The 106,118-nt window shown below is 35.5% G+C and overlaps 1 protein-coding gene across 1 annotated transcript; it reads right to left on the bottom strand.

Moving 5' to 3' along the window:
- Positions 1-16,053: 16,053 nt before the first annotated feature.
- Positions 16,054-88,341, bottom strand: LOC150083886 (uncharacterized). The gene is made up of 15 exons (XM_090375824.1): positions 88,193-88,341; positions 83,120-83,344; positions 71,760-71,861; positions 64,957-65,094; positions 59,963-60,058; positions 54,616-54,765; positions 53,859-53,954; positions 51,721-51,872; positions 47,637-47,735; positions 44,084-44,202; positions 43,055-43,197; positions 34,805-34,852; positions 32,745-32,938; positions 23,285-23,517; positions 16,054-16,365 (listed from the first exon to the last, which is right to left on the bottom strand). The coding sequence occupies exons 2-14, from the start codon at positions 83,279-83,281 to the stop codon at positions 23,298-23,300; spliced, it is 1,719 nt and encodes a 572-aa protein (XP_090231950.1). The 5' UTR covers positions 83,282-83,344; positions 88,193-88,341; the 3' UTR covers positions 16,054-16,365; positions 23,285-23,297.
- Between the last annotated feature and the right edge of the window lie 17,777 nt (positions 88,342-106,118).

The following is a 106,118-nucleotide window of genomic DNA, read 5'->3' as shown; positions in this document are numbered from 1 at the left end:
CACCCCGCTGGTGCCTAGTTTCCAGACACTGTAATTTGCAAAACTTAAGCCTTTCTTCGTAAGAGAACCCCTTTGTCCCATTCACCAATCTAGTTGCCCTTCTCTGTACTCGTTCCAGCAGCTCTACATCCTTCCTGAAATGAGGCCTCCAGGCCTGTATACAGTACTCTAGGTGTGGCCTGACCATTGCCTTATACAAGGGAATAATCACCTCCTTATCCCTGCTAGAAAAATTCCTATATATCATCGACAATACACCATGAGCTACTCTTGCAGCTCGTCTGCACTGCTCAGAGAACTTCATATCTGCCTGCACCACCACCCCCAGGTCCCTTTCATTCTCTACCACTGTCAGTGTAGTACCACAGAGTTGATACGTTGCTCTGGGGTTGCTGTTTCCCATATGTAGTACTTTACATTTGTCAATGTTAAACTTCATTTGCCACCTCGAAGCCCATCTGCTCAACCTTTCCAAATCCTGTTGCAGCAGCATAGTGTCAGTAGTGTCCTTGACAACCCTGCCAACCTTCGTATCGTCTGCAAACTTGGACATTAAGCCTGATATACCATCATCAATATCATTTATAAATACAGAAAACAATAAAGGCCCCAATACTGAACCCTGAGGGACTCCACTAATAACATTAGTCCACGATGAGCAGTGTCCATTGATTACCACTCTCTGTCTTCTCCCCCTCAACCACCCCTTTATCCATAGCAGCAACTTGCCTCCAATGCCACACTGCTCCAATTTGTGCAGCAGTCTTCCATGTGCAACAGTATCAAAAGCCTTTCTAAGATCCAAGTATATAATATCAAAGTTATTCCCTGCATCCAGTTCTTTTGTGACTGCATCATAGTATCCAATCAAATTGGTCAGGCAAGACTTCCCCTTAACAAAACCATGCTGTGTCCTAGCTATAACTGAAGTCTTGTCTAGATGATCCTGCAGTGCTTCTTTCACCAGTGCCTCCATTAATTTTCCGGGAACAGAAGTTAAACTCACAGGTCTATAATTACTTGTGTCAGCCTTTGATCCCCCTTTGTGAATTGGGGTCACATTTGCACATATCCAGTCAATGGGTACCTCCCCTGAGTCCAAGGAAGCTCTCATAATTATGGCTAAGGGTTTGCTTACCTCCTTTGCTGCCTCCTTTAATATAACTGGATAGATCCCATCCACCCCAGGTGCCTTTCTTGTGTTTATCTTCAACAATTTCTCCTCCACTTTGCTCTCAGTTATTACAAGATTCTCTAGCTTACTGCTAGAGTTGAATACACCTCTGGCATTCCCCTCGCTGAATAACTCCTCATGTGTGAATGTCGATGCAAAATATTCATTTAGTTTGTTAGCTACCCGAGCAGGGTCATCAACAGTTGACCCATCGATCTCAAGTGGACCAATCTGATTCATCCCCTTCCTTCTAGAGTTTACATAAGTAAAGAACTCTTTGCTGTTTTTCTTCGCATCCCTTGCCAAGGATCTCTCGTAATCTGCCTTCGCATGCCTAACCTCCTTTGTAACTTGGTTACAGATCAACTTGTATCTATCATAGGCATCCGTGTCACGTGTTAATTTGTATGTATCCCATGCATTTTTCTTCTCTGCCATATGCCTCATTAGTTCATCTGACAACCATTTAGGCCTAAACCTTGAACAATATTTCTTAGTTGGTATGTAAAGCCTAGTAGCTTCCACGATAAGTTCTTTGAATGCTTCCCATTTTGAATTTGCTGTTGGCAATATCATCAGTTGATCCCACTGTATAGAATTTAAATACTGTCTCAGTCCATTGTAGTCGCCTTTACGAAAGCAATACCCCTTCCCTTTACCCCTAATGGTAGTTACCTCTTTGAGTAACTCCCACTTCAGCACACTGTGATCACTGCCACCAAGTGGTTCATTTATCTGCAGATTCTTAATGCATGAAGAATCACTACTGATAATCAAATCAAGAGTATTACTCCCTCTAGTTGCCTCCCGAACATGCTGATGTAGAAAACAATCATCCAATAAATCCACAAAAGCCTTGCTACTGTGTGAGTGACCAGCCCCCAAATTCCAGTCAATATCTGGGAAATTAAAATCCCCCATTATAAGACTCTCTGATTTACTGGCCCACTCTATTTCTCCGAACAGTTTCTTATTATACTCATCAGAGTCATTAGGCCTATAGCACACTCCTACCCTCAATTTTGATCTCCCAATGCTTATGTCACACCAAACTGACTCGACACTGCACTGTCCAGCGATGTCGACTGGCTTCACTTCCTTGGATTTTATGTGTTTCTTAATTAATAGCATAACCCCTCCTCCCTTCCTATCCTGTCTATCCTTTCTGTACACATTGTACTCCCCAAATTCCAGTTCTGCATTTCTTATATCTGTGTGACACCACGTCTCTGAAATCCCCACAATATCTGCCTTTGATGTTTTGAGCAATACCTCAAATTCATCAAATTTATTTACTAAACTCCTAGCATTGGTGTACACACAAGTATACATGCACCTGTTCTTTTTCTTAGCTACCCTAACACAACCCATGTGTTTACTTGTACCCCAATGATTCCCAGCAGTCTCTGAAATATCCTGCATCTTATTTTCCAGGCTGCGGCTCATTCCAATAGAAGCAGTGCAAGAATCACTTTCACCTCTGCCAGTGGCTACTGTTAATCTATTAGTCCTTGTATCCCCCCAATCTAGCAGTTTTCCGACCCACCTAACATTGCCTCGATAGCATCAGCAAACATTCTTGCACCCTTTTTATTTAAGTGTATCCCATCCCTGTAGAAGCAGTCTCTCCTGTTAACAAGTACAGACCAGGCTGAAAAAAATTCTACCCCTTGAGCCCTGCACAATCTTTCCAGGGCCGAATTGATTGACAGGGCTCTCATCATATACTCCCTCCTATCGTGTCTGGGCAGAATTGCAGACACTTTCAATTTCAACCCTAATTCACGGCTTTTTTTCATCAGTGACCTGTACTTGTCAAGTAATTCCGCCGGTCTCCTACTCTTAATGTCATTAGTGCCAACGTGTACAACTATATCACCTTTTGTGCCCTTAAAAGATGATATCCGCTCTACAACGTCATCAACTTTTGCCCCTGGCAGACATACCCTGGTCCTATTCCACCTATCCTTTTTACAAAGCATGTTTCCCGTTTCCCTGACAATAGAGTCACCAACAACTACTAGTTCCTTTGGGACCAGCGCATTCTGCCTTGGGGGTTGCCGCTGTGTTCCGCGATGACCAAGTGCAAGCTCTGGCATTGGTGTGGGCAGCTGAGAGCTTGATGGGCCCCTCACTTGTAATCCTTCGAGGGCATTCACCCTATCCTTCAAGCTCTCATATAGGCCCATAACAACGCTGAGTTGTCGCCTTATCTCCTTACACTCCTTGCATCGCACACACACAAAGACATCCCCCATGGCAGTATCATGTCCCATACTTGACTGCTCCGCAAACATCAAGCAAATAGTGCATCTTACAAGGCTGTGATTCAGAGGACAACTGCCCCCCTCAGTTCTCCCCTGGGCCACAGCATTCCCATTAGCTTGAGCCCTTTGCTTTGCTGCTCTGGTTTGAGTCATGATTTAGATTTACTTTCAATAAAATTTCAATTTCTGTACAAAATTAAATCCTAAACTTGTATCCAAACACAGTTATAACGCTATATTTATGTTTCAGTAACGAGTGTTATCTACGGAATATTTACGTTTCAGTAACGAGTGTTATCTACGGAATATTTACGTTTCAGTAACGAGTGTTATCTGCGAAATCCCTTTATATAACTTTCGTATCAAGTTATGTATTAATTATTTGTTTTTACTAATTATTTATGTTACGTAACCTAAGTGGTTATATGTATAATTAATTATGTTAAATAAAATTAATTATATTACGTTTGTAATCTAAGTCGTTATATGTATTTATTTAAACGTACAATTTAACTGCTAACGAAGTTCAACTAACGCTATCTAGTACGGTATATCGTATCACAAAGGCGGGAAAATTACGAACGGTTAGCGGAGTTGAAACACGTGGAAACCTTTACCGATACTTTTATGCAATAACAAGGCCGAGTAAAGAATAAATACACCAAATTAATCAGAAAATCACAAAATAATGTTATACTACTAAATTTAAATCAAAAGTTTTAGAAAAACAATAATTTCAAATCAATAATTAACAAAAATCCACTTAGCGGCTTTGAAAACGACCGTCTCTAGTGGCCTCGTTATTTTTTCTCACATGTTCGTGAGAAAACATGTTCTCACATGTTTTCTCACACTCGTTATTTTTTCTCACATGTTTCTCACATGTTTCTCACATATTTTTTCGTACATGTTCGTACGAAATGGTTGTAAACAGATATAAATAAATGAAGAAATTAAAACAGTATTCATTCTAGCCCTCACAATTTCTGTTAGATTTATATTTTGCTTTGCATTGCTTAGCTAAGCAGGATTCATTTTAAATGCAATAATCTTTAGTAACAATGCTCAAAGGGATGCATATAAATTATCAGGCAACACAGGACCCTATGGTAGAAATAACCTAATCTGTAATAAATTCACAAAGGAGGTTAAGCAAGAGAAGGTAGATTACGTGAAATCTTTGCAAAGGATGAAAAGAAAAACAAGAAAGACTCCTTTACTTGTATAAATTCTAGAAGGAAGGGGACGAATCAGGTTGGCCCACTTGGTATTGATGGTTCGACTGTTGATCTTACTCAGAGAGCTGAAAAGCTGAACGAGTATTTTGTTTCTACATTCATACATTAGGAATTCAGTAGGGAAGCGGAGGACAGAAGCTTATTAAACTCTAATATATTTCGATCTTAGAAAGGCTTTTGATACTGTTGCACATGGAAGAGCAGTGTGTCATTGGACGCAAAGCTTCTGCTACAGATAAAGGAATGTAGGAAACATGGTCGAGTGGGAGAAGACAGAGAGTGGTAATCAATGGACACTGCTCTTCATGGATTAATGTTATTAGTGGAGTCCCCCCAGGGTTCAGTGTTAGGTCCATTGTTGTTTTCTGCATTCATTAATGATATTGATGATGGTATATCAGGCTTAATGTCCACGTTTGCAGATAATACGAAGGTCGGCAAGGTTGTTAATGACACTAATGACAGTACGTTGTTGCAACATCTAGAAATATTGAGTAGATGGGCTGAGAGTTGGCAACTGAAGTTTAACATTGACAAATGTAAAGTACTGCATATGGAAAACAGTAACCCCAGAGTCACGTATCAAATGTGTGGTACTACACTGACAGAGGTAGAGAGTGAAAAGTACCTGGGGGTAATTGTGCAGGCAATATGAAGTTTTCTGAGCAGTGCAAGCGGTCTGCAAGAGAAGCTCATGGTGTCTTGTCAATGATATACAGGAATTTTCTAGCAGGGATAAGGAGGTGATTATCCCCTTGTATAAGACAATGGTTAGGCCACACCTTGAGTACTGTATACAGGTCTGAAGGCCTCATTTTAAGAAGGATGTAGAGCTGTTGGAACGAGTATAGAGAAGGGCAACAAGATTAGTGAATGGAACAAAGTGTTGCTCTTACGAAAAAAGGCTTAAGTTTTGTAAATTACAGTGTCTGGAAACTAGGCCCCTGTGTGGTGATCTTATTGAGGGTATAAAGCATTGAATGGTCTGAGAATGCTCAATGCTGATAGGATTCTTCCTCTTGCTCAAAATAATCGCCTGAGAGGGCATAAATTCAAATTGAGGAAAGACAGTTGTAGGATAGGTGTATGGAAGTTTGCCTTTAGCCAGCGGGTAGTTGATTGCTGGAACAAACTTTCATCTGTCGTTGTAGAAGTTAATAGCTTAAACAGATTTAAGGCAGAACTAGACAAACATTTGGATCGAGTGAATGGGTGAAATGAGAAGAGGGTGTTTTTTTTTTTTTTTTTTTTTGGCTGATGCTATATAAGCTTGCTTTCTTGCATCATGTGCACTTGATAATGCTCATGCTAACGATAAGAGGAAGCTTAATCATTTTGTAAAAACTGAGAGCAAATTATGAGAGAAATTGTTGAAGTTCAACTTCAACAATCTCTCCTACAGGAGTTGTTTAACTTAAAAAAAAACACGCACCCGGATTGGATGGGATCTATCCAGTGATATTAAAGGAGGCGGCAAAGAAAGTAAGCAAACCCTTAGCCATAATTATAAGAGCTTCCTTGTTCTCAGGGGAGGTCACCAGGGACTGGAGATGTTTATCCCCAATTCACAAAGAGTGGCACGAGTAATTATAGACCTCTTAGTTTAACTTCTGTTCGAAGGAAAATAATGGAGTCGCTGGTTAAAGAAGTATTGCAGGATCATCTAGACAAGAGTGCAATAATAAATCAGACACAGTATGGGTTTGTTAAGGGGAAGTCTTGTCTAACTGATTTGATTGGATACTACGATGTGGTTGCAAAGGAACTGGATGCAATAAACAATTTTGATATCATATACTTCGATTTCAGTAAAGCTTTTGACACTGTTGCACATGGACGACTACTGTTCAAATTGGAGCAGTATGGCATTAAAGGCAAGTTGCTACAATGGATAAAAGGATGGTTGAGTGGGAGAAGACAGAGGGTGGTAATCAATGGGTGCTGTTCTTCATGGACTAATGTTATTAGTGGAGTTCCCCAGATTTCGGTGTTTGGTCAATTGTTGTTTTGTATATTTATCAATGATATTGATGAAGGTATATCAGGCTTAATGTCGAAGTTTGCAGATGATACAAAGGTTGGTAGGGTTGTTAATGTCAGTAATCACAGATGCTAGTGCAACAGGGTCTATAAGTTGGACAGATGGGCTGAGAAGTGGTAAATGAAGTTTAACATTGACAGATGCAAAGTACTGCACATGGGTATAAGTAACTCCACTGAAACATGCCTACTCTGTGGTTCTAAACTCAGGGTTGTAGAGAATGAAAAAGACCTGGGGGTATAATTGTGCAGTCAGATATGAAGTTTTCTGAACAGTGCAGATTGGTTGCCAGAGCAGATCATGGGGTCTTGTCAATGACATACAGGAATTTTGCTAATAGGGAAAAGGAGGTGATTATCCCTTTCTATAAAGCAATTGTCAGGCCATGTCTCGAGACAGCGTACGGGGTTGGAGGGATCATTTTAGGAAGGATGTAACGGTGTTAGAACGAGTACAGGAAGTGTAACAAGATTAGTGAGGGGAACGAAGGAGTGGTCTTACCAAGAAAGGCGTAAGGTCTGCAAATTGCAGCGTCTGGAGACTAGGCACCTGCGAGGTGATCTGATTGAGGTGTATAAGGCCTTGGATGAGTGTTGTGCAGGCTCAATGCTGATGGGATTCTTCTTCTTGCTCAGATTATGTAAAATCGAGTACATAAATCCAAATTGAGAAAACAGTTGTAGAATAGATGTGCAGGAAATCTTGCCTTTAGCCAGCATGTAGTTGATTGCTGGAACAAATTTCCATCTGTCGTGGAAGTTGATAGTTTAAATAAATTCAAGGAAGAACTGGACAAAGTTTAGAGCAAATGGATGTGTGAAATGAGATTTTTTTCCCTTTCTTTTAGCTGATGTTGTATAATTGCTTTCTTACATCATGCGCCTCCTAATGCTAACATTAATGCTAAATCTAAAACTTCATTATTTAAATGAGTATGCTTATGCACAATGGTAGGTGGCAGAAATGTTCGATTAATCTAGAACGAGCCTTTTTCAGATTTCGGTTCGTTTATTGAGCCAGCTGTAAAGGCAATTATGTGTTATGAGATCATTTAAGGGACTGCTATATCAGGAGCTGAATTGGAAAAATTTCACGAAACGAGTGCTTAAAAAATATGCAATTAACGATAATTTGATTTTTAATAATCCTGTAATAAATACTGATTTTTACTATTTATTACTGATGAAAATCGAAACTTTTATAATTCAGTGATCACTGAATTATGACCGCTTCCTCCGTAATGAATTATTCCGCATAGCTCGCAGTATAGAAAGCTGAACAGCACTGTATGGTAAAGCAATGGAATTTACATCTGGTCATGCAAGTCAAAGTGATAGAGCAGCAGTTATGGGACGTATGCAAAGATATCACGGAGTTTCAAAAGAGCATGGTTGTGGGAGTTTGAGAAGGGGATGAATCAAACTGGTCCACTTGACATTATTGGTTCGACTTTTGATGATACTGCTCAGGTTGCTGAAAAACTGAATGAGTAGTATCAACAGTCGAAACATTGATGATGCTACTCATTCAGCTACTACATTCATACGAGGAATTCTATAGGAAAAGGAGGCCAGAAGTTTATCCAACTGTAACAGGGAGCTAAACGATTCTGTAATAATAATAATTGAGATTAAAGTAGAAGAGAAATTGTTGAAGTTAAAACATAAGGGGCACCTGGGATGAATCTAGTCATATTAAGGGAGGCAGCTGAAGTAAAGAGCCCCTTGGCCATAATTATGGCTGAGAGGGATGCAATAACACACAAAACTGTTGGGTAAGAAAGTTAATTTCCAAATGCATTCAAAACAGATTTCTTTCTGCCAGGGAGTAATTGATTGCTGGAACAAATTCTACCATCTGGTGGAAATGGGTAGTTTTAATAAAGAATAAATTAGAGTTACACATTATTACAGGGGATGAACTGGTGAGGTAGGTTTTTTTTTTTTGCAAAGCTGTATTAGCTTACTTCTACTAACAATAAAATTCTGCTTCAGTCTCCGCACATTAACATATAATGCAGGTAATAGCTAATTTGTAACTTATGTAAATTCTAGAAGGAATCAGATGGATCCACTTGATATCGATGGTTCGACTGTACATGATCCTTCAGGTAGTTGACAATGAGTATTTTGCATTTACATTCACATGTGGAATTTTGTAGGAAAGTGTAGGCCAGAAGTTTATCCACTTCTAACGGGGAGATAAACGATTTTTTAATAATTGAGAGCAAAGTGACAGAGAAATTGAAGTTAAACATAAGAAAGGCACCTGGTGTGAATGGGATCTATCAAGTTATATTAAGGGAGGCAGCAAGGAAGCAAGCAAATCCTTAGCCATAATTATGAGAGCATCCTTAGGCTCTGGGGAGGTCCCCACAGGTTGGAGTGTGCAAATGTATCCCCATTCACAAAGGGTGGCACGAGTAATTTCAGACCTGTTAGCTTAACTTCTGCTCTGGGGAAAATAATGGAATCACTGGTTAAAGAAGCATTGCAGGATCAACTAGTCACAGCATAGGTTTGTCAACGGGTGATCTTTTCTGAGCAGTTTTATTGGATAAAATTATGCAATAATAAAGGAGCAACATGCAAAAAATAATTTTGATATGATATACTTTGATTTCAGGAAAGTTTTTTGATACTCTTGCACGTATGCTGTACAAATTAGAACAGTGTAGTATTCAGGGCTGTACAAAGGTACAAGGGGCCCAGATGCAAAAGGGGTTAAGGGGCCTCATTTAGTTATGTTGAGAATTTGATGGCTCCTGCAATTGGGCCCCCTAGATCAGGGGGCCTGGGGCATCCCATGAAATGCACCAAAATTTGCAAGGCCCTGGTAGGATTAAGGGCAAGTTGCTGTTATGGATAAAAGGCTGGTTGAGTGGGAGAAGAGAGTGGTAAACAATGTACACTAGACTTTGTGGACTGTTATTAGTGCAGTCTCCCCAGTTCATTGTTTTCTATATTTATCAATATTTTAGGAAGGATATAGTTGCTTGAATGAGTGAAGGGCAACAAGATTGGTGAGGACAAAGGCGTGTTCTTACCAAGAGAGGCTAAAGTTCTGCAAGTTGCAGCATCTGGATACTAGGCACCTGCGAGGTGATCTGATTGAGATGTATAAGGCCTTGAATGGTGTGAGCAGGCTCAATGCTGATGGGATACTTGCACTTGCTCAGATTAAGAACCTGAGGGGGCATAGATTCAAATTGAGGAAAGACAGTTGTAGAATTGATGTGTAGAAGTTTGCCTTTAGCCAGGGTTTAGTTGATTGCTGGAACAGACTTCCATCTGTTGTTGTGGAAGTTGACAGCTTAAATAAATTTAAGGTTGAACTAGACAAACATTTGGAGTGATCAGATGGGTGAAATGGGAAGTGTTTTTTTTTTTTTTTTTTTGGCTGATCTGTATAAACTTGCTTTCTTACATCATATGCCTCTACTAATGCAAATATTTATGAATGCATATCAGGGTTAATGTCCAAGTTCACAGATGATAAAAAGGTTGGCAGGATGGTTAATTACAAGAATGACAGTATGCTACTGCAACTGGATCTAGAAAAGTTAAGCAGATGGGCTGAGAAATGGCAATTGAAATTTAACATTGACAAATGCAAAGTACTGCATATGGGTAGCTGTACCTCCAGAGTAATGTACCGTGTGGTATTATACTCAGTATAGTGGAAAATGAAAAAGACCTGGGGTAATTGTGCAGTTGGATGTGAAATTCTCTAAGCAATGCAGGCATTCTGCTAGGACAGCTCATGGGATTTTTTTGGATATGTTAGTGATATATAGGAATTTTGCTAGCAGGTATAAGGAGGTAATTATCCCATTGTATAAGGCAATGATCAGACATCTTTAGTACTACATACATGTCTGGAGGCATTTTAGGATGTACAGCTGCTGAAATGAGCACAGAGAAGTGCAATGAGACTTGTGAGGGGAACAGAGGGGTTACTCTTACCAAGAAAGGTGTAAGTTCTGAAAATTGCAGTGTCTGGAGATCAAGCACCTGTGATGTGACTTGATTGAGGTGTTTAAGGCTTTGAATGTATTGAGCAAGCTCAATGCTGATGGGGTTCTTCCTCTTGCTCAGACTACACAAATAGGTGTTATAAATTCAAACTGAATAAGGATGGTTGAAGGATAGATATATAGAAGTTTGTATTCAGGGTCAAACTCTTCTGATGTTGTTGAAGTCGATGGTTTGAATAAATTTGAAGAACTAAAATTATTGGACAGCTGATATGGTTTTTTTTTTTGCTGATGTTTTATAAATCTTGCAACAGTGTGTGCTATTGCACTTTTGCTCCTGATCACCTGGCTATGTCAGGCCTAACTTATTCTGTCTCTTTCCTGAAATCAGATTCCAATTTGAGCACACATAGCAAATGCATTGTTATGCTCTATACGCATATCATTACATGATAAAGTACCAACATGAAGTACTGAACATGCTGAAAATCAGCCTAGAGCAGATGTAAAAAAAAAAAAAAAAAAAAAATATATATATATATATACATGAACCTGAAAGAGGTCATTAAAAGTCCCACATTAACAAGTAGTCCAATTCTAGTTATAGTAGTGTTCAATTACTTTTGGCTGTGTTGATTCTTTCATTACCTTGTCCACCAAATCTTAATGCACAGCTATACAGTATAACAGATTTTATCAAGATACAAAAATGAGAGAGAGAGAGACTTGCAGGTATATTCTTTTATTATTTGAAACTCTATGAGCGAAGCGAATAAAAGGTCAACAAAACTGAACATTGAATCACTACAGCACTAATAAGATTAGAGGTGAAAAGTGCATTTCAGCTCAAGTGTATTTTGTCTTTCAATTTGCAGTAAAAGTGTGTAAACAAATATTCATTAGAAACTCCAATTTAACTGTTGTCACCTTGTTGAATTAGATACTAAATGAATATTAATAAGTAATAGTACTAATGCTAAATTACACATGTGTAAACAGGATGGGTCCATGGCCTGGTGCTGATTTTGCCATATTCTGGTCCTCCTATTATTGTGAAATAGCAGAAACTGGTCTTGGTATTTCTAAGCTCGCTTGTAACTAACTTGTTTTTTGTTGACAGGAGAGGAACTCAGTTTGGCTGACTGCAATACCACATTTGTGGTATGGTATGAAAAGTACTGCATTTGTTATTTGAATAAAGTTGTTTACAACTATGAATCACTTATGGCTAGATGTTATTTGGCTATTGGACCAATCTTGATAAAACTGACAGTATGTGAAACTCCAGCACAGTTGCTCTTTCCAAGATACTCATACCGATCCATAAGACACTGACTACCATGCTATTTTCAAAATGATTTAAATCTTTCGTCTTGACCATTCTTATACTGAACTGGGCACATACAGTATCCCTACTTATACTTGCCCGCCTTCTTTATATCGTAGTACAAACACATGATGCCATTACTGAAGGAGTATTCCATTTCTTGAAAATGGTAAGTGTACCTAATAAAATGGCCACTTAATGTATATCATGGATATTGTACATAATATATGTTATGTAGATTGAATACAAATAATTGAAATAATAGTGGTAACCAAGGAAAGGAATTTGTTTAAAAAGTGTAGACAATATTGATAAAAAAATTCTTTTATAACTGTACAGAGATTTTATTACTTAATATCAAATAATTACATTATTCTTTTATTTCAAAACTAATGTAGTAAATGCTATACAATGAAGCATATTTTTGTCTAATACACCCACGTTGAAAACTATTACTTTATTAATTAATTGATTTATTAATTAATTATGTATTAATTGATTTATTTGGTTAGATGTTTGCCTTCAATTCCTGGGCCATTTCTTGATGCGGAAAAGAATATTCATCTCTTATAGAACAACTATTTCACTACTGGTCTTTTTTGTTTGGTAAGGTCTTGGTTGAAATCCTATTGAACACTGAGAGAATTCCTTAGAATACCTATCATTGAGATCAAAGTTAGTTGTTATTTATACAGAGCATAAAGCATCTAAGGCCATATTGCAATGTATGTATTAAGTCTATAGAAGTATATGCCACGGATCATACTTGTACAGACATATTTATGTGCATGTTGTGCAATCTGAAAAAGCCTGCACAACATGAACATAAATCCAATATAACTCAAGGGGCGGGGACCTTACTTCCTCCACCTGAGCTCAGTTAAGTACAGCCCTGATTGAAGAAACCTTAAGGAATTATGAATCCATCCAGTATCAGATAGGATTTGAACCCACACCTCTTCGAATGAATGATAAGCGGATAAAACTCTACACTGTTATACAGATGTCAAGTCGCCCAGTCTCAACTGGAAGTACAATATTAATATTATAATGACAGATCCTATCCACTGTTAAGAAGAAAAAAAAAAAAAAAAAAAACCCTTGTTTCATATTTTACTTACAATCAAATATATATCCAATTCCTCTTTTAATCATCATTAAGTACTCTGATTCTACAAGAGTAGATGAGAGAATGTTCAACAATCTGATAATTCTTTTGGCTTAAAGTATATATCCTTCTCTCCAAAACTACAATTATTAATTTTAAGTTAATCCCTTAATTTTGAATCTGTCCTTTCATTTGCATTATTTTAGAAAAATACAACCCAAAAGTACAGATCACCATGCTGGTATTTAATTAACAGATAATGCAGCCTACAGAACTATAATCTCCTGTAAAAACACTACTAGACTCATTATGCTCCCTCCATTCCTCTCTTTTAAGCAAGTCAATGTATTTTCTAGAATGTTTCAGATCCTAAATACAGCATTTATGTAGTGGTATAAATACCACTTTATCTCTGCTGAAAAAAATTCTTATTTATCACTGATAGAACCCCCATGTACTGTCCTAGCAGTTATACTATATTTCTTAAGGAATTTCATGTTTCACTCTTATCTGCATATCCTTTCCATCGTAAATTGTACTGAGTGTAACAGTTATAGCCACATGCCTTGGTTTTTGCTGTTACCTTGATATCATCAGTAAATTTTTAAATAAAACTTGTAATAACATCATTATCATCGGTAGTGCACTCTGACTCACAGTTTTGTTTCACTCAGTATATTAGACCAGATTTTTTTATGAAAATCCAAACACAAAGTTATTAGAACCTATAATACTTAGTTCCATGAATGGGTTAAAGGTCGAGAAGATGAAAGAAGATACTTGTTGACATTAAACATGAATTTCTGTAGATTGCAATTTTCAGGAAATACGTGTGAAGGGAGGCTGTTCCAGAAAATGAAAGTTGAAGGGATAAACGAGGAAGAAGAAAAGTTGGTTGGTGAGTTTTAAAGTTGGAGAGTAAATGGATGTTGATTGTTTGTGGCACATTTTCAGACTGGTTTAGAAGAGAGAGGGGGGGCGAGCAATTATAAATATCAATTCAGAAAAGTGCCAATGAAAGTATCTAAAGGAAAGGCATACAGCAGAAACAGAACATCTATGAGATAGGAAGTAGAGAGATGTGATGGGGACACTGACACAGATTTGGGAATAATATTCCATGGTAGGGTGGATTTGAGATTTGAATGGAGTGAGGAGCTGTGTAGAAAGAAAAGTAACATGGAAAGTGAAAGAGAAAACCAATTTTTTTAGATGCAGAGGGAGCAATATTTGTGATATGCTTATTCCAAGAGAAGTTAGGGTAATCCCTGATAGAGGTATGTTAAAGATTAACTAATATTCTGTTGTACCCTTTCTCAGTGTTTGCTAACTTTTTCAGACATGAACCACTTTTATATTTGAGGTAAAGGCCACTACAGACCACAAAAAATATAAAAGTACACATAATGTATAATAACTAGTTATAAATAGTTATTAATTATATTAATAACTATTTTGATATGTATTCATACTTATGTAGTATACATTAGGTTCTTATGAGCATTAATGGGATTGTTCTCACCACCATTAATGGGATTGCCATACACCAAAAAGCTCAGCTTTATAGCAATTCCTGTGGACCTTTTTCATACATTATTCAGACCACTGGAAAACTCTGCCCTATCCAATGGACTGACCCTTCCCAAATCCATGTGCTTTTTGAGAACATGGATTTGGCTGCTGTACACTTACTTATCAGCTCAGATTTTCTTTCCCTTATAGCAGAATAACATGAGGTTTCTGTAATCAACAAATCTGCATCTATGAATTGGAAAATAATTCAAATTAATCAAGTTCATTTATTAAGTAATTAATATTGGTGTACTTGCAAATCAAACTTTCTATGCTTAATTACTCTAATACAGAGTTGTAGTTGTCAGTCAACACCACTACCACTTTTGTGTCTCTGAAATAAACTGTAATTAGTTTATCCCACTCTCTGCATCACTAATTACTAATTCTGTCCTACAACTATTTCTGGCAGATACAACAGAGTCCCTTTATGTTCCCAATTCCATTTTTTTCTTTTTTATTAGAATGAATTTCAGTACCTCTAATATCTTTCCTACCAAACTGATTGCATCGTAACAGTTCTGAATTAGAAATGTTAGCTATCCAAAAATTCCACACAAGCCTTGCTATCATCTTTTTTTTTTTTTTTTTTTTTTTTTTGTTTCGGGATTTATTGGGCGCATCAGCAACTATGGCCATAGTGCGCCATTGCTATCATCACTTATAATCCTGTGCATGTGTAATTCTATCATGGACCTTCTAGGTTTGATTCAACAATCTGGATTCATATACTGATAACATTCTGTGTCAACTCTATTTATTTATTAAGGTTTTGTAATCATCAATACTACTTGTAATCTCCCACATTAACAGTTTCCTTAGGTACTTAATTCTGCCTCAATTATCTTTTTTGCACCTCTCTTGTTTAACTATACTTCAACTCCACAAAAAAAAAAAAAAAATTCCTTCTCCAGGCTAGTTCAGATTACATCACATCATTTAAAAGCCTTAAATTCACCACTTCATTAAATTTTGAACTTAACTCACACATGCATTATAAAATTACATTTTAATTATGAAAGACTACTTTATTAATAACATATTGAATTACTGGAGATGCTCTCCTTTTCTCATATTTTACATGTATAATGTAGCATAGATTATCTTGAATTGCAAAAACCAAAAAAGGCAATGCAGGTTATATTTTCTCATAATTATATCCTTTCACTGTTTTTAACTTAAGTATTACACACAACAGTACAAAATAGCACAATATTCAAGATGTGGCACCAATTTAATAAATATCACACAAATTAAACGACACTAAATATACAGAAAAAAAAATCCACAAATAAATAATTCTTAAAAAAAAAGACAACTTTACACGATACACAAATGATTTGACATGAAAAACAAAACTGTGGAAGATTGGTGAACTTTACCTTTATTACAATGTTTTTCAATAAAGTTTCTCGGAGGGGAAAGGGAGTATTTACCACCACATTTTAAATTACACCTTCCTTCCTTCCTTCTCTTTAAGATTTTAAACACTGTGTGTAATAACTTATCTTACAGCTATTCAGTTCTCACTGAAATGGATGAGATTTAGAACAAAACTTCAGTTGAAGTTTGTCTTTCTTCTTTATCTTTAGACTTTCATAGTATAATATGCATGGATAACTTTCTACCCACCTTTTCCAAACAAAATATCATATGGCCAATCTAAAAAGAGAAAGAAATTACATTTTTTAATTTAACAGAGAACAAAATTATAACTATAACAAACTACGTAAAACATAACAGATCGTAAAAAAAAGTATTAGTACATACTGTTTGTACAGTCTATTACATTGCACCTGTAAATATTCAATAAAGGAGGGGGGGGAACCCCGTTTAAGGCAAATTCAAAATAATATCGATTAATCAAGTATCGATAAAACATTCTATAGAATGAAAATTCATTATCACGAGTATAGTCACAATAATCAGTTGACTATAATGTGCAATGAGCAATATTAATAAAATTACATGTACATAAATATAAAACATTTTACAGCAAGAATCTAATTTTTTCAATAAGTACTTTTTTGAAAATATGTTTCTAGTTTAATCAGTATTTATAGTAGTTAGAATGTTTTTTTTTTTTTTTATTGAAAGTTTTGGAAACAAGTTTATTTGACTGACTGGAGCATGGGTAAGCATGACCAGACACTGTACCTTGTCTTGCTTTTCTATTTATAATTCCTTAAAGTTCACAATTACAACATTTAGTTGTAAATATGTACATTAGTATTAGTAGACGAAATGAAGAAGGCAAGCTTATAAAGCATCAACCAAAAAAAAAAAAATCCTACCTACCTCATCTGTCCATCCTTCAAGATTTTGTCTACTTCTTCCTTGAATTCATTCAAACTATCCAGTTCCACAACAGCAGATGGAAGTTTGTTCCAACAATCAATCATCCACTGGCTGAAGGCAAACTTCCACGCATCTATCCTACAACCATCCTTCCTCAATTTGAATTTAAGCCCCCTCACGTGTGCAGTCTTAGCAAGAGGAAGAATGCCATCAACTCAATTTATCAGCTTACTCAATTTATGCAAGGCCTTAAACACCTCACAGGTGGCTAGTCTCCAGACACTGCAATGTGCAGAACTGAAGCCTTTCTTGGCAAGAGTATCCTTTTGTTTCTTTCACCAATCTTGTTGCCATTCTTGGCAAGTGTTCGAGCAGATCTTTCCTAAATTGAGGCCTCCGGACCTGCAGTACTCAAGATGCAGCTTAACCATGGCACTGTACAAAGAGATAATCATCTCCTTATCCCTGCTAGCAAAGTTCTATATATCACTGACAAAACCCTCTCGGGCTATCAGGGCAGTCTGTCTGCACTGCTCAGAGAACTTCATATCTAACTGAATAATTACCTCCAGATCCTTTTCATTTTCCACTGTGCTCAGTGTAGCACCACATAGTTGGTATGTTAATCTGGCATTACTGCTACCCATATGCAGTACCTTGCACTTGTTAATGTTAAACTTCAACTGCTACTTCTCAGCCCACGAGACAAATTTTTCTAAATCTTGTTGCAGTAGCTTACCTTGATTACTACTATTAACTACTCTGCCAACTTCTGTACTATCTGCAAACATATTTGTTTCAGAACCAACTTTTATAATGACAAAATGCAACTGTCATTGGAAGGTACATTTTAAGATGCGTTTATTGGAGGATGGAAAAATAAACAAAAGTGTGGATTTACAAACAAGATCAGAAACGGTAGTAAAAGTGAAATTGATGCATCCCTTTTCAATGTGCTAAGAATAAGAAAAAAATTAGAAATGATATTTTATGTCAGAGTGTTTCAGGAAAAATAAAACAGAAGGCATTAATATCAATTGAAGCCTTGTAATTGCTGTTATGCAATTACAAGGCTTCACCTAATTTTTTTTCTGTTTTCTGAATGAATAAATAAATATTATATACTTCTGTTAATATTAATATATTAATATATCACAAATGAATCATTGTACTTTCTGGATGTAAAGATGCACTGAATCGTAAGACAAACCCATGTTTTTAAAAGCTAATTTTTTGGGGGGAAAATATTGGTCACTTTTAATTAACCCCCTTGGTGTAAAATTGTGATTCGCATTTTGTCAACTTTGTCCTATATCCATTTTGTCTACTCCCCAGACATTAATACTTTAAAGGGTTTGTTAATTGAGATGGCAAAAATGGCTGTAGCTGGCAAAGACTCCAAGAATTGCAGCTAATTCCAAGTTTAATTCAGCAACTGTTGTATCCATTATGTGAAGTCTGAACTGGTCACACACCAAAGAAAAAGAACTGGCTTTTTCTGAAGGATGTTTTGACCACAGCTAGAAATAGAAATATCACTGTGTGCACCGAATATACTTTTGAACTATAAGACATTAGCATTATTAGAGGCATATGATACAAGAAACCAAGCTTATGCAGAATCAGCCAAAAAAAAAAAAAAAAAAAAACCCTCCCATTTCACCCCTCCATTCGTTCCAAATGCCTGTCCAGCTCAGCCTTAAATTTATTTAGGCGATCAACTTCCACAACAAAATATGGAATTCAGTTCGACCAATCAACTACCTGCTGGCTAAAGGCAAATTTCCGCACATCTATTCTACAACTATCTTTCCTCAATTTGAAACTGTGCCCCCCTCAGGTTCTTAATCTGAGCAAGAGGAAGAATCCCATCAGCATTCAGCTTGCTCAACCCATTCAAGGCCTTATACACCTCAATCAGATTACCTCACAGGTGCCTACCCTCCAGGTGCTGCAATTTGCAGAATCTAAGCCTTTCTTGCTAAGAGCATCCCTTTGTTCCCCTCACCAATTTTGTTGCCCTCTTTGTACTCGTTCTAGCAACTCTACATCCTTCCTAAAATGAGACCTCCAGACCTGTACACAGTACTCTAGGTGTTGCCTGACCATTGCCTTCTATAACGGGATAATCACCTCCCTGTCCCTGCTAGCAAAATTACTATATATCACTGACAAGGCTCCATGACCTGCCCTGGTAGCCCATCTGCGTTGCTCAGCGAACTTCATATTTGACTGCACAATTATCCCCAGGTCTTTTTCACTTTCCACTTCCCTGAATGTAATACCACACAGTTGGTACGTTTCTCTTGGTTATTGCTAACCATATGCAGTACTTTGCATTTGTCAATGTTAAACTTCAGTTGCCACTTCTCAGCCCATTTGCTCAACTTATCTAGATCCAGTTGGAGTAGCATATTGTCTTTACTGTCGTTAACAACCCTGCCAACCTTTGTATCATCTGCAAACTTGGACATTAAACCCAATATACCTTCATCAATAACATTGATAAATATACAAAACAACAATGAGCCCAACATCAAACCTTGGGGAACTCCAATAATAACATGTCAACGAAGAGCAGTGTCCATTGATTACCACTCTCTGTCATCTCCCACTCAATCATCCCTTTATCCATTGTAACAAACTTACCCTTAATGCCATACCTCTCCAATTTGTACAGCAGTCTTCCATGTGTAACAGTATCAAAAGCTTTCGTGAAATCCAAATATGATATCAAAATTATTTTTGGAAATAAGTTCCTTTGTGACCACATCATAATATCCAATCAAATTGGCCAGACAAGACCTCCCTTTAACAAACCCATGTTGTGTCTTAACTATTTAACTATTTCCCCAGAATACAAGTTAAACAACAGATCTATAGTTACTTGTGTCACCTTTTGAATCCCCTTTGTGAACTGGTGATATATTTGTGCACCTCAAGTCCATAGGGACCTCCCCTGAGTCCAAGGAAGCTCTCATAATTATGGCTAAGGGTTTGCTTACTTCCTTTGCTGCCTCCTTTAATATAACTGGATAGATCCCATCCACCCCAGGTGCCTTCCTTATGTTTAACTTTAACAATTTCTCCTCCACTTGGCTCTGAGTTGTTACAAAATCACTTAGCTCCCGGTTAAAGTTTGATAAACTTCTGGCACTCTCTAAATAGCTACATTCACACATAACTCCTCATGTGTGAATGTAGATGCAAATTACTCATTCAGTTCATCAGCTACCTGAGCATGATCATCAATAGTCATCATTCATTCATTCCTACTAGAGTTTACATAAGTAAAGAACTCTTTGCTGTTTTTCTTTGTATTCTTTGCCAAAGATTTCTTGTAATCTGCCTTCGCCTGCCTAACCTCCTTTGTAACTTGATTCTGATTGGTTATTATGATGGGGTTACAAAGGAGCCGGATGCAAAAAATAATTTTGATATCATATACTTGGATTTCAGGAAAGCTTGACACTGTTGCGCATGGAAGACTACTGTACAAATTGGGGTAGAATGGTATTAAGGGTAAATTGCTACAACGGATAAAAGGATGGTTGAGTGGGAGAAGACAGAGGGTGGTATTCAATGGGTGCTGCTCTTCGTGGACTAATGTTATTAGTGAAGTCCCACAGGGTTCGGTGTTGGGTCCACTGTTGTTTTGTATATTTATCAATGATATTGATGAAGGTATATCAGGCTTACTGTCAAAGTTTGCAGATTATACAAAGGTTGGCAGGGTTATTAATGACAATAATGGCAGTGTGCTACTGCAACAGGATCTAGAAAATTTGGGCAGATGGGCTGAGAAGTGGCAACTGAAGTTTAACCTTGACAAATGCAAAGTACTGCATATGGGTAGAAGTAACCCCAGAGAAACGTACCAACTGTGTGGTACTACACTTAAGATGGTAGAAAATGAAAAAGACCTGGGAGTAATTGTGCAGTCACATATGAAGTTTTCTGAGTAGTGCAGACAGGCTGCGAGGACAGGTCATGGGGTTTTGTCAATGATATATAGGAATTTTGCTAGCAGGAAAAAGGAGGTGATTGTCCCTCTATATAAGGCAATGGTCAGGTCACGCTTTGAGTACTGCATAGAGGTCTGGATGCCTCATTTTTGGAAGGATGTAGATTTGCTTGAGCGTGTACAGAGAAGGGCAACAAGATTGGTGAGGGGAATGAAGAGAGGGTTAAGTTCTGCAAATTGTAATGGCTGGAGACTAGGCACCTGTGCGGTGATCTGATTGAGGTGTATAAGGCCTTGAATGGGTTAAGCACGCTGAATTCTGATGGAATTCTTCCACTTGTTCAGATTACGAACCTAAGGGGGCATAAATTCAAATTAAGGAAAGACAGATGTAGAATAGATGTGCGGAAATTTGCCTTTAGCCAGCGGGTGGTTAATTGCTGGAACAAATTTCCATCTGTCGTGGAAGTTGATAGGTTAAATAAATTTAAGGAGGAACTGGACAAAAATTTAGAGGGAATGGTTGTGTGAATTATTATTATTTTTTTTTTTTGGCTGATGCTGCATAAGCTCATACACTTGCTTTCTTGCATCACATGCCACTACTACTACTACCTGATACTTTTTATATACCCCATATATTTTTCTTCTCTGCCACGATTCTCATTAATTCACCTGACATCCATTTAGGCCTAAACCTTGAACAGTATTTCTTAGTTGGAAGAAAAAGCCTAGTAAGCCTTCAAAATTAAGTCCCTGAAGGCTTCCCATTTAGAATTCAATGTTGGTAACATCATCAGTTGATCCCACTGTACAGAATTTAAAAACTGTCTGAGACCCCTGTAGTCACCTTTACAAAAGCAAAATCTCTTCCCTTTAGCCTTGATGTTAGTTACATCTTTAAGTAATTCCCACATCAGTACATTGTGATAACTGTCACCCAGTGGTTCTTTTATCTGCAAATTCTTAATGCATGAATAATCACTGCTGATAATCAGATCAAGAGTATTACTCCCTCTGTTTGCCTCTCAAACATGTTGCTATAGAAAACAGTCATCCAATTAATCCACAAAAGTCTTGCTAGTGTGAGTGACCAACCTACAAGTTCCAGTCAATATCTGCAAAGTTAAAATCCCCCAATATAAGACATTCTGATTTACTGGCCCACTCTATTTCTCTGCACAATTGCTCATTATACTCATCAGATTCATTAGGCCTATAACACACACGTGCTCTAATTTTTTCTTTCCCAGTGCTTATGTCACACCAAACAGACTCAACATTGCATTGTCCACCAACATCAATTTCTTAACTAACAGCATAACCCCCTCCTCCCTTCCTATCCTGTCTATACTTCCTGTACACATTATATTCCCCAAATTACAATTCTCCACTGCTTATGTCTGTGTGACACCATGTCTCTGATATCCCAACAATATCTGCCTTTGATGTCTTGACTAGCACTTCAAGCTCATCAAATTTATTAACTATACTCCTAGCATTGGTGTACATGCAAGTATACATGCACCTGTTCCTACTCTTAGTTATCCTAACACAGCCCATGTATTTACTTGTTCCACTATGACTCCCAGCAGTCCTGGAAATCTCCATTACTTTGCTTCCAGGCTGCTGCTCATTCTAATAGAAGCAGTGCAAGAATCACTTTTGCCTCTGCCTGCGGCCACTGTTAATCTTTTAGTCTGTGTATCCCCCCAAAGTTAGCAAGTTTCCGACCCACCTAACACTGCCTCGATAGCATCAGCAAATATTCTTGCACCCTTTCTATTTAAGTGCACCCATCTCTGTAGAAGCACAATCTTTCCAGGGCTGAATTTATCAACAAGGCTCTCATCATATACTCCCGCCTATCGTGTCTGGGCAGAATTGCAGACGCTTTCACAGAATGGGATTTTAAGCAACATCTTTGAGCAAAAATGTCTCTCATGGTCTGGAAAATATGGTAGATTAATTCAGCTTAGGAGATTACAAAACTGTTCTATGACTAGTACAACATAATACAGTTGGGTGGTTAGTGTATAAGTATAGAGCTAGACATGTCACATGTTTCAATCAAAATAATACCACAAAACATGGTAGTATTCTTTAGCCTCTTATCTTAAACTCCATTAACCTTACTGACCAACCAGAGTATAAACAGAACATTTATTTACATATGACAGAAAATAAGTTATTTTAAACTATTTGAAATAATCATTACACAGAACAGAATGACGCATCCATCAAGTTCCAAAGAGAAAAACTCATTCTGTTCTAAAATATAATTAAAATAAAAATAAAACTTTCATTAAGTATAGTTACCTTAAAATTGAAATTATGTTATAACAGAGCTGCTTGGTAATGTTTTTTCTGGAATGATTTTTGAAACTGACATATCTTGATGGCATTTTAACTGCTGGCTTAAAAACACTGATGAAAGTATTTGAGGATTATAATCTGTTTCCATATTTGATGAGTCATAACTTCGCCCCATTATTTTCACAGCTGAGAATTTTGCACGGTGGTAAGCAATGAGTACACTGAATCCAAGCAATCTGGAAAAAATAAAAGTGTGTATAATTGCAAATAACAATATACACTGCTACTACTACTACAATTGCATACGAAATGGCAAAAAAAGATAAAAGAAAAATTTAAAACCTGTTTCTTCACAAGATTAGTGAGCAAGCACCAAAGTAATAATTAAATTTGACGTACAACCATCATGCTCAATTAACAGTTAACATTTCACTGATAATTATGATCTATTATCAATGACACCGAAACTAGCTATGTTAATGGGGAAGAAAAAATCATGCATTCATTGTTTTTAGAACTACAGTTAAAAATCAATTATCTAAAATACTAGGGAAAGGAAAATTTTTGAAAAGGATTAATTCTGACTGCTAACATTCTAACAAATAAAAAAAACTTAAGAAAGTTTAAACAACTAAAAAAGACTATAATTCATTAGGGCTTATGCCTCAGGCTGCAAGAGAGTTAGACTGTACAAGTTAGCGAAAATGCATCATATAAGTACACAGCCAATTCTAGATTAGCAAATTATTTGCAAAAGCGGCATCGTTTAAGTCATATCTCATATTGTGAATATGAGATATGACCTAAACGGTGCTGTCTGGGTGGTGGTATCCACTGAGAATAAGTAACAATAGTCTTCTCCTTTAGGTGAAGCATTACTTATTCAAAGTAGTTCAATGTCATGGCAACTCGTCGTGAAGGTATTCACAATATGAGATATGATGTAAATGATGCCGCTTTTGCAAATAATTTGCTAATCTAGAATTGGCTGTGTACTAATATGATGCATTTGCACTAACTTGAACAATTAAAAAAGCTAAATACCTTAAAAATATGTAATATACAATACATAAACTATTTTTAATTACAGTCGGACCTCTCTTTAACAAACTTCCCTATATAGCAAAAATTTGATTTCCCCTTGGTCATTACATACACTGAAAATAGTTACCGTATAACAAGAAAATTTCTAAATAAACTAATTTCGAGAGACCTGGGTACGCATTATTTGCACCTCTGGCCTTTAGGCAATAGAGCTGATGCTGTAGAAAGCACGAATTAAGAGCTAAAAGGATTAAGCATTAATTCCTTTAGCTTTTAATTCCACAAATTAAGAGCTAAAACATCTTACAATTTAATGGTGCAAGTAAAACCCTGCAGGAGGAAACTGGCCAACCATGGCACGGGATAGAGAAACATAGAAGTTTGGGAGAGGCCTTTGCCCAACAGGAGATCAGCAATGGCTAAAAAGAAGTAAAACCCAAACAATTTATATAGTAATATGCTGAGAAGTCCTGCTGGTCAGCTGTGCACAGCCATTGGCAAAGATTAAGGCATATTCCCGACATGGGCATTGGCTCTGGTCAATCTATTTTCTACTGTAAACATTCTATTAGAGAATTAGGGGAGGAAGGGAGAGAGAGAGAGATATTTTCCTTTATCTCGAAATTCATCTGTTGTTTTGAAGAAATGAGTCATCCACACTTTCACTAAATTACACCTGTCTCTGTTTAAATGGTAGCTACACGTGGTCCCTAATTTCAGCTTAGTTTAACTGCTGTGCAAGTAACCTTACAGTGTCTAAGAGGAAATCCTTGAGTGCAGTGTGAAAAAGCGGAAGTGCTCAATAGTGCAGAACGCCACGATCTACACTACTGAGCACTTCCACAATAGTGCTCAATAGTGTAGATCGTGGCGTTAAAAAAAAAGAAAGAAATCGCTTTAAAATTTGATGTCCCTGCCAGTAGCGTGTCAACCATTCTGAAAAATCCTGTTTCGATTCTCAAACTGTTTGAGGAAACGGGACCCACTCGGAAGCATTTGAAATTATGCTTTTGGGAAGATGTAAATGAAGCAGTTTTTAAGTGGATGAAGTTGATTCGAGACCAAAACATGTTGATATCAGGGCTATTAATAAAAGAAAAGGCTATGGAGTACGCAGCTATTCTGGGGCACAAAACGTTCCAAGCCAGTTCTAGTTGGCTGGACAAATTTAAAGAGCGTCATGGCTTACTTGAAAAAGTTATTTCTGATGAAAGTGGAGATGCAATTGAAGAAGACTATACTCACCGGAAAGAAACAGTTTTGAAAAATAATTTGGAGGACTAAGAGTCCAAAAACATATTCTATGTTGATGAAACATGTCTATTTTTTAAATGGTTGCCAAACAAGACACTGACTTTTAAAGGTGATAAATCTTTAGGTGGTAAAAATAATCAGGAGAGAATTACACTCTTGGTTGCAAATATGGCTTTGTTCCAGTAATGAAAAACTGAAGCTTTTGGTAACAGGCAAAAGTAAACAACCCTGATGTTTCAAAGGAGTAAAGTCATTAGAGTTGGACTACAACTACAACAAAAACATTGAATGAAAAGTGAAATTTTTGAGCAGTGGATTTTAAATTTCGATAGAAAGATGACGAAAGAAAACAGAAAAAAAGAGTTGATTGTTGACAACTACCCTGCCCACTTTCACTCGGTAATTTCGAAACTTACAAGTGTGAGGTTTTTCTTCCTTCTGAATAATTTGTCTAACTGCAGCCAATGAACCGAGGCATTATCAAGAATTTGAAAATGCACTACCGAAGGTGCATACTGAAAAATATTGTGGATTCTGTTATAGATTTGTGGATGTGCATATCAGAGTTGGTGAAAGTGTGCAGTCAAGATGTGACAAAATGATTAAGAATTGCTACGCAAAAGCAGGTTTTGCTAAAATGCTAATTAACAGAGATGAGAGGGATGAACTACTAGAAGACATTAAGCAATCTTGGGAAGAGTTCCAAGCGAGGTTTAATCGGCGGAGAAATTGTTCTTGACGAATTTTTAGGCATTGATAACGATCTCATAGCTGAATATCCAAATGACTCCAACATTTTGGAGCATATTTAAAGAACTAGTGACAATATCGATGACGAGTTGGATGAAAATGAGGATAATAATAAACCTTCCAAAGAAATGTTGGCAGCATTTGAAACTTTGTGTCGAGGCCTTCAGTGGGAAGAAAATATATCTGAGTGTTTAAAGTTTAAACAAATGCGAACATTTTTATGAATGGTGTACAGTAGAATCCAGTGTACAACAAAAAATAACCAAATATTTTACGACAAAATTCTTAAAAGTGTACTAATAAATTGTGGCATCATGTAAATAGTCATTTCTTAATATGTACGTATTAATAAATTGTTTTAAAATATTAGAAAATTTATTCATTCCCACTTCTTTTCTATTGGTTACTATATTTCTGAATTTACAGTATTTTTTCATTGTTAAAAAGGTCATATTGCTTTATAATGGAATTTCTGTATAACGAATTTTTTCAATGGAATGATCGATTTTGTTATATAGAGGTCCGACTGTATTTTAATTTACTGCAAACTTAATTATAGTGTATATCAATGTATTTAATTCCTAAATTCACAGACCCAAATTCACTTTTCCTTGCAAATTATTATATAACTACTATGCAAAATGCAAATAAGGTAAAAAATCAAATCAATATGTCAGCTGACCTGATGAGATTAGTAACAGAGAAGAAAAATACATGGAATGCTTATAAATTAACAGGAGATTCAGAAACCTACAGTAGGGTATAAAATAGTCTGCAACCAAGTCACAAAGTAGGTTAGGCAAGCTAAGGCAGATTACAATGGCACTAACTATGAGCAAAAATAGGAAAAGCACACTGTTAAAAGAAAACAGGGAGTGAGAATACATCAATAATCTAAACAAAGACCAATTAGCTTCACAATGCTGTAAAAGCTATTGTTCCAGTTTTGGTTTTTCAAAACCACATTCTAAATTACAGCACCTCACACCAATGAGCCAAGATAAAAGCATTAAAGGCTATTCAGACTTAGCTCAAATAGCTGAACTTTGCAAATAAAAACTATAACAAAAAAGTCAAACAAAAAATGGATTAATTTAAAATTCCTGATGTAGCTGTTGATGGGCATATTGGAATGCATGTTAAACAATAGCACAGAAAATGTTGCACTGCATAATTAGTAAGTGCAAAATTATGGGTATATTAAAGAATAATATAATTTTGGAATATAATATTTATTCCAATTATAATAATTTGAAGTCATCTCAGAATTAAGACTACATATTTATTTGAAGAAATTAGAAATCTTGAAAATATGCATAAAAAATATTTTTTTCATGTACAGATATTTTCAATATTAAAGAATCTGAGAATTAAAAAAAACGATTGTAAGCACTCAAACAATTGCATAAAGGTGATACAAATTTGTCAATATCATCACAATATTTAACTCATAAAAATTAGGTGCTATCAAGCGATGCCATTGCTAGATAAAGCCCCAGTAGGCTAATCCGTTGTGCTAAGTGGGCCGAGGGATAAAGGTAAAGAACTAATTATAGTAGGTAGAGCTTAAGCCTTTCATTACCTCTGTTCATTAGTAGTATTGCTGTTATCAGAAATGCTGTTTGTATGTTTCTTGTGCTATTTCATCTCATAAAAGTGCTTTGAAATTTTTAATAATGCCTGGAAAATGTTGTGTTCCTGGATGCCGTGGAAATTATAAAGGTGGCCTGAAAGTACACACATCTTTGGCTTTCCGATGAGGGATACTGTTTTAAGTAACAAATGGCTGAAAGCTATACCAAGGAAGGACTTTGTGCCATCTGAACATTCAAAGTAAGTTTTCTAAAATAAGTTTGTGGCATGTTAATAACAGTTATCTTAATAAGAGTATTTTAACAGTAATCAAACGATAATGGCATGTGATGCATGAAAGCAAGTGTATGAGCTTAGGTTATGCAGTATCAGCCAAAAAAAAAAAAAAAAAAAAATCACATGTTACGTTCTGTTCAGTTCCTCCTTAAATTTATTTAACCTATCAACTTCCACAACAGATGGAAGTTTGTTCCAGCAATTAACCACCCGCTGGCTAAAGGCAAATTTCCGCACATCTATTCTACATCTGTCTTTTCTTAATTTGAATTTATGCCCCCTTAGGTTCGTAATCTGAACAAGTGGAAGGATCCCATCGGAATTTAGCGTGCTCAACCCATTCAAGGCCTTATGCACCTCAATCAGATCACCGCGCAGGCGCCTAGTCATCAGCCACTGCAATTTGCAGAACTTAAGCCTCTCTTGGTAAAGGATCCCTTCATTCCACTCACCAATCTTGTTGCCCTTCTCTGTACACGCTCAAGCAAATCTACATCCTTCCTAAAATGAAGCCTCCAGACCTGTATGCAGTACTCAAGGCATGGCCTGACCATTGCCTTATACAGAGGGACAATCGTCTCCTTTTCCCTGCTAGCAAAATTCCTATATATCATTGACAAAACCCCATGGCCTGCCCTGGCAGCCTGTCTCCATTGCTCAGAAAACTTCATATCTGACTGCTAAATTACTCCCAGGTCTTTTTCATTTTCTACCACCTTAAGTGTAGTACCATACAGTTGGTACATTTCTCTGGGGTTACTTCTACCCATATGCAGTACTTTGCATTTGTCAAGGTTAAACTTCAGTTACCACTTCTTAGCCCATCTACCCAAATTATCTAGATCCTATTGCAGTAGCACACTGCCATTACTGTCATTAACAACCCTGCCAACCTTTGTATCATCTGCAAACTTCGACACTAAGCCTGATATACCTTCATCAATATCATTGATAAATATACAAAACAACAGAGGACCCAACACCGAACCCTGTGGGACTCCACTAATAACATTAGTCCACGAAGAGCAGCACCCATTAATTACCACCCTCTGTCTTCTCCCACTCAACCATCCTTTAATCCATTGTAGCAGCTTACCCTTAATACCATTCTGCTCCAATTTGTACTATAGTCTTCCATGCACGACAGTGTCAAAGGCTTTCCTGAAACAGATATATTCTTGTCAGAATATAGAAGTAAATTTCCTCAGAATTTCAGCTTTTGTGGTTTCATTTATATATAAAATATTCATTTCACGTATTATACAGGGTTGTTAAAATTAAAGTATCCCTATGTAGAGGGCTCTGAAGTGAGTTCTAAGGCTCATACTGAAGATAAATTTGGACAACAGGTACAATAAAGAATGCACTCGCCATTTATAGGAAAAAAAAAAAAAATTAGTTACAAAATTTGTCACTAATGGCACTGTGGCAATACAAATCACTTGAACAGCACTACAATTGTTCAGTGTATCCTCCAATTTTGGTCAACAACACTTTCCATTCAAAGAACAGCATTTTCTACAGCAGAACGTAACATGTCAACTGGAATAACCAGCACATGACGTCTAATGTTGTCTTTCAGATCTGCCAGAGTTTGACATTCTTCCTGATACACCTGGTTCTTCAAAAAAATCCCACAACCAGGAAGTTGCATGGGGTGAGGTCTGGCCAAAGATGTCTGGAAACAATGGCTGATGACCCATTTGTCTGTAAAGTGTTGCCTTAGTAATCTTTGGACACAATGGTGGATGTGGGGTGGCACACCATCTTGCATGAATATGGTATCCTGAAGGCAACCCACGTTGTTGCAGCTCTGGTATTGCAAAATTTGCCAACATTTCATAATATCGCTGTCCAATGATGGAAAAGTAGAGGGGTCCAGTCGGTGTTACCTATTCAAAAAAATATGGCTCAATCACGAATGTGGCCGTAAATCCACACCACAATGTCACTTTTGGAGAATGAAACCAGACCTCTTGGATAACTCGAGGGTTTTCTGTTGCCCAAATGTGACAGTTGTGGGTAATCACTTGTCCATTTAAGCAGAAGTGGGCTTCATCACTCCAAAGGATGTTCCATGGCCAAGTGATATCTACTGTCATTCGCGCTAGAAACTGAAGTGCGTATGTGAAATGAATATCTGTATCACCTGCTTTAGCCGCTGTAGCATGTGCATCTTGTAAGGATAGTACTGCAACATCTGACGCATTACTAGCCTTACTGTGGAATACTGCATGTCCACTTCACAAGAAAAAGCTGGCACACTTGCGCTACCACATGGAGATTGACTTGATAAATTCACGACAGCCATAGCCACATCTTCAACACAAGAGTCCACTCGTTTTCAACCTCTACTTGGTTGAACACTAACATGTCCTGTCGCTTCAAATTTTGCAATCATTTTGCAGACAGCACAAACAGTCATAGGTCCACGGCTTATGCGCTTCTGACGCCGGAATTCTCTGATAGCCGCAACTGCATTGTTGCTGTTTTGATAGTACAGCTTCACTAATAGTGCCTTTTCCTGCAACGTTGTTGGCAATGCTGCTGTAGTGCAGGTAAACATCTACTGCATGATTTTGAAGAGACTGCTTTGCTTTTATACAGTACAGTAGAACTGAGTAGTGGTTCTGTGGCAATAACTTACGATTATGCAAATAACTTACGTTATTTGCATAATCATAACTAAGATAGATGGGATTCTTCATATTGCCCAGATGACATGAGGAGGAGGCACAAATTCAAATTAAGGAAGGATGGTTGCAGTGTGGAGGTTTGCCTTTAGCCAGTGGGTCGGTTATTGCTGGAACAAGCTTCCATCTGTTATTGTGGAGGTTAAAAGCTTAAATATTCAAGACAGAACTACACAAATTATTGGAGGGAATGAATAGGTGAAATAGGAGTTGGGTTTTTTTTTTTTTTTTTTTTTTGCTGATGCTGTATAAGCTTGCTTGCTTTGCATCATTTGCCACTAGTAATGCTAATATTTTTTTCTTGATTTTTTTGAATTTTTCTGTAATTTAAAAAAATAAAATTCTGATTTTATTTTTGATAATAAATTTACTTTAATGTTTGGCAACCAAATCAAAACCAGAACAAATTAATACCTAAAAGTATTTATGCACAAATTTTCATTTTTACAAAGTTAAAATGCAGGTCTGTAGGATTCAAAAAAAAAAAACCAAAATTTAAAGAAGAAACTCACTCCCCAGAATTGGTCCCTGGCATAAAACTCACTACTCGGGCCCCATATATTTTCAGAACTCACTCTAGAGAGGGTTAATAACAGAAAGAAATGATATAGTTTCTATATTCAAGTAGTTCTCGACTTTATGAGTTAATTCGTTCCTAGTGCATGCTCATAAAGTGGGACTTTATTTCCCATAGACAATGTTAAAAATAGGCGTTACATTCTCAACAATGAAATTAGTTAACTAATTAGTTTGTTTAAACAATGATTGATTTATCCAAAGAAATGAAAACATAGCCTGTAAAATCAAGCAAATAAGAGAGAAATTATTTATGACTTATAAATGTTAAAGAATGTTTATTCTTCATCATCATCATTGACTAAATGCACACTTGTTGATCACTCGTTATTGGCTCGGCACTCGTTCATTTGTTGCACAAGGAGTTTTCTTCTTCAGAAATGCTTCAAGAGGCATTTATTTCCAAGATAATCTTTTCTTTTCTTTATAAATTTCAATAGCATGCAGAAGCATTTTTTAGTGGAACATACAAATTGCAACTAACACGATTTGTGCAGAATAACAAGTTTACAGAAAAAAAAAAAAAAAAAAAAAATGAAGAGAAGATTCTGAAAATTCGTGTGTTTTATACGATTGAAGATTTCAGTAAAGGGGAAACACATTTCACCATAATAACATAAAAAAAAATCACACAATTACAGCTATCGGTATTTTCACAAATGCAATAACATTGAGTTTACTACCAGTTTATAAATGCTTTCAGTAAAAGAAAAGCCCAATAAACCGGAAAGTGCAAATTGTTTTATGGTCATGACTTCCAGAAATGTGCTTTAGAAAAATATCACAAAGCCATTCAAAATTGGTTCTTATAAGGGGAACATATGATAATGATGAAAGTGTAGTGCGTTTAATGATTGAATTGGTAACTAATACAATTTACACAATAAAAATGACCTTTTAAGGAGTTATATAGCGAAAATTTACTTCCGAGGTTGTGGAATGAATTACCAAAAAAATAATGTGTTGTTGGGTTCACATTACGATATTTTCGTGATACGATGGTAACGGATTAATATCGTAAAGTGGGGTACACTGTATTGTATAGCTACGTGCGTGGTTTGAAATGCGGTATTTATGTATGTTTAACATTCATTTTTTGCAATTAATGTTCATATTTTTGATTTTGTAGATACTTGGAAAAAAAAAACAAAACAACTCGTAAACCCGGGAACTCATAAAGCAAGAACTGCCTGTATTTGATAAGCAGCAAACAGAAAGCAGTTTTGAAATGCACGCACACATACAAAAACGTAATTCTAAGGAAACTGAAATCTTACCTCAAACAGACATATTCAACAAGAATAGCAATACCAACTGCAAGCGTTCTTAATCCAACACTTTCGAATAACCTTACAACTGCACAAGCTCCACCAACTGCACCACCCATTACTGTGATGATACTTATAGTCTGGATCCAGTGTACTGTAGTAAGGCCACTTGGTAGCCAGATATAGCCTCGTTCTAATTCATACTAAAATAAAAATTAATTATACATATAATTAAGAAATTTCTCCAACAGTGATGTTTACATTTTTTACCTAACATAAATAATAAAAAGAATATCCCTTTCAAAAACTTAATTTTTTAATTAAAATTTTGTAAATTTTAATAAAATAAAATAAAATCATAATTAAATTTTTAAATATTTAAAAACCTTAAACATTAAAAAAATGCAAAATTTTAAAAAGGTTTGAAATAAAATCATGAGTGAAATGAAAAAACAATTTATGATATTAAATACTAGCAGGGCAGTTTATAATCTTAAATAATTTGTAATATGCTGATATTAAAGTTTGGTTTTTCTTCCTACAATATATAATGTTTTCTTTTCTTATCATTTTTTTTTTTAACCACAATGTATAATTGGGTTCAATGTATACTCCCCACCATGACTTATGGAAGTGAAACTTGGGCACTCACCAAAAGAATGGAAGAGAAGCTAAGAACTACACAGCGAAGAATGGAACGAATTATATTGGGAATCAGATAAGAAGAGAAACACATGGATTAGGCAGCAAACTCAAGTAAAGGACATTCTTATCAAAACTAAAGAACTAAAATGGTCTTGGGCAGGACACATAGCTCGAAGACATGATGACAGATGGACTAAGAAAATAACAGAATGGTACCCAAGAGGAGCTAGAAGAAAACCTGGAAGACAAAGGCGGAGATGGATAGATGAAATTCATGAGTTTTTGAGTAGTAAATGGATGGCCAGTGCTCAAAACAGAAGGAACTGGAAAGTTGCTGGAGAGGCCTTCATCCTGCAGTGGATTGAAAATGGCTGATGATGATGATGATGATGATAATTGGGAATTCTGATGTTAATTAAAGTTGGTAAAAAACTTTATAAAAAAAAAAAAGCTAAGCACATTGCTAAATTTGATGATGTGAAGCAATTTTATCAGAAGCCAAAGCCATAGTTGTGCTTTGGGAATATCATGAATGGTTTTAGGAAACAGATATGTTAGTCCACAGCAGAATATGGTTACTAGTTCCAGTGCTAGCAAAAAGATCAGTGTTACTGTAACTCAGGCTCAGTGGGAACTCTGTTTCATCTCTTAGTAGGGAAGCAGTCAACTTACCATTCCATGGTATGTCTAATGTTTGTAAAGCACTTTGTTTAATTTTACTTCACCATCAAGGAACAATAATTATTTCAATATAAGTCAATATACGTATGACAAGTCAGTAGTGAATATGTGCTTCGTACGCTGGTTGTCACATCTGCATAAAAAAACCAGATTAACTTGGAGGGGGAATTCTTGGAGGGGGGGGGGACTAACATCTCTGTTTAAGACAGAGATGCAAGATTTCTTGAAAAAATTTCTATATAATTGATGAAATTTTAACAAAGACTTTTTTTCTGAATGAGTGATGGGCAGCAAGGCTGCTCTATTGTTAAGGAGGCAAATATGAAATAAAAATCCAGTGCTACCCACATAAAATTATAACACTGGCTGATTTGCAGAAACACAAAGTTTTATGACACATTGCCATGAGTTGGAGTCTACTTAGCTATGCTATTATTGCCCTATAAAAATGAGGCTGTTTGTGCAGAATCATTTTCATGCAGGATAGGACACTTTCCATATTGCTTTTCCAATGACATGATAGTGTATTTAACACTATGTCAATTTCACACAATTTTTATAATGCTTGGCCATTCCCCACACTCAATTTCAAATTGCTGATCCACGCAACTTTGGTAGCGAGAATATCTGAAGAATGGTCTCTCAAGAGAAGATTCAATTTCCAATTTAACAAATTTAAAGAAAAAAAATATATTTATTAAAATAAATAAATAAATATTATATATATACAATTTAATGCTTACTTGTTCATTGCAAACTTTACATTTCATGTTTTCTGGATTACATGAAGACTAGAAGAGAAGGGGAAAAAAAAAAAAAAAAAAAAAAACTTTCATTATTGGTTTCTATAAAAATAAAAATATCAAATATTAGAGGATTAAATATACTATTCTATCAGATGTATTTGAAATATTTTGTTATTTACACAGTTATAAAACATGCAAAAACTTTCAATGGCTAAATTCAATTCTTGAAATTTATTCCTGCCTCTATTTAGTTTATCATAAAGCTTTCAAGGGATCAAAATCTCATCTTTAGTGACAGCACTTTGCCATCAAGGATGAGATCAAGACTACATTCAAGACTATTCCAGAAGCTAGTTAAATCATAGTATAGCATTAAAATGAAGAACTGCTCACTTCCTCGGTTTGTTTCATGGATTATGTTTATTAGGCTGTCAACTTTAATCCATATTCAGGGATGACTTTTATTAAGATTTTAATTTGTGGTTTGGGTGAATTATCAAGTATAACCCCTGACTTTAGTGCCGTGAAGGGTTTTGTAAGTCAAGGTACCTATGTGTACCTTTGCACCTTACAATACAGATCATATTTATTTATTCTCACTTTTTTTTTTTTTTTTTTTTTTAATTTGTTCACAAATTATTTTTATGCCATATCTGAGTCACCCGAAGTGTGTGATTTTTTATTTTTTTTTTTTATGAGAACCCCAAACACGAGAGGTATTATAACCTGTAGTACTTAGTACCGTGCTTGGGTTGGAGGTTGAGAAGACGAAAGAAGATATTTATTGATATTGGACTTGAACTTCTGTAGATTGTAATTTTCAGGAAATACGTATGAAGGAAGGTTGTTCCAGAAAACGGCAGTTGAATGAATAAATGAGGAAGATGAAAAGTTGGTTCTGTGGGTTTGAAGTTGGACAGTAAATGGATGTTGGCTGGTGGCGGCACGTGTTCGGACTGTTTTGGAAGAGAGAGCGGGAATTATAGAAGCCAATTCAGAAGAACAGTGCCCATGGAAGTATCTGTAGAAGAGGCATGCAGCAGAAACAGTGCGTCTATGAGAAAGCGAGTGGAGAGACTCTGTTAGAGATGAATCATTAATTAACCTAACTGCCCTCTTCTGAATGGAATTCAGAAGAGGGCAGTTAGGAAGCCTGAGAGAGGTTTTGGGGGCACCACCCCAGATGTGGGAACAATATTCCATGGCAGGGCGGATTTGCGATTTATACAGAGTGAGCAGCTGTTTGGGAGAAAAGTAACGCCGAGAGCGAAAGAGAAAACCAAGTTTTTTAGATGCAGAGGAAGCAATATTTCTAATGTGCTTGTGCCAAGAGAGATTAGAAGTCAGGGTAATCCCCAAAAGAGATATATCATTTTGCCTAGAAATTGGAGTGTCACTAAAGATAAGCATAGGAGCAGAAGAATCCAGTACTTATACATTAATTTACAGATACAGTACTTATACATTAATTTAACATCCTTTGATTTAAAACGAAAACTACAAAAAAGAGTAAAACGTATCATTTTCATAAAGAGTGGGAACTAGAATACTTTTTTATAATGATAAAAGAAACATGTTGTTTGATTTGCAATGCTTCCATGTCTATACCCAAAAAAAAGAAATTTAGAAAGACACGTCAACGTACTCCATGTGTTGAAGTGCTCTTTGAAAATTTTAAGAACAAAAATGAAATTAAAAGTGCTCTTCAAGATCTGCAATTATCTTGAAATACTGTGATACGATGCATCGAAAATGAGAAAAAATGTGAGCGAACAATTGTGTGCTCACACTGCTAAATGTGTATCTTTTTCTTTACAACTGAATGAATCTACAGACGTCAGTGATACAGCTCAATTGTTCGTTTTTGTTCATATGGTGTTTTGATGATTCTGCCACTACAGAACTGCTGGGTATGGTTTCATTAAAAGAAAGAACCAGAGGTCTTGATATATTTAGCGCATTCAAAAATTTTACTGAAAAAATTAAATTACCTATATTTTAGGTTGTATCAATAACAACAGATGGAGCTAAAGCAATGACAGGGCATCTTAATGGATTCATTGCATTCTGCCAAAAGGATGATGAATTTCCAGATTTTTTTGAGTTACCACTGTATCATCCACCAACAAGTGTTAGCCAGAAAAATATTAAATACTAAAAGCGTTGTGGACATAGCTTTCAAAAAATCGTGAATTCCATCAGAGGCCAATCTCTTCAAAGGAGACTTCAAAATGCATCTCGATGAAAATGAACCAGATATGATATTACACACAGATGTGAGGTGGCTGAGTCGGAGTAAGTTTCTACAGAGATTTCGAAATTTGCTGAATGAAATTAAAAAATCTGTTGATCAAAGGGGAGATGATTATCAGCAGTGGTTGTGTGATTTGACTTTTTTGGCAGATTTTAGCAGTAAATTAAGTGATCTGAATTTGGAATTACAAGGAAAAAATAAAAATGTGGGTGACATGATTAGTAATATTTCTGCATATAAATATCAATTTTTGGCAATGACTAAGGATCTAAAAGAAAAAAAATTCGATCAGTTTGCAAATAGGCAAGATCATTTGCAAAAATATCCTGTTTTTGAATTTAGTACTGAGAAATATGTTTCTGAAATTGAGAAGGTCATGGATGATTTTGAAACCAGATTCAGTGATTTTAAAACTATTATTATTATTATTAGCTATATGGTGCAAGGAAGCCTGAGGCTTATGCTACACCAGCCAAAAAAAATTCCCGAGTTACCCCGTGAGAGAGAGAGAGAGAGAGAGACAAAACAAAAGTAGAAGGAAATTACCAAGAAAGAGAATAATGATGATATCCAGCTCAGGACCCTGCCAAGCCTATGCTCAATGTATTTCTTATCCATTTAATGTCAACTTAGATATAAAACAAATTGCAGGAAAAAAAAAAAAAAAAAAAAAAAATCGCTGAGATTTTTCACATGGAGAAAATATTACTTGAAAATGAAATTATTACACTGTGAAATGATATCTTCCTAAAAGTCAGGTCAGCAGAAAAAGACTTTAGGGAATATGTTTGCTGAGAAAAGTACCAAATTGTAAAAAAATGCAGCAAACTTTTAAATTCCTGTTTTGGTTCCACATATCTATGTGAATCAGCCTTTTCGTATTTGAAACAAACAAAGAATCGCTCTACTCTTATGGACTTGCATACAGAAGATTCTTTACGATTGGCCTTATCACAGTACAGTAAACCCTCAATTTAACGGACTAATAGGGGAGAAGGGGTGTCCGTTAATGCCGAAAGTCCATTCAATCAAATATAACCTGGGGGGGCATTTTTTATTGTTCTTAATTTAAAAAAAAAGCTTTAATACAATATACAGTACTGTACAATATAAAATTATGTTGCAATTTGGCCTTCGATTTACGGATATCAGAAACAGTTTTTTTTTATGCCATAAATTTTGCAAATACGTGCTACTGAGATGCCTTGTTCTAATTTCTCAATTAGCTCTAATTTCTGTGCCACATTTAAGTCCCCACGCTTTCATTTAACTCCTCTATCACTTGATGCCATTTTAAATTGTAAGGATTGCAAAAGTCACAATTCAGAAATCACAGAAACACACTGTATACAACCTGACCACACGACAGCTCGAGGTAGACTGAGACAGAAACAAAGCAAGCCGGTAGACCTACAGTTTAGTGTCCCGAGTCACATTCAGCTCGCAAGTCACTGTCTGCTCTTATCTGTTATCTGCGAAAACAGCTATTTGAACACATTTTCAGAAAGAATAAAAAACAATTTCCTGACTCTGATTATAAAAATAAAAGTAGGTAATTATCAAAACAATAATTATTATTAATTTTTAATTAATAATAACACTAAAATTTTTATAACCTAAAAAAAAAAAAATATGGCCAAGATTAATATGTACATTACTGTATTATTATTTGTTCAGTCTGTTAAATCCGAAATCCATTATATCGGGGTCCGTTAAATCGATTTTGAAAGCTTGGCAGATGACATTAAGACACAAACTTCACATAATTAAAAATTTAAATATGTATGAATTTAAAATAAGAATTCTGAATTGTATTTAATTTTAAAATTTATAAACAACATTTTTCAATGTGTTGATTCACTTTTTTAACCATGTGCAATGAAATTCTTGAGATGGTAGATCATGGCACATTTTGAAGAAAAAAAGTAGATCGCATCACAAATTAAGTTGGCCACCTGGTATAGTGTGTAATTTCCGTATTGATCTGGCCACAATTTTAAATTCGGTATCTTTAAAGAATATGTTAAGCTATTTGTGCCACTGTTCAACATATGGTACAGAAATAAAGTATTTTTCGATGTTACTATTGTTGGTTGGTGTATTTTTTTTTTTTTTTGCATCCTGCTGGTTAAGAATGTGCTGGTTAATATCTGTATTTCTGAACCCAAAGCAGATTCCCTCGTTGAATATTTATAGGTACTGAGAAATCAATTAAAGATAATAGACCTTTTGTAGGTGAACAGGTGATAGCTGTTATAATGCAGAAGCATACCAGTATTTGTTGGTTTATGATAGATGTTAAATTGGATTTTAGTCAAGTCCCATGTAAGTGCGAAATTTAGAAAATTTAATGGCTTACTATCCGTATTTTCCCTTTCCAATATAAAATTGAGTCTAGGATGAATATTATTAAACAAATGTAAAATGCCTTGGATAGTGCTACTATCAGTAATAACAAGAACATCATCTAAATACCTCCCATAGTATGTGATAGAAGAAAAGGGGTAGAAAAGGTGTCAAATGTATACACTCAATCGTTTAGAGATAAATCTCCAATATTAAGCCACTCAGGCTCAATCCCATTGGCAAACCAAAAATTTGTTTGTATACTTTGTCTTGAAAGGTGTAGTTGGCTTTAACTAAGAGTTTTAAGTGAAAAATTTATTTAATAGGAAGCTTTGAATAATTAATCAGTACAGAGTTATTATTTAACATGTTCCAAAGAATATCTAATATGTATTCAATGTTTACATTTGTATATAATGAAGTAACATCCAGTGAGAATAAATTACCATCATCGTCAAGTCTACAGTTCTTAAGGTTATTAAATAATGTATCGCAGTTTTTTATTCCAAACTGTATCGCCTGTCTAAAGGGTTTATAAGACTATATACATGTATGGCCAAGAATGACAATGCTGAGTTTCTGTAGGAAACAGTGGGCCAAATAGGAAATCCAGTCTTATGCAATTTTACCTGACAGAACATACAACATTCCTGCACTTTTCGGTCAGGTAAAACTGCATACGACCGGATTTCCTATTCAGCCCATTGTTTCCTATAGAGAACAGACAACATTCCTGCGCTTTTCGGTTAGGTAAAATTGTTTGCATTTTGCTTTTGGATTGTCTCATATATCAGTATTTTCTGATCCCCAAATCCTCACACTTTATGGAAACATGAAGCATCTGAAGAAGTCTTTGTCATTCTCTATATCAAGCATACACATGAAACATTTTTTCTTGGTTGCTGTGTTACTGACATTATCACATGCAGCACTTAAAGCAGTATAATTCCTAGACATCTCTGGATTATGGACAAACACCTGTCATATATGCTTAACATGTTCTGAGACACATGGATGAATGCTGCTTTTCTTGTAAAAGGTGCTTCCTGTCCCTTTAAATGGTTCATAGTAAGCAGTGAAAGCTGTGATGGGCGCACTGCTTTGCAGGTTGTTCAGCAGTTTTAGGTATTTTAGTATCAGATTTGGTCTGAACAAATCACTCATCTCACTGTGCTCTCCCTCTAAACCAGGGAGGGCCAACTTTTTCTGTAGTGGGTCATATATTATGTTGAAAACGCATCGCACGCCACAGAGGACTGGTCCAGAAGTGAATGGAATCGATATCCTCCCCCCACAACTAACCCTGATGCCATCCAATGTTTTTACTAACCCCCAACTGATTTGCTTCTGATGTCATAAAATGTTTTTGCTATGTAAAGGAATATGTACTTGTAATAAAAAAAATTAAATAATTTTATGTTTATAGTATAAATTTAAATAGAGCAGTGATTCCCAACTGGTTGTTTATGAACCCCCAAGAGTTCATGAAAGTGTTCGATGGGGTTCGCATTAAAAATTCTGTAATAGCATCTGCTTAGATTTACATATGTATATTTTTGTAAACTACAAAATAGTTTAATATTAATTTAAGTGGTTCAGTTCAAAATTTATATTTAGTTGTGGTTTGGGTCATGTGCTCTTACATAGCAAGCATGCAAAACAGGATGTTAGTGGTGGTGGTGTGTGGGGGAGAGAGGGGAATTGGGTGCAAACATGCTGATATGTATTGCACTGTTCAGCTGTGGTAAAAGGGTTATGAAAAATAACTAATAATAACTAAAGACAGAATAAAGTAAAATAAAATTAAATATAAAGTAAAGAATTGCCAATGAAAGGAACCACATCTCTCACAATTTCTTACACTTAGTTTACTATCTTACAGTACATTATGTTAAAATTCAGGTGGTAGATGACTTTCATCAACCGGTGAAATACCACCACTTTGCTTATTGGAGGCTTGAAGTGGTGAAACCCATGTTTAGTCTCTAGAGCAAAGTTTCCGGCATCCCCCTCTCCCCATACTTTTCCTTCAACCCATGCACGGTACTAAGTACTATAGGTTTTGATACCTTTCGTGTTTGGGGTTCTCATAAAAAAAAATAATAAATAAATAAATAAATATGTTTTCCATACTAAATTTTTTTTCATTCTAAAAGACCATTATTATGTATAGGACTTAATAATAATTTTATATTATTATGAAATATTGTTTATAAAAATGTAGTACTGGAAATATTTTATAATAAAAATTTAGAACTATTATATGATTTCTGAGAATATAGGCTTAGTGGTTCAAGAAAAAAATATTATGTTGAAAGAGGTTCGTGAGTCAAAAAAGGTTGGGAACTGCTGATATAGGGTAACAAATAAACATTTACCTTCACAAAAATGATGTCATGAGAAGCTCCCCAGCTTTCATATTCACCTGCTCAATTAAAAATAAAAGGCAGTAAAGATGAGCCAGTAATTAACATTTGTCACACTGAAACCTGGGTCATAATTTCTTGTAATAAAAGTGAATTTAACTGTGTCAGATCTTTCTAAAACTTTTTGATGTGAATGCAAAAAGGAAAGTGCCAAAAATAATTAAATACCCTACCAGAATTTTGTAATTATTTGATATCTCCCACTCCTTTTGTTCCTTATCTTTAAACTGATGGTAAATGCAACTGCCTTTGTTTTAGACCAAAAACATGAGAGAGAGAGAGAGAGAGAGAGAGAGAGAGAGAGAGAGAGAGAGAGAGAGAGAGAGAGAGAGAGATATGTGTGTTTCTACAAAATATCATAACCTTCATATTTGGAAGTTTGTTGAGCTTTGGATATATTTACTTTGATAACTAACCTAGTCCATTTGAAATGACTAGGTGCCAAAATATGGTGTTATTTGGAACATTAATTGACATACACTTTGGAAAGCTCTGTTCTATGTATAGTTTCATTTCTGATTTTTAAAACTGGTTGTATAATTAAAATTTTTTTTTTTGTAAATCATTAATGGGAGCTGCATGGGTTGGCCATCCCTGTTTTAAATAGTAAGGAAAGAGGTTAAAATAATTTGATTTCACACATTCACACAACAGATGTATGTTATGGTAAACAAAAACTATTATTTATTTTATTTTTTTTTTTTTCTTGTGTATGTGGGATGCCTAGGAAGAAAAAGAAAATCTTTATCAAGTAGAATAAAAAGAACTTCATAAAAATGATTACTCATGATATTACTATAGCAACTGGTTGCTGTAATAGTTTTTTAACCACATTTGAAAAAAAAAAAAAAAAAAAAAAACCTCATACACTGAAGAGGAATAAATAGGAAAAGGCAATAAAATGTGAATCTGGAGGGTGAGGCTTGATATATTTACTCCTTGAAGATGAACACCCAAGAATTTAATCATAACCCTTGTACAGTGCTGTCCCTTAAGAGATTAGAATGCAGAGAAACATTTATTATCAAACTAGGGAATTTGGACTTTGAACAGTTTCATAAACTGTAAATAATTTGTGGATGCCAACTGGTTCTACAAACTGCCTTTGCATAAATGAAAACTATCAAGTTTCTGTATGTTAAATGATACCTTATATCAGCGTTGCAAATTAAAAATGTTCATAAATAAATAAAATGCACAAACTTCAACTATTTTAATTACCTCAATAAGCCACTGCTTTAAGCAGTCATGGTGAACAACTGACACATCACCTTTGCACAAACAAGGCTGAATAAGTGGTCCGGCATCTGTTCTTTCTGCATCATAGCAAATCCAACATTCAGGTAACTTTTCCAAGGCCTCACCTGTGTTTGAACAAAATAAGTCTTACAAAACTGATTTAAAAGACCTTTACCTTATAAAGATATAAATAAAGCTAAATATTATAAAAATAATCAAGGAAATGGGAAATTTTAAAGAGCAAAAAAAAAAAAAAAACGTAACTGATAAATATTATTGTGAAAACTGCTCTAGAATCATTGCCCTACCAAAATATTGGGCAAGTACCTAAGAGCATATAGGTCTATCTTTTATAGCAACGACAGCTGCAATTGTAAGCAGCTTGGCTTGACTAAGTATGCACATGTTCCTGGTGACAATGTTATTACATTCCTGTTTAAAGAAATCATTAGCATTGTGGGATAAACCACAATGCTAATGATTTGTGGACCAGGTTTATCCCACAATGTGGGATAAACCTGGTCCACAAGAACGTTCAATATACTCTCCTTGTGACAATGCCTTTTTTTTTTTAATAAAGAAAGAACCAGTGAAAAAGGTAGTCATTTTAAAATGGTCTTAGCTCTCTTGCTTTGAGCCAACTTCATCTTTTCAGTGAGCAACCTTATATTAAGCCACTTTTCAAAGAACCAACACCGACAACAAAAGAGTAGTTGCTTTAAAAAAAAAAAAAAAAAATCACCACTCTGACTCTGTTTAAATGATATTGCCATTTTTGATAAAAATGTCATCCACCTGCTCATCAGAGAGTGGATGGACAGAAAGTATAAATTAGAAAAATAGCTAAGATAAAGAAGCTTTATGAAGTTGACAAGTAGAGCTAGAAATTTAAAATAGGTGAGTGGCAAACTAAGGGAAATGAGAATTGAAAAGTATTTAGGTTTTTTTCTTAATAAAAAAATTTAAATATTATATATTATTAAAGTACCACATTTTATTGTGAATACCTACCAGATGATATGATAATGGATTTTGGAGAAACCAATGTCTCAGATTCTCTTGGCAACTGCTTGTCAGATTCCAATTTTTCTAAAATTTTTTTTGGATTCAAAATCCAGAGTTGTTCAGGCCTTTAAAAAAAAAGGAAGATATTAATTTAAAAAGCTAAAGATTGCATGCACACACACACACACACACACACACACACACACACACACACACACACACACACACACACACACACACACACACACACACACACCTTTTAATCCATGAAGTTTATTGTGCGAAGAAATTGAAATGGACTTAGTCATCAGTATTCAGTGCTAATAAGAGTCACTCTGCATTTAAATGGAAGTTTTACTTCCAGACCCCACTTGGACTTGGCAGTTCGTTCACACAAAATACATTATTCGTGCTTCAGTGCTTCATCACTACCAGGTGATGAGAAGCTAGTAGCTTTGAAATAGCTGTATCTTAGATTTTTAAATGTTTTTTTTTTTTTTTTTTTATGGAAACCCCAAACACAAAAGGTATCAAAACCTATAGTACTTAGTACTGTGCATGAGGTGAAAGAGAAGTATGGGGGGAGATGCCGGAAACTTTGCTCTAGAGACTAAACATGGGTTTCATGTATAGTGAATTCAGCTATTCAGGTGATGCTTCTTTGATATGACTTAAAAAGATAGTAGAACTTAGGCAGAAGTGGATAACAGTAATTATTTCTGAGTTTCAAAGTGTGACAGTACCACTACTATCCAACAACACATAGGAAGACAATGGGGACTTGCTCCATGTGACCAGAAAATACTTGGAAGGGTAATATGACAATATATGATTTATTTAATTTCAACTACTGCATTGAAATATCCTCTTCAATAATACTGAGCTAAAGCATTTAAAGCTAGAAGTTGCAACAGCAGACTTTCAAATATCATTTTCACCTGATCCAAAATGACAACTCATCATTTTGGATCATAATGAATTGTTAACAAATGCAACATTTAAAATCCATGTTCAATAAACTCATAATTTTCTATAAACAAATGATATCACAATGAGAGGAGTTGTTAAAATGGAAACACTAACAGTTGCAAAAATCTGGCAATGAATTTTTCAGCTTCACTTCAACGAGCATGAAATATAACACAGTATTGTAATGGTTAGGTTATTTACAATTACATAAAATACAATTACAAAAAAAATGGCCTCCGTAGCAGAGTGGTCAGGAGTGGGAGTGCAGTAGCACATGCACTTTGAGTAGACCGGGGGTTCAAGGCCCTGATTGCTAAATACAGTCGATCTGCCAACCCACACTGGACCAGAGTGGCAGATTATGGTCCATTTCCCTCAACATGAATTGTTGAGAAGGTTTCCATCCTGTAGTGGATTGATAATGGCTGCAGTGGGTTGGGTGGGTATATAAAATATATAACAATTAGACTAAAATAGAGACAAGCACATGCTTTTTTTGTATAGGGGCATCTTACAAGTGATGTGGATGTTTGGGACACTCCAAGAATTTCTCAGATGTGACTAAAGACTGTGTTGGTTGGAGTAGTATACTCCTATTATGAATAATTTAATAATGGGAACTCAATCAGATATATACTAACTCACTCTTCTTCAACTGTTATGCGAGAACAGTGATGTGAAGAACTCTAATGCTTGCATTTATTTTTATTAATGACTTGATTTTTAAAAACATTGATCCAAGGATTTGTTGACAGTTAAACCCTAACTTTTACTGAAATTGTTTTGCAAGTTTCAGCTTCCTTAACATGACAGACAGCTTCCTTAACATGTTCACTACTCCAGTGGACATGTGAAGGAACACTTAATCCAAACTTTAAATTTACAATCATTATGTACAAAATGTTCGGAATGTTGGAATGGTGTGTTTTTTTTTTTTAACATTCCGAAACTTAAGGCAAGTTGAATGAGTTCTTTCACATTTAGGTAGTAGTGAACATGTTAAATCTGCACTGAAAAACTATCTGGATAGAATTTCTGAGTGAGTATATTTGAAGGCATAGACCTGGCTAGTGCAGCGAAAGGCAGCATCAGAAGTTTTTACTTTGTCAAACTTGATGTCACTTTTATGCTCTTTATGTTGTATGACTTTGTAACATTTGATGTTGGCAAAAATTATCAAATTAGCAATCAAGCTGGCAGACAGGGGGCCTCTGACCATCTCTGGTCTTTGGGTGTCCTGTTTGAATTTATATAGCTTTCTTAATTCTATCCATCTTAACATCTCATTTAAATCTGAGTAAGAAAAGAACCAAATTCTAATGCACCGTGAGAAAGTTGATGCAGGGACTTATTTAAAACCATTACTACAAAGAACTTGCACATCATTCAAGGAAATATTTCTGAATTATTCTATAGGATCCTGTCCTGCAAACGAGAGTTAATCCTCCCCCACTAGTTTTCATGGTCTTGTTCAAGCAATTCTGTAACAAGAGGTAAATTAATTGGAAAATTAATTTACCAATTAATTTCCCAGTTACTTTCCCATAATTTCCCTTGGACTGCAGAGTAAAAATAGTATTTTTTATTATTTTTTTTTTCCTCTCTTCTTTTTCTTCTTCATCTAAACGACCAAATTCCCCTTCTGGATGTCCCTGTTTCCAAATACAAACTTGAATTTAAGTTCACAGAACTCTACAATTATTCTCTTTCTCCTCCCCTTTATTTACAATAACATAAAATTTAATTTATTATTTGGCATTCAGAGTTGTCTTTTAAATGAATAAATAGCATATATAATTAAGTAATTTTAGGTAGCTAAATGAAGCAAAAATGAAAGCAAGCAAACAAATTTTATCTTCATAAAACAAAATGAAAAAGATTAATACATTCTCTAAAGAAAATTAGCCAATACTGGCAAAAGTTATTATCATCTACAATGATAATCCTAATTAATTTTACTACATAATATTATAATAAACCAGAGAAAAGGCATTTTTTAGCCTTCTTTAAATTTTTGATAGTAAAGAACTAAACATTTAGCTTTAAAAGGAGGGGGGAACAAAAGTAAAAGAAGTTAGAATGAACAAAACCAAAAACTACCATACAGTAAAAAAGCTTTGAACAGGGTACTGTACTGCACTTGAACAGAAAGAACAGAACAGAACAGTACAGTTCTGTTCATGTGAATTTCTGGTGCACCAACTACTCAGGCCATTATATGACAGTGTGATTTTAATGTATTATGTTGTGCATACACCAGTATATGCGTGCATGTGTTTTCTCCACACTTTATCAAAATGAGATGGACCAAATTTGACATAGTGTGAGCTGAAAAACCCAATATAACTAGTAGAAAGGAATACCTTACTCCTACTACTTGGCATCAGCTTACTACAGCCCTGGTTGAAGAGACCTTCAAGAATTCCTCCACTCTGGTGAGGTCTGGACACAGACCTTTTCATATGAGTGCCAAGCAGCAAAAATAATGTCAGAGTAATGCCAAGATTACTATGAAAAGCAGAAATATAAAAATTTATGATAACATCTAATTACGAAACACTTAAAACTAAAAGATATTTGTATTTCATACCTCACACAATTCCAGAGTACACAAGGAAACCACAATGCCACTCCCATCTCTACAATTCTAAACATTACATTGTGCCAATTACGACTCAGAACAGGTACCCTGAAATTATATTAAAATATATAAATTTTGTATACTAGTTTTCCTCATTTTAAGTAGCATTATTAAAAAAAAGAAAAAAAAATTACAAGTTACATAAATCTTAAGGTGCATGCATTTTCTGTGAGAAAATTCAAAAAATGTATTGCTAATTAAAGTACACTGAGTGGACAGAAATCAGGGATACTTACCTAATAACAGGTAGGGCCACCTTTCACCCGGATAAGGGCAGTCACATAGTAAGGCACTGGTCCACTAGTTCACAAAAGCGTTCCATAGGTATTTCCATTCATGCTTGCTGCACTGCTGTCCATAATTCCATCACATTCCTGGGTGGAGGATCCAAAGCTTGAACAGACCTTTCCACAGCATTCCAAAGATGCTCCACAGGGTTTGTGTCCGATGAACGGGGAGGCCATTCCATGCTGGTAAAATCTGCGGAATGCTCTTTGAACCATGTTCTAATCACCACGGCTCTGTGTAGAGGCACCTTGTCCTGCTGGAAGAGTCCATTGCCCTGTGGGTGCATGACTACCACGAAGGGATGCACATGGCCTGCAAGGATGGACACGTAAACTGGACTGTTCAGAGATGCATCTAGACATACCAGAGGTCCCAACGAGTGCCAGTTGAACATGTCCCAGACCAATACTGACTGTCCACCTGCCTGAACAGTTCCTTGTTGACATGATGGGTGCATAGCTTTATGCAGTTTCCATCAGATATGAACCCTCCCCCGTCTCCACTCGAAATAACTGGAAATGGGACTCATCGGACCAGAAGACCCGTCTCCAATCATCCAGTGTCGATGTACTTTTGTCCAGTTCAGGCACAGAGTGTGTTGTAGTGTTAGCAATGGGTGGGTCGGCAGCTCCCATAACCTATTGCAGCTAATGTTCGCCTGATGGTCTTGGTGGAGATGTTTCTGGCACCTCCCTCGTTGAAATTGGTGGTGATTTGTGCCACTATCGCTCTCTGGTTGGCTGAAACAATGAGAGACAGATGTTGACAGCCACATTCACTCACCACCCTTCTCCGCCCACAATGAGATGTTATTCTGGATACACCCTTGATACTGTCAAACGGAGATAGTGCAATTTCTACTGCCTCCGCGATAGAGCGACCCATGTGTTGGGCACCCACTATTCATCCCTCTTTCAAAATCAGTTAACTCACGACATTTATCCATACTGAGATAGAATTACCATCTATGTGAATGCAGTGCACCTGCAAAGCGGTGGGTTCGTCCACTAGCAACAGGGGTGACAGCCTCACGTTGCCCAGGAACTAGGTATCCCATCAATTCTGTCCTTTCATTGTAAATATACTGTATAACATGTTACAGTTCAATTCTACTTAATGAGAAAGTATTTAACTGCAAGTATCAAAACCATAGATAGTAGTTCCCAAACTTTTTTTTTTACAATGAAGCTCCTCCCCCTTTTATTTTCCCCCACTAACTTCTTTTATTTTTCTCCAGAGACTTGTGTTTTTTCTAAAGATTCAGTTTACCCAACAAACCATTTTTATTAATTAATAACTGACTCAATTTTCATTTTATATCAAATATAAATCAAATAAAGTATACAAAGTGAAAGAAAGAAAGAGAAATAGTAATAAAAGCTATGTTCAGTTTACAGACAATATGCTATTTCATAGCCCTTCAATAAATTCATCAGGTAATGAAAATTAATATTTGAATTATATTTGAATAACTGTTTAATCCACATAAGAATAAGTGGAAGTTTACTGTAATGAAAACAGCTTACAGACTTTCAAGTACTAAACAGGTTGAAACAACTTCCACAGATAAATAAGAGGTGTGATAACAAAGTTCCCAGAATGCCTTTACAGTTTGGTGTGAAAGTTGTTTGCACATTGTGGTATAATACAAGCATGTTGCTATACATCTGCATTTCCCTGTGCTCCAGTGAAAAACAAAATTGTGCCAGTCTCTGATTTAATTCCACACAACCAATCTAAAATTTCACAACTGTATTTCAGCACACATTTTTTTTTTTTCCATGTATGTACTCACACCGGATCTCTCTCTCTCTCTCTCTCTCTCAGCTATTCTAAAGTAATGTCAAACTGGTCACCAGTTTATGGACATGCTGTGTGACAAATAAAAGTAGTCACAATTGGCAAAAGCTGCATTTGACTACACTGCAAATGTTTGTCAAACAAGCAACAGTACCAAAAAAGAAAAATGTCATTTTTTTCCTGAGTATTCAACAGTAAATAATATTCCAAGATATGGACACTATCTCTTTAGCAAGTATGTACAATTATACATAATAAACAGCACTATTTTAATGTATAGCTCATTAGCTCTTCATCAAGCTGTAAAACTCAGTTATTATCACAGCAAAAGTGAAACATAGTGATCTTTGAATTTCTCCACAGTACATCATTAAAAACAAATGTTGTGAAAATTGATAAAGATTGCACATACCTGTAAATTATTCCTGAATTATTCCTGGTTGTAAATTATTCCTGAAGAAAGTTACTTTAACTTTTTATTCTCTTTTTCTCTGAACACATTCATAATATTCTCTCTGATATTAAGTACATATGTGTGGTGATGCATCTATATTGGGAAATCACAAGTTTTGTATTGTTAGCTGATCACAGTCTATTTTGGTTTCACTGGTGTGAATAAAATGACTGCAATGTTTTTAAATCTATTAACTGTATGCTCATAACATGAACTAGAGGTACATGAATTCCCCATGATTCCAGCTCTGCACAACATGAATTTTGAAGAAGGGGATAAAAATGTAAAATTTAAAAAGCTAACTTGTTCTGTAGTCACAATTGGCAAAATATAATTTACAGTTGGTCAGACAACTTGAGTAGTCGAGACCCGCCAATTTTCGTAAAATCGGACAAATGCTAATAATTTATTGTCATTTTTATTAAATAATTAGTAATTAAAATTATAATAAATTATTAGCTTTTGTCCGATTTTATGAAAATTAGCGGGTCTCGACTACTCAAGTTGTCTGACCAACTATCTAATAAAGTTTCGAGACTGTAGGACCTCCACATATTTTTTTACTCTATCTTATATAATTTACAGTGAATTTTCCTTATAGTTATTTCAATTTCACTACAAGATATTTAACTATAGTTGATTTTGACAGTTTTTAAAGTAAATAAGCTATTCATAAGTTGTGGGACCTAATTCAGACTCTGAATTTCACTGTATGTATATTTCGATTTATCCAACTGAATTAACAAGGATATATATATATATAGATATATAAATCTTGCCAGGACTATACACCACAATTTTACATTATGGAGTTTCAACTGAATTCTTATGAAAGAGCCTCTATTTTTTTAATATAATAAAAATGCCATTTTACTGCATAGTATTGTAAACATTGACTTTTAATGTTTATAATACTATGCATTGATTGATTTTATGGCTTCTTTATCACAATATTAAGTTTGCTTTTAACATGTGACACCTAATAAAACCATCTCCACCTCCAAATAAAACTCTGAACCACCTCCAAAGTTTAAGAATCAAACATAAGAGAACAATGTTGTTCTCTATCTGCAATGGCATTGTTTTGTTATAACAATACACATCCTCATACTTATCACATCGTATATGACAAATTCAAGGAGCACTGTAGGGAAAAAATTCTACATGTGCTACACTCGCCAGATCTTGTACCATTAGATTACCTCCTATTTAGTAGTCTATAATGGTATGAAAAACAATTTGAAAGTTAAGGCTGTCAAAAAAGTGCCCTGTCCACATTCATTGCTTTAAGCTCAAAGGAATTTTATAAACATACTATTGACATAAGAAGGCTTTATCCTTGATTAAAACTTAATTCAACACAGCTGTGTTTTTATTTTGAAAAGGAAGGGTAAACAACAATATTACTTATGGAATGACTTGATAATTTAACGCAGCATTAAGCAGGATGACTTTAAGCTATAATGTTTCTTTACAGAATTATTCACTTACTTATCCTTCCAAAATCCTCCAAGTACATCAGAGAAAATAAACAAAACAGTAATTAAAAGGAGAATAGCTTGAGACACTAATCCTAATCTTGACTGATGAAGCTGAGAGGTATTTGTAGGAATTGAAGGACTGTGAATAAATCCCCCTCTTACCTACAAAAAACAAAATATTTATATAGCAAAATATATAAAAATTGGCCAAAAAATCATATGCACTTATAATAAAATAAGTATTTTAGAAACACTGCTATTAAATCATCACTGGATAATTTCAGTTCTTTATATTTCTGCATGCTGCATCATGAATTGCAACTGTAATTCATCTCACTATAATCTCACTGTAATCTCATGGTCTTCGTAACTTAAATCTTGAATATAATTTCATCCCCACAAAATGTTGTTTATCACAGTCAATGAAATAACAGATATTATCACATTTCCTTAGTGATATGGATTTTTTTTTTAAGTTTCCAAATAATTGTAAAGCAATGAACAATTCAAAACTCTTCTAGTACGGTTGAAGATATTTAAAAATTTAAATATCTGCCCAAGAAGAGCCCAAAAAATCTTGAAATAAATACCTAATAAAGTTGAAAACCCACTTTTTCACTAACTTCAAACACTTAAAGAAAAAATAATTAAATAAATTTCAAATATAAATATCATAAAATAACAAAAAATTGCCAATATAAACATATAAGAATTTTTTTTTGTTAATGAATACCTCAGAAACAAAAGGTATCAGAACCTATAGTACTTAGCACCATGCACGAGTTGAAGGCTAAAAAAGATAAAGGAAGATGCTTGTTAACATCAGACTTGAATTTCACCTTGAAGAAGAAGAAAAGTTAGTTCTGCGAGTTTTAAGTTGGACAGTAAATGGAGGCTGACTAGTTGTGGCATGTGTTTGGACTGGTTTGTAAGAAAGGGAGAGGGAGAATTATAGAAGCCAATTCAAAAGAACAGTGCCCATAGAAGTATCTATAGAAACGGCAGCAGAAACATTCTGTTTCTGCTGTGTGCCTATGAGACAGGAAGTGAAGAGACGTTGTAAGAGATGGGTCATTAATTATCTTAACTGCCCTCTTTTGAATGGAGTCTAGAAGTCAGAGAGGTTATGGGAATGCCACCACAGATGTGAGAACAATATTCCATGGTAGGGTGGATTTGAGATTTGTACAGAATGAGTAGCTGTTTAGAAGAAAAGTAATGATGAGAGCAAAAGAGAAACCCAGTTTTTTAAATGCAAAGGAAAAAATATTTGTTTTGTGCTTATGCCAAGAGAGATTAGAAGTCAGGGTAATCCCTAATAGAAATATGTGATCTTGTCTAGAAATCCGAGTGTCACCAAAAACAAGCATAGAAGGAGAAGAAGAATCCTTTTGGTGAGATATAAGACAGATCTGGGTTTTAGAATGATTGAAATTAACTAAGTTACCATTGGAGAATCACCTGGAGATTGGTATTTAAGGAATTAGTAGTAGATATTTGAGAAGTTGAAGCTTTTTGTGCAGGACAAGGTTTCTCAAACTGGAAGGTTGAATGCAATGTGCTTATCCCCTGGATGCAGAGAAAGACAACCAATTGATGAAGGGAATAAAAGGGTTCTCTTACCGAGAAAGGCTTCAGTTCTACAAATTGCAGCATCTGTGGGGTGATCTGATTGAGGTGGTTAAGGCCTTGAATGGATTGATTAAGCTGAATGTTAATGGCATTCTTCCTCTTGCTGAGACTCCCGCTTGCCGAATGGTTAAATTTCAACTGTGCATTCTTTGCAGCAGAAGGCTGGCAGCAGCCTATGTATGGTCTGAGGATGGGTTCTGACAAAGTTCCCAAAATGTTACCTTAATGTATAGGGATTTAGTTATTGGCTAAATAAACTATATTAATATTCATGTGGTATGAGAGTGGTCATTACAGAAATCTATATTTCATGAGGAAAACAACCACGTAACATCCATCTCCAATTATATTAGACCAAATATAATTATTTTCAGCATTATGGAATAAATATTCATAGAAAGAGCTATAGTTTAGATAGCAGTTTATTTCTAAAATACATAAATAGAAAAAATTTCTTATCATTATATGGTTATTATTATTAGACAAACTTTGCAGATAATATGTATGCCGACTTACTTTGAAAAAGACTTCCACTCCATAAATAAGGAAGAAAACAACAACAATAAACATCAAAATAGCATAGCATCCATTGAACACACTTGTAAATAAACTCTGAAAATACAACAGAACAAAATATACTGTAAATTAACATACTGTATATTTGTATTTACTAGTTAAAAAATATATGCAGCTATGATAATCTAAAATTAGAACAATATGTAAACCATATATGTTTTTCTAATCCAGAATCACAATCTTAATATATATTCCATAAACTATATCTTTAGAGATTATTTATTACTTAATTTGATCTTAAATAATGGACACTTAACTTCACATAAATTTATAGCTTCAAACTGAAAATTTATTGAGTTTTGAGTATAATTCAATTTTAATTTAGTGGGCTAATGAGTAAATTAACTGACTTAACAACTTTGCTCTATTCTGATGATGACATTTCAAACACACACTTTTGGTGTTCATTCTCAAGTGGATGCAGTTCCTGCTCAGTGGCTAACTTGTAAGCAACTCAATTCAATCATTTTCAAGTCAAGAGGCTTAAACCAATCTAGACTGAGCAGATTTTTAAGAATTCCTCCAGTTTCCAGCAGGATTTTAATTCAATTTTTTTTTCAAACAAGTGCCAAACAGAATGTTTACCAAGATAATAAGGATGAATGGAGGTAATGAATCACTGTATAAATATACACATTAAATATATATTTTTTCATTATATACACTTTTCTGGGTACATAAAAATATAATATCCTACCTTATCATTTTCTGAAGAACCCGAAAACTGCAGCAACAGAAATTCTGCTAAGAGTAATGAATATATCAGAACATTAAATGCCAGGAAGCCCAGGAATGATTTACTAAGAAATCTCTGTCTCTCTAAACACAGGTCACTTAAATGAAATACCTAGAAAATATTTAATAAGTTAGTTGATATATGCTGAAATTAACTACTCACTAATGTATTATATAAGTAAGTTTGCACACTTTTGTTAAATCAATTGTTATAAATTCACACCAACTCTAATGTTAGATAACAAGAAAATAAAGAAAATACAATAACAGCAACACTATTTACAACATAGGTTAAATACATAAATTCTGAAAAATTTTCTTTCTCATTCCTTTTATGAAGGGTGACAAATGAAAGTGAGAATTTTTTTTAACAATAACTGGTACTTAAATTTTTTTTTTAAATCATCACTGAAGTTTAGGCACTTATCTCATATGTACACAATATTCTTTATACCCTGCTAATCTTTTGATTGCTATTGGCACAACTGTTTGATATCATCTTCCATTGCTGTTGGCACAACTGTTTGATATCATCTTCCATTGCTGTTGGCACAACTGTTTGATATCATCTTCCACTGCTGTTAGCACAACTGTTTGGTATAATTTTATTGACTATGTGGAATCAAAGACCTGCCAATTCATTTTTTTGTGATTGTTGTGTTTTTGATCTTCATCTTCCAAAAACATGAAAATCACAAGCCAACAAATCCAGGTTGTATACAGGATGCTTAATCACATCCCAATGCAGTTAATGGATATGCCATAGAGCTGTGACAAAACAAAATGGTCAGATCTTGTTTTATACATAACATCACAGATAAATTTTGAGGAATTATGTCATAATTTTGTAAGCTGACCTCTACATGTGAAATAGTGCAGCAGTCCTTGTGTATAAAAAACAATGCAGTTAATGGATATGCCATAGAGTGATGACATAACAAAATGATGGTCCAGGAATCACAACATAACATTTTAACAAAACATAGCCAACGCATCTTGCGTTCAGCAAAAACATTAGTACCACTCTCTAAATTTATACCCATAACACAACTGAAATTTAAACAATTGAATAGTTTTTTTTTGCAGACTTGTCCTTGTACTTTCACACAGCAAATAACATATTGTGGAGTTGCTGAAGTTGATTTGTTTTTGTTGTTTTGGGGTTTTTTTTAGGAGCATTAGCAACTAAGGCCATATTGCTCCGGGATATGTGGTGGTCATTCCCTGACCTTTCCACATCTTCCGTATTTGGTGGTGACAGGCTCGAACCCCAGTCTAATCAAGAAGCGTGTCCTACGCACTGCTGCTCCTTCCCACCTGGCTACGGAGGCGCCTGCTCAAGTTGAGCAAAAGTTTGTAAGATACAGCTTTAAGTTCATAAATCAAATTTGTAGCATAAAAATTCTTGCTTGTATGGTCAATGTTTCTAAATTAAGAAATCACCGTACCTTAGTAGTCAAAAGGTAGCATATCTGTTTGATAATGTGGCTGGAACACTGTCAGGCAGAACCTCAATTTTTAACTGCTAACAATGCAGAAAGGCCAGTTTTGTAAAAGTAGAATTACTAATTTCATTGCTTTTTCCTTGCCCAAGATACAGCCACTCCATGGCTTATGTAATACTCGACTTATGAAAATTTGACTTTACGTAAGTTTTTGCCAGCCAGTGCAAACATAATAAAATCGTAGAAACGTATTTTGCATTCCATAGGAATAAATGGAGGTATCGTGAAAATATCATAATGTAAACCCAATAACCATTGTTTTTTTTTTTTTTTTTTTTGGTAATTCATTCCAAGACCTTAGAAGTTGAAATTTTTGCTATATAACTAAGCTATTTATCTCTCTAAAAGGCCATTTTCATAATGGAAATTGCACTACACTTTCATCGTTACCATATGTTCCGTTTAAGAATCAATTTTGAATGGCTTCGTTTTTATTGGTTTATGATAGTGACCTCCAGAAATGTATTTTAGAAAAATATCAACAATTTGCACTTTCCAGTTTATTGGGCTTTTCTGTTAGTGCAATATTATAAATGGGTAGTAAACTCGATCTTATTGCATTTGCAATAATACCGATAACTGGAATTCTGTGTGTTTTTATGTTACGGTATTATGGTGAAATGAGTTTCCCCCTTCACTGAAATCTTCAATCATATAAAAAAACATGAATAAATTTTCAGAACCTTTTCTTCGTTCCTATTTACTTATTAAAATGGTGAATGGAAAGTGCAAGTGCTGGCAGTGCTAGGAACCGAAACAAAATTGATTTAGATATGAAGATGATTAATTAAGAAGTACGAAGCAGGGCAAAGTTTGTCATCTATTGCACAGAATTAGGTCTCGCTGCTTCAACAGTGAATACTATTTTAAGGGACAATGCGAGTATAAAAGAATATGTTAAAGGATCAATGCATTTAAGATCAACAGTGATCACAAAACAGCGTTCAGGTGCTATATCGAAGATGGAAAAGCTATTAATAATATGGATGGAAAATCAGATTGAGAAGCAAGTGCCCTTGAGTCCAATGGCTATTCAAGCAAATGAAAGAAGTATTTATGAAGATATTAAGGATAAGTATGGCGAACCCCAAGCCAAGTTTGTGGCAAGCAATGGGTGATTTAATAGGTTCAAGCATCGCACTGGTTTCCAAAATATTACAGTATGCAGTGAAGTGCCGATTCTGCAGCTGCAGAGAGAGAGATTTTGTGATGCTTGAAAGGTAAAATGTGCTGATGTTATGCTGTCTCCTCTCTCTTTTTGTAATTTTATAATTTTGAAATTTTTGTAACTTTGTACACTTTTGTAATTTTTCCTGCACATGAGATAAAAAAATTGAATAAATAATTCTATTTACATTTTCATCGAACATTTCTTTTTCTGCTTCAATCAAATTCAGTGCGCATACTTGCAAGGGCTGCATAAGCATTTAGGGAAATTCTGACCTATGTAGAGTTCTGCAGAACACAACCCTTACATAAGTCAGGGAGTGGCTGTACTTAGCCTTCACAGTTAATCAGAACTGAGAAACCATGACTAAATAATATAACAGTGCTAGGATAAAATTATATCCTAGAGCATATAATATACAGTTTATATATATATATATATATATATATAAAAAAAATCAAAATCTGCTGTCTTCTTCATCATCTTTTAAAGATATTCTAAAGTAGGGGTTAGTGCTGCCAATCAACTCCATTTAAGTTCAGCAACTATGGACAGAGATGCAATCAAAATGCCAAAGGGTACGTTTACAGCTCACCCCACCCCTACACTCTCAAAACGTTTTCTAGACAGGCTTAACTATGCTTCTAACAGTGCAGTGAGGCATTTGTGGAAGCAGTGTTCAGAGCTTCCTATAGCAAACAGGGACCATTAGCGGGGATGAAAAGACAATATGACAGAGGCATCCAATTTCTTAAGGCAGTAAATTTAATTTTCCTTTTGATTTCTGTTAAGAAGGTTGTCCGGGTGTCCTGCTCATTTATTTTATTTGAAAAGTATTTTTTAATTTCATGATTAGAAAATAAGAAAAAAATAATATATATAGTTCCAAAACAATGTTTAATTTTTAATTTTTTTTTTTTTGTTCAAATAATTAATTACTTCAGCTAGAAAAATTACAATTTATTTTCAGAAAGTCAATATTAATGACCAAACAAAATTTGAATTCAAAAATATTTGCCAGTGGCAATGTTATAGGTCATGAGTGAAAATCAGCACTCAGACAAGAAAAAAAAAATCTTACTGTCATTATGATTATGGTATTTTAGTTAGAGAAAAGCATTGCACTGCCCAGAAAAGAGAAAGAGAAAGAGAGAGAGAGAGAGAGAGAGAGAGAGAGAGAGAGAGAGAGAACAGATATTCAGACCTGCCTGAATTTTTTTTTCTCCCATTCATGTTTCTAGTGAGATAAGAAACCCATTCCACAATAAGCTGTGCAGAGTAACATTTTAACAAACAAAATACCTTCGGTGCTAATGGGACAATACCACTGTCACCAGTATTAGAAGTACAGCAATACCCTGCATTGCACTGATAATTGGTATCGAAACTGTTCTGTGTTATGTGAAACCGTGCTGATTAAGGTATAATTATAATGGGTTTTAATTGAATGCATACCAGAGAAACAGTCTATAAACAAATTATAATAAATTTATAAACAATTTGCGCTTGATAGTCAATTAAAAGGATTTGAAATAAAAAATATTGCAAAAATTTTATTAATGAAACGGTATCATCATAAAAGATGAGAAAAAATCTTTATTGTTTATTTTGGTATTTCAGTAATGAAGTCAAGTCATCTCTTCTTTTTCTTGGCGTAAAAGTCTTTGTAGCATTGAATCCCATCTTGTAAAATTTGCCTTATTTTGATGCTACGTTCTTCAGGTCTCCATTCACATAATCGCCTCGCAGGCCATGTCAACCCCCCCTCCCCTGAAAAACTTTCTCCAATTCTTCTGTTGAAAATTCTTTTGGTGCCACTTCAGTGTTATCCACTTCAGAATTGTTTTCCTCTTCTTCATATGCAGTTTGCTCATCAATTTCAAGGAGAGTTGCATCATTTAAGTCATTTCCATATGATTCAGTGCAGTCAAGTACATTGGCAGTGTCCAAAGTTTCGAATCTCAAGTCTTTTCTGATCTTCACAATGTCCTCGAGATTTTCCTGAACTTGCGATTTAAAACCGGTGAAATCATTTGCCAAATGGGGTGAAACATGCTGCCAAACAGAACGCATGTTGTTGGCAGTGATTTTTAGCCAAGATGCAGATATATTTTCGATCGTATTTAAAGGGGTAAAAAATAAATTGTGAAATGAAAAGATATCATGGCAGGATGGAATTAAGAATATTGAACACTGTTGCGTGTTGCCGCAGACTGCCTGAGGGGAGATTTTGGAACATGTGCATGTGAGACAATAGAGTTAGCACCACAGCATATATGTAAGCATACCTAGGCTATGACAACATAGCATATGTGTAGAGTACGTGTCTAGGCTACTGAATGAGTTGTAATATGTATAGTAAATTTTCGACTTAAACTTAATTGAAAACCGTGTTATAGTGAAACCTGTGCTGTTTGAAGCCGTGCTAAGTATTGCTGTATTCTGAAACATCATATTTAAAAAAAATGTGTAAAAACAATTACCAAAATAAAATAGCTGAACTATGAAACTGCTGTACTTCATATGATTGTCTCATACAATCAGGAATGGTTTTTTTTGAGTGAGGGAAATAGTTAATATTTACAACAACATACTGTAGTAATATTCAAATTGAAAACTATAAAGAAGTTCCTTACCTCTGCCCAGAAGCACACAATTAGAGAAGAACCAGTAAGAAGAAAAGGGTAATAAGCACTCATTAAACTTGATGCCCACTGAAGAGCTGCATTGTCCTATAAATATAATTAAAATTTATAGAATAAAACTAAACAAAGGTGACTACAATTTTCAACTAAGAGCAAGATCAAATAACAATCAATATATTTTTATACAGCAACAATTGAATCCATGTTTTTTGTGGCAATGCTTGCTTACATCTCTTTTCAGCATATCAGAATCGGTCATTAAATGTACTAATATGTCATATATAACTGTCTTTTCCTCATTTCCAAAATTTACTCAGAAAGAAAAAGTTCATAAGTTAAAAAAAAAAAAATTATCAGTGAATGACATAACCAACAATTACAAATTTATTTATAAATGTAATAAACATCATTATTTATTTCTTCACCAGATGCCATCGTTGCAGCAACTTTCAAGATCAGTCTTCAGTTTCACTGGGCGGTGAAAATATCTCTTTCTAAATATATATATATATATATATATATATATTTTTTTTTTTTTTTTTTCAGTAGCTCTAATGCTATTAAGATGAAACTGTTGTGTTGAGTGTGTATTAAGTGCCAAAATATCTAAGGGTTAGGAGGCAATCAGTATCTGTAACTGTGCATAATCTTCAGCTGGATGTGAGAAATCAGTTTCTATAAGGAAAATCACCCTCACCTGATAATGTGAAAAGAGCCCACAAAAATTCCTTGCATCATTGATGGGATTAGAACTCAGATATTTTTCACAGGTGTGAAAAGACTGCAGTAATAGTAAAGACACAGCATGGGTTTGTCAAAGGGAGGTCTTGTCTGACCAATTTGATTGGTTACTATGATGTGGTCACAAAGGAACTGAATGCCAAAAGTAATTTTAAATAAAAATAAATAAATTTTTCTGTTTATACTCCAGCACGACCACCAAGTCAGTAGAGTTTACAATAAATCGTCAATACAAATATTTATCGTATTTAGTAGTCACGGGCTTGAACCCCGGGGTCCACTCAAGGAACACGTGCTATGCACTCTCGCTCCTGACCACTGGGCTACGTCAGCTTGGATTTCAGGAAAGCTTTTGATACTGTTGCACATGGAAGACTGCTATACAAATTGGAGAGGTATGGCATCAAGGGTAAGCTGCTACAACGGATAAAGGGATGGTTGAGTGGGAGACAACAGAGAGTGGTAATCAATGGACACTGCTCTTCGTGGAAAAAAGTTATTAGTGGAGTTCCCCAAGGTTCGGTGTTGGGCCTATTGTTGTTTTGCATATTTATCAATGATAAGGTATATCAGGTTTAATGTCCAAGTTTGCAGATGATACAAAGGTTGGCAGGATTGTTAATGACAGTAATGACAGTATGCTACTCCAACTGGATCTAGATAAGTTGGGAAATTGGGCTGAAAAGTGGCAACTGGAGTTTAACATTGACAAATGCAAAGTACTGCATATGGGTAGCAATAACCGAAGAGAAAAGTACCAACTGGGTGGTACTACACTCAGGGAAGTGGAAAAGACCTGGGGATAACTGTGCAGTCAGATATGAAGTTCGCTGAACAGTGCAGATGGGCTGCCAGAACAGGTCATGAAGTCTTGTCAATGATATATAGGAATTTGGCTAGCAGGGACAGGGAGGTGATAATCCTATTATACAAGGCAATGGTCAGGCCACACTTAGAGTACTGTGTACAGGTCTGGAGGCCTAATTTTAGGAAGGATGTAGAGTTGCTAGAATGAGTACAAAGAAGGGCAACAAGATTGGTGAGGGGAACAAAGGGGGTGCTCTTACCAAGAAAGGCTTAAGTTCTGAAAATTGCAGCACCTGGAGAGTAGGCACCTGCAAGGTGATCTGATTGAGGTGTATAAGGTCTTGAATGGGTTGAGCAAGCTGAATGCTGATGGGATTCTTTGTCTTGCTCAGACTAAGAACCTGAGGGGGCACAGTTTCAATTTGAGGAAAGATAGTTGTAGAATAGATGTGCGGAAATTTGCCTTTAGCCAGCGGGTAGTTGATTTGTGGAACAGGCTTCCATCTTTTGTTGTGGAAGCTAATATAGCCTAAATAAATTTAAGGCTGAGCTGGACAGGCATTTGGAACGAATGGAGGAATAAAATGGGAGGATTTTTTTTTTTTTTTTTTTGGCTGATGCTGCATAAGCTTGCTTTCTTGCATCGTATGCCTCTACTAATGCTAAAGGTGTGGGAGAACAGCGATTATCAACACAGTGGTACCCATGAATGCATTGTTACAACTGATGGTATCTCAAAATACAAGGGTAAGTCTGCATTGACAATTTGAATAAAAGGATAAGTGTACATCTTTCATACTCTTCATTAAGCACTTGTCACTGTTGAAAATAATAGTACAATTACAAAAAAAAAAAGTATTTTTGTAAATTTTTAATCGCCCTTTCCCTGAAATCCTGAATATTCATAGAAATTTCAATTTCCATTGTAAAATCAATTAAAATTGATTTTACAATGATTTAGTGTGTATCAGTTAATTGACATATACCACATTTCATGTGATATATGTCAATTAACTGTATAACTGTATTGTTAACTGTATAACAAGCCATTCACACTTTTCCTTATAAAAGGAATCAATTTTTTTTAAAAGTCTAAGTATTATCCAATTTTTTTGCCTGCACAAAGCATACCCATGAACTAAGAGCCTAATAAAAAAATTTCCTCATTCTCCAATCACTGTTACAATTCACAGGACTTGTAATGCTATTTATTTACAGGTAGCAAAAGAAAAAGCAAAAGTGTTTTTGTAATGGCATTGACCTTTCATGAGGTGAGGGTATTAAATGTTCCTTCCAGCGCTGCACTACAAATAAACAACACTTTTCCTAAGAAAAGTATTGTTTACTATTTACTATAATGAAGTGGCACTCCAACTCCAGGAAGCCATTTCAGTGATTACTGTCAACTTACAGGAAGAAATCAGATACTGCCTACAAAAAGCATTGATTTAACTTACAAAATGAAAGATGTCAAAAGGTGTGAGAAAAAATTAACAAAATGAGCTCAGAAAAGCTCTATGCCTATTTTTACTGCAGATTTTTAAGGTGCAACTCAATGCAATAGAGTCAATTCCATAACAAAAAGACTTTCCTTCTTTTATTGTATTGTGATAAGACATTATGTGGCATTTATTTAAAAACTATTATCAAAAGGACAAAAATAACAAACCAACTGTATCACTTTTAACTAGAATATATTTTTATAAAAATCTGGTTACAGATATTATAGAATACATTCATGTATACCCTTAGTCCAAACACAAAACCCTACTTAATGAATTTGGTAATGTTTTTATAGATTCCCTGTTCCATAATTTCATTAAGCCTAACAATTAGGGTGGTCATTAAAAATTTAATTATTAACATTTTAATTAACTCAGATGTGGATGAAATAATACAATTTCAGACAATGCCAACAGATAGGCTGCAGCCTAGGGAGTGGCCTTTAGCATTAACGGAATCTTAAATGTAATGCCAATGTATCATCCCCTAAGGTTAAGAATCTTTCTAATCTTTAGCGATTAGGTAGAGAGAAATTAAAGGATGTTCAAGATGAGAAAGATATGGAGGGATTAACATACAGAAAAACATGAAATTCGACATTCAAGGTAAACACGTGGCAAGAAGGGCACATGGTTTTCTGTCTATGGTTTATCAGAATTTTGCAAGCAGAGAAGAAATAATTATCCTTCTCTATAAGACATGAATTTACTAAGCATTATTCCCTATGAAGAATAATGCTTAGTAAATTCTGCAAAGCACAGTAACTAAACGCCTTGGGATGTGGGGGGATTTGACTGAACTGTATAAGGCCCCAAGAGGAATTAGTAAGATGAATGAAGGAGGAATGTTCTCATTAAGGAGTGAAATGAGAACCAGAGAGTACAAATATCAAAAATCTTAGGAACTAACAGTACACGTGATCTTATCGACTTTATCAAAATCCAAGAAAAAAAGAATTGGATAGGCACTTTCTGGCTATGGGAGTAATATGAAAGAGTGATTAAATTAAGATTAAACACTTTTTTATCATGTGAAATATTACTGAAACTACAGTAAATATTTTTCTTACAAAAGTAACTACTGTGACCTGAATGAAAGCAAAAAAAGTAACAAAACATACACTGGTTAATGACAAGATTAAATGGTTAAGTTATGGGGAAAGGGGGGGGGGAGGAAGATAAAGGGAATTATAAAGGAAATTATGCACATGATCTCATTAGGAGGTACATATCTACAGATCTTCAAAAATGGAAGTGCTGACAGGCAGCCAAGCATTCACTGGTGCTCCCTATGTGACCTGTGAGAAACCAAATAAAGAAAAGTATAAGCTAAACTTAAATTAGTAAACCATCAAACATAAGCTAAAAAATGTGAATTTAGATGTCAGTCAGGGACAAACTGACCAATAAAATTAAATACAAATATGTAAAATAAAGTAAATCACATCACATTATGATTTACAACTAAGTGATTTTGGAAACAGGGGTTAACAGAAAATAATTAAGAAAGCAATACCACACACAACATAATTAACTGACTAAATGGAAGAAAATCACCCAAATGGGGTCCTAACTACATTGAAGAACGTGAAATGAAAGAGAAAAGGGAAGGCTAGAAATTACAACATGGAACATAGAAATGGATTATCTAATGTCAACATCCTTTATATTAAATAAAAAAAAAGAAAAACATATGTTCATATTATCACAAAATGATTAAATTAAGGTTAAACACCTTTCTTTACCACGTGAATGTATTGCTGAAACTACTGTTAACTGTAAGTATGCAAAAATTAAAAGTTAAAAAAAAAAAAAAAATTGACTAACTGAAAATTAAAAAGAAGTAAAAAGTGGTTACACTCACCAAGGGAAGCTTTATAATTCACTTTCACACACACACAAACATTCACACACAAAATATACAAGTATACTCACTGGAGATGAAAAATAGTAACCCCGAATGGCAGTGGCAATACATATTAAAACATATAGGGCTTTCTGAGTAGTAATACGACAAGCCTGAAGGAGAGTTGGAGATTTCATTCGACTAAATTCTGCTTTTACACATAGCATCTAAAAAACAGAGAGAGAAAGAGTTTTAAATGTCATGAAGTTAATCTTCAATATAAAATAACCAAAGGCAAACTGATTTTAATGAATGACAAATAATAATGGTCTATCTACTTCATGCAGTTGCACTACCTAATCATCTTGTAATTATTCTCCATACATCAACCAAACTAAGATGCTATATATATGACAAAGCTATATACAAAATAACTTGGCTGAACTAAATCACATGCTCCAGCTATGGAATAAAACACACAGGCACACAAAGGGTATAATAAATAATCTGCATTGCCATGAATATACAAAGAGTTGGAATATTCATAGCAGTGCCCTTCACAGCCACATGCCAAGATTTGGTGCAGTAATTTCTTAGATCTGAGAGATTGTTAAGGTGCTTTTTTTTAAGTTTTGAGTTTCTCTTTATACCTTTGTGTTTGATTTATATATATATATAAATAAATTAGAATAAGAATTAAAAAAGAAAAAAACCTGTTTTACCTTTTTATTTTATTTTTACTATGAAAGATTCAGTTTCCAACTATTTCAAACGTTATTCAAATATATGTATAATTATGTATAATTATACATATATTTGAATATATATACAGTCCATTCCGGTTATTTGGGACACATTGGGACTAGTGCATTTTGGCTCGATTAAGCAGCTGCCCCAATTATACGAAGTTTGGCGTAAATAGTTAAAAATATAGAAATATAGTGTAACCTCCCCCCCTTTAAAATTGGTTCACTGTACAATCATATCACGTTACAACGAACTCAACATAGTAAAGTACCGTTCAATATACGATGTGCAATAAGCACCAGTCATTGTGATCACGTTTGTGAATTGAATTTTAATTCTATTAAACGATTCTAATCAGCGAGAATAGGAGGAATATTATCCACAGGCTATAAAAGCAAAGATATATTAAGCACAATTTTTACTCTTTATTACCTTACCAATTAAAAAATTAAATGATCCCTGAAAATAGGAAGAATATACATGATAATCGGAATAATTAATACGTACTGTAATACGTACATACGAACTAGTTGACATTTCTGTTCACTAACATTTGTGGGTGGGGGTTAAAATTTAAAGTAAAAAGATAAGCAATCAATAACAAAGAACACAGCACACACAAATTGCAAGTAACACAATATGCGCAAGTGAGAATGGAGTAACAAGTTACAAAGCTTTAAAAATAGGAATGAAGAGAAGATCTGAAAATTAATTTTTTTATATGATTGAAGATTTCATGGAAGTGTCAACACATTTCACTATAATAACCCACAGAATTCCAGCTGTCGGTATTATCGCAAATTCAGTAAGATTGAGTTTACTGTCCGTTTATAATAGATTTCACTAATAGAAAAGCCCAATAAACAGGTGACTACTAATTGTTTTTATTGTTTTATGGTTGTGACCTCCAGAATTTCGACCGAACCACGTGGTACCATCGGAAACAATCATAGGGTAATCTCCAGTGCTACGGTCTCCTGCCCCGATTAAACAGCATGCTGTCCCAATTAAGTGAAGTAAACCCTGGCTATTTTCCTGATTGGTTTCTGTTTTTTTAAGATTTGCCCCAAATAAACGGCTGGCCCGATTAACCGGTGGCCCAAATAACCGGAATCCACTGTATATATATATATATATATATTCACACAGCAACTATGATTCATAGCATTCTTAAACCAAAATAAGGAAATATAATTTCAAGAGGTACCTGTATATAAAACAATGGAACAATGATTACAAATGGGCTCTGCTCATGTATGAGGCATTAATGTCCTATATAAAAAATCAGAGGTCTGCCTCTAGACCTATTACCATTCTTTAATGCTTCAAATATTTGTTAGCTAATTTCCTTTTTTCCATTCTTTCTATATATGTCCACACCATCTTAAATTTGCTTTGCTTACTTTTAATACTGCTAAACTTTGTTAGTGTAAACCAGAGATATGATGTTTGTTATGTTATTTGGTTTTTAGGAGCATTAGCAACTAAGGCCATATTGCTCCGGGAATATGCGGTGATCATTGCCTGACCTTTCCACATCCTCCGTATTTGGTGGTGACAGGCTCGAACCCCGGTCTAATCAAGAAGTGTGTGCTACGCACTGCTGCTCCTTCCCACCTGGCTACGGAGGCGCCCAGCTATGATGCTCAATACGTTCTATGTTGATTTCAATATTTGTAGAAGAATAAGAGAAATTTACCTCAATATGATATGTAGAACACTTCCATATGATATTCTGCAGAAATTTCTGGAGAGCATCATACGGAAGCATTCTATGTATCATATTGAGGCAAATTTCCCTTATTCTTCAAATGTTAAACTTTGTGCAACACAGCTTCCCGCAATGCAGATTCAACATTATCTGGCAACTTAACATACAATTAACCTCCCTAAAAGTTGTGGTACAATTCACTTTTACACTGAGGGTACCAAACATTCCTAATTTCTGGGGACAATCAATGGAATTGATTACTTGTCCTCCCCAATTTTAGAATGTATCCTTGGGAAGGTGACTCAAGGGCTGCAAATCACCATGTACTTGAGACTACTCTTTCCAGGTCAACAATCAAGCTTTCTCAAAATGGTCAATAATGACATATTAAATTTAATATGTCATTAAATTTAATGGTCTAACTAGGATGTGGCAAATTGTGATCTTGGTTATAGGTGTTGCTATGTGGAGTTAATGAAAAAGACTCAGAATAACTGAATTTATAATTTCTTTTAAAAATATTACATCTAATAAATTTAATCTAAAAATATTACGTAGGCATATATATAGAAGCATATATTATTAATACAGGCTTTTAGATAATAATTTAATAATCATTTTATTTTATAATCTAATTAAAATTACGAGCATAATCAATCAATTAAATAAATTCATAATTTCAATTATTTAATCATTATTATTATTTAATTCTGTCCCCAGAAATACAGAATGATACATCTACATTTTAAAACTTCTTTATATTAAAGCCATCCTTTTGTCTATGGATTTGATGAGATGAAAATGGTAAACCTATCTTACATAGACATATTAAAAACACCAAACTATAAAAATCTGCTCATTTTTAAATAGATGCTTACAGTTTTTCAATAATATATTTAATTTATGGGACACTGAAAAGATTATTATTGTTATTTGGTTTTTTTTAGGAGCATTAGCAACTAAGGCCATATTGCTCCGGGATATGCGGTGGTCATTCCCTGACCTTTCCGCATCCTCCATATTTGGTGGTGACGGGCTCGAACCCCGGTCTAACCAAGAAGCGTGTGCTACGCACTGCTGCTCCTTCCCACCTGGCTACGGAGGCGCCTCACTGAAAAGATTTTGCAAACTAACATAGATAGGGTAGCTCATCATCAGCCATTTTCAATTAACTGCAGGATGAAGGCCTCTCCAAAAACTTTCCAGTTTCTCCTATTTTGTGCAATAGCCATCCACTTACTATCCACGAACTTGTGAATTTCATATGTCCATCTCCATCGTTGTCTTCCAGGCTTTCAGACCATTTTAGTTCTTCAGTTTTGATAAGAATGTCCTTTACTTGAGTTTGCTGCACAATCCATGTATTTCTCCTCTTATTTAACAGTCTGATTCCTAATATAATTCGTTCCATTCTTCGCTGTGTAGTTCTCAGCTTCTCTTCCATTCTTTTGGTGAGTGCCCAAGTTTCACTTCCATAAGTCATGGTGGGAAGTATACATTGGTTCATTATTTTACATTTCAGACAAATTGGGATATTGCTCCTCAGTATGTGACTGTATTTCCTGAATGCTATCCATCCAAAATTTATTCTTCTCTTGACTTCCAACCATTTATCATTATTACAGCTAATAACTTGTCCCAAATAGGTATATGAATCCACCTTTTTCAATTACTGCTCCTTCAATGATTATATCCCTTTCTGTAGCATACTTGTTCATCATTACTTTTGTTTTAACCATGTTCACCTTTAGTCCAAAATCCTTACTAACTGTGCATAACTGATTAAGATTTTCCTCTAATTCTTTGGGATCATGGTTTACGATCACAACATCATCTGAAAATTGTAAATGGTTTAGGTACTCTCCATTCACGTTGACTCCTTTCTGCAACCAGTCCAACCTTCTGAAAGCTTCTTCACGGACAGCAGAAAACAACTTCAGAAATATTGTGTCTCCTTCTCAAACTCCTTTCTCAATTTTAAATTTGCTACTCTCTTTGTCTAGTCTAATAAAGGACGTAGCATTCTCATATATTTTCTTCAAAATCCTAATTTATGGGATGTCTATGCCTTGTCTTTCCAGTGCCTGAAACATTGCATTATGGTTTATGGAGTCAAATGCCATTTTATATTCAATTGCTTTCTCCATTAACAGTGATATTACGTGAAAGTTGAGAATCCTGTCCTAAAGCCAGCTGGCTCTTTCGGTTGATTCTCATCAAGTATTCTTTCTAATCTGTTAGTAATGGCCCCCGTGAACAACTTGTAGATGTGGGACAACAAGCTAATTTGGTCTATAACAGGGGTGGCGAACCTTTTTAAATTGGCTAAATCTTTAAAAAAAAACTACCCTCGTGTGCCCCTTGGAAGGCGATAACCAAGACATTTAATCACATAATTTTGTCAGTATGACTCACCACTCCAACTTCAAACAAATCACTGCATGAATATAGCTATTTACTGAATGGTGTGACGTCACTTCATGGCTGACAGAGAGAATGGGTATGCGCAGGTCACGACTCAAGGTGGATTGCTGTTGTTTCAAAGTTTGAAATTTTTTCGGGATGCTCTGAATTCAGTGTGCCCAAAAACCATGCATGCCATAGGTTCGCCACCCCTGGTCTATAATTTCCAATTTCTGATTTATTTCCTTTCTTACACAACAAAATTATGATTTTGCATTATTCCACTCCTTAGGTATCACGCTTTTCCTAATGTATTTTGTGAAGAGTCTTGCCAGTTTCTATGCCATGTCTCTTCCTCCTAATTTTAACAATTCTATAGTAACTTCATCTTCACCTGGGGCTTTTTGATTCTTCATTTTCTTCAATGTATGGTTTACCTTATCAGGAAGGATATTGGGTATGATATATGTGCTGCTAATTTGTGATCCATCTTCCCTGCTGCTAGCATCCTTCCCTTACTCCTTACATAATACTTTATAGTAGTCTTCTGCTATTTGAATTATGCCTTCTCTGCTTTTTATAAGTACACCATCACTATTCTTCAGATTTAGTATCATTCGTCTTTCTGCTCATGACTGCTGATTTAAGTCTCTTGTTTTCCCTTAATGCTTGTTCTACTTTTCTCGTGTTAGATAGAGTCACTATAAAACATTTAAATATAAGAATAACATAACTATATTTCTTGTCATCATCATCTAAATATTTTACATCCAGTGGATAGTCATTTTGGACTATCAGTGTTCCATTCACTGTTTTCTTCTATTTTAGATTCTTCCTGTTAGACTGTTAGCTCTAAACCTAGTAAGCATTTTCTTTCTTTCTTCTGATGCTTGCTTGACACTATACATTCACCTTCCTTTTGGTCTGCCTCTAGGCCTATTTTTGCTTCAAATATTTGTTTAGCTAATTTCCTTTCTTCCATCATTTCTACATGCCCACACCACCTTAAACTTGCTTCACTTACCTTTGATAATTTGATATTTATTACACCATGTTTTTTTCTTATTTCCTCACTTGTAATATGGTCCTGCTACTGCCTCTGTGTTTGTAGGGGAGGGAGATGAATACAGTCCTTTAGAGTGAGAAAGCAATTACAATGTTGTAATGATATTGCATTGTTGTAATGTATTGCCAATAACAACACAATATTTTCAATACTGAAGAAAATTAGGGAGACAGATATAAAGATGTAGCAACAGGAGATGAAGAATTCAGTATATTCACCCACACACATTGTATATTACAGTAATCTATAAATCCACATCTTAGAAAATTCTTTCAAAAAATGACCTGCAAGTTTGTGTGATATTTGAATATTATAATGTGATATTTGAATTAAAGGGATGTGGATCTACTGGAATGGGGTCACAAATATAAAAGGGCACTCTTACCAAGGAAGACTTCAGTTTTGAAATTTACAAGCTGGAAATGGGTACCTGACTAAACTGTTTAAATGGACTGAGTAAACTCAAATTCTGGTATTGTGATGGCATCTTTAAGCTTTCTTTGGCAACACACACAATGGGACATAAATTTTAATTGAAAAAAGGGTGGATGCAGGAAATTTTTTTTTCAGAAGAGTAAATCATTGTTGGAACAAACTTTCATCTGGTGTTGTGAAAGTGGATAAACAACAAAAAAATAAAATAAATTTAAGGAAGGATCATATAAATGATTAGAGGGGATGGACAGATTATGTGGGTAGTTTTTTTTTTTTTTTTTGTTGTTGATGCTGTATAAGCTCGATACCTTGTATCATTTTCCACTACTAATAATAATTGAATGAAATGAGTTCTCTACAAAAGTTTCAACTGGTCTAAAGTTATTACATGTCAAATGTGTTTAATTATTTTTAAGTATCCTTGTACATATATAATAATTGCATTGTATATCTACCATTATTAAATTTTAGAATATTATCTTAATTCTATATTTTTGATTGAAAAAATATAGTAAATGACTAAGACTTACCAGCTGAACAAATGATACAAAACAGATTATGTAAAACACTGATGAAAATGCAATGAAGTAACTGAAGTTTGGATCAGTGCAAGTACCACCACTATACTGAACCTGCAATGAAAATAAACTATATCAATGTAAAGATATTAAAAATAGTTTTCTTTATGACATAGCGCATTTGTAAGTTTTACCATAGAAAAAATTAATAAAGAATATAGAGTATGCTTTGTTTAACTACATGAAACATCTCTATCTTCTGACCAATTAACTTTTTCTATGTGGCAAATGTTATTTAAATTAAATTAAAAGCTTTTGCTCCAATAATAAAAACTAAATGTTTTGCTTTCAGTGCACTCATTTTATAAAGAAGTTATTGAGTTTCTTAAATGAAAACAAAAGTTTGACTTCCTTTAATCCTCTCAGGAGTGTCTTCCAAATGCATATAACCTGGGGGGGGTTCTGATAGCAGCAAACTCTGCAGAGTGAAATTTTGGAACTATGTAAAAATGAAAACTTTATACACAAATGTTTTTAAATATTAATTTGTTCTTATTCTGACTTCATTATGCATCATTAAAGAAACATTTTATCAAAAATCAAATCGTAGTTAAAAAAAAAAAATTATTACTTTTTGATGTAACAATATTCTCTATATCTACTTATGTATCACTGGATTCAATTTCAGTTTGCATAAGCCCAAATAAGGCAGAATAACAATTGTGATCTCTCAACAGATTTTTAAAGTTATTTTTGTGCAACTATTTATTATAAGTGAGAAACAAGATAAGAGATGGTAGCATATACTAGAAGACTTCAAGACAATTCGCACAATTAACGAACATTATTTGAAATGTCCCTCAAAATGTTATATACAGGCTCATTCCTAGAGCTATATATATACACCTTTGAGTAAATTTAAAATTGCATCCTTTGAAATATTAAATGGAAAACAAAACTCATACTAAATTTCAAAATAACTTGAAACACAAATACTAAAATTACAATATACAAAACATGTAATTTTGCATAAATATATAAAATATAATATTTAATTTAATATATTTAATACTAGTTTTACCTGTGATGAATATTTTGCAAAAACTGTTTCAAAGAAGTAAAGATTAATATCAAAGTAATTACAAAAACATCTCCCTTGGCTCCCTTCATTGCTAGCTAAGGTGTCAGTAGGAAGGACTCAAATAATAAAGCATATTTAAAAAAAAAAATGACTAAAAATGCAATTTGATAATTTTTTATATGTATGACATTAGTTCTTTAAAAAACAATTATTGCACACACAAAATTGCAATTATTCTAGTGTACCCATGGCAAATATTTCACCAAAACTGTAACAAAACTAATGCTCAACAGTTCGATTACAACAGTAACTATTAAAAAATAATGGAAATTTTGAAAATCAATTAAATTTTTTTGGAAAGTTTTAGTGCAATTCCTTCCCCCTCCCCTCAAATTTACTGCTAGGGCAAAAGGAATCAGGTAAAAAGTTTGTTTAGTCATTGAGTTATTTAAGTATCAACTGTTAAAAAAAACAGAAATTTTGAAAATTAGAAAATTTTACCGCTAAGTAAAACCTATTGCAAAAGGAATCAGGTCAAAAGCTTGTTTGGTCTTTTGAGTTATTCAAGTTCAAAGAGCAATCAGGAGAGGGACATAAATAAATAAAATAAATAAATAAATTTTCTGTTTATACTCCGGCACGACAACCAAGTCAGTAGAGTTTACAATAAATCGTCAATATAAATATTTATCGTATTTAGTAGTCACGGGCTTGAACCCCGGTCCACACAAGGAACGCGTGCTATGCACTCTAGCTCCTGACCACTGGGCTACGTCAGGCCTGTTATAAGCAAATTATTATACAGAATATAGAATTGCTTCATTTGATAATATAAAATAAAATACTCACAGAAGCTTTCAACACTGTGTCTCTTCCCCAGCTATGAATATATAAATACGTTACTATATCTATATATCGGTGTAAATACACTATAGACAACTCCTAAAAAAAAAACCTACGATCGTAGTGCGAAAGGCATCATTTCATTTGTATCTAATATTGTACTTGTCCTTCACAACGAGTTACCATGTATTGCACTAACTTGAATAAGTAATGCTTCACTAATAGAGAAGACTATTGTTACTTATTCTCAATGGGCGCCACCGCCACCCAGATAGCACCATTTCAAAGCTAGCTAGCTTTTCATCGGTGGTGCCTTTCACACTACACTGTAGTTTTTCTTTAAGAGTTGTCTAGGGTGTATCTACACCGATATTATATAGATCAGGGGTTCTCAATGGGGGTGATATTGCCCCCAAGGGGGCAAAAAAATCATGGGTATTAGAGTGATTTATGGCCATCCAAAGTTTACCCTTACCTGACAATATCTTATTCTTTAATTTCTCTCATTGGGTTTTCTTTCCCCCTGAGACAACTGATTTTTACATACAGGTATATATATATATATATATTATTCTTTTGTATTATGATGGTTCAATTCGTATTTTATTTTTAATATTCTATTATAGTAGTTTTATTTAATTTCTTTCTAGCTTTTTCTGTTGTCCCAGTAGCTGTTTTAGCAATGCATGGGTACGAACAGAGTACCTATTATTATTCTTTTGTATTATCAATCTATTGTGGTTTAATTCGTCTTTGTTCATCATTAATGTCATTGTTTTACGCCATGATGTATTAACCAGTAATGTATTAACTATAAGACCAGTAATGTATTAACTATAATACCTATAGGTAAAAAACACCGGCACGGATAATGTTTAATTAGCCATCATGGCGTAAAACAATGACATTAATGATGAACAAAGACGAATTAAACCACAATAGAATGATAATACAAAAGAATAATATATATATATATATATGTTAAAAATGAGAAATTTTGATAAAAGGAAGATAGTGGGCATGATTTAATTCAAACACCTTTGCTTTTCATGGACATTAAATGCTAAGTGCTTTCAGAGGTAATGTCTCTACAATCCTTGGCGTTTGCTCCTTTCCAACAGCTGCGCCCTTGGCAGCAGCATGGTTTATTTATTTATCCTTTTGTTTCATCGGTCAATATATGAAGCATGGATGGGATGAGGAAATGTTTCAGTCTGTTTCTACTTTCTAAGCGAAAATTGGTATTAATTTATTGTTTCCTTGTGAAAGTTGTTAATTTTTGATCCACAGTGCTTTTGTGAGTGACCTAGGCTATGAAAGTTAAATAAAAATAGTTTATATTTTATTATTTAATTCTTTGTAGTTATTCAACCCATCATCAATCATGTCAAGTGCTGAAAAGAAAGTGTTGACAGTGTCTGGATGAATATCTAGCTTATGGTTTTATTGAAAGCCCATTTGACTTAAGACAGTCCATGTGTCTTATGTGTAATAGTTCTTTTTCAAATGAGGCTATGAAACCATCAAGACTTTCAGATCACTTAAAAAGGAAACATCTGATAAAGTTAGTAAACATATCGAATATTTTAAAAATTTAAAGCAGAATTTTGAGCAACGTAACACTGTTACTTCCTTATTTAGAAGAGAAGAACACACAACAAATGACAATGGAATGACTGGGTCTTATAAAATTGCAGAAATCATCGCAAAAACTGGTAGTGCTCACACAGTTGCTGAGACTGTTATACAACCAGCATTAGTGACTAATTTCAACAGTGATGCATCAAAATCCTTCCAGTATTTTAAAAGCATTGCCATTGAGCAGTGATTCAATTTGAAGGCGAATCAATGAGATGTCAGTTAACATTGAAGAGAAGCTAATTGACAAACTAAAAATGAAAAAATTTTCTATTCAGATTGATGAATCCACAGTTACTGACAATAAGGCCCTTCTAATGGCATACGTTTTATGATAATTGCAAATTGCAAGAAGATATGTTGTTTGTAAAATCTATAGAAACTGACTGTACTGGAGCATCTATTTTTGCTGCTGTAAAAACATGGTTTAATGAAAAACGAGTACACTGGAAAATTTAATATGATGGTGCTATCTCCATTGTTGGAAGACAAAGGAAGTATGTCCCGAAATTCTTGCAATACACTGTATTATGCACTGATATCATCGGGTTGCAAAAAGTATTAGTCCAGTTCTTTATCAATCTCTCAGTATAGTTATTAAAACCATCAATAAAATAAAGTCATATAGCAAATATGATCGCCTTTTCAGAAAATTTTGTGTTGATAATGAAGAACAGCATGTGAGGCTTCTTTTACATACAGAAGTCAGATGGCTTTCTAAAGGAAACTTTTTAGCAAGATTTGTAAACCTTTTTGATACAATAATTAGTTTTTTTAGAAAGCAAAGGAGATCAGCAAACACAAAGACAACATATACTATATGGCTTGGATTTTTCAAAAACTTAATGAAGTATCGCTTCAACTTCAAGGGAAATTAATTACGGTGATAGGCTGAAAACATGTACTAAAGCCTTAACTGAAAAAACTGAAAATATTTGAAAGCAATTTAATGAGAAAACAATTTCACGGTATGAAGAGTTAGTTGAAATCAATGAATATCTCACAGAAAATGATCTTAAGAATTATTCAGATCATTTATGTTCTTTACAAGGTGAAACCAAAAATTGATTTTGAGATTTATTTTCTTCTGAAGTGAAGCCATGGATGTTAGATTCAATTGGATGCAATGCCTGGTCTGCTAGTGAAGAAATTCAAGAACTCACTGAATTAAAATATAAAGAAGAGTGCAAATATAAATTCGAAAAAGATGGAATGGCTGAGTTGCGGGAATCAAAAACAACTAGATTTCTTTTTCGAACAATGTGGTGTGAAATGACCAAAATACTTCTTTGTTTTCCAACGTCCTATATGGTTGAAAGTGGGTTTAGTTCAGTAAATAAAATATTAACAAAAGAAAGAAACAGAATTTATATGTTCAAGAGGAGACATTAGAATGAAACTTACTAACATCATATTGAACATTTAGCTAAGAAGCATCAGGTTCGAGGATCCCATTGAATAAAAAAAAAGAGGTAAGTATAAAGTATTTTCCTGTTTAAAATTTCATGGGGACAATTAGGGAAAGAAAATTGTCTAAAAAGCCCTTTAGGGGGACGATAATTAAAAAAAGGTTGAGAAATGCTGATATAGAATCTTAAACTCTTAAAATATTATGACTTGTTGCATTTAGTTTATTTAAATAAATACGTTACATATGGAAATCAAGAATGGTATGTTAGATAAACATAGCACGTGACCACGCTTAAACAGAAGCTTGTTTTACCACATTAAAACAAGCTTCTGTTAAGTATTTTTGTATTTGTTACATATTTCCATAACCCACATCTCTCTTCTCTCATTGGCTGAATAAATATCACTAGGAGTAAAATTATTTTAATGTATAGAAAGATAATATTTATAAAACATAATCTTTCCTTTAGCACTGTATATCTTACATAATTTTTAAGAATTAAGTAACTCCATATTTCATAATGAATTTTGAAAAAGACCTTTCTCCAGTTGCAACAGAAACATTCAAAAAAATTTGCAATAATATATTACTATATTTATTACTATTTTTATATATCTATGTTTTTAAGAAACTTCTGGCACTGGCAACTGTTACTGGTAAGGTCAGTAAAATAAGTAGTGACAGCTGAATACTCAAGACCTTCTATATAAAAACTGCAACAATAATAATTCTCTAGGATTCAGCTTGTGAAAGTACACTGGTATGCAAAACTTAAGGACCAACACTATTTATAAAGGTTATAACTACAAAATCAAATGAAACAGCCTGTGGCGATTTGCATAACTGTGGCCATTCAGTAGAAAGCTGGTGCACAAGCAAAAATTTGAATCGTGATGAGAGGGCTCACATAAACAGATAAATGCAGCAGTTCAGCAGTTATGTGCAAATTACCGAATGGAGAGCACAATTGTTACAGACATTCGAATGGTTTCATACAGTGATACAGACAACGAAACGGCCAGTAGACAACATCTGGATGACTTTACCCGGGGTCGAATAATTGGGAAGCTCGAAGTGCAGAGTTCAGTATCACCAATAGCATCATCTCACGTGTGTGGTCGGACTTCAGAACGACAAGTACAGCTGTTCGAAGGACCAGTGGTGGTCGTGCATGAAAAACAACACCCAATGATGACTGCTATATACTCCTACAGGCCAAGAGGAACCGACACCGGACAGTGGGATCCATTGCAAACCAGCTGCATAGGACACAGGATATCGCAGTTCACTGTGGCCAGGTGACTCCACAAAGGTGAACTGTTTGCCCGACAGTCAGTATGCTGTGTCCCTTTAACACCTGCCCATCGGAGACACTGTTTACAGTGGTGCATCGAACACAAGGACTGGACAGCAGCGCAATGGGGTAAGGTACTCTTTACTGATAAGAGTAGATTCAGTCTCAGCAGCAATTCTGGCGAGAGGTTGCCACTGAAAGGGATTGATATGGCAGTCGAGGTGTTCTCGTCTGGGGAGGCGTTACCTTGTATGGCCGTACACAACTCCAGATACTGGCAGGCAGTACTGTAACCGGTGCACACTACTCTATCAAGGTAATCCTTCGCCCTGTGCATCTGTTCCAAGGTGCCATTGGCCCCAAGTTTGCATTTATTGATGATAATGCCACACCCCATCGCACTGCAGCTGTTGATATGCTTTCAGAAAGTGAGGACATTGTTCGTATAGATTGGCCTGCCCATTCCACCGATCTAAATCCCATCGAACACTCTGGGGAGATGGCTAGTGGCATGTACACACCCACCAGAAAATGTTCACCAGCTGAAGATGGTGATGACAGAGGAATGGATGATGTTACCGCAAGAACTTATCAACAACATTGTTTTAAGTATGGACAGGCGGTGCAAAGCCTGCATCGATATTAGTAGTGGCCATATCTCCTAGTGAGGACCACCTCTTCCCTTTGTTCCATCTTTGGCAGTGATGCATCTGTATCATGGCAGTCAGTTCTATGTTGCTATTTTTGAATAAAGTCCCTCTGTACCATTTTGTTTCCATTGTTGTGTCGGTGTTGTTTCCTTCATCATTTCTGTACCTCACGAGGTTCCTTTCGTATGCTTTCCCATATCCAGGCCACTCCTGTGCGAAGCTACAGGTGAAAACCTGACTAGTCCTTAAGTTTTGCACACCAGTGTATTTCTAGGTCACTGCTAAACAGTGGTCACAAATCTACCAACTTAGCCAAATGGCATCCTCCTACTGAGAAAATCTTTGGGGAGTTCACTGAGAGCAACAGTCCTATCTTATATGTTCAAGCAAAAATAATTTTTATTTTTCCGTGAACTTTACTTTTCAGCTCAACTCTGCTTGGACTAAAAAGAAAAGGATAAACATATGGGAAACAGCAACCCCAGAGCAGCGTATCAACTCTGTGGTACTACACTGACAGTGGTAGAGAATGAAAGGGACCTGGGGGTGGTGGTGCAGGCAGATATGAAGTTCTCTGAGCAGTGCAGACGAGCTGCAAGAGTAGCTCATGGTGTATTGTCAATGATATATAGGAATTTTTCTAGCAGGGATAAGGAGGTGATTATTCCCTTGTATAAGGCAATGGTCAGGCCACACCTAGAGTACTGTATACAGGCCTGGAGGCCTCATTTCAGGAAGGATGTAGAGCTGCTGGAACGAGTACAGAGAAGGGCAACTAGATTGGTGAATGGGACAAAGGGGTTCTCTTACGAAGAAAGGCTTAAGTTTTGCAAATTACAGTGTCTGGAAACTAGGCACCAGCGGGGTGATCTGATAGAGGTGTACAAAGCCTTGAATGGTTTGAGCATGCTCAATGCTGATGGGATTCTTCCTCTAGCTCAGAAAAATCACCTGAGAGGGCATAAATTCAAATTGAGGAAAGACAGATGTAGGATAGATGTGCGGAAATTTGCCTTTAGCCAGCGGGTGGTTGGTGGGTGGAACAGACTTCCATCCCTTGTCGTGGAAGTTGATAGCCTAAATAAGTTTAAGGCTCAGCTGGACAGGTATTTCGAACGAACAGAGGGGTGAAGTGGAAGTGGTTATTTTTATTTATTTATGTTACTTTTTTTTTTTTTTTTTTTTTTTTGGCTGATGGTGCATAAGCTTGCTTTCTTGCATCAAATGTCTCTACTAATGCTAATGCTAATGCTAACATGCAAATGGCAGCCTCCTTCCCCAGATTCTTGTATCTGACAACATAGTTTCGAGTGCAGTTGGTTATTCAATGCTAATAAGCCACTGTATACCTATATCAGCAATAAATAACAGGTATATTAACAATAATAACTTTATTTATACATATTTATTTTGTTTACTGACTTCAAAAATGTGTTTGTTTTTTAAAATTTCAGTAAGTAATTAACAGACCAAAGAGGTATACATCATAATGGATAACGAAAGAACCGATGAGCTTAGTGGTAGAGAAAAAAGATGCAAGGAATAATTGAAAATTATCAGTGGACCCTGAATCCTACAGTAAATATGTTAGTCTGTAATAAACTTACTCAGGATTAAGCATGCTAAGGCAGATTATGAGAAGTCCTCAGCTAAGAGTGCAAAGAACAGTAAAGAGTTTCTACACATGTTAACAGCAAAGGGAAAGGACTCACCCAATATTTGTCTGCTTACTATCTACGATAACTATATCAATGATCCTGAACTGGTTGCTGATAAGCTGAATAAATATTTTGCATCAATGTTCACATGTCAGGAAGTTGAGGATAACAGTGATCTGAGTAATTAATAATGGCAAGTTGAATGTTTTATGATAACTGAGAAGGAACTAAAAGTGAAATTATTGGAATTAGAAGTGAACACGGCAACAGGAGCTTGCCATGTTCACTTGGGAATCTATCCAAGTGAACATGGCAAGCTCCTGTTCACTTGGGAATCTATCCAATTATAGTGAAGAAAGCAGCAAAAATTATAAGCAAACTGTTAGCTGTTATTATGAAAGTATCTTTGGGAGATTGTGCAAAAATCTCACCTATTCACAAAGGTGGCTCAAAGAGTGAAATGAGCAAGTATGGGCCTGTCAGTCTGGCTTCTGTGGCAGAGAAGATTATGGAGTCCTTAGTTAAAAATGCAACACAAGCTCATCTGGAGAGGTAGGGAAATATAAGGGAATCACAGCATGACTTTAAGGGAAGATCATTTCTGACTAATCTAATTAGCTAGCACAAAGTTGTCAGTAAAGAACTGGGCAGAAAGAATAGCTATAACTTTGATATCATTTACTTAGATTTCAGTAAAGTTTTTGATACAGTCCCACATGAACCATTGTTATATAAATTGGAGCAATGTGGTATTTAGGTCAAGTTACTATTGTGGATGAAGGGACGGTTAAGTGGCAGGAGACAAAGCCTACTTATAAATGGCCATTGTTCTTCACAGACTAATGTTATGAGTGGGGTCCCACAGGGTTCAGCTATTAGGCTTTTACTATTCCTAATATTCATTAATGATATTGATGTAGGTATTTCAAATTTAATGTCTGCATTTGCTGTGACACAAAGATGGGTAGGATAGTTAGTGACAGTAATCAAGTAAAGTACTTCAACAACTCATAAATTATTTATTTGGATAGGCTAAGAAATGACAATTGAAGTTTGTATCTGGATAGCAGTAATCCTAGAGCAATGTATAACTTGGGTACCACCAAACCCAAGAGTGTGCATGAAAGGACTTGGAAGTAATTATACAATCTGATATGAAGTTTTCTGAACAGTATGGTTGCTAGGACAGCTGATGGGGTTTTGTCAATAATATAAAGGAACTTTTTTCAGTAGAGATAAAGAGCTGACTATTCCATTATATAGAGCATTGTATAAACCACTGGCTGCATGCAGAATTGGCAATCCAATTTTAGAAAAGATTTGGGCCTGGTGGAAATGGTACAAAGAAGGGCAGCAAGATTGGTTATGGGTACACAAAGGGGTACTCTTATCAAGAGAGAATTAAGTTTTGTAAGCTTCAGTGTTTGGAAACCAGGTGTATGTGCAAGGTGACCTGAATGAGGCATGTAAGGACTTGAAAGGTTTGAGTAAACTGAATTCGAGCAAAATTTCTACATTTAGTCATGTTACATACAAAAGACAAATTTAAATTTAGAGGGAATAACTAACAGACTGGCCATCTTAAAATTTTCCTTTAGTTGAGGAGTGACTGCCTGTTGCAATAAACTCACCCACTCTTGCAGAGGTTAGAAGTTTATCTAAATTTAAGGAGGGATTGGATGAATACTTTAAAAAAATAGATAAATGAAGGGAAGAAAATGTGATGTTGGTTACATTAGTTTATTATATTTTTAAATTTAATTTAAACTTGATTTATTTTTTGGCTAGTATTACATAAGCTTGTTTTTTTTTTTTTTTTTTTTTTTGCACCATTTTGCCAATACTAAATTTTTTGCGATTGGATTCTCTACATGAAAGTTTAAGGTATATACTTTTAATTTTACATTTTACTTATGTATATAAAAATGCATTTTTGAAATTAATAATAAATTTGTTATTAATATTTTTAATTTCTAAATTATGTACAAATGCATTTAGATATGTTTTGCACTGGCAATACTTAAATTTAGGTAAGTTCATGCAAATTCTCATTAAGTTTTGAATTAATGAGAATTTGCATGATTTTAAAACTTTTTTATGGTCCTTGAGTAATTACTTTTACTACTTCTGGAGGCGCCTCCATAGCCAGGTGGCCAGGAACAGCAGTGCATAGCAGCACATGCTTCTTGATTAGACCGGTGTTCGAGCCCGTGACCACCAAATATGGAGGATGCGGAAAGGTCAGGGAATGACCACCGCATATCCCCGGAGCAATATGGCCTTAGTTGCTAATGCTCCTAAAAACCAAAAATAACAACAACAACTTCTGGAGACTAGGCACCTGCGAGGTGATCTGTATAAGGCCTTGAATGGGTTGAGCAGACTCAATTTTGATGGCATTCTTCTGCTTACTAAGATTATGAACCTGAGGGATTATAAATTCAAATTGGGGAAAGACAGTTGTAGAATAGATGTGCAGAAATTTGCTTTTAGCCAGCGGGTAGTTGATTGCTGGAACAAACTTCCATCTGTCATTGTGGAAGTTGATAGCTTAAATAGATTCAAGGAGGAACTGGAGAAACTTTTAGAGGGAATGGATGTGTGATTTTTTTTTTTTTTTTGGTTGATGCTACATAAGTTCACAATGCTTGCTTTCTTACATCACATGCCTCTACTAACTACTACTACTTTTCTGTTAATATCTTTTTATTACTATTGCAATAGTAATAAAGTCTTCAGTTCAGTAAAAATTTAAGAATTAAGAGTTTACATTAAAAAAATTCTACAGGACACTTACCTCACAGAAACATATACCATCATAGCACTCCCCATGACCTGAGCAATTGTTTGTACAGCTAATGTTATATCTTATTCCCATTGGTCCCAGTGAAGTAAAATGCAGCAGTGGTGGCAAGTGTGATGATGGAGTAGACAATGGAGAGTCATTGCAGCCAACCATTCTTCTTAAAGAAATGGGCTATATTTATATTAAACACTGAAAATCAGTGTATAACAAACCAACCTGAAAAAAGAAAAAAAAAATTTCCACTGTTATTCTAACTATAATACCTAATTTAATCAAAAGAAACATTTATATTAGAAGCATAATATATTCATTTTTACATATCAGTTAAGTGTAACCTAGCTTAATTATTTGCAATCTGACTTCTATGAATTATTAATATATAACATGCAAATATATTGTATACCCCTTAAAAACATATAAAACTTTTAAATTAAATTCACTAATTCTGAAGAATAGAGTGGATTCTATAAGACATTCAGTAACTAAGGTAACAGTTCTGTTACCTTAGTTGCTGCAAGAAAATAACATACCACCTAAGACAATTAAACATTACTCCTATATCAGTCACTTGAAGCAGTTGTTTCACCAAATCACTCTATGCAACAGCCCCATCAATAAAAAACCAGTGCAGCACATAACTTGGCAAATGTTCATTCATACCAGGTACATAAAAGTTTGTGAATGGCATCATGTAGGCTGCACTAAATATTAATAAAAATACACACACACACTTATTGCTACATTCTCTGAATATGTTTAATTAGATATTAAATATTATGCATACATTACAACAGTGATTGTAAACTCTTTGACAGAGCAAACAACTACATATTCACAGAAAATCAAACACCTTTGAGAGCAGAGGAACACTCCTTTTCTGAAGCTGACTCTCTGTAAACAATGTACATTTGCTTTTCCTACCAAAAATCATTGTGATCATTGTCATAACATGAGCAACATGTTTAAAATTGAATAAAACTCATTTTAGAAAATATAATGATAAGAGTATTGCAATATTGGTTATTTAATGATCAAAGCCTTTATTTTAATTTTGACGGGAAAGATAAATTTCATCAAATAATATACATGATTTGATATTTTTGCATGTAATTTAACTGACATACTATTTTAGTAACATTAAATGATTAAAAATTTGCATCTCTTTAAAGATGAAATGATTAAGGATGTGGACCTGCTGGAAAAAAAAAATCAATAATAGATTCTAGTTATACATGTTTGTTAATAAAAATCTAATTAATTATTACCAATTACTAGAAACTTAATTACTATAAAGTTAAATGTGAAAATCAGGCAATGTGGTGATAAACAAAACATTTCAGAATATTTTTTCTCTTTCTCAGATAGCACAAACTAGGAATAAGATTTCCTGTTTTCAGATTTCTTCTAAAAGAGCTATATTTCAAATTTTTGTTTGAATAAAAACATGTATTACACTTCAAATGCCTTTGTTTCCAGTTTCAGAACCAATGAATGACTGCATGTAGACTAAGAAAGGATAATTAAAGATTTAATATAAGAAATTTAAATTTCTTATATTAAATTTAATTTAAATTAATACTTTGGTGAAATAATGAAAACAATTAGGCACGCATGGCTAACAACAGGAGTGTGCTAAACATTTTACATGCATGAATGCAAATAGGAAAAGATCCCAGTAATGTTATTATTTTACAACCCCCTGAAAACTTCTGGATTCCAAGTTAGCTTGGCCTAGCTTGCAACTGTATAGAATTAGGATAATTTAATACTGATGCTACATAAACATTGATTTCCCTTACATCTTTTACAAACAATAAATACTAATAATAATTAGTATCACATCCTATGTACTATACATTAAAGATCAGAATGAAATGGCGAGTAATAAAATGTGAATCAAAGTAGCATTTACAACGGCCCAAGTCCATATTATTAAAAGTGGAAAATACAGTTCTGTTGCAAAAATTTACTTATATCACAAAATAATGTAAAATGAAAAATTAAAAAGAAAAACTACTTAAATGGGCAAAAGAAAACATATAATAAAACTACTTAAATGGAGAAAAAAAAAATACAATAAAACTTACTCGTAAAAATAATGGCATATTCAGTATTATATTTACCTATTGCATGATAAATCCCAGAATTAAAATAACTGAAAATAATCTAGGGCTACAAAACTGTGCAAGCCCCCCCCCCCCCATCCCCAAGTATAGGGCAAAACCCCACTAGGAAAAAACCCCATGAGACAAAAATCCCTGGACAGATAATAATATGAAATTTTTAAATCATAATTTTTATTCTTATTATTTGTAGTTCATAAACACTTCTCTGACGTAAAATATTACATTCATTATATCATATGCCTACAATAAGGAGGGCATTATAAGTATTGTACTGTAGCATACATTAACACTTGCATTATAAATTTATAGCTCTCTGTTTTACAGAACAAAATTATTTGCACAATCATAAAAATTAACATAATAAAATGAACATCATACCGTATTTAAGAAAAATCAAACGAATAAAGGACAATATTGAAAATCTCATTAAGCATTAAGGTTCATTTTACTTCCACCTGATGCTGTGACCTAGGCCATTCAAAAATTCCTCCAAGGTCTTCCACTCATTCACATAGTCCAGACATAGGTTTTTCACATGTTGTTGATACTCCTTTGTGGCACATTTCACTCATTTTCTTGGAGGCTCACCACAAGAATCCTTAATCGGGGCTGTTGATAAAAGAGCCTAATCCTTTCTAATACTTTCAATAGCCTTCCAGATATTTGGGTAGTCATACCCCATAAACCCATGGAAAACAAATTTCCAACTCTTGCATAGGGGCACCTCCGTAGCCAAGTGGGCCAGAGCAGCAGTGCATAGCACATGCTTCTTGATTAGACTGGGGTTCGAGCCCGTGAGCCACCAAATACGGAGGATGCGGAAAGGTCAGGGAATGACCACCGCATATCTCCGGAGCAATATGGCCTTAGTTGCTAATGCTCCTAAAAACCAAATAACAACAACTCTTGCATAGGCTGTTGGTGCGATCCTCCTCATCAATGGTTGCCTGATGGACATTCTATAACTGTGGTGGAAACAGAAGAGGAAATGTTTCCATGCATACTGGAGGAAATATTCCATCAGGAAGAGCTGGTGGCTAGATGCAACCACAAGTGTCAAACACAAAGGTGCTACTGAAATAGTCCACTAGGCCTTCCAATCTTTGAACATCAGGTATATTTTTCATCAGATAATCCATCCCAATGGCCACTTTGTCGATTGGTAAAAAAGCTAGTCCATCCAACGTTCTACAAAAATTTTTCACTCAATCATCACTCCAGTATGCAGCAGTCAGCCCTAAACTTTGCACCTTTCTCCATGTACTTTGGGTCAGATGGTAGAAATAGCCATGAGATGACACATGTAGTCCCAGGACTGTAGAAACAGCATTGATCGTTGCATGTTCAAAATCGGTCATCACAGTGGTGGGATGTGGATTGAATCCCAAATGATCACATTCATCCAAGATTGCCCGGAGGAGTCCATAGGTTGATTGAGACTTTGCAGACAGAAAGACACACACACACACACTACAGCAGATAGCCCAAGAGGAGCTCAGATGATGTATAATTGCTGGAACAGTCTTGAAGCTGTGGCAAAAGTCCCATTCATAAACCATGTGGCACTACAAACTAAATGTTCAAGTACCTGGTTGGTTGCAAACACTAATTCTCTTTGTCGACTAAGGTCCATTGTCATAAATGAGGAAATTCTGGTATCTGGAACCTCAGTAGTTTTTCATACACTACTGATATGCTCCAATTGTCATAAGGATGTTGGGTTCTTTGGCAATGCTCCTTTCATAAAATGAAATCCCCCAGCAATGACCTGAGGTGAATTCTGATTTAATCCCTGACAGGCTGCTAAGATACAAGATCATTAAATGGTGACCTGAGTGCATCAGGTCACCTTTGGAGGATTACTTGGGTAGACAAAACAACGGTCAAGTAGAGTGAACCAATGCAGACAAAGATTATATTTTTCGGGATTACTTCATTATTAAAATCACTTAAATTTTAGTTTTTTTTTTTTTCTATTTCTAAAGATCCACCCTCTTTAAAATTTTTATAATGGCGTTAAAGACTGAAAACGGAAAAAAAAAAAAAATGGGGGCTTTTGTCATGTTTACTTTAGCTAAGGAGCTTTTTTCCAACTTTGCATTTTAATTGAAGGGGCTTTGTCCGGACCCACAAGCCTCCAAGTTGAGAAACTGCTCAAATCGGCTCTGATGTACATCAAATAATTTGAATTTTGATTCAATATGCAAATACTGCATGGAGAAGGGGAAAAAAAAAAAAACATTTTCAGAATGCTCCAAATTAATCAGTATTAAGCTTATAGTATGTAGTTGAGAACAACATAACTTGGCTATTTAGTTAATAAGAAAACAATGCAATCCAATAAAATTACACTGCGCGAAAAAAAAATCAGAAATCAATCAATAGAAAGCATCTGCATCTACAATTTGAGGATATAAAAATGACATTTGCAAAGCGATTTATGTGCAATTTATATTTATCAATAAATCAATATATATATTAAAATAAGTTTAGAATTTCAAATGCCATGAGTGTACGCATATACACTAGCATTACATATATTATATTATTTATTTATTTTGTCATTTTGCTTTGCTATTTATTTATTTTTGACTTGCACTCTGAAAAAAAAAAATCCATTGCAGCTGTCCATTTGCACTTTCATTTATTAACCATTGGTAATTATGAAAACATCCACGCAAGTTAGAGTCGCTAATTACAGAGTGTAATTAGCTAATTTTATTTAAATTAAACTTCTAAGAAATCTTGGTTGTGTCCTTACGTAAAGCTGGATAATATTTACATCCGCGAACATTCATTATATTCAAATTCACCTTCGATATCAGTCACTTAGTACGGTATACGCTACATGATACATGCAAAGGGCCATATTTAACGAAAAACATCTTAGCTTTCGCTGTATGGCAAATAAAATAAAACAGCATGCAATATTACTCACATTGGCCGCCTCAGAAATGAGGATATTTTCATTATTGACAATGTTTGTTTTTCTCATTTTCACGCGAATGCCATAATTCCAACTTTTGACAGCTCAGCTGCTCGGTTCCTATTGACAATAGCGGTTACACAACCAAGGAAACGAAGTGAAGCATTATGGGACATCATGCCCGAGTGTACAACAGCTAGGCGCATTCTGTCATTTGCACTCCGCATAGCGCAGTTGCATGATGGGATAGCGTGCACCTCTTCCCTAGCTAAGCCGTTGTGTACTAAAGTTCCGGCAGGTGTAACGTATGAAACCAAATGTCAGAAAAAGTTAACTCTAATAAAAATAACGGTTGAAATATATAAAATAAAAACATTCCGAAACATGAATGCATCATCGCGAGAAAGGCGTATTAATTCATAAATAAAAAAATAACCACAAAAGTTTCGGTGTACAAAACTAACTTTTTTTTTTTTTTTACCACCAGGGGATAATATTATGTGCCTATTTTCTGTTATTTTCTTCCCCTTTTAATTTCAAACAGATAGAGAGAAATAAATAATCAATCTTTATTGCAACAATTGATTGTAACTGGTTACAAGGTTAAATAGTGTTGCACTTTCCCTTCACGCCAGGGATTAATGGCATGTGATGCAAGAAAGCAAGCGCATGAGCTTATGTAGCATCAGCCAAAAAAAAAAAAAACCTTCACACAACCATTCCCTCTAAGTAAGTGTGTTTTTAGGGTTAAGCGGCACCAGGGGTTCCCCCATCTCCGCGTAGTTTACATTGTGATGTATTACAGTACATGCCAGAGATTTAAAAGTGTATGGATCTTGGATCGTGTAATGTCGTGTACCGTTCTTCTTCTGGCCATTTAGTCGCTGGACCCCTGTTGGGATCCAACGTTGCCCCACTTACGCCCCGTGGAGGCAGGCCAGGAACTCCGTAGACTTAGTGTACTCTGGCAGGTCCTGCCGCTTAGTAAAGTGATTTTTATTATTTGCGTTGACGTGGGGATATTATCGCTTTAATTTTTTAGGCCGAATGCTGGGCGTATGGCGGTTTTGATGTATTAATTTTGATGGTGGGACTTTCACTAGCGTGAAGATAGAGGGGATGTTGTTGTTGTTGTTGTTTTGGTTTTTAGGAGCATTAGCAACTAAGGCCATATTATTCCGGGAATATGCGGTGGTCATTCCCTGACCTTTCCGCATCCTCCGTATTTGGTGGTGACGGGCTCGAACCCCGGTCTAATCAAGAAGCGTGTGCTACGCACTGTTGCTCCTTCCCACCTGGCTACGGAGGCAGAAAACTGGGGGAAAAGGCAGAAGTATGGAGCCAATAGAGAAGGCGGCCCCAGTTTCAGTGGGGCATGCCCATGCCCCACCAGAGAGGAAACAGTGGATGGCGAGAAGGGGGGGACTCACTCTCGGGAAGGCCCGCCCCTGCATATACGATTTACAGTAGTGACTATTGTCCTCACAGTTCATGGGAGAGAGCAGTGCCAGGCTTATTTTCCGTTATGCTTATTAGTTAGTTCACAGGGATCTCCAAGTGGTGGATGAAAGGTATGGCGTATTTGGATGTGAAGAAAGAAGGCTTTTCCTTGAGCAAACTGTCTGAACCAACGTAGAGTATTTCTAACTGGGAGTAACCGGGGCAGTTTCACTTCCGTCTAGAGTTGCAATGGGTTGTAACGCTTTGTCAAGAGATGGTGGCGTCACGTCTCCTGGGGTCGCCATTCTCTGTTTTAGTTAAGGAGTTTGGTGATTGTCAGTGCATCTGACACCTCGCGGTTTGTGGAGCCAAGTATCCCACATCTATATCGTCGGTTGACAGGAAATTTCTGAAGATCGGCATCGATGTCCTGGATTCATCCGAGCATCTGGTATGGTAGGAAACGATCCGATAAGTGGAGACGTGAATGAAGAGGGCAAATAGTTGGGGTGGCTCTGAGCTGGGCAGGTGGAATCCTCCAGCGACAGAGATCCCAGAATGAAGGAGATGTGATAGTCAACATCTTTCCCATGATTATCACATAACAAAAAAAAAAAAAAAATTTAAATAATAGTTACTTGATAACATTACTAGAACAAGAATATTCAATAAATAAATAATCATTACAGTATAACTATGAAATAGTTATATGCTGACATACAGTGCATAGTAATAACACCTATAATACCAAACGTTTTATACACAAATAAGATTTAAATGCTTGACAGCTAGAAGGCGGAGGCAGAAATCTCGAGCCTACGGGTTTAAAACACTGAGTAAATATTACGAGAGGAGATTTAAAGACACGCGCATTATATTTGCATAGTTGGATACAAGGATTTTTTGGTTTTTAGGAGCATTAGCAACTAAGGCCATACTGCGGATACAAGGACTGAAGTTATTTACACAGGAGGAAATTTAAGAAGGGTAAATTAGGTAGGTTAACTGACAAATTTTGGATTAGAGTGCGTATTATAAAGAAATTGGAAAACTACAGAAGAATAATGAAAAAGAAAAAAAAAAAAAAACAGCAAATCAAACCTTCAGTGATCTCTATAAAATGGTGTCGCCAAAAAAGTGCTTACTGGTTCAGATACGGCACTTATGCAATGAATGTGCTGATCAGAATCTGTTTTCTGTGCACGGAAAAAATCGGTCAAAATCTGCATCAAGGTTCTAGAAGCATGTTAATCGGAAATGAAATGGTCAGTTACAGGTACTGCAGAGTGAGAGGAGGGCTCTAGGAATCTGATATGGAACCTTCCAAGAGAGCTGCAGGGCTGTATTTTGTAATGGACCCATCCGGAAATGGGTCCATGCCAAAAGACAGTTAAAAGTGATGTACTGGGGGCACAAAGAATTGTTTTAAACGAGCACTGAATATGTGTAAAGCGCGTGTTGCCTTAATCATATCCGTCAGTCCTTCCAAATGTAACAACTCGACTCCTCGTGGGCAAATTTGCAAGAAATTTTATATTTGGCTCTTTTAGAAAGATATGTCGCGTCATCCAAAATTTAATTAAAATCGGGAAAAATTCAACAATAATTATTTCTTTTTTCATACATATACATCTATACATTGTATATTAAAACTGAAGTAATCCTGCATCGGGTCGAATGCCCACAGAAACCCTGGGGTTAATCTCAAGTGGGTTGGCTTTCAAATAACTCTGAGGTACAACTGTGTAATGTAACCAGTCATCCTGCTTTCAAACTTAAGAACACAGCATGTTAGGACTGGAAAGCAGAATCAATTTGGATTTGGTACTATGAACTTTGAATTTGGTTGATGTTATTACTTTAGGCGCTATTCTTTCTCTTTGGTAAAACTGTATCCTATCTTAATGACTTCAGGAGCAATAATATACAGCTTCGAACAGTTTCCTAAAGGCATAAATCAATTAAAACAATGCAATAGACTAGCGAATTTCAGCTGAAGAGAACATTCCACACTTTGATCTCCGTTTGTTCAATATTCAGTGATTTGTTGAATTTTTTTTTTTTTTTTTTGTAATTTTTTCTGTGATTTGGGTTTGGTTCCAATATTACTGTGGGAGTCTAATATAATAAATGCTGCAGTACTGAATATTACTTCATATTGCTTGTTTATGTGGGCCGAATGGAGGATTGAATGGCCAATATCTAAATGCGAGTTATGTTTATATTTTTATTAAAATCCAGGAGTTGTATTTATTTTTCGCTTTTATTAATCACAGAAAATGAAAAATATATATATATATATATATATATCAATTAATTTAAGAAACTATCGAATTCACCTGAACGCGCATTGCGTACATTACCTAACTTTTTTTTTTGACTTGTACCAACATTATTAGAGGAGCCTCAAGAATTGCGTGGCCGAGGCCCCGTATCATATAACTACAAAACTGATAGCCAGCAATCAGTCTTTGCCTTTACACAGTAGTTGTGAAAAGTGGGTAGATCGTGTACTTTAGGTTCCTCTAATTGTGGTAGTATGCCATTCATAAGGTGATGCTTTTATGCAATTCACCTGAGCATCCAGTATTTGTCCGATAGAATTCTGCGAAGCGTTGATGGGGAAGTTGAGCCCAGATCTCTGCAGGACAAATCATTTTACAAACGTATTTGTTGAACGCGAAGCATATGCTGCTTTGCATTCCATCTTAATTCACACATTCTAATGCGAAGTACTTCAAGATAATCTGTGAAACTGTATACTGGTGAATCTGTGTGGTGGTAGACCCTTCATTAAGATGATATTGAGCATGACTGGAGATGAGGTTGGCAAGGCTTCAATGAGAAAATCATCATTGCAGATTTATTCCCATTTTGTTAGCATAATAAATTGTGAATATGAATTTTTAAGTTGATGGATGGCTTCCGTGATTTGTCGTTGATCTAGTGAGTGGACTTTTTATTAAAATTTAATTTTTATAAAACTACAATACACTATATATAAATCGACAAGAAAAACAGCAGTTTTCTGTCTTTCTTGTTTATTTATTTATTTATTTTTCTATTGCTGTTTCATCATCGGAAGTATAGTTCAAAAATTATATTGCATTCCGGGAAGCATTAATCATTTACAGCACATATGTCATGATTCCTTAATATTTCTGCTCTACTTGCTACAGAGGAAGTGACGTATTTCCCTATAAGTTAAAACGTTGAAAATTTGTGTTTTCCCAAACCAATGCGTTTCTGAGAAAGAAACAAATCACTTCCTTCCGTTTACTCTAGCTTGATCCCTTGGACTAAAGTTTTAAATAATTGTTTTATATTCATCTTACATTGGAATACTCGTTCCTTCCACTTGCTTGCCTACCTACCCGTACAACAACTGTTCAAGACTTGTTTTTTTTTTTAATCAATAAACTGTTACTTTTTAAAATCCTTACTCTTATTTTGTTTAAACGTTTTTCGGGTTATGACTCACGAAAACGAGCAGCAATTTGGTCTAGTGCCCGCGCATGTGCAGACGATTTGATTTACCTTGTTTTCTAGGGCCCCAAATGTCGTTATGGAGGTAAACATGAAACTGAAGTTTCCTCATGTGGAAGTTCACAGAAAATATGCTGCAAGAAGCTTATGGGCAATCTTGCATAGCAACAACTAATCCTTTTCGTTGGTTATTAGTTTAAAAAAGGGCAATCCAGATTGTATACTTTTTTGTAAACGATTGTCGTTTGCAAAAAAGTGGAGAATCTGGATTGCAAATATCAGTAAACAGTGAAGGAAATATTACACCATTAGTCATTGTTCTCAAACAGCAATGATCCATGAAGCATCAAAAAGAGATTCTCAACAGATTCGGCAATCCTTCCACAATTTAACAACGAACAGGCACAAATTGGACTTGCCCGTGGAAGTATACCTATTGTAGCAAACGTCAACCATATACAACATCAAGCAGATATTGGAAAACAGTCTTTAATGGGAAAGATTTTTCAAAGCAAACCTACCGATAATATCGACCAGGCCCCCTATCGAGGATAAATAAATATTATCAAAGAGTAATAAATATTAATATCTATTATCAGATATGCCTGACCTGCTCCTCGGGGAAACGGGGGGGTCCCACTAGGGGCCCAACAGCTAAAAGGTCAGAGGAACAACGTAACACGGTACTAACATACACATTACACTTTTGAAAATCTCTGGCCTTCACAGAGTTCTGTGCTACACAACGCGATGGGGGAAATCCCTCGGGCCGTTAGACGATAAACCCTTTACACTTTATCTATTATCAGAGGGGGGGAAGTGGTGTTTATTTATTCTATTGTGTGGGGGCGAAGCCAGCTAACCAGTTTTGGAGGGTTACGAAATATTCCCCACATGTTCTGACTTAAAAAGCTTTAAATTATGCGGTAATGTATATATTTTCCTTGTTTAAAAATAAGAAAATTCAAATCATTCGCATCTGTGAATTGAAGCCAAAGAGTTTTAGAGAAATCTTCACGACATATGACCCTGTTTTAAATTCATGAAACTGGAATCATCATAATACTTCTATAGTTCAGTAATAGTTGATAATATTTTTATATTCTCGACAGGGGGCCACTATAAGTGGAATCGTTCTGCCAGCAAAAGTACATTATAATGGAGATGCGACCCGGGAGTGATTATTTCTCAAATCACAAGGCCTGAACCAAATTATTTACGTTAGTCTTCGAATGATGCCTTCAGTAACAGTAAATCAGAGTTCCGGTTTAAGTTTCTAATGGAACCGATTTTTAACTTGGTTGTTGACAGTTCTAACAGTCATTAAGGAGAGCACCCAGGTGTAACAAAGAAATGTAACTCACAGACAAAGAAGAAGTAATACTGAACTTGCAAACATGTTCAGTGATATGATGCATTGCTGAAAAACTACAAAAAAAGGCGCTTTCATTCGACATAGTCAAAACAAAGTGTATTGAACTTAGAACAAAATACAAAAATAAAACATTCCAATATAGCTCGAGCATGCTACGAACGACCAACAATGGTCACGCTATTTAAGGGGCAATGATCTTACGTCCCGTTAGAAAGGTAACTCAAAAGGATTTACAAGCACGCACAATTATCACGTGCACCTTTCAAAGCCGGCTGACTGAATAAAAAATAAAGAACGAAAAGTTTTGTCCTGTTCGCGTTACAGCACCCGTCCATTTTGGATCATGTGTACATTACAAAATATTCAGTGAAGTAAAATTGAAAATGGAAAAAAAATACAAAAATCATAATTTACATCATAAAGAAAAAATATATTAAACCATTAATATCTGGACACTCCTTCGTTGACAGCTGGTCAAGTCCTATCCAAGCACCTTCGGTATTCGTACCTTAAAACCGTAATGAGCCCTTCACTCCTCGATCCAGAGATATGTTGCTATGCAGCATCCATTTTTCCCCTTGGAGGCCCTGACTCAATGCAACTCATAGCTCGGCCTTCACTTATTAACATGCTCGTCCAATTGTACTGCTAAAACTGCAGCCTCAAAAACTGTTGGAGGTTATTGTAATGGATCAAAAACATGATGGAGGTCACTGTAATGGATGGAGTATCTGCAATGGAGTATCTTCTTCGCCCATATTTCTATCTTTGTTTCTTTTGTCTGTGTGAGTGTTCTTTCCTTTCTCCTTATTATTATTGCTCGTATTATTATGATTGATATAGCGGTGTATTATTTCTCTACATAGTGTGTTTACATGCATATGCAAGTCGTGAGTGTGCTAAAAAAAAAACTCGCAATAACAACCTTCTGTCTTATGATTTCCGGTTAAAATTATAATCTAAGGAAATTCAAGTCCAAACGTCAACAACTATCTTCTTGTCTTAATCTATGCACTTTAGTGGAATACTATAGGACGCGTACCATTCTTGTTTGGGATTACCATTACAAAAAAAAAAAAAAAAAAAGCGGGGGCGTTATAATTATAATAAAATTAGAATTCCTGATTGGTTATCTGAATAAATCGATTATATAAATAAAATAAAGTAAAAAACATGGTGAAATTATGTAAGAGAGAGAAAGAAAATGCGTGAAAGACGCATTAAGGAGAAATGACAGAGATAAATGCTCATTCCAGGTGATAAAAATATCAGAGGACAGTCTGTTCCGCTTGTTATCTTTAGAAACTAAGAAAAAAATAGTGACGTTTTTTCCTCATAGAAAACATAAAGGAAGAATTTCGCAGAAATTCTGGGAATATCGAGAAAAGCAAAAAAAGATGTGCAATTTAATTTTTGTTATTTCAAGGAAATAACCGGTGGAGTCAATGGACGACCTTCCATTAGATGTAACATTGCTGATTAGCAATTTGTATTTTCTGTCACCAGAGTTTGAAATATGAGTTTTAGGCACGCCATGAGCAACGTCACAATTTCTAGAAACGTCCAAACGTATACCACTTAGTAGCAGACGACAAAAGAAAAAAAGAAAAAAAGACGGCCAAAATATTCCTTTCGCGAATATAAATTTAAATAATTTAAGGTAATAACAAATTTAAATAACTTAAGGTAAAAAAAAAAAAAATCCTAAGTACTCGTAGAAGTAACAAAGTCTACCTCCATCTTCTTTTAATGTGGTGAATAATTAAAGTAAAATAATTAACAAATTCATGAGAAATATAAAAATAACAACTTCCTCGTTAATAGTGCCAATTTTGAAGATGCACTAATTTACATAAATTTTCCTGGGGAACTCATACAAGAAAAATAAGCAAAAGAAAACATTGGAAATTTTAGAAATTTTTTCAAAAAATAATATTAAAAATTCTAGGCACGCATGAGCAACGTGACATAACTTCTATAAACGCACAAATGTACTAGTTAGCAGCAGACGACAAAGCATATACTGTATATATATATATATATATATATAAAAAAAAGGACAGTGGAAGAATCCGTTCTCCAATAACAAATTTAAACAACTTACGGTAATAAAAATTCTAAGTACTCGTAGAACTAACAAAGTCTATAAATTTTGATTTTAGGAGGGAGAAGAGACGATGTTTAAATGAGACTGTTAACTTGTGGCAAACAAGATGGAACGCTGTATCTTCTGGTCGAGTGACCAAGAAATTTATTCAGGATGTTACCTTTTTAAGTTACAAAACAGTTCGAAGCTGGTTAATAACCAATTTAAGACATCGTTTTTAATAACTGGTCACGGGTCAATGAAAGCGAAGCTTTTATCAACTGGGACTTTCGGCTACAGATCTCTGCTTATGTGGCGAGTTTGAAAGATGGCATATTATCCGTGTGTACAATTTATGATAGTGTCAGGGAAATCATTGATGATAATGAACTTGGTCAGGAAGATATATATATTTTTTATCTAATAAGAGTATATTTCAATTATTCCAGGACTGCAAAGGAAGCCTTTGAGAGTTGAGGAAACGCGCGTTAAACAATTGAACCAGAACACTGTCCAGAAAGCTCTAGACCAGCGGTTCTCAAACTTTTTGTTCTCAGGATCCCTTTGCACTCTTAAAAATTATTGAGGACGTCGTAGTCGTAGTATAACGCCTTTGTATTATTATGAAAATTGTTTTGACTTCGCGGACCCCCTAACAGGGTCTCGTGGACCTCCATGGATCCGCGGACCACACTTTGAGAACCTCTGCTATAGACTAATGGTGATGAGGAGGAGTGTTTTTTTTTTTTTTTGTTTTTTTTTGTCTCATAGCGTGAGACCTTGGGCGCCCCACCTACTGGAACTTGCCCGCCTTCTCGCGGTGTGGACAAGTGCCAGCACAACACGCATCGTGCATTAACTACACAAACATACACTACTACACGCTTGCAGTGTTAAACTTAAAGAAATTAGGTAGATTTGAACGGACGTTCTATGAGCTGCCCTACCTATACACACACACATGCCCATCTTCTTTTAATATGGTGAATAATTAAATGTTAAAATAATTAACAAATTTGTGAGAAATAAAAAAAACAACTTCCTCGTTAACAGTGCCAATTTTGTAGATGTATTTATTTACATGAATTTCCTAGAAACTTCTACAAGCAAAATAAGCAGAAGAAAATATTGTAAATTGTGCAATTTAAAATAATAATAATAATATTAAAAATTCTAGACACGCCACGAGCAACGTCACAATTTCTGTAAACGTACAAACGTACTACTTGTAGCAGACGACAAAGCATACAAAAAAAAAAAAAAAAAAGAGCGAACATATTCCATTCGTGAATACATATTTAAGCAACTTAAGATAAAAAAAAAATTGAAATAATTAAATGGTAAAATAATTAATAAATTCGTGAGAAATATAAAAAAAAAACAACTTCCTCGTTAACAGTGCCATGAAGATATACGTATTTACATGAATTTCATGGAAACTCCAATAAGCAGAAGAAAATACTGTAAATTCTGAAAATTTTACAAAAAATAATATTAAAAACACTACATTTGCAAAGTTCTCTTTCACTTCATACTAAGGTACGAATCACAGAGACCATTCGGTAACAGGATGGCCACACAATACAATAGATGGTTGGTTTATCATGCGAAAGTCTCACAGTGGAAAAGAATGCCCTTTCCCCGTAACCATGTCCATAAAAAAGAACTCTTAAAATACACGATGGAATCATTATTATCCTGCTTCACTACTGAATGTGCATGACATGGTGGCACAATGACCCTTCAAGGAAATCGAAGAAATGTTCTGAACGATAATAGAACTGAAGCGAAAAGGTTGTGGTCACCCATCCGACTACATCTGATATAATGTGAAAAGATGCCATCATTAAGAACTTTGTATGTGGATACATACAAAGAAAAAAAATTCCACATACAAAGAATAACCCATTCTTTGTATGTGGAACTAACCGGCGTAAGACTAACACAACGTTAGCTACTAAAATATGAAAGAACTTAAAACTATAAAAAGGCTTCATGTATAGATGCCAAGTCTTAGATTTAGCACTGTAGGGAAGCAACTTCTCCATTCATACAAATTAGCTGCGTGATAACCCAGTTATTCAGCTCTAGAAGTATGCGATTGTTACGTAACTTGTAACTTGGAGCTCTACGTTTTAAACGAGACTTGCACGAGGATCTAAGCAGGGGTTCTTAATCAGAGACGCTCGTCTCCCTAAGGAAGGTGATGCAGGTGTAGAGGTCTGCACGGGTCAAAATGGCCGAATAATTTTAACCTACCAGCCTGACGACTGCTTGGACCAATCCGACCAGACTGGTCGAAATTCAAATATGGTAAAATTCAAATATGTTCTACATACGTGACCAAATACCGAGTTCTTTTTCACATTAACCCTATTCAAGCTATAGATTTTTATTTACTTTTGGGTTGGCTTGAATTTAGACCATGAGGCATCAGTATATTGCAAATGTAGACCACATTCTATGATCTTCTCTATCCCCTGACGTCTTTCAATAATGGATTTGCTACTTGCCGGTTCACAGATTTAACCCTGGGTGTTTTTTTAAGGGCTAACAGCCTCCAACTTTAATATAATACATACATGAAATTTGTCTGCGATAGTCAAATTAATAAATCTTTAAATTTGTAATAATATTTGATTGATATAATCTCAACCAACCCAAACCGAACGTTGTATTTCCCCGACTCTTCTCAAAAAGTAATTGTTATTATTATTATTTTGTTTGTTCATTTTCAAGTTGTCAGGTTAAATGTGTGTCACGAGAAAGAAAGCAACTAAGGCTATGAGGCGTCAATGTACTATCTCTGTAGCTACGTGTATTCTTCGGTCGGTTTGCTGTTTTGCTGGAAATAAAATTCGAGTTTTCGGGAGAGAAAAACCATTCGACGCTCGTAGAAGACCGACTAACTCACTCACGTGGTGAAAAAAGGCCATAAAAATTCCTCTTGTTACTGACGCTATTCGAACTCAGGCCTTTTCCACCTGGTCTGGGAAGCCGTGATTATAACCACTGTGATACTCACGAAGGCTCAAGTTGATGTAATGCACAGAATTCAGATTTTTCCAGAACAAGGTCTTTTCAAAATTGCCAGTATCAAAAGGTTAAGAACTCCTAGTCTAAAGGAATGTTCATCGTCGGCGTTCCTTCCATCAAAGCTAATTTATGGCCACAACGCTAAAAAAGTTCTGCTACGCTTTTATATAAAGTTAAAATAATAATAAATTTTCTGTTTATACTTAGGGACGGCAACTCTTCTGGTTAACTCTTCTGATCAGAAGAGTTAACTGGTCTGTACAGATTAACTTCTAAATAAATGAGCATAAAAAGCTTCTAAGAAAAGTATGACTACATTACCCTACTAAAAGACATGAAGCACTGTTTGTTATCATATACAGTACTGTATTTATTCAAAGAAATTAATAGTGCGTTGGCCCATCGGTGGCTATAATGACTGCTTCAATATGTTGCGAAACACCTTTTATTAATTTCTGGTAGAGAGTTGGTGTATTGTACTCTATTCCTCCTTTAAAGTATTTGTGAACTCTATTAGCGAAAAGGTCCCGTCTTGACCCTGTCCTGATTCTACGTTTCGGTACTGGACTTCCATTTCATTAGCACGCAGTCAAATGTCGACTTGGGAATGTAATTCCTGAACAATACCACGTGGCATCTAGCTAATATTTTATTTTGCATACAAGTTTGAAATTAATTCCGGGCTAACAGTTGATCAACTTTATGAAAGCTTGAAGAACAGGATGGATGCCTTAGAAGGAATTAAATTGGGGTCCATCAAGCTCTCAGCTGCCCACCTCAACGCTAGAGCATGCACTTGTGCATCATGCAACACAGTGGCAATCCCCAAGACAGAAAACGCTGGTCCTACAGGAGGTAAACCATTGTTAGGGAAACAAGAAAATGTACTGTGCAAAAAGGAATAGGACCAGGGTACGTCTGCCAGGGGAAAAAACTGATGACGTTGTAGAGCAGACATCATATTTTAAGGGCATAAAAGTGATATTTGTATTGGCACTAATGATACTGAGGACAGGAGATCTGCGGACTTACATAACAAATACAGGACAATGTTGAGAAAAAGCCGCGAATTAGGATTAAATTTGAAAGTGTCTGCAATTCTGTCAGCGAGAGGAGGAAGTACATGATGTACTTCCTCCTCTCGCTGACAGAATTGCATGTCAGAATTCCTTGTCAATCAATTCGGCTGTGCAGATTTTGTGATCAAGGATCACGGAGTAGAATTTTGCTCAGCGTGGTCTGTGCTTGTTAACAGGAGAGACTGTTTCTCTATAGGTATGAGATGGGCTTAAATAAAAAAGAGTGCAAGAATATTTGCTAATGCTATCGAGGCAGTGTTAGGTGGGTCAGAAAACTGCTAGCTTGGGGTAAGATATAAGGGGTTTTGTGCTAAGCCCACTGTCTTTTCCGTATTTATTAATGATATTGAGGAAAGTATATTAGACTTAATGTCTAAGTTTGCAGGGGATACCTAAAGGTTGGCAGGGTGGTTAATGACAGTAATGATGGTATGCTACTGCAACGGGATCTAGAAAAATTAGGCAGATGGGCTGAGAAATGGAAATTGAAGCTTAACATTGACAAATGGATGGTATTGCATATGGGTAGCAGTAACCCCAGAGTAACAGGGTAGTGAAAAATGAAAAAGACCTGGGGGTAATTTTGCAGTAAGATATGAAGTTCTCTGAGCAGTGCAGACAGGTAGCCAAGACAGCTTATGGGGTTTTGTCAATGGTATATAGGAATTTTGCTGGCAAGGATAAGGGGGTGATTATCCCATTGTAGAAGGCAATGGCTTAGCCACATCTTGTACTGCATACAGGTCTGGAGGCTTCATTTTAGGAAGGATATACTAGGATAGAGCTGCTGGTACACAGAAAGCTAACGAGACTGATGAGGGGAACAAAAAGGTGCTCCTACCAAGAAAGGTTTCAGTTTTGTATACTGCAGCGTCTAGAAACTAGGCACCTACAAGGTAATCTGAATGAGGTGTTTACGGCGTTGAATGGCTTGAACAAACTCCATGCTGATGGGATTCTTCATCTTGCTCAAACTATGCACATGAAGGGAGGGGGAGGCATAAATTCTAATCAAGGAAGGATGGTTGCAGAATAGATGTGCGAAAGTTAGCTGAGTGGTTGATTACTGGAAGCTTCCATCTGTTGTTGTGAAAATGGATAGTTTGAATTAATTCAATGGAAGAACTAAAGAAACCATTGGAGGTGATGGATAGGTGAAAAAATGGATTTTTTTTGGCTGATGCTGTATAAACTTGCATCACTTGCCACTGCTAATACTAATAACAGCACTCAGACGGGTATCCTATGACTTCTGTAAGATAGTGCCTATATTTTAATGATAATTATGCAATTAAATTAAATATATAGGAAGTATTTAAAGCTACATAAAACATTGTAGCGGGCCGTGGTTTATGCAAAGTTACTAACGGCACAAAACCAAATGAAAAAGTAAAAATTGTCAGGTTTTTTTTTTTTTTTTTTTTGTACGTTAGCATATACTAAGTGAGCACTGAATTATGACCACCTACCTAATACTTCGTAAGTCCTCCTTTTTCCCTCAGTACAGTAGCTGTCCGACGTGGCATTGATTCAACAAGATGTCGGAAGCGTTCGGGAGGTATGGCTAACCAACCAAGGTGTGTAATGCGGTCAGCAATGCAGGCAATTGGTGTATCCAGACGCCTGATATGCCTTTCCATAGTGTCCGACAAGTGCTCTATAGGATTGATATCGGTGGAGTTCGGAGGCCAATCGATATGCTGGAAGTCAGAACTGTGTTGCTCAAAGTATTCCTGCACAACAAGTGCCCGATGGCTCGGCGCATTTTCATCTTGGAAGACATCATCGCCATATGGGAAAAATTGTAACATAGCGGGGTGTTCACAGTCAGCAAGCTTTTTTTTTTTGGTAGTTGTTGGCGCATCGGCTTCTGTGGCCATAATGTACCTCCCAAGGTTTTTGCAGTACTTTGATCCAAGCCCGAGGCGGGATTCGAACCCGCGACCTTTGGGTTGCCAGACAGGCACTTTACCCACCCGGCTAGCCCGGTCGGCCACAGTCAGCAAGCAGTTGATACGTTGTTCCATATGCACCAGTGGTCCAAGTTCCTGCCAATGAAACATGCCCCACACCATAAAACCGCCTCCACGGGCCTGCACTTTTGATACCATGCATGATGGATCAAGAGCCTAATGTTGTTGACGCCAAATCCGTACACGACAATCCACGGTGTGGAGTAAATAACGTGACTCATCCGACCAGCACACCTTCTTCCAGTCTTCTAACGTCCAACTTGCATGCTCTTTGCACCAGCGAGTCTTTTACGCCGATGAACCTTGGTTAGGAGAGGATGCTGTAGGGGTCGTCTGCTGGTATGTGCAAGCGTGCGACGCATGGTCATGCGTCATATTGTTCCGGGTTGGCCCATATTGTATTGGGTAGTCAACTCTTCAACAGTGCTGGACCCGTTCGTCTGTACGAGTCGTCGGACCCGGCGCTCACCTCTAACATCAACCTTTCGCTGACTTTTGCAGTTTTGCTGTCGGGTCGTTGTTTGACCATTTTGACGCCAGTCCTGGTACACTTTACCTACGGCAGCTCTCGAACACCCCTCCAGTTCAGCCGTTTGGGAAATCGAGGCACCAGCTCGTCGAGCACCCACAATCTGTCCTTTATCAAAGTCCGATAAATCCTTCCTTTTACCCATCACGCTCGGAATTTTACTACCTGCTGAACCACTGACACTTTATCTATGCTACGTAAGTCCACTAACTGCGCACTCTTGTACCTGACGTGGTCAACGGGTCGCATTCAGTTTTCATAGGGGTGGTCATAATTCAGTGATCACTCAGTGTATGCATAATACGCCTATTGTCGTCACCGTGTCTGTCCACATGTAACAACTCGACTCCAGTGGACGGATTTTCATTAAATTTTATATTTATACCTTTTAAAAAGATTTGTAGAGCCATTCCAAATTTCATTAAAATAGGACCAATGAAAATTTAGCACTTATGATTTCGTCGTCAGCCTGCATGTAATAACTCTAATCCCAGTGAATGGATTTTCCCGAAATTTTATATTCCGCTGTTTAGAACGATTTGTCGAGGCTTCCCAGTTTCATTAGAATCGGACCAATAGAAATCCCGAAGAACAAGTAGAAAACGTGGTGTAACTCGTGCAGCTTGCGATGAAACAGATTCTAGACGTTATTTCAACTAGAGGAAACGAGGAATGTGGTACCATCCCTCCAACATCAGAGAAAGGGACGCTTACAGTGGAGACGGTGTTCTCGTGTGGGGCGGAATAATGACAGTGGCCGCATCCCTCTTCATGTTTTTGATGGGGGTCCGTAACTGCATAGAGGTACCGAGAACAGATCCTTAAACCCTATGTGCAACTTTTTAGGGGTACGGTTGGCCCAGATTTTCTTTTCATGCAGGACAACGCCACTGCACATAGAGCTCAAGTGGTGGAAAAATTTCTTGAAACTGAAGATATCCAACGACTGCCGTGGCCAGCACGATCACTATACATGGGACGCCATTCGGATAGCATTGCACGCCAATTAGCCAACTCACTTGGTGAGCTAAGGTCTGCGCTGGTGGAAGAATGAGATTTTTTGCCACAAAATCTTATAAACACCATTATATCGAGCATGGTTCAACGTTGTCAGGCCTGTTTTGTCGTTTGGGGGGGGGGGGATAATACGCCGTACTGATGTTATGTGACCCTATTTTCGAGAATCTTGTATCGACTTTTGTAATATGACCTTTTTGGTAATTCTTACACAACCCCTATAAATATCCCTTATACGTGTCCGAAGTTTCTTGCTGTCTCCTCATTTCATCGGTATTCTATGGTACATCATCATACCAAATTTTGTTCCGCTTCATCGCAAGCTGCACGAGTTACACCATGTTTTCTAGGCGTTCTGTTAATTTTGTCGAGCAGTGCATTTATTTATTTATTTATTTATTATTATTATTATTATTTTAATTTATATCACATACGCTGTCCATATACGTTATAATTGTAGCTGAAGCACTGGACTGCAGATATATTAAGACGTGTTTATCCGGTCATGCTCTATGGCGCCGAAGTCTGGACTTCAACTGCTACGACCCATCTTAGACGGATTTTCACGGGGAAATTCTGGCTACCGAAGTGGATCATATGGAAATTTCGGCTTCCCCCTGCACCAAGGACCACCCAGATGGCGGCAACTCTCAACATCAGACGTCTTCCTGTCATCATTCACGAGAGAAGACTCGTCTTTGCCATCAAAATAATGGTCGGCATTATTTCAGTACCAGATTTCTTGGCTAACTGTGGTTGGAGGATCCCGGTCTCAAGCCTTAGGGCTAATCCAATCCTTCAGGCCATTCCAAACCGGTTAGAGTTACCTGATTTGTTTCTACCCGTGCAAATGCTGCATGGCATACACTCCTTGGACGGCGACCTCTACAAATTCGCAGTCGATAAGAAATATAGGCAGAAAGTACTGGGTCGATTTCCTTCCCAGGACCATGTCAGAGGACACTAGAACCTGCTCCTGAGAACCTATCCATCACTCCAGTGTTCAAACCTTTCTGGAGTCATAATGCTGATTTTTTTTTCATCTTTGTTTATTATGTTGCGTAATTTCTTTTATGTAAACCTCTGGCTTGTAGCCGTGAAGGGAGTTGTATACAACAATGTGCCTTCTGTATATAATAAAGAGTTCTTCTTCTTCCTCTTCTGGATATTATGCCTGTTGCCATGCACTGGTTGGAGGAATGAATGGGCAATGTAGCAGATGCGCAGAAACGAAATTTGATCGGTTCACGCATGAAAGTTAGTTGCTTTTTCTTTTTCTTTTTCTTTTTTTGTTATAAATCATGAAATATTGCTATTTGCTAACGCATCTGAATTGTAATGAACTCTTTCTTTCTTTCTTTTCTTTTTCCCCCCGTATGGCCACTCCACCATTTGCAAATGACTACCTAATAGAAAAATAATCATAACCTTACCAAACTTTTTTGAAATTTTGCATTATTAATATACAGTACATTAAATCCTGTCTTTAAAACCGGAAGTTTCTGATCGCTGAAGAGCACATCATAATGAGGTTACCAAAACGATTACAAGAAATTATCACAAGGCAACCAGGAAACAGTTAAAGAGATTCCGAGAAGTTTCACGCACACAACGAAGGTTAATTTAATTTAGAAACGCGAAGGTTAACAAAACAGCCTTCTTCGTTTTAATCTCGATGATGAACATTGACCCACATTCGCTTCCACTTGGCAAGACAGCTAAGTAATAGCAATTCCACGTGTGTGAGACAGAAAGAAAGAAAGCGAAAGGTTGGAAGAAACTGAAGAATCTTGGGGAATGCGACTACATTTGTTGAAAACTGAACCGACAGATTATAAAACCTTATCCTACTGTTTTAACTTCCTCCCGTCAACGGAGTCTGAAGTATATCGATTCTAATGGGGGGAAATTAAGGGG

This window comes from Mastigoproctus giganteus, chromosome 6 (assembly GCF_048544385.1).
Source record: "Mastigoproctus giganteus isolate SK-2022 chromosome 6, ASM4854438v1, whole genome shotgun sequence".
Lineage (NCBI taxonomy): Eukaryota > Metazoa > Arthropoda > Arachnida > Uropygi > Thelyphonidae > Mastigoproctus > Mastigoproctus giganteus.
This window is presented reverse-complemented; position numbering and strand designations above follow the sequence as displayed.

Excerpts from the sequence above, each read along its gene's own strand:
- LOC150083886 (XM_090375824.1), bottom strand. The coding sequence starts at position 83,281 with ATGGTTGGCTGCAATGACTCTCCATTGTCTACTCCATCATCACACTTG. Across the intron at positions 51,873-53,858 it reads GAGTGGAAGTCTTTTTCAAA|GTAAGAGGGGGATTTATTCA; the intron begins GTAAGTCGGCAT and ends TGTTTTTTGTAG. Across the intron at positions 47,736-51,720 it reads GGAGGATTTTGGAAGGATAA|GGTACCTGTTCTGAGTCGTA; the intron begins GTAAGTGAATAA and ends ATATAATTTCAG.